Raw genomic sequence first — 125,106 nt, forward strand, 5'->3', positions numbered from 1 at the left:
TAACCCTTTGAGCGCCAAGGTCTATTTTTGCCCCTTTATAAAATAAATCGCACTCAATTTTTCTCAGAATTTTGCCAAAATTTTGAGAAAAAAACTGTAGCCAATGAAATGTGATGTCCATTTGGTCCAAAATTATAAAAATGTACAGAAAAATTCATAAAAATTGGTAAAATGTTGCACTAGAATTTTGGCGGGAAAAAAATTACAGTGCTCAAAGGGTTAATACAGTTAGGGACCAGCGTTTACATCGATCAGTACTTCATATCAATCGAAATTGTCAATTTTAGGATAAAGCGTAGAATTGCATCTATTGATATCCGCGATTAATTTAGAGTCTACGTTGTCCAGTATCTTCCAATACCATTTCCGTTTGGGTTTATGCTCGTAGCGATCGCAATCAAACTTGGCATAAGTCAACATGCCTTACATCTAAACTCGAAGCCTCATGCAGCTTGCTCTTCATCATTTGCATGTAGTGCATACCAACCACCTGGGCAATTATCATGCTCCTTCTATGGGCAAACGCAACACTTCCTTATTGGTCGTCTAAAATTACAAGTGTTGTCAGGTTTTGAAACAACAAACACTTTAAACAAAATCTGAAGGGTGTTTGAGTGTCACAAGCAAACACGCTGTCAAATCCGTCACCACGTGTAGGAGGTCGAAAAAGAATAAGAACTACCTACGTGTAAAGAGACTTGTTTGGAAAGCATACTATTTAATTGGTATCCACGCCTCCTTGAGATACGGAAATGAACTGTCAACATTCGTGAACTGCAAAGTCCGAACGCAGTAAATGCTACTAAAATCGGTCCACCTGTGTTCGACATCCGAAATACAGTTTTCTAGGAGAACATGGACATTGTACTAGGTACAGAAAGAACAAGAATTCGATATTTCTGACAAACAACTCGTTCAGACGTTTGAACACGTCACTCCGAGCTGGCTACATTCCTGGCAAAATAAGCCAAAAATATAAACAAACATGCCAGCACTTACTCCACAATGGATGACAGATTTCCTGTCCACTTCCATTGTGAAAGTGAATTTAGAACCATATGTTGCACGACAGAAGTAGATCCCGGCTTTACGGCGTGACTTTTGCGACAGGGCACCAAGAGTCAAGAGATGTCGCTTCTATGCTTACGAACTTACACAATGCGTACTCACAAACAAAGCGGAATTTTGACTACAACAATAGTGCACTCGAAGACAACAGAACCGTATTGCGAACGACGCCCTTATATCACATTCTTTGTATTTCTAAACAACATTTGAAATACGGATGTAGCTCATCGACTTCAAATTTTATTATGAAAATCTTTCCATGGAATAAATAAAGTGATCTCAACTGTCCCTCAGATAACTTGCCTCAATAGTTGTCGAAATCATGAGTTCACAGAACGTCCTTTGTACTTTTTGGCGGGGTCAATTAGGCTGTCTGTTCGTCTGCCCATGTTTGTCGTCCATCTGGCTCTATCAGACATTGCCCGTCAAAGACCTGGAAAATCAGTGAGACCATTTTCATTAACTATTAATAACGAGGGCTTCAATTATTTAACAAAGATCATTAATGCTTAATGCTACGATAAGTTTGAGTGCAAGGAGTTTATTGCATGAAGATTTAATTGATAACGCCTTCAAATATGTAAGATGGGCCGACAGTCTTCTGTGTACACAGTAAATTAGACAATTTTACCGTCCAAAGTGGACTTGAAGGCTCGTGACCGGACGGCTGCAGTTCACAACAAGCGTGACAGCGTGAAAGGGAAGCACGCAGTTATACGTACTTGCATTTCATCAGTTCGTTACGTGGGGAATCCCACCAAAAACATACCACAGTTTATAGATTAAGTGGCAGGTATTGCGATGTTTTATTCAAAATTAATGTTGAGATGAAGCAATGCGGATTCTAGTACAATCAGTAGCAGTAAGTTGGGATGGCTTTTTCAAATATTTTTTTGGAACAAGAACTTCACATTTACATTAAAAAATAGTGAAAAGTCATCAAAAGTTACATATGAACATATTGAATACGATTGGAACTAACTTTGGATAATTGGGTCTTCATATTTTTCAAATTTCTCAAAAATGTTAGGTGCCATATAGCTGAATGTTGCAGTATTACAAATTACTCATAAATACAAGTGTATAACGTAAAAATAAAAGCAGATAAGGTTACATTTGCAGATTAAACAGACATTACTTCACTATCCAATTATCCCAAATTAGTTCCAATGGTCCATCATTTCATAGAATGCGCACAAGATGTGTAGATTGGATGCGCAAGCGCAACAATGTCCCAAAATACAATTTGTACATAACTGATACAGTAACATGAGAAATCAGAGGGGAACATTAATATTTCAAACATTATTTCACTTTCTGTAACACGGCAAAATTTATAAATCGTATCGTTGACTTATAACGCAAACAATGTTGTTCCAACTAGTTTCATGCCGATGTGGTTTTTCCTGATCTGCACCCAACAACATGTTTTTGACCTGATCATAGAGTTTATGTTATGCTTATGAATATGTTTTTGTAAGTCGTGTCTGTTTTCCTTTTTTATTTTTATTTATTTATTTCTGTCAAAAGTCATGGACAAATTTCCATCACTTCCAAATTTAAACCACTTCCCACTTCAGAATCAAAATACAACAAGGTCAACATTTTGGACAATGTACTCCTTCTTTCAATCTCTAACTGTCAGTTTTTTCATCAAACATCTGAACACCAGAAAATAGTTTCAAATCACATTTGAATGTGTCCCAGCCAAAACGCATATATGGCCGGCTAAATATTTCATTGAACAGACATAACAATACTCTGTACTTTAAAATAGTCAAACAATCCCAATGGCTGAACTGTTTTCGACCTTTTTTTTGACTTGCCTCTTGTGAGTAGGTAAACTCGTCATAAAATTGGGCATGGCTCATCCCCATACCTGCCAAAACCTCAGCGTTATCTTTCAACAACAAGTCAGTGGCTGGCCAAGTTCTACTTGAGAAGTCAATATGGCAGATATTAATCCCGCTGTATTTACCAATTTGAATTTTGTATCAGTGTAGTATGCGTTCAGCGACAGTCTGTTAGCGAGATTATGGCTCGCCTATAAATCAACTGTTTGTACTTCTCTAAATTTGGTTACACTGCAACGGTACGTATCGTACAGGTCTATAATAAACTTTCAATTATTCAAAAGGCATGCTTATCAGTTCGCTCACTAGCCGCAATTCATACATATTGACTCGCCATACGGCCAACAACGTACGTTGTACGTTGTAAATATGCCGAGTTCTGTCAATCAAATGCATGTAACACATCTCATCCATTTTCCTCGCATAAAAATAAGAATCCCCAACCCCCGACGCTATTTGTTTTGTCTCTGCAGCAGACGATACTTTCATCTTTTTGCAGGTGTTTGTGAATGTACGCATGCTCAGATGACGCTTTGAAAACGTATCAAGGTAATTGTCGTTTGAACTGTTACTGGTAGGGTAAATTCCTCCTCCGAAAAGTGTCTGGTTTACAGTGTTTTCACACTTACAAAAGCTGCGTGTGCGCGTGTCTCCGTGCGAGCGTATATACGATACTCTTTTCCCGGACGGCGCAAGGTAATAAAATACTTGTCTACCTCATCCCACGAGAACTCAGGTCATATTGGCTCTGCTAAATCACAACATATTGTAGAATTATTAACATTACAATTTCGTGAAATTTTTCTGAGTGCCTACCTGTTTTGGTGGACAAAGCAACTTCCCTTGGTAAATTTTTACTTTTGAAGAAATAATGTTTCCGTCTATTAACCTTTATGTCTAGTAATATTGTCATTATTGAGACATTGCCGGCAGATTTTGTCTGGTCTGATAACAAAAATGTTGAAAGGTTCGTTAGCATTATGCAAATTAGCAATGAAAGTTTGAACCGAGCATCTGTATACTTTGCTACTGAGATAATCCTTCTACAGCAGAACACGATTGGAACTAATTTGGGATAATTGGATTTTCATATTTTTCAAATTTCTCAATGTTAGGTGCCCTATAGCTGAATGTTGCTGTATTACAAATTACTCGTAAAAACAAGTATGTAACTTAAAAAGAAAAGCAGATGAGCTTACATTTCCAGATCAAATAGAATTTACTTCTTCATCCAATTATCCAAAATTAGTTTCAATCGTGTTCTCCGCAACCTGAGTGAATTTCCTATTTTGCATCGTCTGAGCGCTATGCAAATCAATCGACCGTGAAATATATGTACCGTTTGTTATTGTTCCCTACTTGTTTTCATATTTCCAATGCTGTTTAATATCAAATAAGCAGAAACAGAATCATCACCTCCTTGCCCTGGCCTTGAACTCTCTTTGTGGGTGAATATATGTTGGTGAAAAGTCTAATTAATATCTTTTTGTCACAGAGAAATGTACACTTTGTATTCTTTAAAATAGCAGCGATAAAACCATTATTTTTCATAAAACCTGAAATATTTTGGTGATTTAGACTGACGCAGCCTTATCGAGAAACTATTATTTTGTAATCTTGTTTAGTTCCGGCGAATAAATGAATTGTTTGCCTGTACATATCTCAAAGAAAAATTACAAAAAAGATATCAGACAGAAATTTCAAATGAATAATCTAATTTGATGGCTATGAATGAAGATTACCTATCTTTCTATCAATGCGTGTGTCTCTGTGTGTCTATCTGTTTGTCTGGCAGTGTTTGTCTATGTGTTTGTCTATATATATAATATATATATAGGTATGTATATATGTAATTCCATTGTTTCATATCGTTTGTTATCAGGAAGAAAATGAATGTTATAGAAATATTAAACTGATAAGAATAAACGTTTGTCATTGCAAAACAGACCATTGCACGTCATCTTTACTGACAGAGATATATTATGGCATAAAGAATAAATGGATATAAATATGCATAGGAAGATACACAGATACATAGCAAGGTTTGTAAGAGATAACACGATTGGAACTAATTTGGGATAATTGGATTTTCATATTTTTCAAATTTCTCAAAACTGTTAGATGCCGTATAGCTGAATATTGCAATATTGCAAATTACTCATAAAACAAGTGTGTAATGTAAAAAGAAAAGCAGATGAGATAACATTTGTAGATTAAATCGACATTACATCGCCATCCTATTATCCCAAATTAGTTTCAAATGTGTTGCAGATAGCCGGCATCGTGATTTGAATGTTTTTACCTATTGCATAGACCAGATTAAACTTAGTGGCAATGTTTCTCGTGTGATATGATCGACAAGGCTTCTCGCTCTAAACTGCAATTTTCAAGAAAGGGATAAAAACCTGATCAATGCATGATTTGAACTCACTCCCTCCAAATTTAAATAATACCCCCCCCCCGAAAAAACACTAATAGTACACAGTTTCGTAGTGGCTGCATTATCCAAAGAAAAATATCAGATGAAGTAGAAGTAGACACTATAATTTTTATGTGCTAAAATGGCGGTAGATGGTGCTCTAGTAATAAGAGTAGGACAGAACCTCATGAGCTCGCACAGCATTTTGAGGGATACTGAAGTTATTTTAACGAGTGATGCGGCATATCCTGCGGCAGTACTTTTCACGAGCGAAGCGAGTGAAAAGTACAGCAGGACATGCCGCATCACGAGTTAAAATAACTTCAGTATCCCTCAAAATGCTGTGCGAGCTCATGGGGTTCTGTTATTATTACATATGTTCCTCTTATTTAGCAAAAATTCATCGCGAAGTGCACTAATAGTCGCGCCAGCGGCTTACTGACTACTCATGCGCGTATTCATATGCGAGTAACCGGAAGTGTACCCTTTTTTCGTGGGCGCCGCCATGTTTTTTTGAGTGCTCGTAAATAAACAAATTCGAAACGTGCTCTCTATTATTTTATAACATGCCATTAATAAAATATATCTTTTCTATTAGCGAGTAATTATTATTATCCACCCTGTCGCTTATACAAAATTTCTTATCACGCCTAAAACTTAAAAGAAGAGAGAAAACTGTCGTGCATATGAACGAGAACATTCACAAAGAATGCTAGGATTAAATCTTAGAAAGGCGCCCTCTGTGTCAAAAACTATATGCAAAATTTACCCGTTTTTAGAAGTAACGCTGGTTTTCTGCTTACAGTATCCGAAGTTTGGCGGTACAGTTACTATTGCAAAGTTAATGATGGCACATAACGTCCCTTGTTAAACACAATAGATAGTAATCATGGTAAAAATTGCAAATTTATGTCAAACTTTTTTACACATAACAGAAAATCTATAGGCCTACCTACAGGGTCTGACATCGTGTGCGTGAACTGTCATCAGAGGGTAAACCGGTCATAGCTCATACTTGTACAAACGTATATAGAAAGTAACTATTAATTCTATTTTATCCCTTATGATTACTAATCATGAATTGATACAAATAACATTTTTAATCTCAACGCCAGGCGCGACACCAAGGGCTGAGCCCTATATAACATAAGAAAATCCCAGTGATTCGCCGCCATTACGTTTCTGTATGAGGTCTCTGATTGGTTTGGCTAACACACGTCTATTCATATGTAAATTTATGAGGTCATCATCTTCGCTCGAGCTCATTCACTCGCCCACTGAAAACAAAACGCTAAAGTAGTACACGTAGATCACAAATCGTAACTTTTATTTCACACAAAAAATCGGAGAAAACTTGTCATTAAATTACCTTTGTTAAAGTTAAACAAACAGAGAACACAACATATTATATTTTGCTTTCAATAGAAGCGGCAAAATTTTGAAATTCGGGGATCGTTTCAGTCCGAATCGTCAGAATAAATCACACACGGTCTACGGCGTTTACTTGTATTAGGCGAGCGGCGAATCCACAAAAAGGGCCTTATTTTAGGAGTTTAATGTACCCACCTTACATACGGCCACATCATACATCATTTGAAAGCTTATTATCTCTACTTTAAGAAAATTGACGATGTGGAGCTGCCAAGTAGGGCCATAACCTTCTCATTTGCATAATTAACAAGGGTACCCAATTTGCATAAATGTGATATAATATTTGAAATTTATTGTTAACTTCTCTAACGATACGTTTAAACTATCGAGTGATATATCAAATGAAAGGTCTTTCCATGTAGAATACAAAATGGATATTCAAAGAGATATTGAAATTGATTATACTGAAATATTATCATGTTTATATGGAAAACAATATTTTCCCCTTTTGAAAAACAATATTTTAAAAATTTTAACACATACAGCCTCAACATACAGCCACATCATACATCATTTGAAAGCTTATTATCTCTACTTCAAGACAATTGACAATTTGGAGCTACCAAATCGGGCCATAACCTCCTAATTTGCATAATAAACACGCATACACAATTTGCATAAATGCGATATAGTATTATAAATTTATAGTTAACTTTTCTAAACATACGTTTAAACTATCGAGTGATATATCAAATGAAAGGTAGTTATATGTAAAATACAAAATGAATATTCAAAGAGATATTGAAAGTGATTTCACTGAAATATTTTCATATTTATATGGAAAAAATATTTTCCCCTTTAGAATAACAATATTTTAAAAATTTTAACACATACAGTCCTATCATACAGCCACATCATACGTCATTTGAAAGCGTATTATATCTACTTGAAGAAAATTGACAATGTGGAGCTATCAAGGAAGGCCGTACCCCTTTATGTCCATAAATTACACTGGTAAGCAATTTGTAGAAATGAGATATGAAATCAGAAAATTCATTGTTAACTATTCTGAACACACTTTTACACTATCGAGTGATATATGGTCTGTGGTAATGGTATTTGCATGTAAAACACAAAATTGATATCAAAAGTGATATTTAAATTAATTTTCGGAAATATTTTCATATTTCTGTCAAAATAAATATTTCCTCTTTTTAATAATGGTATTTAAAAAATTAACTAAAGTATCAATGCAACAAAAAGATCCACACGAACGACACTATTGTAGTTGTTGAAATGTAGCTCTGTAGCTGAAACAATGTGTCAGAGTAAGCTGCAGTCAAAGTAATGGCATGATTCATGATCCAAATCATTCATGTCACTTCCAGTAAATCTAGTCATTGTAGGAATTCATCATCCCCTTCTTCACCAGCATTGTCATGAGGAAAAGGGTTGCCACAGTTATCGCAGTCTGTGCAGGGAAGATTAATTCGACAGCAGACACAATTGGTGACATGTAATAAGAGAAAGCAGTCCCACAAATCGTTCATATCTTAGTTGTTTGAATTTTGTGTATGGTATTGTGAATATTGTAAGTGTATATTGTTATGTTTGGCCGTTTTATGTATAGTGTTGATTTGCCATGGCGAGACGTAGCCCTAATCTACGTGTCCTGCCCTATGGGGTAGCAAGACTAATGTGACACTGCGATCCTTTGATGCTACCTTTCGAGAATAGAGTTGTCTTCATCAGTCCTTCATTTTCTTTTGGTGAAACATGTGCACTGATTGAATGATTGTAGATGTTACCAATCGAGTTGTTCCACTGAAGTTCAGTTTGTTCAAGTACGGAAGCTAGAATGTCTACTGTTCGTTCAGGCTGTATTTGTGTATGCTCATTTGAATCGGAGATCGGACTGTTGTAGGTTTTGTGAAGTTTTGCATCATCGTAACGCTTATATTTCCGTTTCTTATGTATGTGATTAGGCTACGCTCACAAATAACGGTGAGAGGCAGAGGAATTCGGGTTGGATTCGAAAATTTTGGGAGATTGTCGAGGGGTACTTGGAGATTTTGATCTGCATATAGGGGACCTGAAAATGTTTTGGTTCCCTTTACTATTTACGATTCCAAGGTTTTGAAATTAATTTAATGAAAATTTAATAACATTTAAATGTCATCCGATTGTCCAAAGTTAGTAATAATTAAAAAAGATTTAGAATCGTTTGGTCGCATTTCATTACTTTTATCTCGAAAATATCTTGTATTCTCTATTGCCTTGTTGTTGCATGATTGTTCTAATGTATCGTAATGTTTCGCGTTTAACAAGGCCCTTGAATGTTGCCGTTTGGTTTCGTGAACCGCAATGTATCTGTTGGTTTTGTGTGTGTTTTGCAGTCGAGAATGTTCTCTTTGTTCCACCGATGACATTTATAGATAATGAGGTCTAACGATATTATTTCCTGAGAAGAGCTTTCGAAAATTTGAAAGTATGATGCATTTGTTCATGTTTGATATGAATTCATTAAGCTCGTGTTGAGTTCCAATGAGAATCATACATCGTTTCTGAATCTCAGTCAGAGCGATATTTGTTCAGTGTGTTGCTGAATTATTCTCATTTTGTCTTGTGAAATGGAATGTCGGGAATATCTGGTAAAACTGGAGATCTCGTACCGCACCAAAATACATGACGGAAAAATTCACTGTTGACTTGAAAGTGTTGTTTTTCAAGATTATTTTCAGCATAGCTATCATGTATTTTGTTGTTGGTTGTTTGATTATGCAATCATTTGATGATCTTTCCTGATTTAATGCTCTGTCGACTGATTCCATTGCTTCATTGTGCGTTGTATTAGTGTACATGGAAACAATGTCTAGTGTTACCAATGTCACATTGGCCGGAACTTTTATTGTCTCAATTTTCCGTGTAAAATCTGTCGTATCTTTGATGTATGTTGTTTATTTCTTCACGATTTATTTGAGAAAATAGTCAATGAATTTTGATCTGTGAAAGGTTGGACTGCATCATCCACTTATAATTGGGCGGCCCACGAGCTTTCCTCGTGGCCTTCATTTTGTTCACTTGTAGTTTTAGCATGAGGTACCAACTTGTAAGTGGTGCTAGTATTTTACTCTTAACTAGAATAATCGCCATGGCTAAATAACACTTTATATAGAACAGCCAAACATAATATACACTGACAATATAAACAATATCATACACAAATTGCAAACAACGAAGATATGAACGGTGCGTTGAGTTGCTTTTCCTTCATTATATAACAATAAATACGAAATGAAATATGGTGCCTTCCGTCTACATATTCCACATAACTGAACTGAAAACACAGATGTAACACAGATGTAGTAACCAATGATGTCTCCATCAAACAAGACTTCTAGTGAAATTGAAACAAAAATGACATCAATAATACAAAAGGGCTATTCAACACACAGCTATTTATAACAAGATTGGAACTAATTTGGGATAATTGGATGGTGAATTAATGTCGGTTTAATTTGCAAATTTAAGCTCATCTGCTTTTCTTTTTACTTGTTTTTAAGAATAACTTGTTATATTTCAACACTCAACTATAAAGCACAAAGAACGCTTTAGAAAATTGGCAAAATATGAAGACCCAATTATCCCGAATTAGTTCCAATTGGTTTTATGTATTCTTGTTGTTCAGCTATATGGAAGTTAGACAGGAAAATGTTCCAGTTTGAGTATCCTTAATAAACAAAAAATCAATTGCCAAACAAATTCAGATATTTATCCCCATAACTTTAGCATTATTCGTTATTAGTACACAATATTTTGAATATTAAAAACTAGTCAAGATGTTTACGATTTAATTGAAAATATTCAATACGAATATTTTGAATACACGTTTGGAGTTCATGATTCTATTCTACATGCAATTACCTATCATTTGATATATAACTTGATAGTTGAAAAGTAAGTTTAGAGTACTTTACAATTGATTTTTGTAATTTTATATTGTATTCATGCAAATTAGGTACCTGTGTGCATTATGCAAATTAAATCATTACAGCCCTATTTGTCAGCTGCATATCGTCATTTTTCATGAGGCAGAGATAATAGGCTTTCAAATAACGTTTGATGTGGTTGTGTGATGCGGTTCTATGTGTTAAAATTATTAAAATATTGTTATTTAAAGGGGTAAATATATTGTTCTACATTAGTACGAAAATTTTTTAGTAAAATCATTTTAATATCTCTATGGATATCCATTTTGTATTCTCCGTGCAAATACCTTTCATTTGATATATCACTCGATAGTTTAAAGTATGTTTATAGTAGTTAATAAATTTATAATTTTATATCGCATTTATGCAAATAGGGTACCCATGTAAATTATGCAAATTAAGGGCCACGTCCGTACTTGACAGCTCCAAATTGTCAATTTTCTTGAAGTAGAGATAGTAAGCTTTCAAATAACGTATGATGATGCTGTAAGATTTGGCTTTTTGTATTAATTTTTTTTAAATATCGTTATTGAAAAGGGGAAAATATTTTTTCAATAAAAATATGACAATATTTCAGTTAAATGAATTTAAATATTTTTTTGAATGTCTTTTTAGTATTCTACATGCAAATACCTTTCATTTGATATATCACTCGATAGTTAAAAAGTATTTTTCGAGTAGTGAATAATAAATATCTAATGTTAATCGCATTTATGCTTATTGGGTACCCGTGGGACTTATGCAAATTAGGGGCTACGGCCGTACTTGACAGCTAAATGTTGTCTATTTTCTTCGAGTAGAGATAGTAAGCTTTCAAATGATGTATAATGTGGCTGTATGATGTGCCTGAATGTGTTCAAATTTTTAAAATATTGTTATTCAAAAGGGTAAAATATTTTTTTCAGTATTAATATGAAAATATTTCAGTAAAACAATTTTAAATATCTTTTTGGATATCAATTTTGTATTCTACATGCAAATACCTTTCATTTGATATATCACTCGATAGTTTTAATGTATGTTTAGAGTAGTTAACAATGAATTTCCTAATTTTATATCGCATTTATGCAAATTGAGTACCGATGTGAATTATGCAAATTAGGGGGTTATGGCCCTATTTGGCAGCTCCACATCGTCAATTTTCTTAAAGTAGAGATAATAAGCTTTCAAATGATGTATGATGTGGCTGTATGTAAGGTGGGTACATTAAGTGTGAAAAATAGGTGAGCCTGCCGCTAGCCTATATTACTCGGAGAGATACAGGAGCCGGTCGACTTAGGACTTCCATCCATCCCAGCAACGTTAAAGTGGAAATTAAAAGTTCCACCATATATCTGGGTATTGACAAACATACCATGCAGTTGAGAAACTAAACGTGATTCAGCGTATTCAAGTTGTTGCTTGTCATTACGGAAGGGGTTGATTGCTCTGGAACGACGGCGGTTGTTGACGGTAACATCCCAGAAGTATGAGAATCGCGATCGACGGCTGCAGTACTGCTGCTACTCGGTCGCGGGTCGTAGCTTTCCTGTACACCGGTTAGAATATTACTCATCTGATGTTGTTGGCATTGGTTAGGTACAGCATACCTATTGAGACTTGACACGTTTTTATGTCCACTAAGTTGTGCCGCGGTGTTTGGAGGAATGCTGGCATCGAGGAGTCACTGAACACAGGCTTTCCGAGCGCTGTGATTAGGGAGCCTTCAGTAATTACAGGGGGGCGGGGGAATGGGGGGGGGTCACTTTTTAGAAAACAGTTCAAAGGGGAGGGTCACTTTTTATAAACCTATCTTGGGGGGAGGGTCACTTTTGACAGAAGCTGATATTATGGCCAAAACTTTGATTGTCCGTGTGATATTTCCTGAATAGGAAATCACCAACAAAATACCACACACCACACACTTATAGACCGCCATGCATAGTGAATTGACATTTGGTGAGATTCCAAAATCAAATTTTTTACACAACCATAGACTTGTAACCACTGTAGTCTAATCGAAAACAATAATCTTAATAATCAAGCATACATAAATGCACAGATTTATCTAATTTTGTACTGAAAAAAAATTATTCATAGTTTCATCATAGACCCCAATGCATAGTGAATCGACATTTTGGTGAAATTCCAAAATCAAATTTCTTGCACAACCATGGACTTGTAACCACTCTAGTCTTATCAAGAACAATAATGTGAATAATCAAGCATACATAAATGCACAGATTTATCTAATTTTGTACTGAAAAAAAATTATTCACAGTTTCATCATAGACCCCAATGCATAGAGTATGGATTGAACATTTTGGTGAAATTCTGAAATCAAATTTCTTGCACAACCATGGACTTGTAACCATTCTAGTCTTATCAAGAACAATAATGTGAATAATCAAGCATACATAAATGCACAGATTTATCTAATTTTGTACTGAAAAAAAATTATTCACAGTTTCATCATAGACCCCAATGCATAGTGTATGGATTTGACATTTTGGTGAAATTCTGAAATTATATTTCTTGCACAACCATAGACTTGTAACCACTGTAGTCTAATCAAGAACAATAATCTAAATAATCAAGCATGCATAAATGCACAGATTTATCTAATTTTGTACTGAAAAAAAATTATTCATAGTTTCATCATAGACCCCAATGCATAGTGTATTGAATGCCATTTGGTGAAATTCCAAAATCAAATTTCTTACACAACCATAGACTTGTAACCACTCTAGTCAAGAAAATTAATATCAATAATCAAGAGTACACAAATGCAAAGATTTACCTATTTTTGTATTGGAAAAAAAACTATTCATAATTTCATCATAAACACCATGGATAGTGAACCAACTTTTTAGATGAAATTCAGAAATCAATTTTTTGTACACAAATGTACATTCAAATACATTATCAAACATATATAAAATACAGATATAGCATGTTTGTGGGGGTAAATTGTCAATAATTTGCCTGATAGACTCCATGTATTATGATTTGATATTTTTGGATGAAGCACTAAATCAGCCACATCTTGCCTTCTTATAGTTGCACAAAATATGGTGACCCTCCCTAAACTGTATGAAATACCATATCTCTTCAAAAATTCTTGCGTGATAAATTGCGACTGTCCCTCCAAAAACACCAGCCCTCCCCTCTGTAATTTGTCCCTAACATAACAATTGAACCAATTGTTATGTAAATTAGCTGATACTGTTTTAGTTATTCCCGGGGAGAATACCGCAGTGGTTTGGGGGGAGGGTCAAGTTTTAGAATGTCGGACAAGGGGGAGGGTCACATTTTAGACAGGAGGATTGGGGGAGGGTCACATTTTACGGTACAGGTGTTCGCGAAATTCCCCCGGCCCACCCCCTGTAATTACTGAAGGCTCCCTTACTGAGCTTTCCGGTGAGTCCGGCCGCTTTCGAAATCGTCTTCATGAGCGTGTTCAGCTTGATGGTACATGGAACGTATTCAATGCCTAGATAGAATGGCGAAGTGGCAGATATCATTTTATCGGGTCTTCGCGAAGCGTAGGTCTAGCTAGCGTAGGTCTTGTACGCGATAACAGGATATGTATCTGGAGAAGCGGGGTAGCGTACGCTTTTGGGGCAAAACTTCGCGTATTGCCTGGTTCCCCTCGGCGAGTCTTGGTGAGCCTTTCGTTGTAGATAATATATTCCCCGTTTTCATCATGCCCCAGGGAAACGTCACCCCATTCCATCTGATGGTGTTCATTACTGGCGCGAAGACCGAATAGTTTTGTGTTATTCAGCCAGATGGTGTTAACCCTCATTGAATTCCTATGTAAAGGACCTTGGATGAAAAAGTTGGTTACATAAAGCACTTTTGGGTCATGGGAGAAAAAGTATTTTGACCTTATATTCTTTTACCAAGAATGCATATTTTGCTGTGGAAAACAATTTTCGACCGTAAAATTTAATTTGGTTTTCCTGATCATGTATTCTGTGTTATGCAAGACAGGGGCGTGTTAAGTAACGACGATGCGGAGCGGACTCCGAGCTGACCGGCTTTCAGCAAAGTGTTCTCGTGTTCAGATGTTATCGCCTCGGACTTGTTTGGCAAGTTCCCCTTTCCTGCTGCCTTGAGCTGTTTGCGTTTCGCTGCCAAAGCACGACGACTTGATGCGAACGCTTCGTTACGGATAATGCTAGCACCGTAGTCATTATCACGCAAGCACCTTTCGATTGATTTTTGGTAGCTGGATATAGAGTCCGGCTCGTAGTCGTCGCTGTTCTTTTTCCTGATGCCGAGAAAAAAATTCGCGAGGAGGGGATCAAGATCGGACGGTGGTATTTCCGTTAACGTACGTCTCTCTGTCGTCATTGCTGTTTTCCATTCTTCAAACACGGCGACCTCTCGCTTCGTTTTCAAAACGGTATTCTTGTTTTTTGTGGTCGCCCACAAAAGCAGCTACTTCGTCCGCGGAGAAACTTACGAACCTCGGTTTCTCGCTAGCCGAAGTTGAAGTTGACGGGCGTTCGACTTCTGGCTCCATTGCTGTTTTCGACTTCGAAGGCCTGCATTGTCGTTTTGTTCACACTTTCCTCATCGTCTGGGTAATAAAATTCACTTTCTAAGTGTTCGACGTACATACAATTCAAACAGTCGTAATATTTATCCTCCAGCTGTTCCATGAAGGACAAAGTTTGCAGACGACAATATTTACAAATAGAAAGTAGTTCCCCAAAGATGTTGTTTACTAAATTTGCATACCGATGATATTATTTGCATATCGCCTGATAGAAAATACCAGTTTGTCACGCGCGGTATTAATTTGGCAAATTATGATTTTGATCACTTTGTGACCAAATATTGCAATGAATTTAGTGTCAGACGTATCCCTTTACCGTTATATGTGTACAGTGTGGAAATAAAATGTTAGAAATTAGGTTTTTCCAAAGAAAGACACAGGGATTACTTTAATTTTTGCCAATTTGCATATCAGCTTGTAAAAATACGTGTTTTATTTTTCACTTGCAACTTGGAATACGGCAATACATATGTAATAATTCGTGTTATTCCACAGCAGATTAATTCTTTCCCTGCCTTTTTACGAGGATGGCTAGTTCGCATATCGGATGACGCCCTCTACGATGACATTAACTTCGCTCTTTTGCATGAAGAGATCGTTGTATTAAATGCCTGTCCAGTCAACCACTGTATCGATTCTAATTAGCTGAACTACTATGGTGTGATCAAAAGGGCGGGCTAAGGCTTGATTTTATCCAGTCCGCTACCTATCTTGCTGTCGACAGGGGAAGTCTATTCTTGCATCTAATTAGTTTTCAAACACAATAAATTTTATTCCCATTGCGGACTGCATTTCAAATGTTATACAGAGCAGACTTTATTAAAACTCGGTAAGTCAAGCGTGACATCGTGCCATGCTCTGGTGTATATTCGTATGATATTTTGTAGTAGTACTCAGTTCATCGCCCAAAGTATGATTAGAGACGGGAAAAGATGAATCTTTCGTTTTTGCCGGTTATTACCTTTCTTCCGAACCAGGACACGTTCCCTTGGGTTGTCTGCTCTGGTTTTTAAATGACCCGAGCTCCCAGCATGCAAAGCGAGGTATTGTTTATGGTTTCTAAACATATGTACTCGCACAACTCGCCCTCAACGTGCAATACAATCCAAGAGTAACCGTCAGTATTTGCGTTAACCGACAAAATATTTACAATGGAACACACATAACAACTTAACGGTTTTTTGTAGGTTAAGAGGCATTGAATAAAATATTGCAGCCCGAACGGAGGAATTTGTTTGCACTGAGACCAGTGATGTCAGACAAGTCGTCAACTTCCATTGTAAAATAAAAGATGGGCTCATGATCATTAATAACTTACACTTGTGCATTTAACATCTCGTTTCACGGCGTCTCCCTGGCATCGTGTTTTGAAAATTGTCTGCATAGTTTGCCTACTTCACCTCTAAATGTATATGCGCAGAAAGATTAACATACAGCATTAAAAAGGAATTATGCGGAGCGTGGTGTGGATGTTGAATCGAAGTCAAAAGTCGACATATGGATATCTGTGTACAAATATCCACCAAAATTCAAAACTTATTTGAATTGGGAAAGTTTAAGGAATTTAAAATCAAATGCAGCGAAAGGAATTGGGCCAAAAAGGATAGTCTTTGTGCAGCTTTTGTTTTGAAGGGTTGTCCCTAACAATCGTTGTCTAGCTTGAAAGGGACCATTCTACACCAACGGTATACTGTTGCCGGTACTGACAGTATAAAAGTTAATATATGTACACGTCAAAGAAGACGTTTCTTAGCGACAGCACGATAATTTAAGTCGGGGTCGTCTGGGTGTGAAACTTGAAATGAAACCTAATTACTAATTAATGTTTCATTAATTTATGTTTTCGTATACCTTAAGTTGGCAACCAACTTTTGTAGCTGCTTTCTGTTCATTTGGAACAGATAATCCGTCTGGATAGAAGATTAATTTGGCAGAGAAAGCTAATATCGAGGCCATTTTGTGAAAGGGCAACCTAAAATAATTGTAAGCGTACCGTTTCTCTTGTACATGATAATTTGCATCCTGTGTCAAACGGGAAACTAATATCTTAGACCGGTATGCGTGGCTGGATGCATCGGGAAGCAAAAACACTGACCGGGAGAAAGCCGAACACTGCATTCTTTCAGCAGAACAATGGTATGATATGACCTCCCTGCATGTGGAACAACGTCATGTCCAGCTTGAATTCACATGTTACACAAGACAAGTCAAGACAGCTGACTCATTCAAGTGATACCTGTATGTACTGATCCAAAAACCATTCCCACACCAAAGAGATACAAAATGACTAATAGCAAAATGTTAAGAGACTGAAACTTTAGTTTTAATTACCACCACGATTCCAACCCCCTAGTACACGTGTTTGTCATCAATATATCGTAAATTAGGTTGAAAGCAATTTTGAGGTCGTCCGTTTACGCGATTAAAATATCAAGTGAAGCAAAACCAATCGTTAAACGTGAGAAATCGATGACACGACAATAGCTTATTCTTTCAAAAAAACTGATGTTAACGTTTACTGATATCAATTTGTATTGTTCGAAATTGTTACCTTTTCCAAAAACAACATGGCTACTTCTTAATTGCTAAGCAACAAAAACTGTTTGGGCGATTTGCGCTGAGAAACACAGAACAACACCTACCTATCTACCTACCTATCTATCTATCTACCTATCTATCCAAATTAATGAGAAAAGTCAATTACATCTGAACGTCTCTATAAAGCCAATATTTTGGGCTTTTATGCACACATATTCACACGTGTGTGTGTGTGTATATATATATATATATATATATATATATATATATATATATATATATATATATATATATATATATATATATATATATATATATATATATATATCGACGAGTGAAAAGTGACCCATGCGGGACTCGAACCCACACCCCCGAATACATTTCGGTTGCTCTAGCAACTGAGCCAATGGATCAGTCGGCTCAATGTTGGCGGTCCTGACTCTTGTAGGGGAACGCTCTTCATTCTGTTGTGCGTGGATGGTGCATGGTGATTAAGACGGCTAAACTCATCACCTAACCTTTCAGCCTATGGATTAACTATTGGATTCAACAGGGTATCGCGCAAAAGTTACCAACTTAGAAATCGGTTTTTGATAATGAGGATCAATCATATGAATGATGCAAAGCCAAAGAAGGTTATGTTTGAATTGACTCACCATACGAAATTATATGAAATACATTGACGGATAAAGAGTGACCCATGTAGGACTCGAACCCACACCCCCGAATACATTTCAGTTGCTCAACCAACTGATATATATATATATATATATATATATATATATATATATATATATATATATATATATATATATATATATATATATATATATATATATATATATATATACTTAAATATATAAATATATATATAAAATATATATATGTGTGCCCAATATATATATATATATATATATATATATATATATATATATATATATATATATATATATATATATATATATATATATATATATATATATATATATATATATAGATGTGTGCCCAAGTTCAGAGGTTGCCATAAAGCCCTTATGGTGATAAGCGGGAGGGCACATTGTATACATTTTGTATATATATATATATATATATATATATATATATATATATATATATATATATATATATATATATATATATATATATATATATATATATATATATATAAATGAAAGTACACAGATGTCTCTTGGAAAATTACAGTGCTCGATGCTAAAGGAGAGCGTTGTAAATAATAATACAAAATTACTTCAAGTACAAAGTAATAATATCTGTTACATGAAAGTGTAGAGCTAAAAACCCGTTCACTTCTGTCTGAAGATTGTAGGATGCAAGAAACTTAAGTAGCAAATATTATTACTTTGTACTTGAAGTAAAATAATTTGTTTATAAATGTATGTATGTATGTATGTATGTATGTATGTATGTATGTATGTATGTATGTATGTATGTATGTATGTATGTATACCTGAGTCGCCACATGAACGCTACATATATTTTTAACAGAGCTCTTTTAACCCATTCTGTTCATTGCACTTGTTCAATTAACTGAGATATGAGCTGTCAGTAGTAATGAGGCCACGTCCATTGGGTGCCTTTAGCAGCCAATCAAATACCCATTGCCTGGAGTGGACGATCCAACATAATAGAGTGTTAAGTAGCGTTCCCAATACATCTGTCCCAATAGTGTGAAGAGGCCACATCTGCATTGGTGAGTCAGTTTTTGTTACACGTCAAATGTGTAGGATCTCTCTCTCTCTCTCTCTCTCTCTCTCTCTCTCTCTCTCTCTCTCTCTCTCTCTCTCATTTGTATAAATTTGTGTATATAGTATTTGACATGATGCTAACGTTTTTCCAATGAACTGCGTCCTGTGTAAAGAAGGAAGAAGGTAGATGTATCGACAGAGGACCAACTAAACGAGAGAGAGAGAGAGAGAGAGAGAGAGAGAGAGAGAGAGAGAGAGAGAGAGAGAGAGAGAGAGAGAGAGAGAGAGAGATGGGGACAGACAGACAAATAGACACGATGATTGAGAAAGAGTAGTTCAGAAGTCAAGTAAAGGAGAGTAAAAGAGAACAGTCTTGAGGTTTTGATAACTCGAAAAGCATTATGTGCAGCAGATCTTTGCCACTTACTGCATTCTGCAAATTAATTTCAAGCCTGGAAGAACTTTCATTATGTTTGCCCAAGCTGCGTGATCGATCATGTTTTATTCGATTGATGGCAACAATAGATGGAATAGTAGAGAAAAGCCGAGCATACAATAACGGAGAGTAATTTGCGATATTTCATTTGATCCGGGAGATAATTACAAATGTTTTATGGTCCTCAGATCCACGTAGTTACTATTTCCCAGCATCTATAGCGCCTGATCGTAGTTTTGGTGATACCCGATTCTAATTACGAGATTGCCGTGGGAGAAGTTAGCCACTTTTCTGCTGAATGAGCAAAAAAAACCCCATAAGCATCACTAAAAGCATTGGAAATTTCATTATTGTTCCATAGAAAAACACAATGAAGACCTTTGGTATTATAGCAGTTGTTGTTGGACTAAGCTCTATCGTTGGAGGAAGTAAGTAACCAACAATTTCCGTCTGTTAACATGGCACCATCAGCGGGCAATCAAGTAAACATGGCCTTAAATGCAATACTGTGAATTGTTTCACCGGTTATCTTCCATTATGGCCATACAGGGAATTATCCAGTGTGGATGATGAACTTGACTATTTTGATCCTCTGATCTAACTCATAGAATGTAATTCGCCTCGTTAAGCCAAGAATAGTTTGCGGAAGAACGGTATCACAGAGTTGAAAAATGGGAAAATCTTGTTCGGTAGTTTCTGCTTGTATTCGTGGAATACAAATTAGTAGTGTGTTTCAGTCGCTTGGCTCACGTTTGTGGACGTTTGCCTGCGATCTTTGTCTTCATCGCCTGCGATATATTGTATTGATATGAGGAAAAGGTAGACTAATAAGTTCACATGTACAATTATTCACTCATTTCTGGCAGTGATAACTATCGAAGAGGGTAGCTTCCGCATCATCGGTCCGGAGTCCTTCACTATCAGTCGCACTGCCGATACAACCATCACTTTCACCGTCACTCTGATGAACAGCCAGGAGGATGAAGCGGCAATCTCCGTCAAACTGTACCTGTCCGACAACGAAGACCTATCCGCCACAGGAGCGACGGTATCGCCGGCTATAGATGTCAATTCTGCCCCGACCGAGGTGCCCGGCATAGAGAGAAAAGGTGATGGCAGTGCCATCTTGACACCTGAAATGACGGCTGATATTCGGATCGAGTCGGCTGAAGAATGTGATGCATATAACAGACTTTGCCTGAAGGTTGAACTAGATAGTGACAGTGTTGTCGACTGCATCAACATGACCGACAATATCAACTGTGGTGGTGAGATTTATCGCTTAGAATGCTATTTACACGTTCCCGTCTATAAATATTATATCGAAAAAAGTTTTGTTTGAAGGAGAAAACATCAAAAACGAATCAGAGTATTAGCAAAGGCAGCAAGTAGACTTACACTTTACAAGGTACAAAGTGTTTTTTGTCCAACTTATTTTTAGATGCGTTAATTATAATCAGCGTTCTTGTTCACATCATTATGAAGATAATTTATTATTATTATTATTATTATTATTATTATTGTTATTGTTATTATTGTCATTGTTGTTGTTGTTGTTGTTGTTGTTGTTTTTGATGATGCTGCTGTTGTAAAGTCACCATCTTTCAAATTATATCGTCTCTTTGGTGTCTTGTGAGCAACAATTCATGTTGTTCTGCTCACTGACACATGCTAAATTGTCAGTCATCAGATCATTACTTCCTCCCTGCTTGTAAGGCTGCATTCACAAAAAATGGTTAGGGGGCTGGAGGAATTCAGGGGGTTTCGAAAATTTTTGGGGTAGTAGAGGGGGGGACTGAAAAATTATGCTTTGTCTGCAGGGGGGGACTTGAAAATTTTTCGGTTCCTTTTGTGTTTTACATTTTCCAAGTTTTTGTACGTCATTCAATGACAAATGAATACCATTTTATGTCATCCAATTGTTGTAATGTTAGTAATAATTTTTAAAAAGTCTAGAACCATTTTGTCACATTTCATGACTTTTATCTCGAAAAAATCTAACTTGTGTGATTTGTCATAAAAAACAAACTTGAGCCTATTAAGGCAGAAGCTGCAACTGTTGATGATTTTTGCCATATTTCTATGCAATATATCACCTACATTTTTTTGTTGTCTCCACAGCATGCTGAAACAAACAATATTCAGTTTGTCGACAAAGTCTGTATATATAAATATGTATTAGGTGATAATTATTAGAGTCCAGACTGACAGTCAGTTGTCAGTGATACAAATGCATGGTACACATACACAGGCTGTGATAGCAAGCTGAATACTGGACAGTTCAACATGCTGTAGGGAGTAGAACAAGAACGCAGTTGTATAAACTGAACAAAAATATTGTCAAAATTATCAAAGTTAATACAGCTACTCCCTACGGGCAGTGTCACTCTTACATACTGCCCTGCTACTGCAGTATCACTGTCACTGCATACCTGAGCAGTGAAAGAGATAGCTCTGACTCTGATGTACATGGTAGTTGAAGAAGAGTTTGGGTCAAATGACGCTCATGACAGTGAAAAATACTTATACCCAAGATTAGGCCAGAGAGCAACACATGGAAGACCAGGGATTTTTGAATTCTGGCATATGAGAATAATCAAATATTAAAGAAAAAAGATAGGGTCACCATGCTTGTTTTCTAAATTTTCAAATTCTCGTCATAAAATAAAACTTTGAACAGTAAAAGACTAAATGAAAGAATATGTGACTCAATGGAATTATTTATTTTTTAATAAAATTTGCCATTATTACACCCAACATTTCTGAGATTGAAACATTTATTTGATGGAATATTGTAACTTTCCAGTATCGGCAATTTTGAATAGCATCTAATTCATATATGTCTTGTACTTTTGAAACAAATTTTTGGTGGGTCACTGTGCTGAGCTTTTTACAATATGGCAATTAGCCAGAATTCACAATTTGCCTACTCTCTCATGATCGTCATTTCGTGTGCTCTTCGGCAGGAGCAATTGACCTGGCCAGAGTTGGATTAACTCAAGTTGGCTTAGACTGATAAATCCAAAAAGTTCACTGATGCGTTTAAAAATGAATCAATTTAAGAACTTGCCTTAGGAATATGACTTTACAAAGTGCTAATAACAGGTAGTCTTGAACACCTGTGAGCGGAACGGCGCAATAAGAGTTTTTTTTTCTGCGCGCACAATTTGAAAGTCTGCGCCCGAGGCGCGTTCTACCTTATTAGTTTACAAGTTTGCAAATTATAACCATTTTCTGCAGTAAACAGAAATAGAAACAGAAATATGAAACAGGACAGATGATAAACGAGGCTGTTCTTGACCTTAACGCGCGAGGATGACAAGAAACTGGTTTTTTACAGTAAAACAGTAAACGCACCGCGTTTAGCACGCGCCTCATATTTGAAATACTTAAACGTTTGATAAACATTTCGTCAACTTCAAGATGACCAGAAAAAGTATTGTGGGAAAGATTTATATTCGGAATATCTTTCCCTGATGTTCATGTTACCTTTATTACCAATACGCTAGGGAGTAAAAAAATAGGGTACATCGGAAAAAGCTCCCACGAAACATTATACCATTTAGTAACATTTAGCATTGTGCTTTAATGAATTCTATTCCATAACGTCTCTGGTGCTGGTGATAGTTTTCGCTATTCTCAGCGGCAAAAGTTGCCAGCAGAAATAGCTACCGTCAAAGTCCCTGTCGAAGGAACGTTTACTTTTCACTTTTTAGCGAAAACAGCACATGACAATAACAATCCAAATAAATGCTATCAATAATTTCATCTCTGTTATCAGCTCGACTTTGCAACTGATGTTCCCCCGCCTTTCTCTTCTCTGTCATTCCGGTCAAACAGGGAACGGTGAAGGTCAAGGGAATGGAGGAGAAAATCCAACGGTGAGAGACCCAGATGAGGAGGGAGATTCCGGTGCCACGCAGGGAGGTCTAGACCCAGCTATAAGAGATCCAGATCTAGGGCAAACCAATGGAATTGCTCTGTCTTTGGGCACCGAACCGTTATTGGCTATCGCAAATACATCGGGTGCCTTGTTAAATGGTGAGTAAACCGTTGTCCGCTGCAGATGTGATCACATGCCCCACGTGCTTATTTGCATATCATCCAACGCAAAATTCTGCGTGATAGTTCAAACCTGTCATCTAATAATTCGAGCGTATTCGCGTTTTAAAAATAACACGGCTTTTATCATATCAAGAATTACACGAGATCGATCACATTGTCGACTTATGTGTGGTCTTCAGTCATGCAATAAGTCCCTGAAAAGACTATATTTTGTATCTCGAAAACCCTCTTCCATCAAATATGATGAAAAATTAGTTAACTTATTAAAAATGGATAAGTAGATATATTACTGCCAATATCGTTCAATGAATATAAAAGAATTCTTTATCACTGTAGTACCAGATCAACATGGCATACGCTACAATCAAAGGGCCAAAATGTTCAATTGTAATGTAGCATTTATTCATCACTTTGCTCCAGTAAAAAGTATATTTGGTTTTATTCTTCTTCACAATGTATGATGAAATACAAAGTAATGACAAAGCAACGCCCAATTCGCTGTTCATAGTACAAACCCACTCTTTAAATGATTCAAGCGTATTCGCTTTTATAAAAATAATACAGTTTTTATCGTATCGAAGATAATATAAGATCGGGCTTTCCCCATCGAGGAAACTTTCTCTGCACTGTTCGCTCATGAACACAATTCAACTTACCCCTGGTATAACATGTCCTGTCTGTAATAACATCACACATTAGACAAATACAGGCCTTATGGACAAGTTGGGTATTAGCCATTTTAACATGGGTGAGGAAATACGACAAGAAATATTTTACAATCGATTAAAAAGTAAAAAATTGCATCATGGAATATTTCAACAGCTACTGCTAACAACGCTTGATCACCTATTTCAACAAAATATGATAGTAAAAGGCGAATAATCGATCGATGTGTTCTTTTAAATAACAATCAACTACAGACTTTCTAATTTGAAACTTTATTGTTCCCAGTAATCACCATTCACCGAGTATCATGATTAGTGTCCCGGTTGCTTAGCAACAAACACTATTTATATGAATATGATAAGAGTGGCTTCATCAAAAGCTGCAGCCAATCTACATGTTACGCACTGTCGACGCTGGCTTTCCAAGTGTCAATCATACCTTCACTACACCATCTCGAATACATATTCAGTGAAAACTTTGTATTGCCTTAACAAATGATTAGGTCCAATAAAATACATCTGCATTTCCGGTAACCCAACTACCCCATTGAAAACTCTCCGACCTAACTTTTTTGCGTTTTGAAAAATCACGGGACGCATGATCTTGCCAAATTTTGCTGTTGGTGATGGGTCACACCTAGATAAAAACGAATAATTTATGATTCCCGACCGAACAACTTAATCACCTAGGAATTATAAACGGCGACAGACAATATGTGTATACCTTGTTAGTACGCGAACTTCGTAATCGTTAGCGATTCAGAGGGGCACACATAAGTAAGGGCTGATTAATATGTATACCCAGAGGACGTTAGCGACAAAAGTTACCGATGTTTAGGGTACAAAGGTCAGTTGAAGCGCCCAGCAAGTAAACGAGGGAGGCTTTGTGAATACGAGTAAGGTTGATTAGAATATAGAGTCAGGAGCGCATAGCGTTGGGACTTGGCATCTGGGAATAACAGCTTTTTGGCGTGTAGAGATCGACTGCTTTTCTCATTGATTTGTGGCTGGTCAGCCTCTAGAGTCATCGATGTCAGGTGTGTAAGCGCGGTGTTTCTGAGGAAATGGAGTTAGGCTGGGAAAACGAGAAATATGGTCAATAGGAGTAAGATGCATGGTTCATACGACATTTCTGAGGGCACATTGTGGACTCAAACCTAATATCTAACCAGTCAAATTTCGTTGCTATAGCGCTCTATTGTAAGATAATGCACACGATAGGCAAGCTGTATGGCGTTATCTTGAACAAAAGCTTCCATTTTCAACTCTATCTGCTTACCTTCCAGCCATTCATTTTATTTAGATCGAAGTAACACTCTCTCTGGTCAACCTTTCTAAGCCACTAAATCCGTCAGAGTTCCTCATTACCTGTTGATCTGATGGTAACTTATCGAATCTCTTTCAGAAGAATCTCATGCAATGGTTACTGCGTCAAATTCTGCAGCTGTGTTTGGATTGGTCGCGACTGTGTTCGCCATGTGGTGCAGCATTTGAACAACTCACAATGTATATCCATTCATGGTGAGTACGGACAATGGCATCCATCGCCCATGGTTAGAAAGATGCAGCTGATAGCAAAGAAAATGTTTACAGTGGACTTCTCATTTTGAAAATGAATAATGTCAAATCTAGTGAATGTAAGTGATGCTTCCAAATGACACAGGCTCAGAATATCAAGACAACTCAGTCAAATGAGCACAAGCTTTTTTCAGACCCAGATTTTCAAAATGCAGTGCGCCATCAAATACATGTCATGATAGTTTGTTGGTATATTGCTGTGAACTTTAAATCAATTTTCTTTTTTTTTTCACAGATTATCACATGGTTAAGATTCGATTAAACGGCTTACTGTCATACTTATGTAAATATGTGGAGCTCCTTAGGATGCTCCGATATATCGACTGGACAGTCACGGTTAAATTGACAACGAGTTTATTCCTTAGCATAGTTGTTTTGGCTGTCCTTGCAACCACTACGTATTATGACGGCACTATGGATGACAAAGAATGAGACACATTCGGCATATTTAGAACATTTTGCAAAACGCTGGGCTACCTTTCTCTTGGGGAGTAATGAGTAATTGTACCATCATCGGGGAATTCGTACAAAAGACCCGCTTGGATGATCTTGAATAGTGATGCAGCTCATCGTGGACCCAGTGTTGTTCAGTCTTGACTCACATTCGATAAAACGTGTCTTGTTTAAAGAATGACTCCGTTCCCGAAACATACTTTTGGTTCAAATGTTTAAAACTCTAAGATAGTGTCACAGTTTTGGAAGTTTACCGATGACTTCTCCCGCCTAACACCATTTCACACGACAGGGGAGCTGCTTGATGTAAAAATGAAACAGTGAAGCAAATATATGTAGATTAATTAATTAATTAATTAATTAAATCGACACAATAACGTTCACATCAGCCGTTCTTGCGTAATAAATCTGCACACTCATTCATGATTATGATAAATATACATAAGTGACATTTAGGAGGATATATCCTTCTATAAAATATCTCTCAGATGGAAGACCGGTTTGAACCGGCTCTGACTGGTTTGCAATCTGTTTAAAGTGGTCAGTTGTCCATGGAGGGATTCAAAGTGATTTTTTATATAACACTATTGGAACTAATTTGGGATAATTGGATTTTCATATTTTTCGAATTTCTCAAAAGTGTTAGGTGCCGTATAGCTGAATGTTGTTATAATAATAATAATAATATTGCAAATTACTCATAAATTCAAGTGTGTAATGTAAAAAGAAAAGCAGATGAGATTATATTTGTAGATTAAATCGGCATTACTTCACAATCCAATTATCCCAAATTAGGTCCAATCGTGTTATACACGTATCAGATGATTTTTTCCCAATATTTTCTTTAACTTACATATGCAAATTAGCATGGATTTTTGAGAAGCTGGAAGAAGTATTTAATTCTGTATCATCTGTATCATCTAATGTTATTTTAATTTTGCTCAGCTTGAGCTTCTCAAAAGTTTCTCTTCTCAGCTTGATGCCAAATTGTCGTCCCGCTCTGTATGTTTCCTTTTTAACCCTCCATAAAAATAGTGTTTACAGTATGTACCTTGTCCGGGACCTGTAAATGTGCCTTTTCGTTACAATGCTTTGAACAGAAGTGCTTCTCTCACTTTAACCAATTTTAACTGCTGGTGAGATATGAACTTGGCAGGATGAAATCCAAAAGCCCCCTTCTTAGATATCATTTACTCCAGCAATTTTAAGAGACCTGATGGCGGGTACAGCTCGGCTTAATTTATTGCTAATTGCATAGAGCACCACATACTTCACAAAAACACCAAGTAATCGTTTATTAAATGTTAGTGGCGGCAGTATGCTGTAGCAATCCAAACTGTGAAAAAAGAAAGGTATCTTCGTTCTTAATATAACCCGAAAATAGGTAACTTAGTTAAAAATGGAAATCTGATATACATTCAACAAATAAAAGTCTCTATCGCCAGACGGAACTATAGACAAAGGATAGGAGAGCCATCGCACGATAAGGCAGAGAAAAGATATTATGACCAACAATAGACTTGCTCGAGAAATTGTTTCATAGTACTCAAAACGCGCGGTGGACGGGCGAGTAGGTAGAGAATGTATGACATGCTACGACAGTGTCTTATACTCGCTGTCTCTTGACACTGTGATTTTCAGTGTACAGGAACAAAATGGCCGCGGCTCTCACGAGATTTCCTCCCTCGTACTGAAATTTAATAAAAGGTGGTTTACACCAAAAAAGGTGGTTACATAAATACGTCCCAGTGTGGGGTGGAAGAACTCAACGCTTGTAAACTATAAAATTGTCATCGAGGAGTGTCAATAATGGTTTCATACAGGAAAGTAGTACAAAGAAGTACATTTTTGCTGTCAACGAAAGAAAGCTCACCATATGAGATTTACCTATGATCCAACAACATTTTGGAAATTTCGAACATCTGCAGTGTTCGTGGAAGAAGGCACTGTTGAATTTTATATAGTGTTAGAAATGCTACATCGATGACAGATCACTGGAAAAACATATCTTTGTCTATTGATTGTCATGGTGAAAGAAAGTTGAAAAAAATATCTCGATCCTTCGAGCACTTTAACATCTGCGCGTTTTAATTGCATATTATTTAAAGTGAAAGAAATCAGACATTGACATACTCTGTCGTTTCATTCGAGCTTTATTACGACAGAAAATCCCTGATCTTTATGACAAAAAGCCTCTTAGCTTTTACAAAATAATATTGGCACAAACATCATCGTACAGAATGTTTCTTGATACCACATACAGTGACTGCTATTTACTCTGTATTGTGTTCAGTATGATAAGAACTTGTCGATATAAGTCTGGATATGGAAGTCATACATAATAAAATCATTCACGTTGCTGAACAGATGTGTCGATTCGTCTAATCTTATGAATATAATAAGTCACACAGTCTTGTCCTTGTTCCAATTAACCAAAAGGCAATATATAGATCAATTTTCCCCAGTTAGAAACATTATGTCACTTTATCTAATAATGCAGATCGGCGTGTGAACTGAATGTGTATATTGAACACCATGTCAAAGTGTCTTTGACTCCACTTAAACTAAACTGCCAACATATGGTGCAATAGCGAAAATGGGAAAGAAAGTTCGAAAGATTATGCCTTATTCTTAATTTGGGCAAAATCCAATTATCATATCATAAAATGGGATACTGATAACTTTTATTTAATGCTTTGTTAATGAGTGTATCAAAAATTAAGGCATTTAAGTTGTCATTTAATGTCACTGATAACAATCGAGGTACCGTTGATATCATTGAACGTGTCACCGAAGAAAGAGACCACATGTTTATAGAAGAATATGTACTCTTTGTCAAATAATGGGCACCTGCAAGATAAGTGTCGTCATGGTTTAGTTCTTTATTTGAGGTAACAGATTTCAAAGGAAGAAATCAAACATGGAGACATCACTTCTTCTTCTTCTTCGTCGGTGTAGGTAATGATCCCATATACTTGGAGATAATCGTCAACATTACCTCGTCTGCTCCACCTCCGATTGACATTAACCTGTTCAAAATAAAATACAATGGATTAACTATCATCTGTGATCTTATTTCAAAATCTTTGTTTGGCGTTTTGTGTTTTCATTATTCGAAATAATGTAAAATTACTGAAGGCTCATCAACACAGCCTGTCTCTGTGCAGCCAGAACCGTTTTTGTAAGAAACAGACTTTATTTCCAGACCAAAATTCGTCTCAGGCTGTTTTTAATAACATTGCAAATCACATGAATTCAGGCTAAGGTAGTCTGATTTAATTTGGATGGCTAAATTTCTCCCGGGTACGAAAGAAAACAGAAAAATTGTAGACATGTATCAAGGTACAACAATGATATAGCTTTAAATTCATACCAATAAATTATATTGATCAATCAAATTTCATTGAAGATAAATGAATTTTGAACAAACTGGGCAGCAAAAGCATTTTGGTTATCAATATCAGTGATTTGTAATCTATAAATTTTCGAAAGCACTTTAATTTTGTGAATGACTTCGACTTTTTAAGAAAGAACACGTAAGCAGTAATAAGTACAGAAGGTCAACCGTATGCCTTGTCTATGTTTGAATAATGTACAGTTTGAGCTCAAGTGATCTGGATTTTCTTTTGCTCAGTGCTTTTTAAAATAATAAAGGGTATCACTGGATCTCACCATGAGCAATGCTGAAAAGAACAATTGGATACTGTTTATTTCAATGATGGGGGAAAAGAAGGAACACCCCACATACCTGAAATCCCTGTAGTATCTGCTGATGAGCACATCATCTGTAAAACCCATTCCACCCCAGTATTGCAGACAAGCATCGGCTGTTTCTCTGACTAACCTTCCACTTTTCAGCTTAGCCATGGAGGCAAGTCTAGTGATGTCCTTACCCTGAAGGTACATGGCTGCAATGGTGGAGATGAAAAACAAAAGTAAAAATGAATATTTAATAGCTTTTTTGTTTGCCACAAAATAAATATATGAACCCTTTTGCCTTATGTAGTGATCAAATATCGAATTAGATTTCATAGAGGGATCAAATGTGAAACTGGATATTTGGACTCTGAAAAAATTCATGTTGTGGCTTGAATTCCAAGTCAACAATACAGCTCCTTTTTGCGTGTGTCCTCATTTCACAAATTTACATTAAGGTTATTCATATCGATAGAATAATTGGGCAATTATTTTCACTGTCCATGACAACCTTCCTTTCTTGGGGTCCATGGCAGTAAAAGTCAACATTTGGTACAAATGTTAATGATAATAATCAGGGTTTTGTGACACATACATCTAGTTTGGTAAGAGTCACATAATAATTTATTTGTACTCACCTGTGGCACGGTATATCAAAGACCTTAAGAGTTCCAGTTCTGTCTCAAGTTCAGCCAGTCTGAAATGTACGGATTGATTGTCAAGGATGGACTTTCCAAATGCTTTCCGCTGTTTGGTGTAGTTAATTGTCTCTGATATCATATCCTGTATTGGAAGTAACACTGTGAAGAAGAAAAAACAAAACATATACTTTTAGTTTTCATGTAGTTTCAGTGTGATCACTTTTCAATTTCTACAATAAGAATCCGAAATCCGAAATCCGAAACTTTTATTACACAAAAATTTCGCATCTTTCTTTTTCAGTTGAATCTTTTACATGTACTGTTTCCGATAATACTTGACGTCACAAAATAAATACAGCCAGCTGGGACGTAACATTGTATTCTATTTTCCAACCATACAAATAATAGTGTTGAGCTAAGAATCCTTTCACTTCAGTCTGAAGATTGCAGGATGGTGAAGTAATTTTTGTTATTATTCATACCGCTCCGAGCACTGTAATTTCCCACGAGGACACACACGGACACACAGACACAGTCACAGACAGACAGACACATACGTACATATATATATATATATATATATATATATATATATATATATATATATATATATATATATCTCGAAGTAAAGAGATGTCCTCGTGGGAAATTACAGTGCTCAATGTTAAAGCAGAGCTTTATAAATAAATAAACAGATTACCTCAAGTACAAAGTAATGAAATCTATTCCTTAAGTTTCATGCATCTTGCAATCCTCAGATAGAAGTGAAAGGATTACTAGCTCGACACTCTAACATATATGATTGGGACGAACCTTTCTATTTGTAGGTGGTGTTAAAATTCGATAAATAATATTTGTTTTGGTGGCGACATTTTGAAACCAACTCAGAGCGTCTGTTTAACAGTGTAGATTTGTCAGCATTGATAATGTGCAGCTTTTCTGATATACAAAAATTACATCGCTTGTTCATGTTAGAGTAGCTCAATTCTTTATCAATGATTGACCATGAAATGTCGAATATTCGATAAATCAAATGCAGATATTGTCCTCAGCAAATATAGTTTGCTTTTTAACCCTTTTTATATGCTGAATTATGCTTATTTCAACAGAAGTTGGGGGTTAAGTAATCGGAGACACATCCTAGGATATAACATCATTGCTTAGGACCTCATGATGCTGCTCTAAAAACCCAAGGAGGCAGTTATCATGTAAAGATTAGGGCCTTGAGATCATGATAAAATGAGCGTTTTTGTTGTGGTTAATGTCAATGTATCCAAACTTAGATGAATTGCTCACCTACGCATGCCATCAAAATTCTTTCCACCTGGAATTGCAACATCTGGTATGTAAATCCCATGCCCTCTTGTCCAATCAGATAGCTCTGTGGTATTCTGACGTCTTCAAAGTAAATTTCAGCAGTGTCTGAGGAGTTCATTCCTAGCTTCTTAATTTCCCTGGACTTGGTGACACCTGATGAACCGTACACCCAGTAATGTTGTAGAATATGTCACACAATATTTGGCACTAATTTTATCCGATATCTTGAACTTAAAATATTTGATTCACTCCATAAGTCATATCGGAGTACTCAATGTTCAGATAGTCCATACAACCCTCCCTGTATTCTAGATGAATTGTTGATGGTGGCTTTGAATTACTGTCTGGACTTCAAGCATTGTAAATATTATAAACGCAGTATTTAATGGTAAATACAGCCTGTAATTCTATAATAGGAATGGTGAATGGAAGACTTAAGTAGTGTTTGTCAATAAAACAATACAGCGCACTCAAATAACAAGTATACCACTCGATTTTGACCGTTTCACTCATACGCAAGATTGATATCGAGAACCTGTTAATTCTACCAAGTTCTCATCGTATACCCTTGCCTTTGGTGTAAATTATTACTTGAATAATGAACAAAAGGTGTCTTGATTTAAGTTTTTAACCCTTTCATCCCTACTATACTTCGTGTAGGTTCAGCCATCTCAGTGAAAACAATGTAAATATATCAAAATTTGATTGTGAAAGGCCTAAACGGTATTCGATTCAACAGAGCAATGATAAGACTTTCAAAGAAATGCAAGCCCAACTCGCCAAGAGTTTGAACTTTTAGTTATCAAGATTCGAAAATTGAGCAATGTTTCAACTACAGTTTCTCCTTCACAGAATACAGGTTGTATGTGGAACTGAATTTGTTGTGAAGTGATTCATTTTCCAGAACAAGCAATCACTAATCAACAACAACAATAACAATGTATGGCATGGCTGTAATGTTTCCCGCATTTTTAACTCAAATATCCGGGTTTTGATAGTACTCCAGGACAGAAACAGGTCTGCAGTGAAATTGACTGATGACGCACTGAAGTTCAAAGATGTTAATGAAAAATTGTTACATGTTCTATTGGTAGTGATGTTTTACCTTTGGTATCAAGGGGAACACAGATCATTGATTTATTCAGATGCGGGGGCCCATCACCAGTGTTAGCCAGCAAGCACATCCAATCTGCTTGAATCCCATTGGTTATCCACATCTTACCACCATTGATGATGTAATCACCGCCTTTCTTGACTGCTGTGGTTTTGATGCCTGGATAGTGAAATTTCTAGCGGATAATCTAAACTTTAGGCAAGCCTGAATAGTAATACGACACTGCTGAGCATTTCAAAAATTCAGTTTTAACATAACATGTAATAGTGTCTTCTGGAAGGAGGGGGATCTAGCATTGTCTACGTGTGCTTTGTTTATTCAGTGAATCAGCACGATCAAACTCTCACATAATATGAAATCCATTAACTTATTCCAATATACCATACAGTTAATTTACACTCGAGGATAAAAGATTGAGTGATTAATTGGTAAAGGAACGCATGCATATAAGTTAGTTCTCTGTGAGTCAAAAACTGTACGGTATATCTCCCTGCCTTTCTCATCGATAAAAAGCTTGGCATACCGGGTGATTATCTGGATATTTTGTACTTTCTTCCGACCAAACACATTAGGAATTTATGATTTTAATCTAAAGTACACAAAGTGGTAAAATTAGGGCATGAGTTAAAACAAACAATATTTTTGTGATGATTTGTTCGCAATGCGAACAACCTTGCTATTTTTGTGAAAGTTTCATTGTTTGAGAATCAAGTTCAGAAATATGCTGTCTTTGTTCTATGAGATTCAACAATTTGAAATATCTTAATGTCGAATTGGGCGGGTATGGGTACAAGAAATACATGTCATTCTCAAAATTAACAGTTGTATTTATGGTATATAATTAGGTTTTGTTCATGCTTGATGGACGATCGACCTGACGAGAGAGATTTTGAGAACGTTTCTGATGACCTTGAAGTGTGTAATACCGAGTCTTTGTCGCTCAAAACAAACATTCAGTACATAGTTTTTGTTTTATGACAAGTCGGCCCTTTATATTGGCCCTGTAAGTTTATATCTTGTAAGAATGTTAGTTCGCTTTGTACAGTAGCAGTGTTACCTACTAGCCACATCTGAACCACTTCCAGTTTCACTGACTCCAAGACAAGCAACCATCTCTCCTTTGATGGTAGGTTCTAAAAACAGCTTCTTTAATTCATGGGAACCAAAACTAGAAAATACAAATAATTTATTGAGATTGAGATATGACATCACTGATATTCCCTGAAAACAGACGGTTGTTGACTTCGATTAAGGCTGTTTCTTGTCAAAACGGCCAATTCCACTGTCTTTTTGCTGTACTTGAGAGAGCTGTGTTATACTTCGTTCATCCTTTGTTATGCTAAGGGACGAAGTTCATGGTCAAAACTCTTTTAATTATTTGAAGGCCATGGACGGTCATCACCGCAAAGTTTGATATAAATTAGACCTGTCAGACTTGTCTAAGCCTATTTGACATTAGAAGAAAGAAGAAAAGAAGTGATGTAGTCTCAGGGGAAGCAAAAAGAGTTGTAACAGTTGAAGAATTCTTATTTAAAAATACAATAATAACGTAAAAAGTGATCATGTATTTTGAATGAGTTCTCTCAGGTAACACTTGTCCTGGCGAAGTTCATTATCAGCTCAAGTTGCTTGAAACCACTGAGACATAACATGTCCCGTAAATGGTATGCCAACATGAAGTACATAAAATGAGTACCTGGTGAGGCCTGGTGTTGCTACGTCTGCCTGCATACCGATCGATAAAGGCAAACCACCACATCGGATTCCGCCGAGCTCCTCCGTGAAAGCCATAGTGTAGGAGAAATCTAAACCCATCCCACCATACTCTGTTCGTAAATTTAAAAAAAAAATGTTTATTAGATGCTAGATATATGTGTTCATTATTGAAGTACAGACAAGTATGCAAGGTATATACCTAGTAACCTTATACATACTCTTACAAAAGAATAAAAAAACGTAAGCTTACAGTCCATACGCATTGCTTTTAGGATGGCACATGAAAGTAAAACACGTTGCATTACACTTCAAATATCGTATTGAGATCTTAACTACAGTTTGGTACTATCTAATTATGATGAAAGGTGAATGAGCAATTAAAGTAGCCAGGTTGATTTTGATAGCTGTACGTTACAAATGAATACAAAAATTTAGGAGAATGCTTCTTGTGGATATATCAATACCTCCCAACTCATTTTGTTCTTCGCAGGTGATAGGTCTATGGCTTGTTTTGATTCATTCGAGCAAAGAGAAAATAACATTTTCAAAATCTACCCTTTATCACAATGAAAAGTAATGTTCATCGGGCTAAAACAGAAAATGACAACCATTCTACTTTTTAAATATCAGCAGCTTCGAGGTGATATACCCGTAAATTCCAACGCTTCCTTTGGTTGCTCATTGATCCATTAAATTTTTTATCATGAGAGATAACAAGAATTTTAATGTCTTTGAGCAGCAAAGCAAGAGAAGAAAACCGTGAAATTTCATTGTTGACATCTAAATTAACTGTAGACTTTTTACAATATTTTCGGTTCGACTGTTTAAAGGTATTATTTCAAAAATCAGACCTCTGAGCATGGGAAGTGCACGGGCAGAATGATAAAATATTCTTTTGATAGCTGTATTCATGAATCAAACGATAAAATTACAAAGGCTAGTACTTGAACGTTGCCTACCTTTTGGTCTGTTGATGCCAAGGAATCCGGCGTCACCCATTTTCTTGAAGAGATCATGTGCCGGAAATCTCTTAGCAGCCTCCCACTTGTCGACAAAGGGGCTAATTTCCCTTTCAATAAACTAGGAAGAAGACAATTGACTTAGGTTTAACCCACAGACAGAAGAAAAAGGGGTATTTATCTCAGCAAAGTTTCCGTCGTGGTTATTTAGGATTGATTATAAGCTTAAGTGTTAATATGATGTTGAGACAGTGTGCAAAACTGTCCTCTATAAAGGACATACATCTTAGCTAAATGATAAAGGAGGGCAAGGCTAACATATTGGTCCAAAGTTAGAAAATTTTCATGACAGTCTTGTACTTAAAGTAGTATGCGCCTCGAAAGTAAAGGACATTTGCTCAAACTTTTCTCAAAATCAAGAGTAATAATATTTTCGATATTTTGATGCACCAGCAGAAGCGCCAAAACAGTCAATGGCAGAAGTCAGTAATTTCACTCATTTGTCTGTGTATATGTCAACTTACATGTTTACAAAGTTAATCGTCTAAATATATACGAGTATGTGCAACAATTCAAGTTGTGAAAGGGGCAATATCGGATTAAACTATTAAAGACTTCTTCCTTGTTCACCGTTTTGTCTAAAAGTCCCTCGACATGACCTATTTAATGTACCGTTGTACCGTTGTTCACGAAATCATTCTTTTCAGTTTGAATTCGGTAAAATAACGGATATCTTTGCATGGCTAAATTTGGTTTGGTTAACTTTCAAAATGGTCAGAAAAATATTATGGCAGTTTACGCCCGGTTACGATTTTTGAATTGCAAATGATCTATTAGTGCCGTACTGGACTGCCCTTTGAAAAGAGGCGATCGATAATTGGGTCACTATGACCCAGACATAGTATGGCCTCTTTCAACAGGGTACTGCCATTTTACCTCTCACGGGCATAGCCAAAATTGAAACGATTTGTTTCAGGTCAGACGTTTTTCGGTTGAACGTGTACTTAAAAGGTAACAGTATTCTACACTCGCAGAAAATAAGAAATGTCTGCCGTATGACACATGTACATGTATCTCTGTATCTCTGAACATAGCCCTACGTGAATGTAGTATCCGTTGCTGCTATACCTCCGTGTATATGTCGTGTCGCGCGCGAGTGTCGGGCCATTGTCACTGTTGACTACGCCGTCTCCCTGCTCGGAGGCGGCCTGCCCCCAACGGCCGAGCACTTGCAACATAGGGCTTCTCTGAACAGAGAATTGCTATCGGTTGCTAAGCCTGCTGTGGGTGTCAGAAGTACCCCGGTGAACTATAGCTGTATAGGCTATATCAAGCACTCCCTTTTGTGAAATTTTAGGTTGACCGTAGGGTATTGTTCGATAATGCAAATTATGAGAGTGACTATTAATGACGTGCATCGACCGGCCAGCTGACATGACAATGGGGTCATCTGCGCTACAACTCGACATCGTACAAACATCTGCGGCTATGGCTATGGTAGCGCTGGCAATTGTAAACTGCACCTTTGGCCAGCTTTGTTCTCCTCTGTAGACTTGCATACACTACACACCGCCATTTACTGGGTGCCGTATGCAGGCTAATATATGCATTGCGGACACTGGTACACATAACGGGTGCCTGGAACAGTGTCGTGCGTTCAAAGTGCAAGTGCGTTATTACCTTGTTTACGGCACGACGAAGCTCTACATGGCTCTCGTTGAATATCCCTTCCTCAGTGATATCTCCGGGTAATTCTCCTTCAAGGGAACTTGATGTGTAGCTTGACAGGCACCCCCTCGGGAGGCGCCCGACAATACTCGATACCTTCGATGGCAAGATGGTGCGTCGCGCCGCTCGTGTCAAAATACCGAGGGCCATCTTGTAGGCTAAATGGGTCAGCGAATGAGAAACCTGTGTGTAATAAAGGTCATATCAGGTCATAAAAGCAACACCTGTTCACAACAAAAGGCAAGTTGTCATTCTATATTATGGTTGGAAAATATATGTTGACAGCATGACCTGTATCGGGCAAACTTTATAAGAACCGGAAATAAAGCAGTGTCGTCTACACAGCCGAATATGCAGCCTGAAAATATATTATCATTTTTTTCAATAAATGTATTTGATACAACGAGCCATGCATCTGATGTATGTATACAATAAATGTTATTGATATTAATGTTAAAGCTTGTAAATGCTAAAGCTTGTAATACAAAAATTGCCTGCGTCATGATCCGAGGTGAAAATCAGACTAGTCAGGATTTGACAGTATCAAGTTGCACATGTAGACATTTCAGATGCAAATTAAAAAGTGTTTAGAATCTGGTGACACATTCTCTATGTGAAGAAAAAATTGGAAGAGTGATTTTCCTGTACAAAAAGCAACTTTATAGTTTTGACTCAACGGTTTTTTTCACAGTACCGTTGATACATGTATCGTCAGTGTTCGGATTGATCTGTGAATCTGCATACACGTGACATTTGTAAAGGAACATTTGGAAATCTATAATGGAAGTTTGGCTGTAATTTGCCATGCAGCAATATCAATGCACATGACGAAAATCGACGACTGAATTGTATTTCCAGGTGAATGATGAAAAAGTAAGATGTATGCACTGTTCTTTTTCGTCTTATTTCTTGTCTACACACTGCCATCCAGAGAACATTAAATCGATCATGAGAGAAACTGCCACTTAAGGGGTCTCTGTCACACCACACCAGGTCTATGCTGGAGATAAGAAAATTACCATCACAGTGCAGTGTTGGGATTTTTCGGGGGAGCTGATCAGAGAAAGATCGTATCCAGGTATAAAAATGGTGAAATATTGGTATAATGAAATAATAATAATGAAGTGTTGCGTTTCTGACCGGACGAAATTTACCGTCCTCGTTTGTCATGGCAACATGTAATGCCAAGCGCAGCATTAACATCTGTGACCTTTCTGTGTAAGCGAACAACAGCGAACACTCATGTGACCTAAAATGACCTTTTGGACGATGAGAGGTTTTAATACTGTGTGATATCCGTCGCAGTTTGTCACTTCACTCCCATATTTACCCACAGTATTACCAAAAACATCGGGACAAGTGAAACTTACTGTTATATCGCTGGGGAGCCTTGACTTCGCACGCCCGCTTCGGCAGAATGTCGATCACATTATGCAAAATTTACCGCTTGAATCATGATGTAATGTATTTATTTATGCAAATCAATTTCATAACAACCTCTCTTATGCAAAGCTATACTTGCATATATATTGCGCAAAAATTAAAGTTTAACCTGTGGATGTCCCTCTTTGTAGTACATCCATTCATAAACTAGATTTTACTTGATGCTACTCATTCTTTCTCCTTATATATAATCTTCTTTCATCATCAACGCTCTCTCTCTCTCTCTCTCTCTCTCTCTCTCTCATTTTCATTCAACTATACTCGCAGATGCACAGAAGTCCTCAGAAAAATTTTGTTCAATTCTGTACTGCCAATCTCCACCACATGTGGGCGACTCTTGCAAAATTTCGCTTCTGCCATCGAAATGAAAATTAATTGTGGCTCGCTTTGAATTTTAAATATTCGTAAATTCCTAATTTTGGATTCACTCCGATCCAGGTAGCCCCTCATTTGGACCCTAATTTTGAGGTCACAGAGAATTTAGTTACAGCAAACTGTGAACAAAATATTTTTCAAGCGCATGACAGCGCTGTGATTGGAAGATAGCAAACGCCGGCAATGGTATGCTAGGAATATAAGCACTGGGATATGCCTGTTGTAAAAACTGGCCTAGACTAGCGTACAAGAACGAAGCGAATGCCGTTTGACAGATTAACCCTTTGAGTGCTGTAATTGTTCCCTCCAAAATTTTAGTGCAAAATTTTTACCGATTTTTATGAATTTTTCTGTAATTTTTGATGATTTCGGACCTAATAAATATGACATTTCATTGGTTACAGTTTGTTATCAAAATTTTGACAAAAATTCGAAAAAAATGGACTGGAGTATATTTTCTAAAGGAGACAAAAATTGTCTTTGGCGCTCAAAGGGTTAAACATATCTAAGAACAAAATAAACTTTAAAAAATAGGGAGATAATTGGACAGACAGCTTCAACTTTCAAAAGTGCTTCTTCTCATCATTTGCCATTTATCCAGCCAACAACTTTTTGGACATTTCAAATGCTTGCAACGTCAGTGGTGTGATAGATTGCAGAAAAGTAAACTTACCGTTGGGCGATGGTTTAATTAGAAAAAGCTGAACACAAAACGTTTATGATTTTAAGTATAAAGAGATCAGACATTCTTGACATTTTATATTTCCAACGAGCTTTTCTTATCATAAAATGTTCAAAAAATACCGGCATTATAAACCGAAAACTTTACAACATAAGAATATTGCCTCAAACATCATCATACAGAATTCTTCTTGACACAAGTGCATGTATAGTGACTGGTATTCTCTCTGTATCATGTTCAGTATGAGAACTGGTCGGTCAATATACGTCTGGATATGGAAGTCAGACATAAAAAATCCTTGCTGAGTAGATGTATCAAGTCTTCTGATATTCATCACCAATGTCAAAGCGTTTGCAACCTAACGTAACCTAACCTTAAACATAAGGTTGGATAGTGCAAAGGGCAAGGATAGTTCGAAAGAATATTTTTAATTCTTAATTTTGGCAGAATCCCATTAATATACCATAAGCTTGGATACTAGTAACTTTTATGTAACGTTTTGTAAGTCCGAGCCGGGTTCAAAGGATTAATATATACATTTTCAAAGTTGTCATTTAATGTCACTTATAACAATCGAGGTACCGTTGATATCATTGAACCGATAAATGCGTTGCCATGTTTACAGAATAATGCGTACTCTTTTTCTAAATTATGGGCACCTGCAATATAAGTTGCATCACATGATGGTTTAGTTAAAGTTTGAGGTCACAGATTTCAAAGGAAGAAATCAAACATGGAGACATCACTTCTTCTTCTTCTTCATCGGTGTAGGTAATGATCCCATATACTTCGAGATAATCGTCAACATTACCTCGTCTGCTCCCCCTCCGATTGACATTAACCTTTTGTGGAGGGACCGTGGTTTATGCTTAATAGTCGACAGCTCAGTCACGACAGATTGCAAGGACATTTCTGATGACGTAGACGTACGTTATATTTATTCTTTATCGCTCTAAACTAATGTTCGGTATATAGTTCTTATTTTATACCAGGGTACATAATGATTCTGGAGGGTTGAGGAGTGTACTTAGTCGAGTCATAAGCAATGTTACCTACTAGCCACATCTGAACCAGTTCCAGTTTCACTGACTCCGAGACAAGCAACCATCTCACCTTTGATGCTAGGTTCTAGAAACAGCTTCTTCAATTCATGTGAACCAAACCTAGAAATGACGTATGATTTTTGGAGATATATCAGCACTGATATTTACTAACAAGAAATAACTGTTGCGTTCGATAAAGGCTGTTTCTTGTCAAAAGGGTCAATTCCAATGTTTTTTTCGCTGTACTTGAGAAAGAAGTGTTGTTCTTCGTTCAGTCTTGGTTATGCTAAGTGGCTGATATGTCCCGAAGATTATACTCAAAGATTGTTAAACTTTTTTAATTATTTGAAGGCAATCGCAAATTTTGATAAAAATTACGCCTGTCAGAGTTGTCTAATACTGTTTGATGTTTGTCTCAGTTAACCCTAGATTTGCTCTATGTCTGGGATTATAAACATCAAAACGAATAAATTGAAAGATTTAACTTAGTTCAGCAGACTGTCAGGCTAAGTTGTTGGCTGGTGCTTGGATCGCGGGGTGAACGCCTTGGCCGGCCAGTAGCTGCTCTAGCGGGACAAGCTATGCGACTGGGAGCCGGTCTGAATTAACCCTTGTCCTGCGAAGTTCTGTCACCATCAGCTCAATTTACTTAAAACCAGTGAGGTATGACATACACCATACATTGCATTTAACAAAGACTTGAACATTGATTTTCGAAGGCCAAGAAAACATAACGTAAAATGATTTAAACTGACATGATGTGCCATTGACTCACTGATCACAGGCTAAATAGATGAAAATACGTATAGGTTTTAGATTCATACGACTTTTTACGGACTTGGAAGGTCAGGAAGAGCCAGACATGAAAGGAATGATTTTGTTTGAAGCTGTTCTGCCGCTCTGTTTAATGTTTGTGCACAACAAATTCCGAATTCTTTGTTTGTGGATGGTACAATGTGCTTAATGGTTATTCCGTTGCATTTAAAATGAGAATTCACACTTGTATCTGTCTAGGCCTTGTGTTGCTATGTCTGCCTGCATACCGATTGCTGAAGGCAATCCGCCACAGCTGCATGGTTCCGCCGAGTTCTTCTGTGAATGCGACAGCGTAGGAGAAATCTAAACCCATCCCACCATACTCTGCTCGTAAATTCAAAAATGTTTATTGGGTGCTACACATTTGTGTTATTGAAGAGCAGAAAAGTAAGGTATAAACTCAGCAATACATACACGGACAAAAGAATGAAAAAGGTCCATACGCATTGTGTTTAGGCTTGCTCGTGAAAATAGAAGCGGTCGCATTGTGCGTTAAGTATCCGAACTTCTGATTTGGTACTAATTCTGTTGAAAGATAAATAACCAATTTAACTAATTAAGCTAATGTTAATAGCTGTACGTTACCAAAGAATACAACAGATTGAGGCAGAATCCTCCTTGTAGATATGTTAAGCTCCCAAAATATATTGGTTATTTGCTGGCGAGTGATCTATAGCTCATTCCAACATAAACATAGATATTTCAAAATCTACCTTTTATCGGAATGAAAAGTCATTTTCATCGAGCTAAACAGTAAATGTCAGCTGTTCTACATTTTCATTATCAGTAGCTTCGTGGTTATGTTCCCATAAATTGTAAAACTTTCTGTGGTTTCTTATAAATCTATTTATGATCAAAAGGGAAAGCAATAGTTTTTGGTATCTTTGAGGAGCAAAGTGCGAGAAAAAAACCGTGAAATTTCTTTCTTGACATCTAAATTAACTGAAGATTTTTTACAAAATTTTCGGAGTCTGACAAACTGTTTTCATGCCTCTGTAGATAAAAGTTTCCTTTAGCTATCATGTGTATTCAAACAATAGAATTACAAGGCTAAAGTACTTGTACGTTGCACACCTTTTGGTCTATTGATGCCAAGGAATCATTTTCTTGAAAAGCTGATGGGCTGGAAATCTCTTAGCAGCCTCCCACTTGTCCACAAAGGGGCTAATTTCCCTTTCAATAAACAAGAAATCTTGAAGACAATTGACTTAGTTTTAAACCAAACACACACATCTCCGGGTAATTCTCCCTCCAGGGAACTTGACGTGTAGCCAGACAGGCACCTCCTCGGGAGGCACCCGACAATACTCGATACCTTTGATGGCAAAATGTTGCGTCGCGCCGCCCGTGTCAAAATACGGAGGGCCATCTTGTATATGGGAAACCTCTGGTCAATAAAGGTCATATCAGGGCAAGTCCAACACTTGTTCACAGCGTGACCTGTATCAGGCAAACTTTATAAGAACCCAAAATAGAACAGTGTCGTCTACACTGCCGAATATGCTGCCTGTAAATATAGTATCATTTTTTTTTCAATAATGTATTTGATATATCACAACGAGCCATGCATCTGATGTATGTATACAATAAATGTTATTGATAATAAAGCTTGTTATACGAAAATTGCCTGCGTCATGATCAGTGGTAAAAATCAGACTATCTAGTCAGGATTTTACAGTATCAAGTTGCACAAATATTTAGACGCAAGTTTTAAAAATTGTGTTTAGCAACTAGTGACACATGCTGTTTTTCAGAATAAAATAAGGTGGCTGTTTTTCTACAAAAGCAACTTAATAAGAGAGCCGTGATTTACGGCCAGGGGGTCGGAAGAATATGAGGGGGTCACTCAAAAATTGTGAACTTCAAAGGGGGTTGCTCGAAATGTGGAGAGGAAGAAGGATGTGGGGTTACTCAATTTTTCATGCAAAATAAATTGAAACACCTCTCAAATTGCACCATTAAACACATCAATTTCTCAAAATTTTCAATACCAAAGAGGGAAACCTCTCTTCCTTGGGGTGTTCTAGCAGGTTTACTTGGTAAAAACAAATTAAAAGCGCTCTCCCCCTTGGGGTGCTCTCACAGGTTTACTTATTTAGTAAAAAAACCAACTTAATTAAAGCACCTCTCAGATTACACTAGACTGCACCGTTGCACACATCAATTTCTAAAAAGTCTCATGCAATGGGGACAGCCCCCTCTTACACTTCCCCCTCAGCCTCTTACGTGTTCTCCCCCAGTACGTTCGAATTCTACCAAGTAAGATATCCTTGTGAAAACATTGTCATGATACCCATCAAACAATATGGTTGGATACTGATTATATCGTGAGCTTTATATCTGTATATTTTGTTGTGACTTTTAATTTTATTTTGATGGTTTCCCCTTTTTCAGAAGTCATGAGATAACCGATAATAAACCAGCAGGGTACATCAGGATTTGAAAAGTCTTTATTGCTGTATTTTCTGAATTTTACAACTAGTATGTATTGGTATTTAACTTTTCTAAGTGTGAAGGGGAGTCAGTCAAAGTATCTGAGTTATATAAGGGTACTCAACTGACTCAAATTAATCATGATTGACAGGGGGGGGGGGTCCTCAAAATTTCGGAGTTTCCGATGAAATTCCTCCGACACGCCCAGGCAGTAAATAATGACGGCCTCCTAATTGTGTAAAAGTGCCTGAGCTCAGGGACATAACACCAAAGCCATGTTAGTGCTGGAACTCGCAATCCTGTGATCATGCGTCCACAGCTCTAGCCACTGGCCCATGATCACAGGCGGGTATGTTTTGGAACTTAACTAATGATAACAATCTCTATGGAGCGTCCAAAGAAACGAGCAGTGGCACATGACATGCCGTCCAGAAAGTTTGTTTTGCTTTTTGGTCACAACAAATAACATATATTGATAAACTGCAATGTATCATTCTTTCTCTTTCTTAAAATACCAAACTATCTACTGTGACCACACATTCTTGTACATTGTATCACAGCTTTTTCAATAGCGGTGAATTTTGTTTCGTCATTCCCCAAAATTTTTACTGATATTATATCAGATTATCCAGTTATAAGATTCCAGATGTTTCCTACAAATTTCCCGGCATTGCCAAAACTATAAAACAGTAGCAACAATGTACCTAATCCTGGCCCATCATCTAATGGGCTCAAGCAAACTTTGCACAAGATAAGGTACGAGCCTTCACCTCGTACATTATGTTTTTGCAAAGTTTCCTGTCGTCTAATATAGTCTGGGAGAGCGGTATATTATTGCATAAATTGTGAGCAATATTCAAATGAGTGAATAACGAATTACGAATTTCGACCTTGTGTTATCGGACTATGGATGGTGTGATTGTTTGACACTGCTGCTAAAATATCATTCTTATTCCAGTGCATGCCGTTAGGTCAATCTGGTTATTTAAAATCAGATGTAGAGTACGGCGACGCTATACTTAGGCGCGGTATTCTCTAGCTGTCGCCTCTCACTACGTAGTGAGAGGCGTCAGAGTACCGTCGCCGTACTCTACATCTGATTTAAATCAGATTGGCCGTTAGGTATTTACTTACTGTGTACATAATGATCAAATATTTTTTTTTCACTACAAACAACTGTTATATTTGTAAATTTATTAAGAAGACAAGCAATATTGTTGTAATGAGCAATAATGCCAAAGGACAGCGAGTCCCTCCACCCAGGAGCGACTGTGGCCAAAGTAAACCTGCGAAAACTTAGACAGTACGCCCTCAGCGACAAGACATGAACTGGGGTAAGGTCAAGGGTGATTCTACCAACGAACATTACTGTGCGCGTGCGCACAACATAATTCTGGCCTTTTCAACTGCAAACTGGTCACTGTTTGCCATCAACGCGAAAGGCGTCGAACAACCTTATCATGGCCGAACTGATAACTGTGGCGAAGCCCCAAGACACTGCAGAATCAGAAATGTCAAAGACAAACATGATTGACCAGCTTTTTTATCGGGTATGTACAAGCTCTGCGTTGTATTGCAGTGGCGTCACCATGTGTGTAGGGCACATTCCATGTAGCCGACAATGCACAGTCCCTCGTGGGCTATTCAGCTCTTCGACTATTTGCCCCGTAGACGAGCGAGAAACAACCCTCGCTTATGTACACTCGTCTATGGGGCAAATAGTCCAAGAGCTGAATAGCCCACGAGGGACTGTGATGAGATGCTCAGCTGCAGTACAGTCTGTGTACATGTACGTAGAGTAGCTCGAGGTTTTGCCTTGGGTATTTGGGTCGCCGTCCGACCCAAATACCCAGGCAAAACCTCGAGCTACTGTACTGCAGCTATGAGATGCTAATGATATGTGTAGTGTACAAGTTTAAGGTCTCCTCGACTAACTTTCAGCTGGTTGCTCACTTTCTGCTATTTCCATACTATTTTATACAAAGTCACAGACTTTCCTACCTGCAACTTAAAACTGATAGTGACTTTGTGGCTCATTCTTTACTATTTTTCATAGTACATGTATTTGGTAGCCAGTATCAGACAGTTCGTGGTCGTGTCGGCTACATTGTGTAGTGCAGTGTGTCTATTTTGACCCGAGAAAAATAGGGTACTTCGTCTTGACCAAGACCTGTACCTGAATTTTTTCAGCCAAAATTCAAACGAGCCGACAAAACGTAGATGAAGCATACAACGTAAGATGATTGAGATAGCTGACATTAGTCCCTTTTCTGGCGAATCCATAACCTGGAACTACAGTCGCATGTTCCTTACATATTACTTGCATGGCCCCGGGTACACGGAAACAAATTCGCTATGATGCACACGTATCACCTACCGCCAAGTCAGGACACTTATTTCCTTCAGGAAAATGCGGTAGTCACTCAAAAAACCAACTTCTACTCCACGTCTAAATTCATACCTGCTATCCCCTTTGCGTAAAATCTCCATGCTATGTATTTTGGAGTGTGATTTTCCGAGGGAACCTATGCTCTGTCTCAAAAACGAAACAAATGCCACGCTTCAAGCAATCCCCTCACGGGGAGCAGGTCATCTCGACCCCTGTCTCTTTCGACCCAAGTAATTAACACCAGGGTCGAAGTGACTAGAAGCCCGCTCACTCAATTTAATTTCTTCAACTGATCGCACTCAGAATTCACTGAAGATAGCCAATTAGAGCATCTCAACTTTATATTAGGGATGTACCAGTATTCAGTGTTTTGCACTGACATGGCATGGAATGATTAGCTGAACTTTATGTTCACCTAATGTTGTACACTATGGAACTATATTTCACATAGCTAAGTAGTCTGGCAGAGACCCTGCTATTCGCGTTCTCCCCTGTTGGAACACGCGCGCCCTTCAGAGATGCGACGCAAATCCCAGGGTCTGGACGTTCTTGCAAGCGACCGGTCGGATTTCTGCCAGATCCGGGTACTTTATAGAACTCCACACATCCATTAATCAAAACAAAAACGACAAGTAGCATAGCCAAATAAAATGAAAAATAAAAACATACCACGTATATAGGTCTACTGGCTACTGGTTTAAATTCTCTCCGCCCAGTTACATAGGTTTTCTTTTGAGGTCACTACCCTTATGAATATTCATACCCTTGCAAAAACGGACAGTTGCTGTGTCTGGCAGCGCGTGCTCACAGCTGCACAGCGTAGTCTTCGAATGCACGCCCATCATGCATCAGGGGCGCGCAAAAAACAAGGCACAGCGACTGACTGTGGAGAGTGTAATAGCTAAGCTGTGAGCACTGAATACGCAAGCAGTTCTTTGGCATACATTGATCACGGTCTGGTCTGGGGTTATCGCCACAGGACTGCTCTGAGCCAGCCAACTGCAGCGCGGTAAACCTTCAACTGGATGACGTCCTGGGCCTATCTTCACGCAAATAATGTGACCTTTGCAAACAAGATGACCCAGGCCTGTCCACAATACAATACACAGTATATGTACACATCATGGCAGAAGGTGACCCACTGAAGCCTATCCACAAATACATGCATGCTATGGAAATGACCCAGGCCTATCCAGAATTCAAATACAGGTACTATTTGTATTGATCATAGGCCTAGGTCCTCTTCCATAGTTATATATGTATTCTAGATAGGCCTGAATCATCTTCCATACCGTGTGCATGTACAATGTATGTGTATTGATGATAGGCCTGGGTCATCTTCCATAGTGTATACATGTATTCTAGATAGGCCTGGGTCATCTGCCATACTGTGTACATGTATTTGTATAGAGGATAGGCCTGGGTCATCTTCATTACCGTGTACATGCATTTGTATAATTGTATTGTAGGTAGGGTCATACCATACTGCATACCTTTATTTGTATTCTGGATAGGCCTGGGTCATCTTCCATAGTTTGTACATGTCATCTTATTTGCATAGGTCATAACATTTGCATGAAGATAGGCCCAGGACATCATCCAGTTGAAGGTTTACTGCACTGCAAGCCCAACCGTAGGCTTTTCCTAGTTTACCAATCGGTGTCGCTGATTTAGCTCATTTTCAAACCACCATGATAGAACGAAATACTGCAAAATTTTTGTCTGTACGTGAAGAGAAGCAAGACTCTACGGTATAAGTAGAAAGTTAGCTGGAAGCTAAGCCAGTCCATTATAGATTTGTCATGTTGACAATACCAAGCTAAAGATTGAATTTTTCAGTGACTTTGCCAATTGTAATAAGATTTCTTGAAAAAATAGCACAAGAAACTCTCCCAACAAATTAATGAATACTGATAGTTTTCTTTTTTGCTGCATGGACAATGCTTTGCTCAGTTACACACACATCATAAATTGATGACCATAAGCAGCACTTCAAGAAGTATAAATGTCTTTAAAAGGAAAATTTATGCAGTATCAGCAGTTTCAGTTTCCTACTTGCACAATTAATTTGCAGTTGTAGAGACACTGCATATTTTGTGTGAACCCACTGTAAAGAATATAAGGCAAAAAAAATAATAGGTTTGTTTCTCTCCGCTAGGCGACTGATGCCGTATGTTGTGGGTTCGAACCCGATTGAAAACTAGCCGTATTGACGTGTGGCAAAAATGATGCAGCCACGCACTTTTTTTCTTCAATTTTTTTATTTTATTTTTGGTGGAATTTGATACATTTTTCCCTTTTTTCCATAGGGGCAAATGAAAAACAGGAAAAAAAAAGAGTTGATGCGCACACTTTGAAATGATGCGCGTGATGACCAGATTCAAATCATTTTTTTTTTGGCCCAAGTCTATGTCATCTGTACGATATTCTGATCAACAAAGAGTTTCAGAGCAGGACACAGTGTGAAGACTTCAGCTAGAGAGGCACCACCAAATTTGAATTTTGAAAAAACAGAATCAGGCAGATTTCTAGCATCGTCATGCTAAAGGTGGTGCAAGCACTGATAGTTAATGGCCACCTGATGCACCAGAGATTTCAGATAATTTGCCCAGGGCGTTAAAAATGGGTAAATTTTCAGGGGTACACCTGGAGCTTAAAGCCCCACTAGCTGTAACTATTCTCTTGGTTTTCTCTGAATTCTACCCTGTGAAGGGGTATGAGCGTTTACTGCATTAGGAAACCATTTCTTTGTGAATCATTTGTCAAGTCAAATTTGAACAATCGTTTTGATGTCCTGCCATTTTCAAAAAGTCTTAGTATTACAAAGGAAACAGAACAATGTCACAGTTGAAAACAATCAACCCTAAGTATTACATTGGACTACTCTGTGCTGTTTATGTGAAGATTTCAGTGCAGATACGCACATGTCCATGGTTTTTGCTTTATTGCATGAGACTGCAATTTAATGAGCAGGCACACATTTAATCGCAGTGTAATCTTGTTCATAAATACAGTATCAGCGGGTAGTTAACAATAAGTGTACATCCTCACAAATTTATTTTAGTTTGAAAGTAAAATCATAAAAATAATGCTAACGTTACAGCCAGTGGGGATTTAATAAATTCCCAGAGCATTAACACGGTAGGGTGTTAAACCAACACCCACTCAGTACTCACAAAAGCTTATTTTTGAGTTGAAGCTTACAGAAACCATGACAAGTAAAGATTAAGATGTTGCAAAATACCTTTTATTGAAAGTTGTATTTCATCTTTTCCTCAGTAAATTCTGACAAATCCACCTGTGCCTCAGAAAGGACTCAATGTTTCACTTTCTCTAGATAATCTGTGAATGCTGTAGACAACACACAGATGTACATGTTCTCACACACACATGCATGCATAACAGTACAACTAATCCCATGATACAAAAAGATGTCTTGTCATAAACTGCTACAATGTCTCAATGTCTACTATTGGCCTGTTCAGATTGACGACTTTGCGTCGGCCTAGGTCCGGACCTGGGCCGGGGCTGACGTAAAAAACCAATGTGGACACGCTGAGTCGGCCTTGGGCCGACACAGTTTGGTCCCGGTGAGAAGGGGGGTTCAGGGCCGACGCAGGGCCGACGCAAAATTTGGTCCGACGCAAATCGCCAGTGTGGACACGTTGCGTCGGCCCTGGTCCCAGTTGACCAGGCCTCCGCCATGGATCGAAGTTGAACTAGTCACCCTATTCGCACAAAACAAACGACGTTTGAAACTAAAGTTTACACCTATCGAAAGTTTTCAATCCAGTCTTTACATTTTAATATCATCCCATGTACGCAGAACTTCCCACCAACCTTTGTTCCGCAAACGAGACCATGTCATTTGATTCCACAGTGCACGTAATAGACTAGAGAGGCATGTCAAAAATGCCCGCGCACTGGTTATTTCTCAACCGCGGTCTTATATATACCATATGCTCATCCAATAAATAGTGAAGATCTCTCCGATGATTAAAAGGGTGAGTGTTAGTCATATTTGCCCTTCTTGTGCGTAAAAACGCAGGAAAATCATGAACAGTAGAAACAGCGTGCCATTATTCAAATACGCCATTTTGAACTTTGACAGGTCAGAGGTCACAAAGGAAGGTAAAGTTACGTCGGCCCTAATTCTGGTACCGGTAAGTGTGGACACGGACCAAATTTAATCCCAAAAGGACAATTATTTTGCATCAGCCCAAATTTCAGTTGGGTTGCCAATGTGAACAAGATGATTGTGTCTCTGGATCATTCCATTTACAGTTATTTTCAGTACAACAGGGGTGTCTGATGTAAATGGCTGTAGTCAGGAAGCCAGAAGCCTCAATATATTTATTTTGTTTGCCACACAACAGTCACTTTATGACAGCTTATTGGTAAATGAGGCAAATTGAGATGTCACTGGTAAAGATCAAGCAAAACTGAAAATAAGAAATAAGTGCCCACCCCAAAATAATTGCTGATGTGCCTATATTTGGTGGGCCTATTATCAGAAATCTCTTATATAAACTAATCAATCATTGACTACAGGTACATGTAGAGATCAATAATTTGTCTTACAGTTTTCTTGAAAGTTTTATCCACGTTGATGATGTCCTTCTTTGTACTCGTATTGTATCTTACTTTATTTCTCTTCATCACCGCCCGAGGACCATGTCACCACCAAGGGACCAGAACATGTGAATTAACAAAATCAATGGGGTTGGTGCTTTCCGGGCAACCACCTGTGAAATGTGTTTGCTAATTTGCATATGGGTATACATTCCACATACACTGCATATCTGCAACAATTTACAGTACCATCAGACGTAAGGCAACTCCCCATCCTTAGCATAGTACTCGTTGCGTAATCAAGGTTGATTAAGCCATTGAGCACCAAAGTCTATTTTTGTCGCCTTTACAGAATATATCTCAGTTTTTTCAGATTTTTGCCAAAATTTTGATAAAGAACTGTAGCCAAGGAAATGAAAATCTCCATTTGGTCCAAAATTATCAAAAAAAATACAGAAAACTTTATAAAAATTTGGTAAAATGTTGCACTAAAATTTTAGTGAGAAAATTATTGAACTCAAAGGGTTAAGTCAATAATATTTAAGGGTCAGTTGACCAAATGGCAATCTGTGTTTTTGATGAGGGTATCCACCAGTACGAAATTTAAAGGTTACAAGCATTCATGACCTGTGATGCAATGGATTTTTTGAAAATCAGTATCATAGTTAGAATATTCAGTGTAAATAAAAAGCATACTCTTTGTATGAAAGTAAAAGGCAAATGTTTTATTCAGTTTTGTCTATCTGATTTCTGAAATTTTATATCATGAATACATTCCTTGTTGTTCCCTTAAAACCATTCATTGAGTACCAAAAGTATTTGTTGCAAATTTTGGCTAGGGGGGTCAGCATTTCATAATTTGTACGTACTAATTTTTTCAAACCAACTTTATAAATTCACTGACAGATACAAAATGCCAAGGAAGGCACAGTTGTGGTTATTTCAATCTTAAACTTATGTTTGACTGGTAGTTGAATGTGTAAATGACTGTCCTCATTTTTAGTCTAAGTTAAATGTGTATTGTTTTTCCAGGGTGAAGAATTAATTGAAAAGCTTGGATGTCAGGTGTTTATCCTTGTCTCAGAAGATGGAATCTATTCCAATTACATGGGAAGTGAAGTCTTCTTGAAAGACTTCCGTTCATCCGGACTGAAAATAAAGGAACAGGATGTTGTCAGAAGAAAGGAAAACAGCAGGATACAATCTGGTCCTTTGATTGCAGATTCCAAGGAAGGTGATGAAAGTCAAGAAATGGAATCTCATGGAACAGAAATTGCTGCGAGGAGAGACAACCGTAGGCGTATGAAAGTCAAACCTGGAGAATCTTGTAAGAATGACAAAGATAAGATACAGAAAGTAATTACAGAGTGGTATGCTGGTAAACCAAATTTATGTCAGAGTTGTGGACTTTCATTCAAGAATCCAAAGCGATTGGAAGATCATCAAATGAAGGCAACTTGCTCCGGACGCAAATGTCGCTTTTGTGGGAAGATGTTTCCATTCAAGGACTGGAAAGATCATATGGTTGACAATCACTTGGAAAAGATGAAGATCTATGAGTGCCGACACTGCAAGAAGCAATTACTGCTCTCTTGTAATTATACAAGTCATATGAGGATGCATAGAAGAGAAGGTAACCTCGCAGGGAAAAAGTTACAGAAACAGAAATTAGAGTTGCATAGAAGAGAAGGTAACCTCGCAGGGAAAAAGTTACAGAAACAGAAATTAGAGTCGGTAGATGATCTTGAGAATCACAGAGTGAGAATACAGAAGATCTTCAAAGAATTTTATGACAGGAAACCGAATTTATGTGAAAGGTGTGGATTCTCGTTCAAATATCCTAATGGATTAGAAGTTCATCAGCAGAATGCATCATGCTCCGAGAAGAAGTGCAAGTTTTGTGGGATGAGTTTTCTGCACAAAGACTGGCAACAACATCTGCTTGATAGTCATCTGGCAGAGGTGAGAATCTATGAATGTAAGATCTGTCAAAAGCAGTTCTTGCGATATATTGACTTGAAAATGCATGTTGAGATGCACACGGCAGAGACGACCCCATATGATTGTGATATCTGTGGATGTACCTTAAAAAACAAGAAGAGTCTGGCAACTCATAAACTTTTACATCAGGGCAAGGAATTTAAGTGCGACTACTGTGATTATAAGACTGTCAGGAAAAGTGAACTGACAAAACACGTACACCGACACACAGAACGTGGGAAATTTGACTGTAAGGAGTGTGGTAAGCATCTAGCCAATGCTCACAGTCTGCGCCAACACTTTCAGCGATTCCACACCAACTTCAAATATCAGTGCAGTGATTGTGAGAAAGAGTTTTCTATAATTTATGAATTGCAGCATCATGTGGAACGACACCATAAGGGCGACAACAATCTTCACATCTGTGAAAAATGTAAGAAGGGATTTCATACAAAAAAACTCTTGAATACCCATGTGAGAGTGGTTCACAGTGAGGACCGCATAAAGTGTCATTTTTGCGGGAAAGAGTATAGACATCACTCTAGACTGAAACAACATCTGATAGTTCATAGCAAGACCAAGGTTACAAGTGTCACAAGTTGACTCTGCCTTTTGATGGTTCATGATTTGATCACAAGGAACTACCGTATGTTTGTCAAAATTAAAGGGACAAAGTCGGCCATTTTTCATGAATTTTGTTTGATACAAGATACTACATATTTTGGTTGACATGTTGAAAGATACTGATTGAATAGGTGACCATGCATATATTCGACCCCGGTTTAAGGCACGATACATGAAAACATCGCGAAAATGAATTAATGGTCATTACCATTAATTCATTTTTGCTATGGTTTCATTTAATTTGTCTAAAACTGGGGTCAAATATATGCATGGTCGCTCATTTTTCGGTACCGTATCTTTCAACTTGTCAAACAATACAATGTATACATGTAAGTACATTGTAGTATCTCGCATCAAACAAAATTTATGAAAAACAGCCGACTTTGTCCCTTTAACTCTGACTATGATTTCCAGTGGTGTAAAATAGCAACATTTAAAATAGCAACATTTAATATCTTAGGCAATGCTTTAAACCTGGAATTCAATTGACCACACTAAAAACAAATTCATGTGGACAAGTGTGCATAATAGTACGTGAATTTCAATGTGCTTTGTACACATGGGTTGGTTTGTACTGTCATCCCGTGATCTTTTGGATGCACTGAATCTGATGATGATCACATGTCCTTTTTATAACAGAGTAGAATCATTGAGGGAATATTGGCCATGACTGTAGAGACGTACAGTTTTCTGTGTAAACTTTCTCCAAGAAAACTTTAAAGCATTTTGCTTCATAATCACAAATGAAAATTGGGTCAAAATGCGAAGTGTTTGATCAGAGAAACAACATCACATGCGTGTAAGTGCATCATGTGAGAAATCCAGAAATGCCCCATCCCGTGGTCAATCCTGGTGAAAAAATCTAAATTTTAGATCTTCGTAAAAATCAAGGCTACAAAAACTTTATTTTTTCAACAGTTTTTAGACTTAGTCCATACAAGCAGCAGTCTTCTATATTTGAACAACTGAAAAATTGTCCCATAGACACAATCCTCAAAGGGGCCATTAATACTAACTTTTAATTATTTTTTCAGTATTTTTATTTTGTACATCCATTGCAACTTCTAATTCTACTCCCCAAACAATGTTGAAACACCCATTATTTAGCATGTTATCTTAGCGTCTATATGTTTAAAATGCATTGTTATTGTTTACATTTGAATTCTAGTATGGACCAGAATTCACTTGTCAACAATAACAATGCAATTTACACATGTACAGGCTGAGTTGACAAGCTGAATACTGTGTATCTCAACATGCTTTGGGGAGTAAAACAAGGAATTATGGTTGATATTCAAAACAAAAATGGTGAAAAAATATCAAAAGCTAGCATTACTGGCCCTTTAATCAGTGCATTTGCATGCTATGGAAGATACTGTAAAACCTGTCTTTTTACCTTGCATCCTATTTTACCGAATTTTGCCAAGTCTTTAAATTTGATAATTTAATTTTGCTGCAACTTTAGACTTTTCCTTGTATTTACTATGGATAGAATGTCTTTTTAGCTAAATTGCTGACTGTAAAGAAAGTCTGAAAACACTAAAAAGCATGCAGCTAATTCCACATGTTTTATAGTAATTAGCATAATTTCTTAGTTTTAGTAGTAGAATGCCACAGCAGGCATATCCTGCTGTGATAAGTATGTTTTGCCTTGCATAATGTGTATCTTATATATCCCAAGTGCAATCTCAGTAAACATATGATAATGATTTCTACCTGCACATTTGGCAGTCTATTGCAAAACTCTAACTGCTCAGGCCAAAAATTCAGCTGGCCCAGGCTCTATTTTTTGGCCCTACAGTGTTCTGCAGATATAGAGTGGCAGTAAAAGACAACTTGGAAAACTTGGAATTTTGTGAGTGTTTGCATGTGTATGTAATGAAAACAACAAATTTACATGTAGCATGTGGATACTTGTGTCAAACAATAGAGTGGGGTTCAAAGGTTAAAGTATGTAAAATGATGTCATGCACGATGATTTAAATCATGTATTCCATCAGTCATGGTGATTTAAATCATGTATTCCATCAGTCATGGTTACTCAGGTAGAGTAACTGTGCAGCAGTATTGTTGAATGTACGTGATAAAACAACTTTTTTTCAATTTTTGACAGTAAAATGTTATAGTAGCTTTAGTGATTTGATATTATGCATTCATATCTTGTGTGAATAGCAATAAAAAACAAGTAAAGGTGAATGACGTTGTCCTGGATTGAATATTCGTGGTAATGTTTGATCCTTGTTTCCGTTGTAACAGTTCTTGTCTATGATTTGTGGATGACTATGTACAATTGTTAACAACTTGAGATCCAAGAGTCATGGCAAACTCGAAATTGCTTTGAAGGTAGGACCATACATTGTTGGAAACAATGAAAACAATTGTCACAATGCAGCAATAGTTCTTTTACCGGTTCCATGATGCAGTGCACGCCAGGGTATACTAAGCGTATAAAATAGAACGTTTTAGCCGTAGGGTACACGCAGAGAACGTTACTCATAGAAGTCTATGGCAGATTACACCCTGACCTATATTATCGTCGCTGATGGTTAGATTATACACGGGGCATTATTTGGTATTGCAAATTTGTATCATTCTTCTATAACAATCTGTTGTACAAAACAAAGCAGCATGTTTTCGCTGTTTTGAGCTTATATACGGTGTTTGATAAAGTTGTTGCAATGGATTGTGGGATAACCGGGAAAAGGCCTATACTGGTGACATGGTTGCGGCGTTGTTATTGAAATTGAGGCACTTGATAAATGCATAGCATAGGCTGGCCTGTGTATGGCTGCAACATCACATTGATTTATGTGAATTCTCATGGAATTATCACTTTATGTGGCAAGTCAAATCACCTGTGATCAAGTCCAGGTTTGATGTGCCAAATTGTGAAAACTCATGAATTATGCAAATAACAAATTAGCTGATGTGAAAAATGCAAAATGTTTTCACTGTTACATCATTACATCATCAACAGCAAATTTCACCAACTTTTGTAATGATGTCCTCCTATTCTTTTGTCCCTTATTGGCAACATCATAAAGGTGGAACATGCCTCTGGGACAGATATTTGGACTCTAATATTTCTACAATTTTTTTCTCATCGACTACTAGAGGGGTCTCATTTTAAAGTGCTTGGGGAAAAACAACTTTCAGCGTCATAGTTTCTCGAAAATCCAAAATTTCATTTTTCACCCAAAGAGTCGAAAGAGGAATGGTGGCCATTTTGAATTTCAAATCTCACAAAATGTTGGGTAATTTGTTTCGCTAGTTCTAAACTTTGCACGGTAACCCCCGATTTTTAGCTCATATTTGGTATGTTTATAAATACCAAAAAGAGCTTATATGGTGAGTCGGTGGCGTCTGTACCGGTATGTATGTATGTGGGTATGTATGTGTGGATGTATGTCCGTCACACGCAAAAGCTCCCATACTGCCTAAGCTGCCATCTCAGTATTTGGTGTACAGGTAGATGCAGGGGTTCAGATGTGACGTTGTTCAAATGAACACGTCTGTGTCAAAAATTTGCAAATGAGGTAAGAAAAAGGGAAATTCTGCAAATGTGCAGGACTGAGTGGTGGCATGCCAGTGACTGAAACACTCAAGTGACCTTGAGTCATTTCCTGTCACTGTTTATGAACTGTTACACATTAACAGACCTGCTCAAACTAAGGGACGGATCATTAGATCTTGGGAGGGGGTGGTCACAATGAAATTGTGAACCTTTTTTATACAATTGTAAACTTTCTAAAAAAATTTGTTTCCAAATGAGAAAAGCTGTGCTTATGTAAATTTTCAGATTTATAATTTTTTTTCAGTTCGACGCTATCTGAGGATACATTGTACATCCATATCACTAGCGCAAATAAGATTGTGTGCTGTAACTACAACATACATATGGCCTAGTGATTTATATTGCTGATAGATTTCGCGAAATGTTGCAGATCATATTTTGACAAGCGGAGAAGCTGTTTGCAAAAAATGTGGTGAAATTTCAATATTTGTGTTTTTAGGACAATTTTTGCCCTTTTTTGATCAAAACATCTATTTCTCTGTAGCAGCATGTCCAACTTTCGTCATTCTTGTTTTTCTGGTTTAAATTTTCCTTGTTGTTTTTCTGGTTGTACTATGCAGAAATCATTGTCATAACATCAACGTAGAATTTTCCTGCACTGAAGAGATAGAAACAAGATTTATTGTTAATCTTTGGTACCCATACTTGTATGTATTGTACCAATTCTGATCAAATGTGAGCGACACTGTATAATTACGGTATTTTTATTGTTGATTTGTTTAGAGAATGGTTGAAGTTTCATTCAGGAATGTTCGATCAAAAGTTTAAGTCTTTCACTCAATGGGTGCATAAGGGTCTATGGTTGACACAGATAAATCTCGATGGCAGCACAGCACTATGGCTATCTATGGCTGCATTCATAAACACCTTTGGAGATGGGGTGGAAGAATTGACAGGATGGGAGAGACTTGAAAATATGAAGGGTATGTTTGAGGGACTTGAAATGATCTAGGGACTTAAGGGGGGCTGGAAACAAAACTGATATTAAATATGTGTTGGGTTGTCAATCTTAATCTATAATATTGGGCTAATTTTTGGTGGTTTTGCTTTGTGAATCCACAGTACAGTTTCTTGTTATGCTCCATGAATTATGATTGAAAGTTCAGCACAGCCATATGTGTACAGTCAGTATTGTTACAATTGTTTAACTTGAATTCCAAGTCCGGACTAGAATTCATTTGTCATCAGTAACAATGATTATGGTCTTTACACATGCATACACAGAGTATTTGCCAAACAGAATTTTGTTATTCCAGCATGCTTTGGGAGTAGAACAAGAAATTGTAGTTGATACAAGGTACACCTTATTTCCCTTTTAACACGATTGGAACTAATTTAGGATAATTGGATTTTCAAATTTTCAAAATTTCTCAAAAGTGTTAGGTGTTCTAAAGCTGATTGCTGATCACTCATAAAAACAAATGTGTAACTTATAAAGAAAAGCAGATCTGCTTACATTAATTTGCAGATTAAACAGATATTACTTCACCGTCCAATTATCCCAAATTAGTTCCAATTTTGTTTTTATACAAATACGTACTTGGGTCCAGTTTTCCTAACAGGTGAAGTAGGTCATCTTGTTTTCAAACCATTCTTATATGATCACAAAAAGGACAATACTAGTAATGTTTTCATACATTTATAGTTTGGCTTGTAATTGTACAGAAAGCACTTATTGTTAATTAAGAAACTTTTAGTCTAAAAGTCAACATTTAACAATACATATATACATTTTACATATATACTTACATGTTACAGATATAGCAGTTTTGTGAGAGAGAAAAAATAGTTTACCTGTAGACTACAATGAGAAGTGAAATGATAATTTTTATTGAAATTCGAATATCATATTTGTTGTCCACATCTGAATTTTCAAACACCCTCTTTGAAGCAAGTACATTTGTATCAATTGTCAAACACTTATGAAAGCACAGATTAAGTGTAGTATCTTAAAAAATATTTATAACTGTGTCAATTTATAGTATGTCTATTATCAACGTCTATATATTCACAAATATTGCAAGTTTTATATTGGGAAAAATTGTCCACAGTTGTGTCATAAACTCCCATGTACAGTAAGTCAACATTTTCGGTGAAATTCCTGCAAAATTCATGACCCTTCGAAAACGCTTGGGAAAAAATTGCGATCTATCTATAATTTCTGTCCCATCTCTTTGAGGAGCATTTCAAAATTGCAGCATGTCGGGGGGGGGGGGGGGCGTTGAACGCATTGTGAGTTTGTAACGGGGCCTGGTGGGGCCTGGTGGAGCATTTGAAAAAATCTGAGAACTTTTTTGAATTCCACCCGGAAGTGTTTGTGAATGCAGCCTATAGTTTCAGTCCATATTGACTGGTTGTTCTTTGATGGAAAACTCACAAACAAAGAAATTATAAAATCATAATAGACCTCTACAAACATGATTTTGCCGAGCGGTTTCGACTTTGATGTCTTCGCTAGGTGACTGGGTGCCCATACGTTGCGAGTTCGAATCCGATCGAAAATCTTCTGTATGATGACAAAAGAAAAGCACGTCTTCAGAAGAGCTATGGAGCTATGTTGAGTTGTAAAACGCTGAAATGAAATAAACTTTGCTCTCCATAATGTACTTGGCTTCGCTTCGTTTATTATGTTGTGGAAAGTTTCCTTTCGTCAAATGTTTTGAAACGGGACGGGTACACACAATTGCGTAAGGTTACAAGCCAGGTGCAGCCAACGGGGCTATTCATCGAAAAAGCTTTTCTAGGAGCAATTTTTGAGGACAGGGGAAATTTTAATTTTGCGTGGGCAGGGGACATGTTTTTAAGTGGTTGGGGAGCAAATTTTAGGGGTTTTTTGTAGGGCAGGGCAGATATCGGTTGATTGTCCTGCGGACAGGGCTTGGCGAAAAACGAGGAGAGGGAAAGCTACTTTTAAAACGGGGACAGGGGAAGTTGAGCCATGGTGTTTCCGGGGATCGGGACACAGGGCAAGTACTTATAACTTTTCATGTCTGCAGGGGAAATGGAATGACAAAATTTTGAGGGGAATTTTTTCCAGGGCAGGGGAAATCGGCAAGTTTTTTCGCCACAGGGCAGGGGAGCTTCAAAAATACACAGTGGGGAGGGGAAACAGGCAAAAATAATTGGTTTGGGTAAAAATGAAGTTTGAGTGCGGGAGGATAGGTCGATTTTTTTTTAGTGGGAGGGCAAATTATGAACAGCTAATTAATTACCTTCTTGACTTAAAATTAGTCAGTTCACATTGCTTGTCATACACAATATATTTTATCATAGTAAGGACCCCTTTAAAAGTGCATTGTTCGTTGGCTGCTCCTGACAAGCATTCATGACCTTTGACTTACTGTGATGCAATTGATCTCTTGGAAATGCGTGTCAAAATTTGAGTGTTCAGAGAAAATATAAAGCATACTCTATACGAAATAGTAAAACAGGAATTTTTCATTTGCTTTCTTCTATCTGGTATAGCCAAGTTTTCCATCATGAATATATTCACCATTTTACTTTCCCTTAAAGGGACATAAACTGTAACTTGTGGCAAGTTTTTCAATATTCCTCTTCTGTATATCAACTACCGTGTTTGACCCCAGTGCGTTTGTCATGCTGAAATTTTGAGTAACTATTCTTTTTGTCAACACAGCTGGTATGTGTGTAGTGATCATTGTTTATTCATAATTTGTTTATAAATGAATTCTAGTCCGGACGTGAATCAACAATAACAATGGAGTTTACACTCATATAGGTTGTCTTGATATGCTAAATACTTAGCATTAAATTACAGTTCAGGGATTCAATGTAGAAAGTGTAGGGAAACCACAAAACAAGAGTTCTGAAAAAAAATAGCCAAAAGATACGGGTTATTGAGCTTTAAAATCATACATTGAGTACCAGAAAAAAAATTGGTAAAAGGAGCGGGTCACGTGTGTGTGTGTGTGTTTGGGGGTGTAGCATTACATAATTTGTGCTGCCTAATTTTTTTCAAACCAAATTCGTAAATTTACTAACAGTTAGGAAAGCAAATGTAAATCCAAAAGAGTTTAGAGCCTTGCAACAAAACGACGATGAGATAACTACTTCATTTCCTGGTGCTTCATTACAATGTAAGACAAATATCATTACACCTAAATTAGTTACTGAGCATTTTATCCCACCTAAAGCCCTGATTTTGCTTTAACAACATTCTTGGTACCAATGTGCATGCCTTGGAACCATTCCATTTACTGCCTCTTAAACTTACAATTGCCACAAAAGTTAGAGACTTCCGAGGGAAACTTTTACACAACATTTTACCATCAATACAAAACTACACAAAATTTTCTCTACAACACCGTTGCCTCCGGCCTGCACATTTTTAGATGTGGAAAAGGAGACTTTATCACACCTGTTTTTGTATTTGTGTGAAAACTATCCAGTTTTGTCAAGGTATCTACCAAAGGTGGGGGCAAACACCTGAAATGTAGATGTCCTTTCCCGGCAGAAACTATCCTTTTGAGAGACCCCATGTTGAATGTATTATCAAACTTTCTACTTTTAGCTGCGAAACGGTATATATATGTGTGTTGATGTGGCCGAAAGACCTTTCATTTATTTAAAGTTTTCAGAGCATTTGCAAGCAACATGCAAAGAATTGATGTACATTGCTTAACGAAAGGGTTTTGTCAGAAAATACGGAAAAATTGGGTGAAATTCTTCAACTTCTTGACCAATAAAGATGCAATTCATATTTGAATGTTTACTAGAAATGTACTTATCTTTTCTAGAGATGTTAAAACTTCATTGTTCGAAATGACTGCATATAAAAGAACATTAAAAAACAAAACGAACAAAAACAAAAACAAAAATACAATTAGCTAGGTGAGGGAGAGCACTGCAGTTCAGTCCGACGACAAATTAACCATAGTGTCACTATAGAAGAGTTCGTAATTGTAGAATTATCTAATCTGTGATCTCCATTACCTCAACGGTTTTCCTACCTATTTAGACCCTAAAGAGACTGTCAATAGTTTTGATACGACTTGAAGGCTAACCGCCCTACTATGTCACTGTAGTAACTATGCAACTTATAAGTGACCTTGGTTTATCGATTGGTCAGCGTCATGTTACATTCTAGTAGATGCTATTTAACCCTTAGAGCGCCAAAGTCTATTTTTGTCCCCTTTATAAAATAAACCCCTGTCAATTTTTCTCAGATTTTTGCCAAAATTTTGAGAAAAAAGAGTAGCCAATGAAATGTAATGTCCATCTGGTCCAAAATTATCAAAAATTACGGAAAAATTCTTAAAAGTTGGTAAAATTTTGCACTAAAATTTTGGCGGGAGAAAATTACAGCGCTCATAGGGTCAAGGAGGTGAGAATGCACGGCTCTGCGCTCGTCTGATTTCCTTCGTGAACTCAAAAAGTTGATTCGCTGTGATCAGATCTCTTGGTAAACCATGGGCCGTTTCGTGAACGCACTGGTTCTCATCTTACCAGTAATTGCCCAGTGTTCGTATTTGTCTCAAAGAGAAGAACTGTTGGCTGAGGACGCGTCGTTCGCCACTGGAAGCCAGATACAACTCGAGGGTAAAGAATGGGCGGTGAACGATGTCTTGATGAGTTTCAAGGGTAAGGAAATCGAGAAGGGAGTCAACACCAGCGTCTATCCGCCCAACATGCATTTCTTTCAGGCAAAGCCACTAATCGAACAAAGTGAGGTATTCAAAATCATTAAACTGATGCCAAAAGGTGAGTTATGTTACAACACTGATCTATCCAATAATTGTCGCTTGAATTCTTGACATTTTGAGGTCAACAATTGTACGCTACACGATCCAAAGACATGGTTTGACGTCATGACATAATTTCTTGTCTTTTAAATGAAGCTTACCACCAACCCAGTATTACTTCATGACCCCAACCGTTAGAAAAAGGTGTTACTTTTTCCGACAAATTTTAAGGTAATCCTAGATTATTTCAAGAATAACAATAACCTAAAAATTTAAAAAATTCAAGCGAACTTACATTCAGCGTCTTTCAGGATGTCATCTAATATGCAAAAATAACAGTTTGGCTATAATCTCACCCAATACAGGTTGCATTCACATTCAATTATTTTTCGAATTTATGACATTGTTACTTATGTTCTCGAAGTTCGCCTTGTATTAAACAGCGGGCATTTACTGACCGCCGACTGTGTACATTAAGCTTATGTCGCTTGTGTTAAAGGCGCGTTTTACAGTGTGACAGAGTGACACATAAGAATCCTCGTGAAAAACGGTATATCGGATACAATTTCTATTCAATGAACCCTATCAAGAAAGAAATTACCACCCAATCTAGAAATATTTTATGTAAGGCAGATAACCGCCCCCAATGCGTGTCATGGCATGTGCGGTCAACAAATATTTGACGCGCTGACAGTCGACAGTTGAACATGCACGTATTTTTTGAGGAGTCGATCAATAGATCTTGTTGACCGCACATGCCACAGGCGTAGTTTACATTTTTAGCGGTTATGTGATTTCAATTGAAATATTTGTAGGTCACTTTCACTGAATAAAAACCGTATCTCCAATGTACTGTTTCGCTTGAGATTTCGTTTGTGTCATATTGTCCTATTTTAAAGCACGCCAGTCAAGATTTATTACTTTGGCTGTCGCAATCAATAAAGTCAAGAGTTGTTTCGTCGACCATATAGCATTGGCAGTTAACAATGAAAACGGTTGCCGGATAAAGAGTGTTATCAGGCGAATTTTGAGTAGAAGTGTATTGTGTCTTTTGTGAGAGGGCGGCGCTGGGCAAATATTTTTTGTTATCGAAGTGCGGGAAAGTTTATTCCTTTGTGTTAAGTGAAAATTTGAATGTAACCCATATTTTCGAGGATTTGTGAGAAAGGTTTAGCTAGACAGTATCGCACGAAGGAAGAAAGTTGTGGGGATAATTTTAGACAACAAAGGAGGCATCTTTCGCGATGGGTGAATATGAATGATACGGGAAATATTATTGGTTGAAAAATTTTCGAATAAAGGCGAGAAGGCAGACGATGATACAAAGTTGCTTATTTCACAGCAGGAAAATCCTTTGTTTGGAAAATTCAAACGTAGGACTTAGTACGTCAAACGTTGATACTTCGTTGGAAGTTAAAAGGAGGGGGTCGTAGGAATTGAGCATGCGCGACTTTCTGAATTACAAACAATGAATTGCATACATGATTCAGATGCATCACGTCAACGTAGCTGCAACATTTAAATTTTTTGATGAACGAACAGAACGGAAAACATGGTTTCTTTCATCAATCGCCAACGTACATCAGATACATTTTTTGTGTCGGTCATATGGGTCCCCGTACGTATGGGTCCCTTGCTAGAACATATCATTGCAAATTATACAAATGTATCTTCATGTCCTCATATTGCAATGTTTATAGTTGTCATGGTTTTATTATATTGCTTTTTTGCTTTGTTTTTCCTAACCCCTAGGAGCTAGTTTACATCTTCACGCCGACTCAATCACTGATATAGACTGGCTGGTCAAGAACGTAACATACCGCCCTCACTGCTATATGTGTTACACCAAAAATGGCGGGATGCTGTCGTTCCGTTTCAGCGAAGAAGCACCACCAGACGACGAGCAATGTTCTTGGAATTTAGTTGCTTCTGAACGAGCAGCCGCTGCAAATGCCAGTTTGTTTGATGAAGAGTAAGGTCTATGTAATTTTATTTTACAGGTCTGTACTGAAATCATTTCAAACGTTTGTAGAAGGTTGAAAGGTGTTCTCTAATTGTCCGGGGGAAATTTTGAGAGAGATTGTGTCTCATTGCATTGAAATTGAACGTCTAGAACCTCGAGCTCTCCGTAGATTTGCAATAATAGTCAAAACTAATGCACGTATCGGTGTTTTCCACCAAGAAAGAACAGACATCAGGGCTGTACCCTATCGTCCTGGTACCTTAAGTTTAAAAGACTTGAAAGCTCTATAATTATTATTTTCTTTGATGTTATTAAGAAGGTAAACTTAGAGTACCAACGAATCAACAAAAAGAAGACATTTACGTTCTTCAATTTCATTACCCAATAATAACAAAAACAAAACAACAACAACAACAGATACAACGAGATTGCCGTCCTCCCTTTGCCTCAAGAAAAATGGTGTAGACGTCGCTAGAAGTAGGTTTTTGTGGGGAGCATGCCGTACACCGTAACCAAGGAGATGTCTTTCACTCGCCAAAATTAAAACACTACAACTACCATTATCTGTCATTGTCAAATATTCCCCTAACCCGACGGGGAACTGTGCGTATCGTATAGATCAAATGCCCCTATACCGGGATACAATTTACGATCAACTTCTCCTGGATTTGAACGATTTGAATTACGCGCTTAACACGCGTATATATGTGCCAGCCATATTTGTGTTGCAACTCGAAAATTATTTTTTAGTTTTTAAATCTCTCAGTGGTGCGACAGCACTTTTACAAAAGTTGTACATGTATTTGATTTCAAATCGTCTTACCAAAAATGCAAACAAAGATAATGGGGCTTTAATATCATTACTTTTGCGAATGTACACATTTGACGCAAATCAGGTGAAATATTGCTCATCATAATAAATCCATCAGCATTACCGTCAAAGTCGAACTTCATTCAAGTTAATGCACATGTATGAAACGTGTTGAGCGTACATCGCTGATGGTTAGAAAACGCCCTCTGTGGCCATACTTCGATAAGCACTTTTACATAAGTTGCATTTGATTTCAAACCATCTTATCAAAATAATGCAAAAAATATAAACTTTAAGTGAATTTGGCTTTAACATCAGTACTTTTGCAAATGTTAATGAATCCCATTAGCATCGCTGTCAAAAACATTTTACTTCATTCAAGTGAATGCACCATATATACGAAGCTTAGTCTGTGAGCGACTTACAAAATCACATTGAGGAGGTTTGCGCCTCGAAAATGAAAGACCTAAACTTTTGCTCAAACTTTACAAAAGCAAACTTTCAACCATTCTCTTTCTAAATCATGAATAAAAATTGAGGATCACACTGCCAATTTTATAGCAACAAATTGTCGAATATTTAGCACTATATTTACTGTGTAAACTGTATGGTGGAAAATACGATTCCCGATTTTACAAAACTAAGCCGTTGAACTCCATAAGATTCAAAATAATCCCCAACAAGTGGTAGCCAAAATAATACTGTAAAAATTAGAGAGTTCGAACATCTTTCCAAGAGGCGCAGTCTACTTTAAAGGAAAAGCAATAGCTATTTCTAACTCGTATCTACAAAGTATATTGAAAAAAAAAACGAAGTCATAGTCTATTCTGCATGATGAATCGTGTAAAATAAGCCATATCATTGTTGACACACTAACTCTGCTAGTCAGGACTAAATTCAGATGTCATCAGATATTGGACAATTTCTACTCACAGGCCGTGTCGAAAAGCTCTAAATTAAAACAACAGTTTGTTAGAAGAGCAAAGAATTCTATTCTTAAAATGCAAAGAATATTGTGAAAACAATCTGTTTATGGAGCTGTAAAGTCGTTAAAAATCGAGAAGTTTTGAATTCCCCACTCAACACAACACCTTGTCAAATCTATGTCGTCTTTCTCAACTAGGTTGTACAGACAAATGACCTTAGTAGTGGATGACCCACAAACAGCGTACACAGATCAGAACAACATTTGGACACATTTTCTGGATTACTTTGCGATCAATAGTGGACTAATGAATTTTGCCGATGTCGTAGAAGATCGCTACTACGAAGGTTTGCGACAGTTCCACGAAGACGGGGTTCAATTTGTCGAAGTCCGGTCCCATTTGACACCTGTAAGTCAAAGAGTGCTTGTGTGTTCGTTTGGTTGTGATTCAGATGCAACTGGAATGGACGGTGAGAAAGAAATTTCTCCAAAAGATATCAATCACACCATCGACATATGCTGAGAAGCACCATTTTCAAGCAATTTAGTGTTGATCAAACAGAGGAAACTGATCCTTGTCATATGGCATTGTTAATTTGCATAATTGGTGAAGCGATTGCTTCTACATTTCCTGATATTGTCAGTTTCTAAACGCCTTATTGTATTCCGGTAATTTTGCTACGTGAAACCCAAATAATGTGCTAACCTGACTAATTTCTCGCCTGTTCTTAGATGAGAGAGAGAGAGAGAGAGAGAGAGAGAGAGAGAGAGAGAGAGAGAGAGAGAGAGAGAATTGGGCAGGGGAGGGAAATAGACCACACATACAAACAAGAATGGTGTTCTTGCGCATACTGTCTCGGCACTACATCAATCTAGTACTCACAAAGTATTGTGCCGCTCCTGAGAGTATATACCGGTAATTTGTCTGATTAAACATTCCCCAATGTCTACACTGGTTCATCCCATACGTGTGTCACTTAAGAATAAAGAGTTCTGCATTTTTATTACACTGACAAAGCTATACGAGCTGAATGGTACAACACATGATGAAGAATACTTAATCAAAACATTGGAAGCCGCCAACCGAGCTTTTCTGGCAGACCACGCCGACTCTATGGGCTTCAAAGTCATCACTGGTCAAGTGAGGTAGGCATCCAGGATTGAAATGTGTATTCAGTGAATTACATAATACATACTGATTTACCATCAGTTATCTCATGACGGTTCAAAAAAGGTGAACCAATCAAAATGAAATTCAAAGTCACAAAAAATACAGATATAAAAGCTCACGGTATAACCAGTATCTAACCATATAGCATATTGTTTAATTTGGATGGGTATTATGACAGGGTTTTCACTAGGATATCTGACTGGGCAGAATTTGAAAGTGCAGGGGGAGAACACGCGAGAGGCTGAGGGGTAAAGTGTTACAGGGGCTTTCGCTTATCTTGCATGGAAATTTTTAAGATATTGATGTGTGCAATGGTGCAGTCTGGTGCAATCTGAGAGGTGTTTTTAATTTTTTTTACTAAGTGAAACTGTTAGAACACCCCAAGGGGGAGAGCACGAGAGGGGGTTATTGAATCCTGTCTTGTGTTTTAAATTTTCACAATTTACAGAAGTCAAATAGTCTCCTTTAGATAGTGCCTTTGCCATTGAGATATTGCAACAGAAATCCTGAAATATTGCTTGGGTCAGAAAAGGGAAGGAAAACATTGAGTGCACCGAGGTGTAAAGTAGACCTATGTTGTGTAAAGTGCTGGAAAAAAAACATAAGAATTTTTTACTTCTGTCTATTATGACAATTTTCTTTCCTCAGGCCATTACAGAATCATTTTTTTTCTTCTATTTCACCTGGTGACATTTTTTCCCTCAAAATCCTCCATACCCCCCCCCCAGAAATCAAATGGTTCTCCCCTTACTAGTAGTAAAGGGTAGTAAAGGGTAGTAGGTCGCAGTGCGCTGGAGCGCCCGCAGACTGAATCTTTCAGTCTAATAAATAAATAGATATATAGATACATGAATACATACACACATACATGCATACATACACACATACATTCATACATAGATACATAGATATATACATACATGACCATCATACATACATACATACATACATACATATACATACATACATACATACATACATACATACATTCATACATACATACATACATACATACATACATACATACATACATACATACATACATACATACAATGCATATATTATTATGCATGTACATACCTACATATTGGCATAAAGAAGGCATCCCTCTTGACAAATACAGTCATTTCGAATTTGATTGATAGTTTTTTGGCACATCACTGAGTCGCCGAAAGGTACCTAAATAGCATGTATCTTAGCCTAACTCGATGATATCTGATATCAAATTCTAGAGCTTTTACCAAACCGGATATGGAAAACAGGGTACGGCTCTCCATTGACCTCAGAAGGAAGTACCCAGATTTCGTCAGTGGCTTTGACATAGATGGACATGAAAACAAACCGAATCCGCTACTTTACTTCTGGGAAGAGCTTCAGATACCGTCGCATGAGGGCGTCGATTTACCATACTACCTACATGCCAGCGAAACAAGTGAGTGGACGTATTGTGTATATACGAAAATATTTTTTCCAAAGAGAGTATTCAACTTAATATAGGATTTTAGACATATCTTCTTGAGAGCTAAAGTGAGGGGGTCGTCGGAACTGCGCATGTGCGACTTCTCTTGTTTGCAAACGATGTATTTTTATGCACGATATCTACCTGCATATCGTCGACATAGCTGTAACTTTAAAAGTTCATTATATGCATTATGACAAACTTTCATCAATAATCGACTTACCTTGGAAACAGTGTTTATGTTGTTCGTATAGCTCCCATATGACTTCTGTGTGCCGTTTTTGTGAGTATTATGTGGTATGCGTATTTTTACGTTTTTTTTCGCTTGCCAAGGTCTTTTGTCGGAGCAGCTTGATGCTCGTTAGTTAGTGGGAGACTGTAGTCGAATAGTGCGGATGGAGGATTCGATGGAAACCGGGGAGGGATGGTTTTAACCAAATAGTTTTTTTTCGGGGGATCTAATTTTACAATCAATGGTTTTTGGTCAAACATTGTTGCATACAATTACGGTAAAAATCATCAGAATTGACCGAAAATTTATGTACTCCACATTTTATGGGCTTCAAAATGAGCCACCACAAGTGGTATATCAGAAAGCTATTGTAACAAATTTGAGAGTCCGAATATCTGTCAGCGAGGCGTATTCTAACTTAAAGGGAACAAATTCAAACATGAAGTGAACTAAATGTGTCATTTACCAAAGATGGATCGATGATGTTCTTCTTTATTTCGCAAAATTCTCGTCACCCAGACAACCGATAAATGGCCAATTGATAAACGAAAATAACATCTTTCTACCTCTTGTAAGAATTTTTTCTAATTTTCGTAAAAAATACATTTAAAAATCTAATCAACGGATTAACAAACTAAAAAAACAACGTAAAGTCAATGTTAAAAAAAGAAAATTACACAAGTTTTCAGTAAAATTTTTTGAAAGCCCCGATGGTACCCCTCGTCTGTATCTGTCGTCTTAAACGGTATTACTTTGTGAGGAAGCGCAAATAGACATGTCGTAAGTAATCTTCGCATTTTGTGAAGAGAGAAATATGATAACCCAAATGAAGACAGAGAAACATTAACAGGAAGGTGCGTTTTCTAATTGACACAATGAATATAAAATATGAGAAAACATCAGAATCTCTATCTAACTACTTTTTACGTCCATTATGCCCTACAGACTGGCAGGGCACATTTGCGGATGAAAATCTTTTCGACGCACTACTTCTGAACGCCGTACGAATTGGACATGCCTATGCAGCTGTAAAGCACCCAGTTGTGTTAAAGCAAATTAGAGATCGCGATATTCCCATTGAGATAAGCCCGATATCTGGTCAGGTTTGTATTTATGTAAACAGGTATTTCTTTACATACATACATAGATACATAGATACATACATAGATACATACATACTATACATACATACATACATACATACATACATACATACATACATACATACATACATACATACATACATACATACATACATACATACATACATACATACATACATACATACATACATACATACATACATACATACATACATACATACATACACATACATAGATACATACATACATACATACATACATACATACATACATACATTACATACACACATACATACATACATACATACATACATACATACATACATACATACATACATACATACATACATACATACATACATACATACATACATACATACATACATACATACATACATACATACATACATACATACATACATACATACATACATACATACATACATACATACATACATACATACATACATACATACATACATACATACATACATACTCACATACATACATACATACATACATACATACATACATACATACATACATACATACATGCATGCATGCATACATACATACATACATACATACATACATACATACATACATACATACATACATACATACATACATACGAAATAACAAGGAAACATGCAGCTGTGTAAGATTTCTTGTCGCTTGACTATATCTAGCGACTCATTTCTTAGTCCAAGCCAATCATCTGAAAAACAATGCTGTATATTTAACTTATCTAAAGGTGCTGATGCATTTTGCTGACATCCGTAACCATCCTGGAGCTTACCTACTATCACGTGGCTATCCCGTGGTTGTGACTTCAGACAACAGAGCATGCTGGGGAGCGAGTCCCGCATCACATGACTACTACGAGATGTTCATGGGTATCGCCAGTGCTAAAGCCGATCTACGCTTATTGAAACAGCTGACAAGGGATTCGATCAAGTAAGTTGCTGTGTTGACGTAATGTGCTCGTCGGTGTACACGATTACTGGCAGACATAGACCCTTCGTTGATAGGTGGAATGGTAGAGATACAAAAAAAAGATAAACGGAAAGAATTTTGCTTCTTCGAAAACAGAACAGAATACTTCATATTCCATGTTTACTTATTTGTCTATTTTTACTCGATTTTGTGCCTTCATATCTATTTATATGTATCCATTTACATGTATTATCCTTTTCCCTATTTTTGTGTCAATCCATCTAATCATTTATCTAAATCTACTTCTTCTCTTTTTCCATTTATATATTCACCTTTCTATTTATCAATTGGCCTATGAATCGATTGTCCGTCTTTCTACATATCTATCTACCCACTAATCTCTCTCTCTCTCTCTCTCTCTCTCTCTCTCTCTCTCTCTCTCTCTCTCTCTCTCTCTCTCAATCCGTCTATTTATCTATCCATCCATCCATCCATCCATCCATCCATCCATCCATCCATCCATCCATCAATCCATCTATCTATCTATCTATCGATCGATCTATCGATCTATCTATCTATCTATCGATCTATCTATCTATCTATCTATCTATCTATTTATCTATCTATCTATCTATCTATCTATCTATCTATCTATCTATCTATCTATCTATCTATCAATCTATCTATCGATTGATCAATGATCGATCGATCTACTTTCTCTATACAGATACAGCAGTCTGAGTGATGTCCAAAAAGTAAAATGTACCAATATTTGGACTTCAAAATGGAACGATTTTCTGGATCAAGTCTTGGAGATGTACAATGTAACCAACTGGGAAGATTACATACCAGCTGAATCGACACAAACGACGCGTACACCCGTTGTTCGAGATGCTGCTTCGTCAATTTCACTGAGTTTCACATTTGTGGTTCTCATGTCCGTTTTCCTGTGTTTGCGACACGTACGACTAGTCAGTGCTTAAAGCCCAACTAGCTGTATCTTTTAGCATTATTTTTATGATTTTACTTTTATGCTAAAATAAGTTTGTGTTAATGTACTAATTTAGGTGTGTGTAAGCTTATACACTCGATATCATTAACTACCCGTTATGAATGTATTTGCAATTTTGAACAAGATAAATATTACACTGCGATAAGATATTTGCTAAAACATTAAATCGGAGCCCCATGCGGAAAAGCAAAATCCATGGATACTGTGCATATCTGCACTGAAATCTTCACATAAACTGCACAGAGTATTCCAATGTAATGCATAGGGGTGAATGTTTTCAACTGTGACATTGTATGGTGTGTTTCCATTATATTATTACCAATGTTTGAAAATGGCGGGAAATCAAAATGACCGTTACAATTTGAATTTACTTGTCAAATGTTTCATAAAGGAAAGGTTTTCGAATGTAATAAAAGCCAATTTCCTTTTATAGGGTAGAATTCAGAGAAAACCAGGGGAGAATAGGAAGATATTTTGAGGTCAACAAATTTAAAGAGTTACCGCTAGTAGGACGCGCCTCGACAGAGAAAGACTTGAACTTTTCTCTCATGAAATTTTCAGCAATACTCTTACCAAATGAAGAACAAAAATCAGGGTTCACAGTCAAACGTTCATTCAAAATGACCGCCATTACATCTACGCGGAAAAAATGAAATATTGGAATTTTTGAAAAATTAAGAGTGTAATTTTATTTTTGCTCCAAGAGCTTTAAAACAAGCCCCCGAGATCAGAAAAGAATTGTAAAAATTTTCAAGTCCGAATATCTGTTCCCAAGATGCACTCTACTCTCAATCTATCAATTTTTCTCAATCATTACACTGCTAGTGGTTCAGCTATATTGGTGACACCGACTCCGTTTTATATAGGTTATCGAAAGAATTCGACCGGGTCGACCAAGTAACAGGAAAACGATAAATGCACTACAAAAAAGCAGTTTCGTGAAATTGTTTTTGTTCCCAGATTGACACTGATGTTTGATAAATTTTCGTCATCGAGATATATGTCAAGGCTGTGAAAGACATCGTCATTTCACGGCATTTGTCAAACTTCAGCTTCGAGATTTACTTGTACTTTCAGTGGTTCATAATATCCAAAATAAGCATTTATACTTGAGTGAATTTTTCTTTCTTTTTTTGTTATCAAATTATCCAATGAATATGCTTCTCTGTTTAATAAAAACTTCACTTGTTTGCTAAATATTAAAATTACAGGCTATGGTGTGATGTAAACGCAGCGAATGCATTAAACTTTATCGCTTTCCAGTAAGTGATTTTCACTCTGGGTATTTTTCTAATAAAATGGATCGCGACCTCCGATGACCTAATGATCGTTTATGCAACGCTGAGCTCCTCACAATATGAAAATATGTCACCACTGTGGAGTAAGGTCGTCGATCATAAAAACTGACACACTAGAAACGCAATCTATTATTTTTGGCGCCCCCCCCCCACCAAACACCACCACAACCACCGAAACGAAATTGTTTAAAAACTGTGTTGTTGATATTCTTCTTCATCATAGTTATTAATTGAAATATATTCTGAACGTAAAATTAGAGATGGCAGGCATTAACCTCTAGTAACAGTGAAACATGACACCAAAAAATGTTCGATAAACATAACTTATAAAAATCATGAAACGGTTGAAATGGATAAGAACAGACAACTCATGTATAAAATGATTCTAAAAAGTAAGTTTTTCACCAAACCTTAAAATTATCAAATGACTGAAGTGCATAAAGGTGTGACGGTAAAGAATTCCACAAACGAGACTCACAAATTGAAAAAGCTCTGTTCCTATAGTAAGCTGTGCGACCAATGAGGTGTAACTCGATTTTCCCATTAGACTATGTACGCTAGACCTGACTAGTACCACGTGTAATTAATAGTTCATTAAGATAAGATGGTACACGACTACAGAGAACTGTGAAAGTTATACAAAGAATTTAAAATCGGACACGTTATTGAAATAGGGAGCCAATGCAGGTCACGAAAAATGGGAGTTATGTGATCAATTGTTTGCAAGGTGTGTATTTGAAATAAAGGGAGGCCGAAAAGTAAACTGTTGCAATGTAATGAATGCATGTATTTTGAGTTTCTCAGTTGAAGGCTGATCTATTACAGATTTTACATGTCCTCCAAAGAGCATGAGAGGCTGATTTACAGACATTGACAAGTTGAACATAGGCTGACATACTGTCCCTGGAATCCATAGCGACACCAAGATTGCGAACTGTGTCAGATGGGTGAGCAATGACATCACCTATATTCGAATACCACAACGAGGAAACGGGCCCAGAATTTAGAAGCAAAAATGAAAAAAATGTGTTTACCATCATTGAAAGCGTTGTTGTCCCACTTCCATCCCTTGATTTTATTAAGTTAAACGCAAAGCTCAATTGAAGTTGTCGGAACTCGATCTGTCTTACAAGTCATATACGATTGCGTGTCATCAGCATACATCATGTAATCTAACTTATGCTTGAAAATGATATCCTTAGAGAGTTAAGATTGAATAAAATAGGTCCGAGAATAGAACTTTGAGGTACATCACAATCGCGAGATTGTACCTCAAACACGACTGACCAAACACACACAGACTTCGTTCGCCCCCGCCAATACGATTTAAACCAATCCAACACCGTCCCCATGATATCAAATCTATAATTGTTACACAACCTGTAAGAAATATCATGACCAATCGTGTCGAAGGCAGCAGATAGATTGAGTAAAATCCATCCTTGCGTCTATCAAGGGCACATAGGATGTTGTTATGGACTCTTACAAGAGCAGTGTCTGTACCCCTAGCTTGTTCAATCATCCTTATTGACATTTTGCAAACAAATTATCATGGCAAAATATGCATTCAATTGACAGAAAACTATGCGTTCAATAAGCTTTGAAAGGAAAAGTACATCGCACCCGCTGCATGCGCTGTGTATCACCCGCGATGCAAAATCGACGCAGCCAAGGGTCGCGAAAGACATCAGAAAGATATTCGCTGTTTTAATTTGCAGTTAGGTTAAGATGATATGCTTCGCGAGCCGAGTTTGTTTCGTGTGGAAATGGATATGCCGCTTTTAAAAGTGCAGCAAAACCAATACATAACAAGTCTCAAGGCAAACAAGTATCTGGCATACTTTCAAATAGAAATTCGAATTGTAAACATACTTTAAACACCAGTAGTTGACCAGTCCGACGATAAATTATTGAAGGGCAGTTAGAAGAATTCACTATAGAATTATCCACTATAGGGTTTTCCAACCTACTTAGACCCTAAAGAAATGGTCAAAAGTCATGACTTAAAGGCTAATCGCCCGACCATGTCGCTGTCAGTGGCAACCAGGCAACTTATCAGTGACGTTGGTTTCTCGATTGGGCTGCGTGAGAATGCACGACACTGAGCTCGTCTGATTTCCTTTGTGAACTCAAAAAGTTGGTTCGCTGTGATCAGATCTCTTGTCAAACCATGGGCCGTTTCGTGAACGCACTGGTTCTCATCTTACCAGTAATTGCCCAGTGTTCGCATTTGTCTCAAAGAGAAGAACTGTTGGCTGAGGACGCGTCGTTCGCCACTGGAAGCCAGATACAACTGGAGGGCAAAGAATGGGCGGTGAACGATGTCTTGATGAGTTTCAAGGGTAAGGAAATCGAGAAGGGTGTCAACACCAGCGTCTATCCGCCCAACATGCATTTCTTTCAGGCAAAGCCACTAATCGAACAAAGTGAGGTATTCAAAATCATTAAACTGATGCCAAAAGGTGAGTTATGTTACAGTTGTGGTCTACGAAATAACTATCGGTTGAATCCATGACATTTTGAGGTCAACAATTGTAGGCTACGCAACCCAAAGACGTCTTATGACATTTCATTTCTTTTAATCTAAACATACCATTAATCTAGCTCATTGTATCACTTCATTGCCCCATCTGTTAGGAATAGTTGTTATTTTTTCCGACAAATTTTAAGGTCATTTCAAGGTTATTTCGAGAACGACAATAACTTAATTACTTTTGTCGTTTAAAGATTTTCAAGCGAACTTACATTCAGCGTCTTTCAGAATGTCAACTGATATATTATTAGGATGTCAATCTATAAAGTATAACAAGTAAAACAAATCGTGCACAATATGCAAAGTGACGTAATGAAATGGTCGTAGTTTGACTATGATCTCACCCAATATTGACGTTGCATTCACATTCAATTATTTTTCGATTTTTGACATCGCCCTGTATTAAACAGCGGGCATTTACTGACGAACGACTGTGTACATTATGTTGCTGTCGCTTGTGTGAAAGGCGCGTTTTACAGTGTGGCAGCCTGGCACATGAGGATCCTCGTGCAAAACGGTATTATACCGGATACAATTTGTATTCAATGAAAGTTATCAAGAAAGAAATTACCATCAAATCTAGAGATATTTTAAGTAAGTCAGATAACCGCCCCCCAAATGTAATGTGCCTGTCATGGCATGTGCGTTCAACAAATACTTCACGCGCTGATAGTCGACAGATGAACATGCACTTTAATTTTTTGAGGAGTCGATCAATAGATCTTGTTGACCGCACATGCGACAGGCGCAGTTTACATTTTTTGCGGTTATCTGATTTCAACTGAAATATCTGAGGTCACTTTCACTGGATAAAAACTGTATCTCCGATATCCGAATATACTGTTTGTGCCAAATATTCCTATTTTAAAACACGCCAGTCAAGATTAACTACTTTGGCTGTCGCAGTCAATAAAGTCAAAAGTGGTTTCGTCGACTATATAGCATGGCAGTCACCAAAGAAAAACGGTCGCCGGATAAAGAGTGTTATCAGGCGAATTTTTGAGTGGAAGTGTATTGTGTCTTTCGTGAGAGGGCGGCGCTGGGCAAATATTTTTATTATCGACGGGCGGGAAAGTTTATTCTTTTGTTAAGTGACAATTTGAAGTTTCGAGAACAGGTTAACCGTATTTTCGAGGATTTGTGAGAAAGGTTTAGCTAGACAGTATCGCACGAAGGAAGAAAGTTGTGGGGATAATTTTAGACAACAAAGGAGGCATCTTTCGCGATGGGTGAATATGAATGATACGGGAAATATTAATGGTTAAAAAAATTTCGAATAAAGGCGAGAGGGCAGTCGCTTACACAAAGTTGCTTATTTGACAGCCGGAAAATCTTTGTTTGGAAATTACAAACGTAGGACTAAGTCAAATGTTTCTTCACCTCGTCATATTGCAATGTTTATAGTTGTCATGGTTTTATTATATTGCTTTATTTGTTTGTTATTCCTTACCCCTAGGAGCTAGTTTACATCTTCACGCCGACTCAATCACTGATATAGACTGGCTGGTCAAGAACGTGACATACCGCCCTCACTGCTATATGTGTTACACCAAAAATGGCGGGATGCTGTTGTTCCGTTTCAGCGAAGAAGCACCACCAGACGACGAGCAATGTTCTTGGAATTTAGTGGCTTCTGAACGAGCAGCCGCTGCAAATGCCAGTTTGTTTGATGAAGAGTAAGGTCTAAGTAATTTTATTATACAGGATATGCAATGAAATCATTTCAAACGTTTATAGAAGGTTAAAAGGTGTTCGCTTAATGTCTGGGGAAAATTTTGAGAGAGACTGTCTCGTTGCGTTGCAATTGAATGTCTAGAACCTCGAGCTCTCCGAAGTTTTGCGATAATACTCAAAACTAATGCACTCTTTGGTGTTTTCCACCAAGAAAGCTGTGCTGTGCTCTATCGTCTTGGCACCTTAAAACCGTGAAAGCCATTAAACAATCAGATTACCTTCCTCCCTGCTCTTCAACAAAAATGGTGTAGACGTCAGTAGACGTAGAAGATTCGGAGGGAGCGTGCCATACACTGTAACCAAGGAGAGGTCTTACACTAGCCAAAATTAAAACACTACTACTACCATTATGTGGTATTGTCACTCCCCAACCCCACGGGGAGCTGTGCGTATTAAGGTATCGATCAAATGCTCATATACCGGGATACGATTTACGATCAATTTCTTCTCTTGTCACCCACTCCCCGGTTTAAAACATTGATAGGTGGTGCATAAAATAAGTTGAATGGGTATCAAACCAAAACTACGTATACGGGGAGATTCTATACAACGACTTTGAAGAAACGGCGAAACCTGGATTGTGAAAATTCTGAATTATTTTTTCGATGCATGAGACATTCTTCAAAGTTTAACAAAAATGAAACACATAATTATTCTGTGTAAAGCACATGTTTGTTATGGCTAAGTTACACACCGAATCCATGTTCACAGATACAGAGTTATCTTGTGTATGAAACATCAAAAGTTTTGTTTCCTGATAAACTCGATAAGCACTTTTTAAAAGTGGTAATCGTTTGCATGCAGTGGAGGACAACCGTGTGATTATATGTCCGTTTTGAATTTCCTGTTATTAAACCGTATATTTATTGTCTTCGAAAATGTCACAGTTTCAATCCTTGGAAATGGATTTGGTCGATCTCAGTTGAGCACTTAACACGCATATATATGTGGCAGCCATATTTGTGTTGCAACTTAATTTGCTTAGTTGTTAAAATCTCAGTTGTGCGTAAATCGTCAGAGAAAACGCTCCATGGTCACACTTCGCTAAGCACTTTTACAATAGCTGCATTTGTTTCAAACCATAAATACAATAATATAAGTAAGTTGGGCCTTAACAGTACTTTTGCAAAAGTGACACATTTTACACAAATCAGATGAAATATTGCTCGAAATAATGAATCTCAAATGCATCGCCGTAACTAACATAGTTCATTTAAGTCAATGCACCATATATACGAAGCTTAGTCTTATAACGGCTTACAGATTACATTAAGGTAGTATGCGCCTTGAAAGCTAAAGACGTAAACTTTTGCTCAAACTTTCCTTAAGCAATCTTTCAACCATTCCCTTTCAAAATCATGAATAAAAATTGGGGATCACCGTGCAAATTTTAGAATACCAAATTGCCGAACATTTACTGCTATATTTACTGTCACAGTGTAAGCTGTATGGGGGAAATAAAAAACTAAGCCGGTAAACTCCATAAGACTCAAAATGATCCCCAACAAGTAGGCCAAAAGAATATTGTATTCTTAACACTAATCTAAGCTTATGTCGTCTTTCTCAATTAGGTTGTACAGACAAATGACCTTAGTAGTTGATGACCCGCACACAGCGTACACCGATCAGAACAACATTTGGACGCACTTTCTCGACTACTTTGCGATCAATAGTGGACTGGTGAATTTTGCCGATGTCGTAGCAGATCGTTACTACGAAGGTTTGCGACAGTTTCACGAAGACGGGGTTCAATTTGTGGAAGTCCGGTCCGATTTGGCACCTGTAAGTTAAACAGAGCATGTGTGTTCTTTTGACTTTGATTTACAGCCCAGCAACTTGTTGTAGTCTGAGGTGACGGCATTGCAAGGGGAATGGACAGTGAGGAACAGAGAAAATAATTTCTCAAAATATATCAACCATACCATCGGTACATGCTTAAAGATACCATTTTCAAACAATGTTGATCAAACAGACAAAACTGATAAGAGAGAGAGAGAGAGAGAGAGAGAGAGAAGAGAGAGAGAGAGAGAGAGAGAGAGAGAGAGAGAGAGAGAGAGAGAGAGAATTGGGGAGGGAAGGGTTAACCGAACACACATACAATTTGAAAGTAGAATGGTGTTCTTGCGCACACTGTCTCGGCCTGAAAGGCATATACATCGATGTAGTATTTAAAAAGTATTGTTTCGCTCGCGACGGTATATATACCATCTGTAATTGATTAGAGTAAACCTTCTCCGCTGTCTAGACTCCCGTACAAGTACTAATTAAGTGACGATTTTCATTACACTGACAAAGCTATACGAGCTGAATGGTACAACACATGATGAAGAATACGTAATTAAAACATTGGAAGCTGCCAACCGAGCTTTTCTGGCAGACTATGCCGACTCCATGGGCTTCAAAGTCATCACCAGTCAAGTTAGGTAGGCATCCATGATTGAAATGTGTATTCAGTGAATTACATACTGATTTACGTATACGCGCACACACATTTACATACATACATACATACATACATACATACATACATACGTACATACGTACATACATACATACATACATACATACATGCATGCGTGCATACATACATACATACATACATACATACATACATACATACATACATACATACATACATACATACATACATACATACATACAATCCATGTATGTATGATGTGTATGCCTACATATACGCATATAAAATGTATCTTTTTGACACTTTATTTTCGGTTAGAATTTACTGGCAGTTTTTTAGCAAATCATCAGCCACATGAAGGTACCTAAATAGTGTGTATCGTAGCCTAATTCAAACCTAATATCAACATGTAGGGCTTTTACCAAACCGGAAATGGAAAGCAGGGTAAGGCTCTCCATTGACCTCAGAAGAAAGTACCCAGATTTCGTCAGCGGCTTCGACATAGATGGACATGAAAACAAACCGAATCCGCTTGTTCATTTCTTGGAAGAGCTTCAGATACCGTCGCAGGAGGGCGTCGATTTACCATACTACCTACATGCCAGCGAAACAAGTAGGTTGACGTACGAGCAATATTAATACCATCAAAGCTAGCTATTGTGAATGTACGAAAATATTGTTGCCAAAGGGCGTATTAAACTTATTCGACGATCTTCCAACATGACTTTTAGAGAGCTAAAGGGAGAGGTTCGTCGTACTGCACCTGTAACATTTATATTTTAGGGAGCTTTCATTATTTATGGCCTGGGGGGGGGTCTGAGCATTTCATCGGAAACTCCGAAATTTCAAGTAACCCCCCTCTTGTCAACCATGATGAATTTGAGTAACCCTCCTCTCTAACTAAGAAATTTTGACTGCCCCCCTTAGAAGAGTTGAATACAAATACATGAATTTGTAACATTTACAAAAATGCAGCAATAGTAAAGACCTTTTAAATCCTGATGTAACTTGCTAGATTATTATCGGTTATCTCATGAGGATTAAAACAGGTGAAACCAACAAAAGGAATTCAAAGTGACAACAAGATACAGATATAAAAAGCTCATGCTATAACTACTATCCAACTATATAATAATGTTTGATTTGGATGGGTATCATGACAGGGTTTTCACTAGGATATGTGATTGGGCAGAATTTGAAAGTACATGGCGAGAACAGGGGAGAGGCTGAGGGGGATAGTGTAAGAGGGGGTGTCTCCTATCATGCGTTGAAATTTTTGAGAAATTGATGTGTTCAATGGTGCAGTCTGGTGCAATCTTAAAGGTGTTTTTCATTTGCCTTTTTACTGAGTAAAACTGTTGCAATACCCAAAGGGGAGAGCACGAAAGGGGGTGCCCCCTCTCGCATCGCAGTTTTCGAGAAATTGATGTGTGTAATGTTGAAATCTGAGAGGTGTTTCAATTTATTTTGCACTCGGTAAAAACACTGATAGTTTTATTACAATTTTTTGCATGATCAGTGTTTGAGTCACAATATTCAACAGCCAAACAATGACAATACATTTTGTAACAAAACAGTTCTCAGTTTTGCCAGAGATTGAAGACCAAAGAATATGCAGGAATGCAAAATCTGAGACCTTCTTGTGTCATTTCTCAAGGTGCCAGGTTCCAATGAAAAGCCTAAAGCCAATTAAAATATGTTTCTGTAATAACAAATGATGAATTCACAAGTTCACTTTTGTTCTAGATCCTGTGAAAAATTTGAGTGAATGATGTGTGTAATGGTGCAGTCTGGTGCTATCTGAAAGGTGTTTTCAATTTGTTTTTACTAGTAATACTGTTAGAACACCCCAAGGGGCTGAACACGAGAGGCGGGCGTCCCCCCCTCTCGCATCAAACATTTTGAGAAATTGATGTGTGCAACGGTACAATTTGAGAGGTGTTTCAATTTATTTTGCACAAAAGATTGAGTACCCCCTTCTTCCTCTTCACATTTTGAGCAGCCTCCCCTTGTAGTTTTCATTTTTTTGAGTGACCCCCATGCCGTAAATAATGACAGCTTCCTTACGATGTGAATTATGACAAACTTTCATCAATAATTGACTTACCTTGTTTATATTGTTCGTTTGGCTCCCATACTAATTTTGTGTGCCGTTTTTTTACCTATTAGGCAGCATTCGTTTTTTAAGGGGAGGGACATCCAACCTTCGTTTGCCAAGGTCTTTGTCCCAGCAGCTTGATGCTCCTTTGTTAGTGAGGGACTGTAGTCGAACTAACAACCCATGCGAGCGGACACTGGGGGAGGGCGGTCGGTGGAAATAGGAGGGGGAATGACTTTTATAAGGCAGTTTTTTCGGGAAATCAACTTTTACATTTAATGGTTGGGGTGTCAAAGTTTATAAAAGTTTTGTATGGAATTATGGTAAAAACAACAGAATTGACTGAATTATTTATGTACTCTAAATTTTATCGGTTTCAAAATGAGCCCCCCCCCCCCCACAAGTGAGTGGTGTATCAGAAAGCTATTATAAAAAACTGATAGTCCGAATATCTGTCCGCGAGGCAAATTCTACAAAGGGAACAAATTCAAACCTGAAGAGAATTAAATGTGTCGTTTAACAAAGATTGGTGATCAAAGATTGGTGGTATTCTTTTTTATCTCGCCAAAACTTTCCGCACCAAGACATCTGAAAAATGGTCGCTGAGGGCGCAGAACACAAGCGAAAATAATATCTTTCTGCCTCCTGTAAGAATTATTTTTATTCCCGTGAAAAATTACATTGAAAATTTCATCATCGGAAAAAAAACGTAAAAAAGGGGAAAAATACTATTATTTTGAACAAAATTTCTTCAAAGCCCCGATTGCACCTGTCGTCTGTATCTGTCGCCTTGAACGTTGTTTCTTGAATGTACTTTATGATGAAGCACAAACAGATATGTCCTGAGTCATCTTGGCATTTCAAAATTTCGTATTTTTCAAGAGAGGAATAAAATAACCAAAATGAAGACAGAGGAAAGTCAACAGGAAGGCGTGTTTTCTAACTGACACAATGAACATAAAATATGAGAAAACATCTGTGTCGTACTAGTTTTAACATCCATTTTACTCTACAGACTGGCAGGGCACATTTGCGGATGAAAATCTTTTCGACGCATTACTCCTGAACGCCGTACGAATTGGACATGCCTATGCAGCTATAAAGCACCCAGTTTTGTTAAAGCAAATTAGAGATCGCGATATTCCCATTGAGATAAGCCCGATATCTGGTCAGGTTTGTATTGATGTAAACAAGTATTCCTGCACGTACGTACGTATACATACATACATACATACATACATACATACATGCATGCATGCATGCATGCATGCATGCATGCATACATACATACATACATACATACATACATACATACATACATACATACATACATACATACATACATACATACATACATACATACATGCATGCATGCATACATACATACATACATACATACATATATACATACATACATACATAAAACATAACGAGGATATATGAAACTTTATCAAATTATTATATTTCTGCTTGATTCGATGACTCGTTTCTGAGTTCATGTAAATAATTGGCAGAACCTTTCCGTTTAATACTATGGTCTATTTTTAACTAATTTCAAAGGTACTCATGCATTTTCCTGACCTCCGTAACCATCCTGGAGCTTACCTACTGTCACATGGCTATCCCGTAGTTGTGACATCAGACAACAGAGCATGCTGGGGAGCGAGTCCCGCATCACATGACTACTACGAGATGTTCATGGGTATCGCCAGTGCTAAAGCCGATCTACGCTTATTGAAACAGCTGACAAGGGATTCGATCAAGTAAGTTGCTGTGTTGACGTAACGTGCTCATCGGTGTACACGATTAGTGGCAGACACAGACGCTTGGTTGATAGGTGGAATGGTAGAGACATAATAAAGATAAACGGACAGAATTTTGCTACTTCGAAAACAAAACAAAATAGAATAATTCCTATTTCATGTTTATTTATTTATTTATTTATTTATTACTCGATTTCGTGCCTCCATATCTATTTATATGTATCCATTTACATGCATTTTCTATCTATCTGTCTATCTATCTATCTATCTGTCTATCTATCTATCTATCTATCTATCTATCTATCTATCTATCTATCTATCTATCTATCTATCTTTCTATCTTTCTATCTATCGATTGATCGATAATTGATCGATTTTCTTCATCTGTACAGATACAGTAGTCTGAGTGATGTCCAAAAAGTAAAATGTAACGATATTTGGACTTCAAAATGGAACGATTTTCTGGATCAAGTCTTGGAGATGTACAATGTAACCAACTGGGAAGATTACATACCACCTGAATCAACACAAACAACACGTACGCCAGTTGTTCGAGATACTGCTTCGTCAATTTCACTGAGTTTCACATTTGTGGTTCTCATGTCCGTTTTCCTGTGTTTGCGACACGACTAGTCAATACTTAAAGCCCCACTAGCTGTATCTTTTAGCATTATTTTTATGATTTTACTTTCAAGCTAAAAGAAGTCTGTGAGAATGTACTAATTTAGGTGTGTGTAAGCTTATACACTTATTATTAGCTACCCGTTGTGACTTTATTTGCAATTTTGAACAAGTTAAAGATTACACTGCGATTAAATGTTTGCCAAAACATTACATCGCAGCCTCATGCCGAAAAGCTAAAACCCTTGATACTATGCATATCTGCACTGAAATCTTCACATAAACTACACAGAGTAATCAAAGTTGTAATGCATCATAGGGTGAATGTTTTCAACTGTGACATTGTATGTTGTGTTTCCTTTATATTATTTACAATGTTTGAAAATGGCAAGAAATCAAAATGACCGTTAAAATTTGAATTTACTTGTCAAATGTTTCACAAAGCAAAGGTTTTCGAATGTAATAAAAGCCAATTTCCTTTCATAGGGTAGAATTCAGAGAAACCAGGGGAGAATAGGAAGATATTTTGAGGTCAACAAATTTCAAGAGTTACAGCTAGCATGACGCGCCTCGACAGTGAAAGACTTGAACTTTTCTCTCATGAAACTTTCAGCAATACTCTTACCAAATGAGAATATAAATCAGGGTTCACAGTCAAAAGTTCATTCGAAATGGCCGCCATTAACTCTACGCGGAAAAAATGAATATTGGATTTTGAAAAATTAAGAGTGTAATTTTATTTTTGTTCCAAGAGCTTTAAAACAAGTCACCAAGATCAGAAAAGAATTGTCAAATTTTCAAGTCCGAATATCTGTTCCCAAGATGCACTCTACTCTCAATCTATTTTTTCTCAATTATTACACTGCTAGGGTTCAGCTGTATGTGTGACACCGACTCCATTTTATATAGGTTGTCGTTATCGAAAGAATTCGACAAGGTAGACCAATTAACAGGAAAATGATAAATGCATTATGAAAAGAGCAGCTTTGTAAGATTGTTTTGCTCCCAGATTGACACTGATGTTTGATAAATTTCCGTCATCGAATATGTGTCAAGGCTATGAAAGACATCGTAATGTCACGGCATTTGTCAAACTTCAGCTTCGAGATTAACTTGTACTTTCAGTGGTTCATAATATCCAAAGAAAAGCATTTATACTTGAATGTATTTCTGCTCTCTTTATACGTTATCAAATTATCCGATGAATGTGCTTCTCTGTTTAATAAAAAACTTCACATCAAACTTGTGTTTGCTAAATAATAAAATTACTGGTATGAAGTGATGCAGACGCTGCGAAAATTGTCTGTCTAAGCTGATATATCGCATCGACTGTTTTACTCAATGAATAATGAAGCTGAAATGTCATGTTTAACTTCTTATCTGAAGATCTTGTGATCTCAAATCAGTAATCTATAGTTGTGTAAAGCAATGGTCTGTACTGCACTTCAAAGCATTTATTGATACCCTGTTTGTCTTTGTTTAGTTTTTGTAAAGGTAGACAGAGTTTGTGAAATGCCTTCCAGAATGCATTAAAATTTATCGCTTTCCAGTTAGTGATTTTCACTCTGAATATTTCCTTGTAAAACCGATCGCGACCTTCCATGACCTAATGATCGTTTATCCAAAAATGAAGATAATTCTTAGATATGCAATGCTGAGCTTCTCACAATATGAAAATATGTCACCACTGTGGAGTAGGTCGTCGATCATAAAAACTGACGCACTAGAAACACAAGTCATTATTTTTTTTGGCGCCCCCCCCCCCCACAAACACCACCAAACCACCAAAACGAAATTGGCTAAAAACTGTGTTGTTGATACTTCTTCATCATAGTTATTAATTGAAATATATTCTGAACGTAAAATCAGAGATGGCAAGCATTAACCTCTAGTAAAAGTGAAACATGGCAACCAAAATATGTTCGATAAACATGTAACTTATAGAAATCATGAAACAGTTAAAATAAATGAGCATAGACAACTCATGTATAAAGTGACTTTAAAAAGCAAGTTTTTCACCCGACCTTAAAATTATCAAGTGAATGAAGTGCATAAAGGTGTGATGGTAAAGAATTCCACAAACGGGACTGACAAATTGATAAAGTTCTATTCCTATTGTAAGCTGTGCGACCAATGGGATGTAACTTGATTTCCCCAGTTGTATGTACGCAAGACGTGGCTGGTGCAACTTGTAATCAAGAATTCACACACATAAGATGGCACATGACTACAGAGAACTTTGAAAATAATACAAAGAATTTTAAATCGAATACGCTATTATAGGGAGGTCACAAAGAATAGGAATTATTTGATCAATTACTTGCAATTTGCCGCTTTCAAACGAAGGGAGGCCGAAAAGTGAACTGTTGCAATATATAAATACACATGTGAGTTCCCTAGTTGAAGGCTGATCAAGTATACTAGGGATTTTGCCAATCATCCAAAGAGCATAAGAGGCCGATTTACAAACATTGACGACACATATACAGACATATTGCCACTAGAATCCATCGTGACACTAAGATAACGATCAGTGTCAGATTGGTGAACAATGACATCACCTATTCTAATATCACAACGAGGAACCGGGCCTACTCCTGTAAATTTAGAAGGAAAATGAATGACTTCGGTTTTATAATCATTTAGAGCGAGCATATTGTCAAACATCCATCCCTTGATTTCAACGCAAAACTCAATTGAAGTTTTCGGAACTCGATCTGTCTTACAAGTGATATACGATTGCGTGTCGTCGGCATACATCATGTAATCTGACTTGCTTGTAAATGATATCTTTAAAGAGTTAAGATTGAATAAAATAGGTAAGAGAACAGGACCTTAAATTAAGGTACACCACAATCGCGAGATTGTGCCTCAAACACGACTGGCACAATACACACAGACTGCGTTCGCCCTCGCAAACACGATTTAAACCAATCCATCACCGTGCCGTGATACCAAGTCTGTAAATGTTACGCAACCTGTGTAATGAAATATCATGATCAATTGTGTCGAAGACAGCAGATATATCGAGTAAAATCAATCCTTGCGTTTATCAAGGGCACTTTGGATGTTGTTATGGACTCTACAAAGAGTAGTTTCTTATACTATAGCCCGTTCGATCATCCTAATTGACATTTTGCAAACAAATTAAGATGGCAAAATATGCATTCAATTGACAGAAAACTATGCGTTCAATAAAATTTGTAAGGAAAAGTACATCGCACCCGCTGCATGCGCTGCGTATCACTCTCAGCAAAATCGACGCGGCCAAGGGTAGCGAAAGATATTAGAAAGATATTCGATGTTTTAATTAATAGTTTGGCTGAGATTATATGCTTCGCGAACCGACTTTGTTTCATGTCAAAAGCGGATATGACGCTTTTAAAATTACAGCAAAACCAATACATAACAAGTGTTGAGGCAAACAAGTATCTAGCATACTTTCAAATAGAATTTCGAATAGTGAACATACTTTAACCACCAGTAGTTGACCAGTCCGACGATAACTTAATGAAGTGCAGTTAAAAGAGTTCACTAGAGAATTATCTAATTTGTGATCTCCACTATAAGGTTTTCCTACCTACTTAGGCCCTAAAGAAACGGTCAAAAGTCATGACTTAAAGCATAGACAATACTGTCTACTGTCTATGCTTAAAGGCTAATCGCCCAACCATGTCGCTGTGGCAACCAGGCTACTTATCAGTGATGTTGGTTTCTCGATTGGGCTGCGTGAGAATGCACGACACTGCGCATGCGCTCGTCTGATTTCCCTCGCGAATTCAAAAAAGTTGGTTCGCTGTGATCAGATCGCTTTGGTGAACCATGGTCCGTTTCGTGAACGCACTGGTTATTATCTTACCAGTAATTGCCCAGTGTTCGTATTTGTCTCAAAGAGAAGAACTGTTGGCTGAGGACGCGTCGTTCGCCACTGGAAGCCAGATACAACTGGAGGGTAAAGAATGGGCGGTGAACGATGTCTTGATGAGTTTCAAGGGTAAGGAAATCGAGAAGGGAGTCAACACCAGCGTCTATCCGCCCAACATGCATTTCTTTCAGGCAAAGCCACTAATCGAACAAAGTGAGGTATTCAAAATCATTAAACTGATGCCAAAAGGTGAGTTATGTTACAGATTTGATCTACGCAATAACTATCCATTGAATCCGTGACATTTTGAGGTCAACAATCGTACACGATTCAAAGACATTGTCTAACGTCATGACATTTCATATCTTTTAAACGAAGATTACGACCAGTCTAGCTCTTTCTATCACTTCATGGTCACAGCTTTTACAATTAGCTGTCATTTTTCGCCATTTTAGGTCATTTAAGGGTCATTTCAAGAATACTGACCTATTTACGTTTGTTGTTTAAAGATTTTCAAGCGAACTTCCATGCAACGTTTGTCTGGATGTCAATCTGGTGCACAATATGCAAAATGACATAATTAAATGGTCGAAGTTTGGCTATAATCTCACCCAATATATGTTGCATTCACATTAAATTATTTTTCGAATTTGTGACATTGTTACTCATGTGCTCGAAGTCGCCCCTTATTAAACAGCGGGCATTTACTGACGGCCGGCTGTGGCGTGTAGTATAGGCGCTGTTCACAGCATGACAGCGTGGCACATAAGAAACCTCGTGCAAAACATTATATCGGAAGCTAATTTCATTCAATGAACATTATCAAGAAGGAAAATAACCACCCAATCTAGATATATTTTATATCAATCAGATAAACGCCCTAATATATAATGTGCCCGTCATGGCATGCGCAGTCAACAAACATATATGGGTCACTGATAGCGGTCAACTGACCACGCGCTCGTAGTATATTTCAGGAATCGATCAATAGACCTTGTTGCTTGCACATACCAGGGAGGGGGGACTTAAATTTTGGCGCGATTATCTGATTTAAACTGAAATATTCACTGACTAAAAACTAATTCCGATATACTGTTTCGCTTGAGATTTCGTTTGTATCATATTGTAATACTTTAAGGTAGGCCTCTGGCACAAGCAAGATTTATTGACTTTGGCTGTCGCAATTAAGCATTTCAACATTGGCAGTGAACAAAGAACACAGACGCTGGATAAAAAGTATTAGCAGTCAAAGTTTTAGCAGAAGTGTATTTTATCTCTCGTTAGAGGGCGGTGAAATGGCTGTTGAGGAATTTTTTTTAATTTTCAGCGGAAGGAACAGTTTATTCTTGAAATTTCGAGAATAGGTTACCTGATTTTTCGAGGGTTTGTCAAAGGACAATATCAAACAATATAAGAAAGTTATGGAGATCTTTTTTAGACAACAAAGGGGGCATCTTTTGCAATGGGAGAATATGAACGGAACGGGACATACTAATTCGGGTTGCAATTTTTTTCGATTATTGGCTAGAGTTGATACAAATTTGCTAATTGACAGGCCAAAAATCCTGTGAAATTTCAATCGTAGGACAAAGTACACCAAACCTTGATGCTTGGCTCCGAAGTTAAAGGAGGATGTCGTCGGAACTGAGCATGTGCAACTTTCATGTTTACAAACAATGAATACCATGCATAGTTGAGATGCATCACGTCAACATAGCTGCAACACTTAAGTTTTACGATGAACATTATGGAAAACATGATGGTTTAACTTCCACCAATCGCCAGTGTGTCTATCATACATTGTTTATATCCGTCACATGGGTCCCCCTACGAACTTTGAGCGCAGCTTTCGCCAGAACGTATCATTGCAAATTGTGCAAATGTGTCTTCACGTCGTCATATTGCAATGTTTATAGTTGCCATGCTTCTATTTGTTCCTTTTTTGTCGCTTTTTTCCTTTTTTCTTTTATTCTTTTCACTCTAGGAGCTAGCTTACATCTTCACGCCGACTCAGTCACTGATATAGACTGGCTGGTAAAGAACGTAACATACCGCCCTCACTGCTATATTTGTAACACCAAAAATGGCGGGATACTGTTGTTCCGTTTCAGCGAAGAAGCACCACCAGACGACGAACAATGTTCTTGGAATTTAGTTGCTTCTGAACGAGCAGCCGCTGCAAATGCAAGTTGTTTGATGAAGAGTAAGGTCTATGTAATTTTATGTTTGAAGAAATAATGCACATCCAGCAACGGTATGCTACGAGATTTGGCCAGTTCATGACATTATGCCCGAGCCATAGCGAGTGCATATATGAAGTGAACTGGTCAAAATCGAGTGGTATACCACCACTGGATGTGGTTTATTGCTATTATATCGTAACAGTATATTGTAATTCTGGTGTTGAACATCAAAAAACGCTATCATGTGCCAACAGCGCTTTATTGCGAATGTACCACAGTTATTTTCACGTGTCAACCAATCTATTTATCTATTTATTTATTTATCTATTTATTTATTTATTACTCATCGAACAGGCGAACCCAATTTCAGGATGAGGAACCAATTACCCACTGCCTAATGGAGCATTGGGGAGTAAAGTGCCTTGCTCAGGGGCACAACACGATGCTTGAGTCTCGAACTCACTATCCTCTGACAGCGAGTCTGTTACTCTAGACCTACCGGGTCTCGAACTCACCATCCTCTGACAGTGAGTCCGGTACCCTAAACACCGCCCCACGGAGCCTCACTAACCGATCAGATCACTGTATTTGTACCGTCAATACTGGTATAATGCCGGGGGAGACAATACTGGTATAATGCCGCAGGAGATAATTTGGCGTCGGGCAAATTGTAACCTGCTCTCGGGCACAATAACCCATGTATTCAACCAATGATATATATTATTATTCCATAAGCTTCAAACTCTACGCCCACAAGTGGTAGGCCAAAAGAATATTGAGAGTCCGAATATCTGTCCACGAGGCACAGTCAACTTAAAGGGAAAAAGAAATAGCAATTTTCTTACTCTTATCAAGAAATTATATTGATAAAACAAATTCATAGTGTTATCTGCATAAGGAATCGTGTACAATAAACCATGATTTCATTCTAACTCTTCTAGTCCGGACTAAAATCCATTTGTCATCAGATATTGGACAATCTCTACGCACAGACTGAGTCGAAAAGCTTTAAACAACAGTTTGAGAGAAGAGCAAGGAAATGCATTTTAAAAAAGCAAAGAATACTGTGAAAACAATCTGTTTATGGTGCTGTAAAGTCGTTAAAAATCAAGAACTTTCGAATTCTTCACTCAACACAACACCTTGTCAAATCTATGTCGACTATCTCAATTAGGTTGTACGCGAAAATGACCATAGTAGTGGATGACCCGCACACAACGTACACCGATCAGAACAACATTTGGACCCATTTTCTTGACTACTTTGCGATCAATAGTGGACTAATGAATTTTGCCGATGTCGAAGCTGATCGCTACTACGAAGGTCTGCGACAGTTCCACGAAGACGGGGTTCAATTTATCGAAGTCCGGTCCAATTTGGCACCGGTAAGTCAAACAGTGCATATGTGTTCTTTCGGTTGTGATATAGAGCCTAGCAACTTGTTGTAGTCTGAGGTGACGGCATTGCAATGGGAATGGACAGTGAGGAACAGAGTAAGAAATTTCTCCAAAAGATATCAATCATACCATCGGCGTATGCTTAAAAATACCATTTTCAAATAATTCAACGTTGATCAAACAGAGAAAACTGATCAGAGAGAGAGAGAGAGAGAGAGAGAGAGAGAGAGAGAGAGAGAGAGAGAGAGAGAGAGAGAGAGAGAGAGTGGGTCAGGCAGACAGACAGACGGACAGAGATGGGGAACAGAACACTCATACGAACTTGAAAAGTGTTCTTGTGCATACTGTCTAGGCCACAAAGGAAATAAAAAACATCAATTTCAAAGTATTGTTCCGATCGTTAGAGTATAAACTCATGATTAGTCAGACTAAACCTTCCCCATTGTCTATACTCCCGTACAAGTGCTAATTAAGTGACGATTTCTGCATTTTCATTACACTGACAAAGCTATACGAGCTGAATGGTACAACACAAGATGAAGAATACGTAATTAAAACATTGAAAGCTGCCAACCGAGCTTTTCTGGCAGACTATGCCGACTCCATGGGCTTCAAAGTCATCATCGGTCAACCGAGGTAGGCATCCAGAATCGAAATATGTATGCAGTATATTACATACAGAAACACATAATACTAATTTAGCTATACACGCACTTTACATACATACATGCATGCATGCATGCATGCAGACAGACAGACAGACAGACAGACAGACAGGCATGCATGCATGCATGCATGCATGCATGCATGCATACATGCATACATACATACATACATACATACATACATACATACATACATACATACATACATACACTTATTGATAGCTTGTTGGCAAATCATCAACCACATGAAGCTACCTAAATAGTGTGTATTGTAACCTAACTCAATGACATCTCATATTAAAATCTAGAGCTCTTACCAAACCGGCAATGGAAAGCAGAGTACGGCTGTCCATGGACCTCAAAAGAAAGTACTCAAATTTCGTCAGCGGCTTCGACGTAGCTGGACATGAAAACAAACCGTATCCCCTGGTTCACTTCTGGGAAGAGCTTCAAATACCGTCGCAGGAGGGCTTCGACTTACCATACTACCTACATGCCAGCGAAACAAGTAGGTGGACGTACGAGCATTATTAATAAAATCACAGCCAGTTATTGTGAATTAACGAAAATGTTGTTGCCAAAAGAAAGTATTCAACTTATAGGAGGATGTTGCAACATAACATTTAGAGAGCCATAGGGAGAGGGTCGGCACCACGACAACCGAAAAATGGTCGTATGGGGCGCCAATTGATAAACGAAAAAAACATCTTTCTACCTCTTGTAATTTTTTTTTGAATTCTTGTAACATATGAAAATCTTATCAACTGATACAGAAATTACGAAATCAACGAAAAATTCAATGTAAAAAAGAAAATTTCACAACTGTTTTGACTAAAACTTTTCAAAGCCCCGTTGGTACCCCTCGTCTGTACCTGTCGTCTGAAACGGTATTACTTTGTGAGGAAGCGCTAATAGACATGTTCTAAGTAATCTTCGCTTTTCAAAATTTCGTATTTGACAAGAGAGAAATAAAAAATTACCCAAATGAAGACAGAGAAACATTAACAGAAAGGCGTGTTTTCTAACTGACACAATGAACATAAAATATGAGAAAAAACATCAGAGTCTTACACGGTATGAACTTCCCTTATATCCTACAGACTGGCAGGGCACATTTGCGGATGAAAATCTTTTCGACGCACTACTTCTGAACGCCGTACGAATTGGACATGCCTATGCAGCTGTAAAGCATCCAGTTGTGTTAAAGCAAATTAGAGATCGCGATATTCCCATTGAGATAAGCCCGATATCTGGTCAGGTTTGTATTGATGTAAACAAGTATTTCTTTACATACATACATACATACATACATACATACATACATACATACATACATACATACATACATACATACATACATACATACATACATACATACATAAATACATACATACGAATTAATAAAAAGGAAACATGCAGCTGTGTAAGATTTCTAGTCGCTTGATTATATCCAGCGACTCATTTCTTAATTCATGTCAATCATCGACAAAACAATGCCGTTTATTAATGGAATTATATTTCATACACGGTATATTTAAATTATCAAAAGGTGCTAATGCATTTTCCTGACCTCCGCAACCATCCTGGGTCGTACCTACTATCACATGGTTATCCCGTGGTAGTGACGTCAGACAACAGGGCATGCTGGGGAGCGAGTCCCGCATCACATGACTACTACGAGATGTTCATGGGTATCGCCAGTGCTAAAGCCGATCTACGCTTATTGAAACAGCTGACAAGGGATTCGATCAAGTAAGTTGCTGTGTTGACGTAATATGTTCGTCACTGTACACGATTAGTGACGTTTAGGGACGCTTGATTGATAGATGGAATGGTAGAGACACAGATAAAAAACAATAAACAAAAGAATGTTGCTCCTTCGAAAACAGAATAGAATGCTTCCTATTTCATGTTTTTATTTAATTATTTACTCGATTTCGTGTCTTCATAATTTACCTATTTATCCATTTTACATATTTTCCGTGTGCCTATTTCTGTGTCCATGCATCTAACTATTTATCTCAATTAAAGTTAAATTAATTGCATCTATTTTTCTGTTTATCTATTCACCTGTCTATTTCTCGAATGACCTATGGAATCGATTGTCCATCTTTCTACATATCTATCTACCTACTATCTATCTATCTATCTATCTATCTATCTATCTATCTATCTATCTATCTTCTATCTATTTATCTATCTATCTATCTATCTATCTATCTATCTATCTATCTATCTATCTATCTATCTATCTATCTATCTATCTATCGATTGATCAATGATCGATCGATCTACTTTCTCTATTCAGATACAGTAGTCTGAGTGATGTCCAAAAAGTAAAATGTACCGATATTTGGACTTCAAAATGGAACGATTTTCTGGATCAAGTCTTGGAGATGTACAATGTAACGAACTGGGAAGATTACATACCACCTGAATCGACACAAACAACACGTACGCCCGTTTTTGGAGATGGTGCTTCGTCAATTTTACAGAGCTTCATATTTGTGGTTCTCATGTCCGTTTTTCTGTGTTTGCGACACTAGTTAGCGCCTAGGGTAACACGCACCGCTTAAGTGAGACATAAAACTTTCTGCCATACTCTAACCAAGTCAAGAATAGACATCAGGAACCGACAAACTCAAAATGGCGGCCATCCCTGCGTTAACTCTGCGGCCCGGGCGAAATATAAATCTTTGGAGTTTTGTAAAGACAAGACAGTAAATTATTTTTGATCAAAGATCTTTAAAATGAGTGAAAAAATTTGTCGATCAGAAAAGAACTGTAAAATTTTGAAAGTCTAAATATCTGTTTCCGAAGCGCATTCTGCCCCTAATTTTCTCAATCATTACACTGGTAGTGGTTCAGTTATTTGCGTGACACCGACTCCATTTTATTTAGGTTGTTGGTTTATCGAAAGAATTGGACAGGGTAGACCAAATAACAGGAAAACGATACATGCACTACGAAAAAAGCAGTTTTGTGAGATTGTTTTTGTTCCCAGATTGACACAGATTTTTGATAAATTTTCGTGATCGAGATCTTTGTGAAGGCTATGAAATACATTTTAATGTCGCAGAATTCAAGCTTCGAAATTTACTTGTACTTTCAGTGGTTCATAATATCCAAAAGAAAAGCATTTTACTGCTTGAGTGTATCTTTCTCTTTTATATATACGATATCAAATTGTCCGGTGAATATGCTTGGCTGTTTAATAAAAAATTCCCCATCAAACTTGTGTTTGCTAAATATCAAAATTACAGGGACTAAAGCGACGCAGCGAAAATTGTCAATCCACGCTGATGTGTCACATCGACTGTTTTACTCAATGAATTATGAAGCTGAAAGGTCCCGTTTGCCTTCTTATCTAATGATATCAAATCAGTAATCTATATAGTCGTGTCAGAAATGCTTCTACTGGACTTTTTAAGCATATATCGATACCCTGTTTGTCTTTTCTGTAGTTTTTGTAAAGTTAGACGAATTTTGTGAACTGTCTTCAGAATGCAATTAACTTTACCACTTTCCAGCTAGTCATGATGATTTAGACTCTGGGTATTTTCTTAATTTTTTTATCGCCACCTCCGATGACCTAATTATAGTTTATCCCAAAATAAAAAGATAACTCTTAGATATGTAACGTGGAGTTACAGTATGATAGAGGGTGACTTCTAAAGATATTAGAAAAAAAATACACGTCTAGTTGATTTTTATTAATACATTTGGAATCAAATATGTCACCAATATGTCGAATAAGGGGTTGTCGACCTTAAAAACTGACGCACGGCGAGAAGTCCAATGTTTACACTTTTTGTGTGTCACAATACATCAGTTCACTTCTTCTCAATGTCAATGGCTTGATTGAGTTCATGAATGATACCACCTTATGACCACCCACTTCATAATATTTTCTGATTGTAAGAAATTTCTGAAGATTGCATGATTAGAATAAACTAACTTGTAAACTTGAAAACTTATAAAACCAATTTTGTGACTCTTGTAATAAACAGTGTGGAGGCCAAGGAAACCCTTTTTCAGATTTGTTCGAAACATGATACACGTACGAATTTTTATGATGTGTATATCATATTTTTGTCAAAAAGCTTGTATCTGAACAACTATTATCGCAATTGATGTTTTCTTTTGCAAGATAGTGTCTAGGAGTAGCCTAATTCAGATGTTGTTCAAAATTCGTTCAAATTTCACCGTTTGTATTTTCAACGGTATTTGTGCGATTTCATGAAAACGTCCCTCTCAGAAACTGCTGATTGTTTCGATTCCCTGAGATGACCTAGGTTCGGTCAGGTTTTTACCGCAAACATTTTTGGGCTTTGGTAGAAAACTGTATTCTTCGTTATGTACCTACAGAGATTAGTCTTATTTTTTTCTGATGAAATTTGTCCCGCCATTTCTATCTAATGCATTTGCTAGAAAAAAACCCTACTGAAATGAAGTAATGAAATGTTTTCAAATATTCTAAAACATCCCGAGAATGTTACACTAATTTCACGAAAAAAGAAAAAAAATAGAATGATGGAACAAATTTGACGAATCCCGATTATATCGAAACCTAGAAGAGATAGGAGAGATAGTATCAAAATACAGTTACAGCGGTGCAATTGCTGGATAGATTAATTAGATAGGGGTCTAATCCCAGAAAAAGGCAAAAATCTGCATTCCGAACACCGCTTTTGTAGCACCTCTTGAAATACAGACTTTACCTTCTCAATGGTTTAGGGTACCTAGTAGGTATTCTAATCCTTTCGAGGGCGACGATTTCCGAAAATGTACCCATTCTTCTTGTTTTTATACGGCGTGGTGGTAGAGAACAAAAAACCTCCCTTTTCTTTGATTTTGGAACACGCAAGGATACCAATTTTCAATCCTTTCCCTTGGAGTGTCGCCATGCACCGCCGGGTACCAGTGTAATGGCCAGCGGATTTTCTGAGTTTATTTGTGTAAACGAGAGCAACGTACTTCCCCAGACTCAAATGTAAGCTACGTCAGGAAAACATCAAGCTACGTCACTACACTCTCCAACAGCGAGTCTTGGAACGGATACTGAGAACAAAAGCATGCTACCTATACATCGTTCGAACCGTAGAATCAACAATAGTTCCATAACAGTAACAGTAAAAAGGCATGTTTTCGCATATGACAGTGAGTTCGAATGCGAAGAAGAGATATTACCCCATATACTGACCGTATTCAACACTGCAATGATGTATCCCAGCTGGTGCGGAACGATATGACTCATCACTCACTTCGGGGAATCCCCTACCAGCATATCTTTCCCACGTTATTTCCGTCGAGCTATCTATACGCGCTCACATTGTTACAGAACATATATAAACCAACAAAATTCAGAGACTTACCTCACAGAACATAATAGTGATGTAGATTGTATGAAGACTGGTGTATTATGAGCGTATTAATACAGGAAAGCTTGAGCTCGAAGGAGCTGTGATCTGGAAGTTCAAATCATAAGCAAGATAAGGAGCCTTTCTTTCAGTTGATCTGTTAAATGGCTACTCTTTCTCACCGTCAGTTTCTCTCAGAATTTCATGAAGATTTCTTGCGTTGTACTGTCTGTCTGGAACGCTTCAAGTCATCTAAGATTCTGCCATGTCTACATACATTCTGTGAACAGTGTTTGGTCGCACTGGTGAAGAATACACAAACGTTTAACTGCCCTGAGTGCCAAAAGCAATGTCAACTTCCCGCAGGAGGAGTGCCAGCACTCAAATGCAATAGATTTATGACGAAATTGTTGGAGGTAATGCCTCAACGACTGGATGTAGCTGAGATCGTGTGTGGAGGCTGCAAGGAAAACTCCAGCACCCACAAATGTCTTGATTGCAAACTTGGTCTTTGTGTCGTATGTGCCAAGGCTCACAGAAACCTTCCACCAACAAGGACTCACAGACTTATGACCATTGAAGAGTATGAAATGACTCAGAAATCCAGTCCAGAAAAAGTACAAGAAGTGGAATATTGCAGTATTCACATCAATAACAAAATCGATCTTTTCTGTGAAACATGTCAGTTGCCTGTCTGTACAAACTGTACAATAGACACGCATAGAAAACCAGTACATGTCCATAGAGACTTGAAAGATGCAGCAGATGAGTATCTTACAGAATTGAAAGTCATAGTTGACAAACTGAAAGTGAAAGAACAGGAAGCTGAAAAGAAGAAATTCCTGGCCAAACAGAGACACAGCGTTCTTAGAGAGCTGTGCAGCAGAGAGGAAAGGAAGGTGAGATTGAAAGCAGAAGAAATCACGAAAATAAAGAGAGAAGAGCAGAGACTGATAGATGAACTGAAAAACAATTACAAACTGGTTATAAGAGCAGCTGCTGATATTAACGACCTGGAATTAAAATACGGTAACATTAAAGGGGCATGCGATTATATAGAGAGCCTGCTGTGTTACAGAACTGCTGCTCAACTTCTATCAACGAGGCATGATGCCCTCAGTGGCATCATTGAGCTAGTCGCCATGGAAATTCAACCAAGAGGTCAAGGCAATGGATTATTATTCAAGCCAAACACAGAGCTCTGTGAGCGAGATACTTTCGGATTACCAAAATCATACTGTAAATTTGACATCTCAAAGTGTGCGACGGAAAGCCGTGTAAAACAAATTTTGAATGGTAACTCAACACATCTGCCACTCACAGCCAGAGATTCAAAATCAACTCAGAGCACTCCAAAGCAGACAGTGAAAGCTACGGTAAGAACTAGGACGCGTCACCAGACGACATAATAGTATCAGATTGTGAAGGTGACGGAAATATGAGAACAAATTTTGTCACAAAAATCCACAAGCGTGAAAGTAACTTCTTTAAATAGCACTGTATTTGTGTCAATGTTTGGTTTTAGTTGGCTAGGTCAGGATTTACCCAGAAGACCTCAAAAGATTTAGGTCATTTGAGTCAAAGGTCATGGATAATTCGTTTTGACCTGGTGTGTGGCAGCAGCAAGACGCCCTAGCCATTCAATATGTGTTAAATGCACACTGTCAGTATTTGGATTGGTTGCATTGTGAGTTAGGGATTGGGCAAAATTGTAAATTACTGTGATTGAAAAGCGATATTACGAGACGATTGCAATGTTACTGTAGTTTTGGGGTAGCTTGTTTATCTATTGAAACCTCTATGTGAAATACCAGATAACATTGCAGACAGTTTTTATGTGATTATGTAAACAAAGTCATTAATTTTATACCTTGAAATACGATACTTGAAATATGGCAATTTGTACATATTATGCATGATCTTGAGTGTGTCTGCTCTTTATCGCTCATTTATCAACGGTTAAGTATGTAATGAGAGAAAGATAATGTTCTAATGCAGTATACAAACATTTCTCGGTTTTGCCCCTTCATGAACAAATTGTGCCACATAAATGTTCCTGCACTAGCAGCATATGCCATAAGTAATGTAATTTTTACAGTGTTGCTATAGTGAATCGTTGCTGTAAATAATTGCCCTCGCGCTTTTGATAACAGAAATGAAGATAAAAGAAAGTATAGGTTAAAAGTGTAAGCATGGTGCAATGAAAGAATTGCCTTTAAGGCTTTATGCTGGTTGACACTGACTCTCATTATACTCATTACTGTAATTTTAGATGTTTTGCTGTAATGAATTTAGCAAGGTTTGATATGTGTCGCAGATGCATTTTGCATTTTTGATAATTAGCAGTAAGTACTGTTTTATAACATTAATCTTATGGTTAAGTCTATTATTTTTTTCACAAATGTTGAATTCTGGCTCCAAACAGAATTTTGTAACATGACATCTTAAATTCAATAATAGCACTAGATTTTGGAGTAAAAACTGACACCTTTTTTCCGTCGTTATCCTACACAACACTGATGTAGCTATACAAAATTGAAAGGAAATGTTTGTTTTCAAACTTTACCTGTACTAACTAATCTTTCTTTTTTTCTGATTTTTAAGGATGCTTTGCAACATCTCAGCAAACAAGGTTTTACAACCAAAACGGAACTAACGACTGGAATGTTGACGTTAATCCGGCTTGAATCCACTTCTGAAGATACTAATGGGTTCAACTTTGCAGCTGCATCCCAAGATGCAAAGCACAGTCCGAAAGACTCTGGAAACAGTACTTTGTACGACAGCGATACAGCAGGGGCGGAAATCGAGAAAGTGTCTCCGTCTGACAACAAATCACAATCGCCAACAGCAAATGTAGATCACAGGAAATCTCAAGGGTCGGCAAGCTGCAACAATTTTCTCAGTGTGTCGAGGACAGGTAATTGTGCATCTACCGAAACAAATTCCAGTGTATTTATTCAGTGTACCACACCGGCAGCGACACCATCAACAACTAAAACGGCAGAAACACTGAGTGGAGGACCCATTCCTGCAACGATGTTTGGAATGCCTGGTACATCTGTCTTTGGTTCCACAAGCACATTTGGAAATCTTAATAGCAGGACCTCTTTGGATTCTATGTCAACAGCGCCACCAGTATCCGCATCGTGTACAGCATTTGGAAGTGTTACACCAGCATTTGGAAGTGACCTCGCTGTAACTATTACTCCTAAGTCCTTCAAGGCATCAGGGTCAGTGAGTGGGAGAAAAATTATGAAACCTGCAAGAAGATTGAAAACCCGATAGTTGTTATCTCAGTAAAGACTATTTTAACAGTGAAATAAGCGAACTCCTTGAAGCATTAATGAACGTTTAAGTCTTTAGTTCGGTAAAAACCTTAATTTGTTAGTTGGAACTCTGTCACTGTTTTATACTAGACTTAGAAACATATGAAGAAAGAGACTTGCTGTATTATATTTTTGCATTCTACATTTCGTTATTTTTAAACCTAAGTCGCCATGTCAAATTTACACTATCTTATTCGATTAATATAAGCCAGCCCCAGAACATCTTTTCGCATCATGTAACATAAATAAAATTCAAACGAATCTAAAACGTGGATTTTCACGTCCACAATAAAATAGAATGTTGTATGACAAGGTCAGTAAATGATTTACCAGGTCAAAGAAACAGATATAAAAGGGGAATAACAATAGGGTCATGGTGAACCACTGCTTCTTTGTGGTACCAGGTGTTGAGCATGGGTAAGCGAGCCCTGCTAGCATCCTACCCTCGTCAAGATTGACCAAGATTGAACCAAAGTGACACATTATTATTCAGAATAGGTAAGCATACCCTGCTGGCATGCTACACTCTTCCAGCTTGACAAATTGACAAAGACTGAACCAAAGTGACACATTGAGTGTAATCCAGCAAAGTCATGGAATTATTCTTGTAAGTTAAAGCCTAGAATGCCGTCACTCATCATTTGAGAACTATTTTATGCCTGGATGTCATGGAATCCTTACCTCACCAGTTTTTGTGGTAATAAGATGTGTCTTACTCTAAAATCTCCATATCAATCACACGCATCTTCCGTAGCAAGTTGTGAAATGTATATATATCATTAGCTAGAGCTGATAGAATATAACTAGACAATAGGCAAAGTTTATGATTTCAAAATGACAATAGTCAATTTTTGATACAGCTTATTATACATTGCAATATAGTATCTCATTTAAAAATATATATTAAGGTATTATGCTTAGCCCATACTGTTTGTTGTTTATTATCGAAGTTATCTGGATAAATGTTGTGGAGTTAATCGGATATATTTAGACTTTAACAACGATACCATTCAGATTATTAGTACAGTACTGTTACTGTTTGGTGTATGTTTAAATTTCTTTCATTGCGTAATGAATCACTCTTTTATTGCCGACCATTGACACCTTTGGAAAACATGGACTATCTTTCTACTGACTCACAGATAAAGGCTTGACACCTTTGGAAAACAGGGACTATTTTTCTACTGACTCAGAGATAAAGGCTTGACACCTTTGGAAAACAGGGACTATCTTTCTATTGACTAACAGATAAAGGCTTGACACCTTTGGTAAAACAGGGACTATCTTTATACTGACTCACAGATAAAGGCTTGACACATTTGGAAAACAGGGACTATCTTTCTACTGACTCACAGATAAAGGCTTGACACCTTTGGAAAACAGGGACTATCTTTCTACTGACTCATAGATAAAGGCTTGACACCTTTGAAAAACAGGGACTATCTTTCTACTGACTCATAGATAAAGGCTTGACACCTTTGGAAAACAGGGACTATCTACTGACTCACAGATAAAGGCTTGACACCTTTGGAAAACAGGGACTATCTTTCCACTGACTAACAGATAAAGGCTTGACACCTTTGGTAAACAGGGACTATCTTTCCACTGACTAACAGATAAAGGCTTGACACCTTTGGTAAACAGGGACTATCTTTCTACTGACTTACAGACAAAGGCTTGACACCTTTGGTAAACAGGGACTATCTTTCTACTGACTCACAGACAAAGGCTTGACACCTTTGGAAAACAGGGACTATCTTTCTACTGACTCACAGACAAAGGCTTGACACCTTTGGAAAACAGGGACTATCTTTCACTGACTAACAGACAAAGGCTTGACACCTTTGGTAAACAGGGACTATCTTTCTACTGACTCACAGACAAAGGCTTGACACCTTTGGAAAACAGGGACTATCATTCTACTGACTCACAGATAAAGGCTTGACACCTTTGGAAAACAGGGACTATCTTTCTTCTGACTCTCAGATAAAGGCTTGACACCTTTGGAAAACAGGGACTATCTTTCTACTGACTCACAGATAAAGGCTTGACACCTTTGGAAAACTGGGACTATCTTTCTACGGACTCACAGATAAAGGCTTGACACCTTTGGAAAACAGGGACTATCTTTCTACTGTCTCACAGATAAAGGCTTGACACCTTGGAAAGCAGGGACTATCTTTCTACCGACTCACAGATAAAGGCTTGACACCTTTGGAAAACAGGGACTATCATTCTACCGACTCACAGATAAAGGCTTGACACCTTTGGAAAACAGGGACTAGCTTTCTACTGACTCACAGATAAAGGCTTGACACCTTTGGAAAACAGGGACTATCTTTCTACGGACTCACAGATAAAGGCTTGACACCTTTGGAAAACTGGGACTATCTTTCTACGGACTCACAGATAAAGGCTTGACACCTGATGCCTGGGAGTCATAGAATCCTTACCTCACCGGTTTTTGTGGTAATAAGATTGCGTCTTACTCTAACATCTTCATATCAGTCACACGCATCTTCCGTACCAAGTTGTGAAATGTATATATCATTAGCTAGAGCTGATAGAATATAACTAGACAATAGGCAAAGTTATGATTTCAAAATGACCATAGTCAATTTTTCATACAGCTTATTATACACATTATAGTATCTCATTTAAAAATATATATTAAGGTATTATGCTTAGCCCATGCTGTTTGTTGCTTAATATCGAGGTTATCTGGATAAATGTTGTGGAGTTTATCGGAAATATTTTGACATTAACAACGATACCATTCAGATTATTAGTACAGTACTGTTAGTGTTCGGTGTGGCTTTAAGTCTGTTTCATTGCGTAATGAATCACTCTTTTACTGCCGACCATAACACCTTTGAAAAACAGGGACTATCTTTCTACTGACTCACAGATAAAGGCTTGACACCTTTGGAAAACAGGGACTATCTTTCTACTGACTCACAGATAAAGGCTTGACACCTTTGGAAAACAGGGACTATCTTTCTATTGACTAACAGATAAAGGCTTGACACCTTTGGTAAACAGGGACTATCTTTATACTGACTCACAGATAAAGGCTGACACATTTGGAAAACAGGGACTACTTTCTACTGACTCACAGATAAAGGCTTGACACATTTGGAAAACAGGGACTATCTTTCTACTGACTCTCAGATAAAGGCTTGACACCTTGGAAAACAGGGACTATCTTTCTACTGACTCTCAGATAAAGGCTTGACACCTTTGGAAAACAGGGACTATCTTTCCACTGACTCATAGATAAAGGCTTGACACCTTTGAAAAACAGGGACTATCTTTCTACTGACTCATAGATAAAGGCTTGACACCTTTGGAAAAAGGGACTATCTACTGACTCACAGATAAAGGCTTGACACCTTTGGAAAACAGGGACTATCTTTCCACTGACTAACAGATAAAGGCTTGACACCTTTGGTAAACAGGGACTATCTTTCTACTGACTCACAGACAAAGGCTTGACACCTTTGGAAAACAGGGACTATCTTTCTACTGACTCACAGACAAAGGCTTGACACCTTTGGAAAACAGGGACTATCTTTCTACTGACTCACAGACAAAGGCTTGACACCTTTGGAAAACAGGGACTATCTTTCCACTGACTAACATACAAAGGCTTGACACCTTTGGTAAACAGGGACTATCTTTCTACTGACTCACAGACAAAGGCTTGACACCTTTGGAAAACAGGGACTATCATTCTACTGACTCACAGATAAAGGCTTGACACCTTTGGAAAACAGGGACTATCTTTCTACTGACTCTCAGATAAAGGCTTGACACCTTTGGAAAACAGGGACTATCTTTCTACTGACTCACAGATAAAGGCTTGACACCTTTGGAAAACTGGGACTATCTTTCTACGGACTCACAGATAAAGGCTTGACACCTTTGGAAAACAGGGACTATCTTTCTACTGTCTCACAGATAAAGGCTTGACACCTTTGGAAAGCAGGGACTATCTTTCTACCGACTCACAGATAAAGGCTTGACACCTTTGGAAAACAGGGACTATCTTTCTACCGACTCACAGACAAAGGCTTGACACCTTTGGAAAACAGGGACTATCATTCTACCGACTCACAGATAAAGGCTTGACACCTTTGGAAAACAGGGACTAGCTTTCTACTGACTCACAGATAAAGGCTTGACACCTTTGGAAAACAGGGACTATCTTTCTTCTGACTCTCAGATAAAGGCTTGACACCTTTGGAAAACAGGGACTATCTTTCCACTGACTCATAGATAAAGGCTTGACACCTTTGGAAAGCAGGGACTATCTTTCTACTGACTCACAGATAAAGGCTTGACACCTTTGGAAATCAGGGACTATCTTTCTACTGACTCACAGATAAAGGCTTGACACCTTTGGAAAACAGGGACTATCTTTCCACTGACTCACAGATAAAGGCTTGACACCTTTGGAAAACAGGGACTATCTTTCTACTGACTCACAGATAAAGGCTTGACACCTTTGGAAAACAGGGACTAGCTTTCTACTGACTCACAGATAAAGGCTTGACACCTTTGGAAAACAGGGACTATCTAAAGTTCCACTGACTCAGATAAAGGCGACCATTGACACCTTTGGAAAACATGGACTATCTTTCTACTGACTCACAGATAAAGGCTTGACACCTTTGGAAAACAGGGACTATTTTTCTACTGACTCAGAGATAAAGGCTGATGGCTTCACATTTTTGCTACTGAGTGATCAACTTTTCATTCAGCCGAATTGTTAGAAGTACTCAAAGTCGCAGGACCTGAGACTCTTGATAATTTTCTTCGTGGACTGGAAACGGGCCCGATATTTTGGAAGGGCTACGGAACCATTAGAAATGTTGATAAAATTAAAATTCAAGTGCAAATATCGTCTTCTGTATGCTCCTTTGTTTATAGACTTCATGTTTTTTCCCAATTAAGCGCCATAATACATTCACAACAATGCTTCAGGTAATAATTTATTTCCCTTGAATATCCTTTAGAAATGGTAACTGAGATTTACAATTATTGAAACACATTCTGTTTGTGTCAATTTTACAAAGGAACTATTTCTCAGAGTGTCTCCAGGGAAATTCGCTAGCCACATCACAGGAACGCTACACGTGCTCAAGTTTTCAAGTCTAACAAAATCATAGGTATATATCATTTAAAAATCGTACGATTACGTTAAAGGCCTTCAATTTCCAATGACATCGGATTTTGGGGTCTGAAATTGGAATAAAATTGTGCGAACTAAAATTAAAACAAATAATCAAAATGAGATGAGAATGATTGACATGTACCGTGCCATAGAGGGCGCTCTAAACCTCATAACGTTTGTATCAGCGCATTTAGGTCGATGACGTTATTTTCCGTTTGTTTTTTCTTTTAAAATTTGCGTCACCACGATAGTAACTGAATTTTCCCATTGACTGATAATTTTTTCTCTTTCGAATTCTGCTGATTATTTTAGGCCTCGAATCCAAAGATTTTTTAAATGTTGGGCAAATGCCGCCGGTTAAGTAATTTAAACACACAGTGTATCTCTGCAATATTTCATCAGCTGTAAATGAGAAAGGGTGACTAGTATCCCATTCAACGAAAAAAGAGGCCATCTGGAAATTCAAGGAGTGACAATCAAAGTGCTTATGAATTTGCATGAATTTACATTTTCTTCACTTGACAAGCTCATTATGACGTCATGGACGTTTAACAGTTGGCAATATACACTGACTGATTGCATACCGACTCGCCCCCGAACTGTCGTCTGCTGTCCCGGCCTCGGAAATGTTAACGTTTATACATAAGAGTGTGCGCACACGCACGTGGAATCTGACAGTTTGCGTATAACCAAAAAAAGGGAGGCCGGCAAATCCTATTACCCTTAAAACGCCGACAAAAGGAAAACTCATGTATGTGATACTACATAAGAGTGTGCGCACACGCACTTGGAATCTGACAGTTTGCGTATAACCAAAAAAGGGAGGCCGGCAAATCCTATTACCCTTAAAACGCCGACAAAAGGAAAACTCATGTATGTGATATTTGAAATGAGACTCACTGACGATATAACGTAAAATATAGAATTAAATAATTAAAATGTGATAACATGACCCTTGACCTGCCAGCTTGATGACGTTCAGTATGGCTCGAAACAGTACATAAGTGATGAACATTGATTAATCTTTTTGATTCTGTTGAATTTCTTTTGCTGAAAACTTAAAGAAACTTTACAAAAAATACTATTCTTTGGGATTTTCATTCCAAAGGCTTTATTACAGCGTGAAAAAAACAACAAAAACTGTTCAACAGATATTTCTGTCTTTCTGCTCATGACGAAACCAAAGAACGGATAGTATTTTGCCACTTTCAAACCTTCAAAGTTGCTCCCGCACGACGACAACTTGTCAGGAATAGTGTCACTACATTTCAAACATTGCCTTTGTTACAATAACACGATTGGAACTAATTTGGGATAATTGGATCTTCATATTTTTCAAATTTCTCAAAAGTGTTAGTTGCCATATAGCTGACTATAATTACAAATTACTCTTGAAAAAAGTGTGTAACTGAAAGAGAAAAGCAGATTAGCTTACATTTGTGGGTAAAAAAAACAAACTTACTTCACTAAAATTATTCCAAATTAGTTCCAATCGTTTTCAATGTCATTTCAAATTTTACACTTCGTTTGTGCAATGGAATACGACTCACATCATTGGTAAATACGTACACACGGCCAAGAAATGATTTGCGCACGTTTGTGTGTGTGTGTATATATATATATATATATATATATATATATATATATATATATATATATATATAATTATATATATATATATATATATATATATATATATATATATATATATAGTTGCGGAACTTCAGGGTCAGTAACCTGTTACACTGCTCTTGCTCCGCTGACTCAGAAAATGCAACTTTTTCCTGAATCTCAGGTTCGGAAACCCTGTATTTGAGAGCACAATAAGACCTGTCGGCTCCATATCAAGGCGGAACTTTGATCACGTGGGGGAAACTTGTAATATCCCGACACCCCCCGACTTTTACGGACTTCTAGACCTGCTGTCGTGCAGTGAACATCGTGTTCAAAGCTGTGCTGAGCTGAACTTTTGCCTAACCGTTGTTTCCCTTTTATTTCGGTTTAAATCTGTTCCACGATTTGTGCGAACATCTCGTGTTCGCCTCGGTAAGGTATTATTGTCTTGGTTGTTAAACTAGTCGTGCTATTTCAGGTTTTCATAATTGTTCAGTGAGCGGGTTGCTCGAGCACGCCGGTCTGCCTTGTGACTTGTGCTACCAGCCAAATCTCAGTGCGCGTTCCGTCGTGCACACGGTCCATATATCGAACCACGGTTTGTGACGGTCCGGTTCATCGCCATCTAGGTTCACCATTGCCACGTTTACGCTACCATTAACTAGAGGAAACTTTTAGTCCTCTAAAGGTTGGCATTTCGGGCCTGATTTCAGATAATCCGTTACAGTGCTAGCAGCGCTGGGGCGAGACTTTTGGCTGGTACTCAAACACACAGATCGAGTACGGCGTGTTCTATTGTTCGATATTTCTATTGTTGTCATTGAAAAGGAAAGTTGATACAAGTTACGTTAATTTCGCAGGTGTTGTTGGAGGACATTTGCTGTACGTAGGTATCTAGCGAGTGTCTGATTTCGGTATTTTGCCGTACATTTTTTCAGTCATGGAAAGCTTCGTCGACAGCGAAGTTGTCGTGCAGCAAGGCACGGTCCAGAAACGAGTTTGGGAGTCAGGCAAAACTCCGGTTCGATTTGGAGATGCCCGTAGTGAACGTGTTGAGGACTATAGTGATATACCGCCACTGTGGTATATCACTATACTAGTCGATGTGTGGTATACCACACATCGACTCCCGCTATACAGAGTCGGCTTTCGTCGCGTGGTAACAATACATGTACTAGTGTTGGCATGTCAGGTTGCCGTCCCTCTATAGGTACAGACAATAAGACTGCAACATCCTTCGTTGGTTCTACTGTATCTACACCCTTGCTGAAAGGGCCGGGTGTGGCCCGGGTCCAGGTTTAAGCTTTCGGGGAAGTAGTTTATTTGCAAATAGAGGGTCGGATACACTACCATCTGTGACTTTTAAAACAGAGAAAACACCTCCTCCCATGGACGAACTCGCTTTAAAGGCGCCAGTGTATGACATGAAAAACAACTCAGCAAAAGCTGATAGCTATGATGGAACAACGGATTTTGTCAATTACAAATTACACTTCGAAATATGTGCGCGGGTAGGCCTAAATGGTTGGAATTCTGAGCAGAAATTTAACATTCTGAGGTCGGGCTTTAGAGTTTGCAGCACATTGTATTAAAGAAGTGAATGATTACAGTGAGTTATGTGATTTGTTACTGAAACTGTTTTCAACATGTGGTTTAGAGGACGAGTTCCGCCTCCAAGCTAAGACAATTGTCAGAAGGAAGGATCAGTCTCTGAAAGATTTGGCACATGAAATACGGCAAATTATAATTAAAGCATATCCCAGTGCATCAGGCGATTGTCTTGAACGGTTGTGCATTGATCACTTGTTTCAGGCTGTCGGCGATGATTCTCTGCAAAGAAAAATAAATGAAGCGGGGAGGTTGAAAGGTGCGACATTGGACTCCGTTGTGCACGAAGCCCAGTGTGAAGAGAGTTATCAGAATTTCGAAAGGCAAAAACACGTCCGTCTGCGGTCAGGTCAGGTGATGTGTTACATTGCGATGAAGGCAAGGTCAATGATACAGGCTTACAGGGACTGCTATTGCATGTGTTGGATAGATTAGAGCGCGTAGAGACTGCAATTCAATCGAGCAGTAGAAATAATGCAAAATTTCGAGATCCAAATAAGAAAACTGTATGTTGGTGTTGCGGTAAGGAAGGGCATCGTAAGCAGAATTGCCCTCAACGCCAGCAGGAGCAAACTGAAGTGAAAAATAAGCCGTTAAACGACCAAGGATTGCGGGAACCGGCCGTCCCTCAATCCGATTAGAACAGTCAGCAAGAGACCAAGCTGATAATGTAACGACACAAACTAACAAGAAAACTAATTGTAAAACACATAGGAGGAAAAATAAGCGAGGTAAAAATCACACAAAAGCGCAAGAACAAAACACTGACAATAATGCGGAAATCAAAACTACAGAAAATCATGAGGTCACAGGTCAAGGTCATCAGATTACGATTGAGGAAAATTTGTTGAGTCCACGTCCGGGATTGATTCAAATGCTTTTGATTGATGTAACTATACAGAATGTCACCCAAAAATGCTTAATCGACACGGGATGTACAAATACAATAGTTGCTAAGGAATTTTTCTGGAATATTGCAATGAACTTGAATTCTACTGTGAAACCTGTCAGGTACCTGTCTGTGTAAACTGTACTATTGTCAAACACCGCATACCAGAACATGTACACAGAGACTTGAAAGATGCAGCAGATGAGTATCTTACAGAATTGAAAGCCATGGTTGACAAACTGAAAGTGAAAGAACAGGAAGCTGAAAAGAACAAAACCCTGGCTAAGCAGATACACTTTGATCTTACAGAGCGGTACAGCAGAGAAGAAAGGATGGTGAGAATGAAAGCAGAAGAAATCATCAAGAAAACAAAGAGAGAGGAGCAGAGACTGATAGATGAACTCAATCATATCTATACAGAGAAGATTACAAAAGCAGCTACAGACATCGATGACTTGGAACTAAAGCATGCCAATATCAAGACTGCATGCACCTACTTGGAAACACTGATGCACCACGGGAATTCTGCCCACCTGTTCTCAACCAGAGCTAATGCATTACCTCGCATTCAGCAACTTCTTGGCGTGTTTATTAAACCGTGTGTACAAAATGTAGATCTGTTTGAAGCAAATGAAAAGCTCAATGAAATCGGAATGCTTGGATCATTAAGGTCGGATGGAGGCACCTCAACCTGTACAGATGAAAACATTCCAAATCAACAGGTGAAAGGTAACTCTGCAGACCTACTGATCACAACAAGAGATTCATCAGGAAAACAAGTCATCCCAAAACAACAAGTAAAAGCCAAGGTAAGAAAACCATGTGGAGCTTTAGAAGAGCTTTCCGTCTCCGATAATGAAGATGGAACTTACACAGTTACACTATGTCGTCAAGTCGATGATGTACATGAGGTAACCGTCACAATAGGAAACCACCCACCACAAGAAAGTCCTGTCATCAGAGGTTTGGTGAAGACCATTGGAAGCAAGGGAAACGCTGAGGGACAGTTCCAACATCCATTTGGAGTGGCGATAAACAAAGACAAAGACATTGTCACTGCCGACACTGCCAACAACAGATTACAAGTAACCGATAAAGACGGCAAGTTTAAGAAAAGTTTGGTGTTCACACAATTTAATCATCCCTTCAGACCGTGTGACATAGTGATTTCAAGTGACAATACATACTATAGCTTAGATGACAGCAATAATCAAGTAGTTGTCAGTGATGAGAATGGACATGTAATCAGATGCTTTGGACAAAATGAGTTACAAGATCCCCAGGGGATAGCTCTTAACCCTGTGGATGGCAATGTGTACGTGACAGACTATGGTGGGAATTGTGTCAGAGTTACACAAAACATGGCAAATACCTCGAGTCATTTGGGTCAAGGGTAAAGGTCAAGGGGAGTTCAATTTGCCCTGGGGCATTGCAGTGGAAAGTACAGGAATGGTTTATGTAGCAGACTGTAACAACCATCGTATCCAAGTATTCAACGCCGACAAGAAGTACTTGAATTCGTTTGACTGTAAGAGCGGGGGCCGAGGTAAGAAAAAGCCCCGAGGAATATCCATCGACAATAATACACACCTCTATGTTACGGCTCAGCCGAGGTGTCTGCTGAAGTTTGAGAGTAACGGTGATTTTGTTTGCCGCATTGATTGTGACAAGGATGGACTGAAAACCCCCACTGGTATAGCACTGACAGATGATGTGCCTTGCAGAGTGGTCGTGGCCGACAGTTACAATCATCGTGTCAAGGTGTTCGCGCAGTGACATTTTTAAAATACAATTGAACAAATCACATTCAATCTAGATTTTTCATGATTTTAGTATGAATTGTTCCGTCATGTTTATTTGGAGCAGTCAGCTTGTTTCATGTATTTCGTATGACAAATTCGACTGGAGGAGCTCTGCTCCGTAATATGGCTATATATACTCGTGGTTAATAGTTTTTATACATTTTTGTAGAGTATTTTTATAATACTTTCAGTTCTCTTAGATTCTGAAGTTTACTACAACTTAGTAATCATTGTTTTGACACGGTTACTATAGCTAATAACGTACTTGACACTATCATAAGTCTGACAGCTTCACTGCTTTTTATGTACTTTCCACTGTTTTCGTGTTGTACTCCAAAATTATCGAAATTCCCAGTGTACAACTTGTCGATTCATTCTGTGTGTCTGTAATGTCAAACGGTATTGTTATGTTGACGACAGAATGTAAAATTATGTGTATATTCCTGACTAGAATGTTTTTGTCAAAATAATAATTTATATTTTATCCAATTGCAACGTGTTGTGTTGGCAAGGCAAATACTTGGTATTTAAACAAACATTAGGGGTACCATTCAGAAAATGTAACTGTATTGATAAAAAAACAATACCTATATAATTAATGTTTTTGAGCAATAATGTACCCCCTCTTGGCCCATAATGGACGAAAGCGAACTTGTAACAACATGATGTAGAGGCGAAGCCGAGTACATCACGGAGTGCAAAGTTTGCTTGAGTGCATTTATATGCAGAGGCGGGTACATTATTGCTATTATTTTATAGTTTTGTCAATGTCGGTGAATTTAACTTCTACATGTTGATAACATTTAGAGCTGGATAATAGGATACATTATCACTACTAATCTGAGGGTATTACGTCACAAAATTCACTGGTATTGACAAACTTATAATATAATATGTTCAATATTCTGGCTATTGTCGCTTGAAAGTCATTATCAACATATTTTCCTTTGAAACCGTGCTTGTAACGCTAATGAGCTGATGAAGAAGATTTCTAACTTTTGACAATTAATTTTTATTCAAGAAAGAATACATATTACAGTGTGTAAATAACGTTATTGTTTACAAAGTATCGACATTTCGATGACATGGAATTGTCAACAATTAACACCAGATATTACATACAAACACGGTGTTGATAAGCTTGACACCATTTCGATACGACTTTTTGATTCAGAACAGGAAATCCTAGTATGTGAACAGAACAACACGGGAAATACTTAAAAACAGGCACAGGAGCGTTAACATATCGAGCTTTTCCATAAATCAATTTCATTCAATTTGCTGAATGTACGCAACTTAATATATCATGGCCAATGTCATGTGATGTGTGGGACAGCACTTCCTTGGAATCATTAAGTAAAAGTCATCTTGATGTGTAAAGAAAGAATAGTTTAGAAATGACATTTCGATGCTATGCAATAAATTTCATGAAGGCAAAATGCTTTCTTAGGATACTGTACGTTTTAGTTGACGATTGTGTACACCAATGTCAGGGATTGTCTACTAAAGTCAGTTTAAACATTAATGTGTCTTACATTTGTTTCAATTTCAATTGCCTGTTTTACATATCGTAATCGTATACCTTCCATTTTGTGATACATTAGGGGTTTTACTTGTCACAATCAATTTACAATATATGCGGAAAACTGCGAGTGTTTTTGATATTTTTGTTTTTATCGGGGTTTCGTTTCAAAAAAAGAGAATTGTTTAAATCCTTTCATAGTGTAATTTAAATACCTTCATCATGTACATTATTACAGGAAGGATAATACTGAGAAAGAAATTTAAAATCCACATTTCAGTCACTTAAATTGTCATGTGCTATGTTCTCTGAATATTCTATCAATAGTCAAGTATTTTTTGTTTGCGTGAACAAAAGTAGATATATAATCTAACTTAGAAAAAACCCCGTTGAATTCACTAATGTTTTAAAAATTAATTGTAGCAGAAAAGATAATATGGCCAGACAAAGCCTTGGAATTAAAGGATTTTAACGTTTATGATTTGTTGTTTGTTTGTTTGTTTGTTTGTAAAGGGAATAGTTGCGACGAATCATTCACCTCAACAATTTTGTTTGACTTCTTGGTTAAAAAACTGTCAAACCTAACCATGCATAAAGTAGCTCAAAATGCATTCGAATAAGATGTATCAGACCTTGTTATCTGTCTACCCCATCAAAGGAATACGGAGGAATACTTTTTCTCTTTGAAAGTTAGAAGAGATCGATTTATGTATCGATTGCATTTGATGTAACGATGAAATATCGAATAATATGATGAAACAGAACCGGTAGAGGGTAACTCCTAATATCGCGGTGAAACTTTGAGTTATGAGAACCTTACCACAATTCAGCAAACACCACCGCACTGATTTTCACCCCATATATGCAGTACGCCAAATACGCAGTTCGTTCAGTCTATCAATCAATTAATGTAAATGCAAAGATATTTACTGTATAATCTTTTATTTGCTGTCCAGTTTTTACGGAGAAGAACACGAAGTAGTTTTTCACGGCTATTTCGCACCACACAAACAGAAAAGGACGCGTGACTAAAACATCGGATCTCACCACTTGACGGTAATCTGCGTAGGAGTTCAGGGATCTCTGCACCTCTGGACACAAACTCATATTGTATTAGAGTACAGGTGTCAAAGCATATGGGCATATAGAGTGTGCGGGCAAAAATAAGGATATTGCGACAGAAATTACGGACAGTAGACACAATGTCATGTATACCGGTCAGAACCAGTGTCACTGTTTGCTCTGTTATTTTTATTATTCAAAATTATAGCATGACATTGCTGAGATAAAATATTCGATTTGCACTTCATGGTTCAATGGAATTCCAATGATCATCGCGCGTCTTTAAATGGTTGCGCGCGTTACCTAGCAAACGGTCCTGACACGCACTGTTGAAAGCATTTAATTCCATCATATACGTTCGCGGTTTGGTGTTTGTGTCACTTATAACAAGAAGAACCACGCGTCACTGAAGTTCTTCTTTAACTTTCAACCTGAAGAAATCTCAGAGAAATGAAATGTTTAGCCGTTTGTTTACAGAAGTGTTCCACAGGTAATGTCCAACTCCGACCTTTTTTAACAATGACTTTCAAATGTGTTTTATCGTCGCAACTTTTGACTTATTCTGACAATACTTTCGACAATTCCATTTCTAGACGTTCTCTGATAGATCAGTAGGTAGACAACGGTGCCGTTTTGCATTTTCCCGCTTTATATCGTTTATGTCGTTCTTTCTCATGAACTTTGAATTTATGTCATGTTATTTCACGCTAAGTTTACGTTATTTGGCGGCCGTAGACATGCCGGGTGATTGGCTTTAAATATGACATGCTCATTCCAACTTTTCCACAGTCACACAGAAACTGGGCAGTTTGGATTATTCATACCTATCTTAATCCTACTGTTCGTAATGTTTATGTCGTAAACACATCTATCGCACACTTTAAACACCTTTCCCGGGTTCTTGAACCCGGTTGGTCAAAATTGGCTGTTCTGGCCCTTTTGATCACCCCTCTTATTGGATAGTTGACTTGGAAAACAATTAACATTAAAAGTTTCATTAGCAATTAAGCCAAACACCGGAGACATCATGAGACACGAACAATCGCAACAACACCAATTCAAAGAAAAGTCAAATTTGACTCCACGAACAGCAAAATACTATCTGAAGCTGCTACACTCGCACTTCTAGAGATACCCTTTCAAACAAGGAAACAAAACATGTCGCGTGCCCAAAGAATCGCGATAAACCAGCTTGCAAACAGTAGACCAATTACCATAAAAACCCTTCGACAAGGGTCGGGTTTTGTCTTTGTCAACACAAAAGATTACGTACACGAATGCGAAAGGCAATTACGCAACACTACGACACAGAACAAACAGTAAACACAGTACACGAACTATTAAACAAAATGTACGAGAACAAACACATCGATCATGATACTTGTAAGTATCTTGATCCAGAAAACATAAATCCGTACCCTGCAGTGGTACTTATTGCCGAAAAATCACAAACCTCGGCAAAATTCTAAAAGACACACTATTCAACGAAAACAAAATTTACTGAAGTAAAGAAACATAGAACAAACAAACTGAACCACCAAACGGACTCACAACGAGACCCAAACATCAATATACTTGCCTCGCTACTCGAAGAGCAAGACCACTAAAATGCATTAAAATAATTTTTCACAAACACAAACTAAGGAAAGAATCTACACTGCGACTGATGAGAAACCACACTCGGGTTTCGAAACGCAAGCGTCAAAGGGCCACTCTATCAACTCTGTAACACAATAGGTCCGGCTGCGTCTCGCCATAAGCTTTCCCCACACAAACAAAACATTACCGTACACACTGATCCAAACTTCCCTACAAATACCCGAGGCGAAACAAACATTTTTGTGAACACAAACAATCGGATAAGAATGTAGGAACACATTTTTGAAACGAATCAAACACAAACTCGACACAAAAACATTTTTGATAGTTAGGTGGGAGCCTCTTTCACACTTTTTACATTCATTGCTCTTGTGTGGGGGGTTGTCAACCTGATGTAATCGCAAATCCTCAGATTTCCATCTGATATAAGTATGTACGTACACAAGAAAAGTAAACTCATGAATTTTAATAGACGGGGTGGCTGAGACCAATTTCAATCAAGATTGGTCGCAGCCACCCCGTCTAAGTCTGTGTGGGGAAAAGTTGTCATGTTTTACTTATACGTATTTTCATTGCATTCTGAAGTTCCCAAATCAAAGTATAGATATGCGAAAAAATGCTAAGTGAATAAAAAATATGCTGCTATGCGCCAAAATAGTATAAGCGTGTTCACCTTCGGTTTAATTTCTTAAATAAGTAACCAAGTGAAGATATCGCAAAGCATAACTGCGGTTCTTAAAATAGAGGTGACAATTAATGGCAAAGAGATGTTAAAGTTTATTTATTTATTTTATTTTTCTCGGAAGGTTTCAGAGAAGCTTTGCGTCGTTATTTTCCTCGCTTGGAGAAGTTGTTATGGAGCAAGGCTGATGAGTACAGATTGATTAAAGCGGTGCTTGGGTTCTGTTTTGGTTCAGCGGTTGGTGTCAGTCAGTGTTCACGAAGTAGTTCCTTTCTCAGGTCCTATCTCTCGGCGAGAAATCTTCTTTTTCTGAGATTTTAGTTGATTTTTTCAGGATACGATGCTCATCCTTGAGTTTCTTCAAATGGTAGAAGCTTAACAACAAAACTAGTTTGGAGTAAGTTTTTTTCAAATCTGTTTTCAAGCACGCCGATAAGCTGTGATGTATGGCATTCACCCCCTAAATTGCACTAAAATAATGTAGCGTACGGTTCCTCGCCTACATTAATTGAAACTTGACGACTCTTGATTTGTTTTCGTATTTTCTTATTTTCAGTGAATGCCGTTTTAGTTATCTATTCTTTTCACAGTTACAGTGCGACATTTTCAAAATCTTTGTGATTTGAAGTGATTGTCAGGCGACTCATACATTATTTTCGATTAAGTCTTTAAAATACAAAACACGTAGTTCTCTCATCCCGACTTTCAGTTCTTTATTTTACTGTGTTGATCTGGCTACCTTTCACTGATGGAGAAAAGTTGCTGATAGGGGGCGCTCTGAAGGCGCAACTGGCTATAGGCTTTGCAACACCCACTCAGATTCCGATGTACCATAATCCTGGTTATCCCGTATCTGTTCAGCAATTATGGCAGAAATATCCTCAGCACCATGACTATCGCTATATTACTGAGTGGTAAGTTGTTTTGAATCAAGGTATAAAAATTTCACGGTGTTCGTACTTGCAGTGTGAATTCGAACAACACACTTAACGATTTAACTAATTCTTTTAGTGAAAAAAAAACACCTATGTTTAGAGAATAACAATGTGTGAAGATCCTCTTAGTGCTATACTGGAGTTGCTTTCCCTTTACTAGCCAGTTTATTATTCCAAAGCATTAATAATAAAAATCCCATTATAATCCCTCTGGCTGAATAGTTAATATTTACATCGTGTCATCAGCAAGTTGTGTAAGATGATATCGACTATAACAAAACTGCTATCATCACGATCACCGTCATCAACATTATCGTTGTTGTCGACATCACCATCATAATCCGAAGCAGCAGCAGCAACATCATCGTCGCCGTATCTGGATTGTTCTTCGTCATTCATTTGTGATGACTATGATGAACAGTTTCGCTATCACCATCATCATCATCATCATCATCATCGTTACATGTTATTATCATTTTTTTCGTTGATCTCCTTTGGTTGCCATAATGAGATGTACTGTATCATCGAAGTATTCCCTTTGTTTATGTAAGGTCCTGTCACAAACATATTCACCAACGCCAGGGAGCTTTAACGGTCCATCAGCTGTACTGCATCACTGACCTACAACAACAGTAAATTACTCTACGAACTAATGCATCAACCCTTTTCAGATGTCCTCAAAGATATACAGGTAACAAACTCACCCTTGAACTTTGACCCCTGAGGTGATCTTTCAAAGCCATTGAGAAAACTTTATTTGATTTTGTCAAAGAAATAATGTGGAAAACTGTGATAAGATATAATCCTAAGGCTATTCATGCAGTATACGGTAGAAGGCAGTTGACAATGTACAATTTTACAATTTGGACTCTTGACGAGTTGTTAGTGTATGTTGCCGAAATCAGAATCTGTTGTTTGGTCTAAATTTACAAAATAATCGTGAAAATCGTTCAAAGATGAAGCTTTTGAATTTTGTATAGAAATGGCATCAGATCTGTTTTGGTTTGTTATCCCAGTCTCAGAGTAAAGACATGACATATCAGGAAAAGAAAAAAGAATTTGTCAAAATAGAAGAGGAAGTTGAGTCTGAGAGACCAAGAGAAAATAATTACATAGACAAACTGGATTAAAGATGCAAAGGTTAATCACTTTATAATGTACGACACAATGTTTTACGCATGTAATGACGTGGAGTGACTTAAGGTTGTATGCGCCTCGAAGGTGAAAGACTTAAGCTTTTGCTAAAACCTTCCTCATGGAATCTTTCAACCACTCTCTTTAAAAATCAAGAATAAAAATCGGGGTCACGTTGCAAATCTTGGAAACGTACCATACCATAGGGTACCATAGGGACTACCATAGGGTAGGCCTAGCCCGACCTACATACAGTTTAAAGGGTGAACGAGTTAAAGGTGCACAATATCCGGGTCAAAGGTCAATCATGATAATCTCTCACTGTCTCACAGACTCTTTTCAATATGCTTGACAATAATGGGTGAAAGAACAATTGTGGTTGAAAATCATACTTCACATTACTTTATTTACTTCATTTCTCAGCAACACACTCAAGCAGTTCAGTAACGTGATGCAAAAATTGTAAGTATACAAAAGCTAACTCAGATACACCACTTTCAATTCTCAATATTTCAATCCAGGCTGATCACAGCATACAGAAAATCACTCTGATACAGTTTTCCAAAGCTGTGTTGTACGTTGTTTGACTTTGCTTGGACTTGGCAAGAAACGCTGTCTGATCTGTAAGGAAAGAGAGGATGCCAACACACATCACTGTGAATCTGAGAACTGTAACATGGCCTACTGCAGAGAGGTTTGGGAAGACATACAGGGTGGTTAATAAAGTTATGAAACGCTGAAAAGTGTGTTGGGAAGAAATACAGGAAGGCGGATAAAAGTTTTGAAACAATAGAAGGATGCATGACTGAAGAAGTCTGCTGGACTCAAACTAGACAACTTTACAAATTAACATAATTCTAAGGGGTTCGGTTAACTATTGTTTCATGAAGCAGTAGGAGGCTCCCTAAGAAAGTCTAATTGTTTTTATATGTAAGATTTTGCCCAGTCTTCTTTAAGTATGCAGGTAATGATTATTTGAAATGTAATATGTGGTCTGTGAATGTCACTTTCTATAAACTGAAAAGTAACAGGAATATGCTATGTAGAGTCAACTGTATCACTATAATGAAACTCTACAGCAAAATGATTGTTTCATATTGTTCTGATGTCTGACTTTGGTTACATGATTTAATTTGATTAGAAGCTATTGCAGCTGTTAAGCAAAAAAAGTCAACAAGTTTAATGATTGGTTCAAAACGGTCACCTGATCATCATTGCAGACATTCAAAACGAAATCGCAATTGGTTAAAATTGATCACATGGCTAATGTATGAGACATTTAAAACCAAATCAGTGCATCATGATCTCCTCTTGGCAACTCAATTTGCACCACTGCCCATGTATTTTATGAAGAAATCCAAAATACATATCTTATTTTTATTTTTACTGCAATTTGTCTGTGAACATCAATTTCTGAATCCTCTTTTCAGGAGGTCTGTTATGACAGTTCTCCACCAGATTCCGATGAAAGTACATTATCAAGTGACATGGAGATGGAATGAAATCCGACCATTTTATTGGCAGTCAATAACTAATTAAACAAAATGTTCTTCACTAACCAATCACTGAACAGCTTGTATTTGACAATTTGAAGTCATTGAAAGCTGAAATAAATAATGAGGTATTTTTCAAGGTTTTTTGCCACAATAGTCTTTTTTGAGAAAGCAAATTAAAGCACAAGAAAATCAATAATTAGGCTAAAGTAATTAAATTCCTTGTTTTCCGTCCCCATCCGCTTAGGTTTTTAAGGTTTTCATGAAAAACACACACAGTGTATTTGAATAGGAAATTTTAGGACATAACCGCTTAGCTTTTCTGAACTAAAATTTTGTTATTTTATTTGCTTCAATCAAATTACATTGTGTTAATTTTCTTGTGCGTTTTTTACACCGCCTAGATGTGTACCTTTTCCCATTTAGAGAAGATGCAAAACAAAGAATTTAATTACTTGGCCTTAATTATGATCTGTTCCTGCTGAGCTGTGCATACTTCAAATCTCTCCAATTTGAAGAATAATGCATCCACCACCTTAGTTAAACCTGTTTTAAGCAAAGAAAGTCTACATATCACGGGTCCCAGGGCATTCCTGGTTTGGGTAAGGGTGAGGGAAAGGTACATGGGTAAAAGTGTGAGCTCATGTAGAGGCTTTTTGGAGATTATTTTCAAAAGTTTGGACTGCTAACCATAATCACAACTCTAATCACGAATATCACTTCAACACATGGTAGAGGAAAAGTGGACAAAATATTCATGTTTGTGGAGATAGTTTAGTTTATATTGTTGTCTATGGTAATTAAGCCTTTATCACTGTATACAGACGGTCCATTTGGTCAATATTTCAGGGTTGTGGTTTTATATCCAAAGGCACCAACATTTATGAAAAATGTTATGTAAACTTTGAATTACAGAATTCTAAAGATTACTCTTTCAATTTCTATAGTATATTCTATATATAGAAAATGGTGCCAGGACTTTGTAAACTTGCGTTGATCTTCTATTGATACACATATAATAGTACAGAACTTTACATAATTCCATACAGTCTATTTTGTAAGGCATGTAACTATACATGCACACAAAATATAGGTACAACTATGACAGCACTTATCAGTGCCATCTTCTGTATTAGATTATATTTGATCATGTTGTATTTTCATTATTGATCCTGAATTTGGCACTTAGAAAAATATATCCCCTTAGCATCTTGACAACATTATTCAAGTAACTATAGCAACCATCCACCCATAGTTCCCAGGAGAATCCAGTCACAGCAGGGATGAGTAATGTTATTTGAATAAGTAGTTGTTTAACCTGTAATTTGTTATATTTTCAACAGAATAAGAATTTGACGTCTACTGATGTGATATTAAACAATATTTTAACACATTACTCACATGCTTATAAAATATGCATTTGAAACATATTACAGTAACTGTAAACTTGTGTTTATTTGTTGTGTCATCCCTAAATAAGTATCAAAACTCATTATCTTGTCTGACTGCCATTCAACATTTTGAATGGTCCTTTAGATTTACTGTACCTTGGTTAATGGGCCAAAGCTTGGTTTTGTCGAACCCTTCATTTTATCATTAATCACTATTATAAATTTCCGGTGACTCATCCATAAACTGTTGCAGTATGTACCGTATATCGATCTATGTCCACCATCAACACATCAGAATCATGTTAAATCATCTGTTTTCTACCTCTATGGACTGATCAACAAATGTCTTCACTTTACCTGAAACATTCTCAACATGTACTAAAATATCACTCAACAAAAATAATTATCTTCTGTATAGCTACTTTACAAATGTATTCAAAATGCCTTCTTTTAATTCATTTTGGCAGCATGCCATGGATACTTGAGGTATTCAGCCAGCTGAGTTGGTGACTTAACTGACTAAATATAGATGATGAAAATAATTAACCAAGTTTTGCTGTAAACATTTATGATACTTGCCATATCATGGCTAGGCTATAATAAAAATGATATCATTATTTTAGTCCTATGTGATGTTGAATTAGCTGCAAAGGGAAAGGAGAATTTTCAATTGTCAAGTGATGTTAAAGGCGAGAAGGAAAGTTCTGAACCACAATGAGGACATAGTCTATATTTAATCTGTTGTATGTGAATGTATTCAAGTGAATGTAGTGCTGTACGAGTGATGAATGTATTTGGGAATGGCGGTTTACAGGTTGACCTGTTCAGCCCAGTGTCCTGTAAACAGATCACTATTAAATATATTGGGTTTTGACCGAAGCCATGGTTATGGGATTAAGACTTCCTTATTTTACATTTTTACTTCTCACAATGTGGTGTTGTGTTTTCAGAGACTATACTTAACCTGTTGTGTGTGAATGTATTCAAGTGATTGTAGTGCTGTATACAGGTGATTAATGTATTTGGGCATGGCGGTTTACAGGTTGACCTGTTCAACACAATTGCATGTAAACAGATCACTATTAAATATATTGAGTTTTGACCAAAACCATGGGTGTGATAGGATTAAGACTTCCTTATTTTACATGTTTTCTTCTCACAATGTGGTGTTGAGTTTTCAGAGACTTATATACTTAACCTGTTGTGTGTGCATGTATTCAAGTGAATGTTACAGTGCTGTATACAGGTGATTAATGTATTTTGGCATGGAGGTTTACAGGTTGACCTGTTCAACACAATTGCATGTAAACAGATCACTAATGAACACAGTGGGTTTTGGTCAAAACATGGTTGTGAAAGGATTAAGACTTCCTCATTTGTACACTTTAGTTCTCGCTATAAAATTATTGCATGTGGTGCTTAGTTTTCAGAGTACATGATATTATCACAATGTGCATAAACACTGAAGAGCACATATGGCTGCAAAGACAACTTTCACATGAAAATGAATCTGAAGAGAATGGTTGGATCATAAATGAAAATTCTGGGTTTTTTTGTTCAGGTAATATAGGATAAATTGATCTCCCACAAAGTAATCTGATGTTCTGAAGAGAATGTTCAACTGCACTTTCAGTTGTTGTTCTGATCTCTGAAAAATCAGCCGTAAATTTGTCACAGATTTGTGTGATCCTCGAACGTTCAACTAAATTTTACATGGATCACACGTAATCTGAAAGGTGTTGCACAGTTCAGAAGTTTACAAAGTCGAATCAAATGACAGATTTGTAAACTTGTGAGTATTATTGTTATCCATTATTTCAGGTCGGTGACC

At 37.5% G+C, this 125,106-nt stretch overlaps 8 protein-coding genes across 11 annotated transcripts; 7 read left to right on the forward strand and 1 right to left on the reverse strand.

The window, feature by feature from the left end:
- The first annotated feature begins 19,411 nt into the window (after nucleotides 1–19,411).
- LOC139124082 (uncharacterized) lies at nucleotides 19,412–27,070 on the forward strand. 2 transcript variants are annotated; one of them, XM_070690214.1, is made up of 6 exons: nucleotides 19,412–19,495; nucleotides 20,288–20,354; nucleotides 20,793–21,194; nucleotides 23,767–23,967; nucleotides 26,065–26,177; nucleotides 26,470–27,070. In XM_070690214.1, exons 2-5 carry the CDS (start codon nucleotides 20,297–20,299, stop codon nucleotides 26,148–26,150), a joined length of 747 nt encoding a protein of 248 aa, XP_070546315.1. In that variant the 5' UTR covers nucleotides 19,412–19,495; nucleotides 20,288–20,296; the 3' UTR covers nucleotides 26,151–26,177; nucleotides 26,470–27,070. The 2 variants fall into 2 exon arrangements, with proteins under 2 accessions (XP_070546315.1, XP_070546314.1); XM_070690213.1 differs by having other exon boundaries at nucleotides 19,417–19,495; nucleotides 26,062–26,177.
- Nucleotides 27,071–28,822: 1,752 nt separating this feature from the next.
- On the reverse strand, nucleotides 28,823–38,211 carry LOC139124080 (probable acyl-CoA dehydrogenase 6). The gene is made up of 9 exons (XM_070690212.1): nucleotides 37,811–38,211; nucleotides 36,131–36,251; nucleotides 35,152–35,281; nucleotides 34,517–34,623; nucleotides 33,447–33,614; nucleotides 32,321–32,494; nucleotides 31,022–31,183; nucleotides 30,436–30,595; nucleotides 28,823–29,716 (listed from the first exon to the last, which is right to left on the reverse strand). The coding sequence occupies exons 1-9, from the start codon at nucleotides 38,006–38,008 to the stop codon at nucleotides 29,617–29,619; spliced, it is 1,320 nt and encodes a 439-aa protein (XP_070546313.1). The 5' UTR covers nucleotides 38,009–38,211; the 3' UTR covers nucleotides 28,823–29,616.
- Nucleotides 38,212–46,026: 7,815 nt separating this feature from the next.
- Nucleotides 46,027–56,411, forward strand: LOC139124083 (zinc finger protein 878-like). Of its 2 annotated transcripts, XM_070690216.1 has the most exons (3): nucleotides 46,027–46,200; nucleotides 48,601–48,672; nucleotides 52,644–56,411. In XM_070690216.1, exon 3 carries the CDS (start codon nucleotides 52,719–52,721, stop codon nucleotides 54,192–54,194), a length of 1,476 nt encoding a protein of 491 aa, XP_070546317.1. In that variant the 5' UTR covers nucleotides 46,027–46,200; nucleotides 48,601–48,672; nucleotides 52,644–52,718; the 3' UTR covers nucleotides 54,195–56,411. The 2 variants fall into 2 exon arrangements, with proteins under 2 accessions (XP_070546317.1, XP_070546316.1); XM_070690215.1 differs by lacking the exon at nucleotides 48,601–48,672.
- A 6,708-nt stretch (nucleotides 56,412–63,119) lies between these two features.
- LOC139123895 (adenosine deaminase 2-like) lies at nucleotides 63,120–74,331 on the forward strand. The gene is made up of 8 exons (XM_070690045.1): nucleotides 63,120–63,510; nucleotides 65,244–65,463; nucleotides 67,389–67,599; nucleotides 68,209–68,336; nucleotides 69,594–69,793; nucleotides 70,998–71,155; nucleotides 71,910–72,112; nucleotides 72,819–74,331. Exons 1-8 carry the CDS (start codon nucleotides 63,219–63,221, stop codon nucleotides 73,072–73,074), a joined length of 1,668 nt encoding a protein of 555 aa, XP_070546146.1. The 5' UTR covers nucleotides 63,120–63,218; the 3' UTR covers nucleotides 73,075–74,331.
- Nucleotides 74,332–76,436: 2,105 nt separating this feature from the next.
- On the forward strand, nucleotides 76,437–86,828 carry LOC139124084 (adenosine deaminase 2-like). The gene is made up of 8 exons (XM_070690218.1): nucleotides 76,437–76,863; nucleotides 78,391–78,610; nucleotides 80,240–80,450; nucleotides 80,964–81,091; nucleotides 81,501–81,700; nucleotides 84,201–84,358; nucleotides 84,746–84,948; nucleotides 85,341–86,828. Exons 1-8 carry the CDS (start codon nucleotides 76,572–76,574, stop codon nucleotides 85,579–85,581), a joined length of 1,653 nt encoding a protein of 550 aa, XP_070546319.1. The 5' UTR covers nucleotides 76,437–76,571; the 3' UTR covers nucleotides 85,582–86,828.
- Nucleotides 86,829–89,364: 2,536 nt separating this feature from the next.
- Nucleotides 89,365–97,017, forward strand: LOC139124085 (adenosine deaminase 2-like). The gene is made up of 7 exons (XM_070690219.1): nucleotides 89,365–89,683; nucleotides 91,419–93,002; nucleotides 93,523–93,650; nucleotides 93,988–94,187; nucleotides 94,780–94,937; nucleotides 95,229–95,431; nucleotides 95,988–97,017. Exons 2-7 carry the CDS (start codon nucleotides 92,772–92,774, stop codon nucleotides 96,223–96,225), a joined length of 1,158 nt encoding a protein of 385 aa, XP_070546320.1. The 5' UTR covers nucleotides 89,365–89,683; nucleotides 91,419–92,771; the 3' UTR covers nucleotides 96,226–97,017.
- Nucleotides 97,018–98,980: 1,963 nt separating this feature from the next.
- Nucleotides 98,981–103,516, forward strand: LOC139124086 (E3 ubiquitin-protein ligase TRIM56-like). Of its 2 annotated transcripts, XM_070690221.1 has the most exons (3): nucleotides 98,981–100,415; nucleotides 101,644–102,094; nucleotides 102,179–103,362. In XM_070690221.1, the coding sequence occupies exons 1-3, from the start codon at nucleotides 99,204–99,206 to the stop codon at nucleotides 102,325–102,327; spliced, it is 1,812 nt and encodes a 603-aa protein (XP_070546322.1). In that variant the 5' UTR covers nucleotides 98,981–99,203; the 3' UTR covers nucleotides 102,328–103,362. The 2 variants fall into 2 exon arrangements, with proteins under 2 accessions (XP_070546322.1, XP_070546321.1); XM_070690220.1 differs by having other exon boundaries at nucleotides 99,174–100,415; nucleotides 101,644–103,516.
- A 6,582-nt stretch (nucleotides 103,517–110,098) lies between these two features.
- On the forward strand, nucleotides 110,099–113,052 carry LOC139124354 (E3 ubiquitin-protein ligase TRIM71-like). Its single transcript, XM_070690495.1, has 3 exons — nucleotides 110,099–110,179; nucleotides 110,971–111,115; nucleotides 111,824–113,052. Exons 1-3 carry the CDS (start codon nucleotides 110,099–110,101, stop codon nucleotides 113,050–113,052), a joined length of 1,455 nt encoding a protein of 484 aa, XP_070546596.1.
- Nucleotides 113,053–125,106: the final 12,054 nt, after the last annotated feature.

Source organism: Ptychodera flava (assembly GCF_041260155.1).
Source record: "Ptychodera flava strain L36383 chromosome 23 unlocalized genomic scaffold, AS_Pfla_20210202 Scaffold_23__1_contigs__length_28996876_pilon, whole genome shotgun sequence".
NCBI classification, from domain to species: Eukaryota; Metazoa; Hemichordata; class Enteropneusta; family Ptychoderidae; genus Ptychodera; species Ptychodera flava.

What these genes read in the sequence shown, in the direction of transcription:
- LOC139124082 (XM_070690213.1), top strand. Translation starts at nt 20,297, where the DNA reads ATGAAGACCTTTGGTATTATAGCAGTTGTTGTTGGACTAAGCTCTATC. An exon ending in AAGCTCTATCGTTGGAGGAA is followed by an intron (nt 20,355 to 20,792) that starts GTAAGTAACCAA and finishes CATTTCTGGCAG; the next exon opens with TGATAACTATCGAAGAGGGT. An exon ending in ATCGGGTGCCTTGTTAAATG is followed by an intron (nt 23,968 to 26,061) that starts GTGAGTAAACCG and finishes AATCTCTTTCAG; the next exon opens with AAGAATCTCATGCAATGGTT.
- LOC139124080 (XM_070690212.1), bottom strand. Translation starts at nt 38,008, where the DNA reads ATGGCCCTCGGTATTTTGACACGAGCGGCGCGACGCACCATCTTGCCA. An exon ending in TTTGATATACCGTGCCACAG is followed by an intron (nt 30,596 to 31,021) that starts GTGAGTACAAAT and finishes CCACCATTGCAG; the next exon opens with CCATGTACCTTCAGGGTAAG. An exon ending in AGATACTACAGGGATTTCAG is followed by an intron (nt 29,717 to 30,435) that starts GTATGTGGGGTG and finishes TATTTTGAACAG; the next exon opens with GTTAATGTCAATCGGAGGTG.
- LOC139124083 (XM_070690215.1), top strand. Translation starts at nt 46,111, where the DNA reads ATGGCCGAACTGATAACTGTGGCGAAGCCCCAAGACACTGCAGAATCA. An exon ending in TTGACCAGCTTTTTTATCGG is followed by an intron (nt 46,201 to 52,643) that starts GTATGTACAAGC and finishes TTGTTTTTCCAG; the next exon opens with GGTGAAGAATTAATTGAAAA.
- LOC139123895 (XM_070690045.1), top strand. Translation starts at nt 63,219, where the DNA reads ATGGGCCGTTTCGTGAACGCACTGGTTCTCATCTTACCAGTAATTGCC. An exon ending in GCCAGTTTGTTTGATGAAGA is followed by an intron (nt 65,464 to 67,388) that starts GTAAGGTCTATG and finishes TTTCTCAACTAG; the next exon opens with GTTGTACAGACAAATGACCT. An exon ending in TAAGCCCGATATCTGGTCAG is followed by an intron (nt 71,156 to 71,909) that starts GTTTGTATTTAT and finishes ACTTATCTAAAG; the next exon opens with GTGCTGATGCATTTTGCTGA.
- LOC139124084 (XM_070690218.1), top strand. Translation starts at nt 76,572, where the DNA reads ATGGGCCGTTTCGTGAACGCACTGGTTCTCATCTTACCAGTAATTGCC. An exon ending in GCCAGTTTGTTTGATGAAGA is followed by an intron (nt 78,611 to 80,239) that starts GTAAGGTCTAAG and finishes TTTCTCAATTAG; the next exon opens with GTTGTACAGACAAATGACCT. An exon ending in TAAGCCCGATATCTGGTCAG is followed by an intron (nt 84,359 to 84,745) that starts GTTTGTATTGAT and finishes CTAATTTCAAAG; the next exon opens with GTACTCATGCATTTTCCTGA.
- LOC139124085 (XM_070690219.1), top strand. Translation starts at nt 92,772, where the DNA reads ATGTCGACTATCTCAATTAGGTTGTACGCGAAAATGACCATAGTAGTG. An exon ending in CCTACATGCCAGCGAAACAA is followed by an intron (nt 94,188 to 94,779) that starts GTAGGTGGACGT and finishes TATATCCTACAG; the next exon opens with ACTGGCAGGGCACATTTGCG. An exon ending in TAAGCCCGATATCTGGTCAG is followed by an intron (nt 94,938 to 95,228) that starts GTTTGTATTGAT and finishes AATTATCAAAAG; the next exon opens with GTGCTAATGCATTTTCCTGA.
- LOC139124086 (XM_070690220.1), top strand. Translation starts at nt 99,204, where the DNA reads ATGGCTACTCTTTCTCACCGTCAGTTTCTCTCAGAATTTCATGAAGAT. An exon ending in AGCAGACAGTGAAAGCTACG is followed by an intron (nt 100,416 to 101,643) that starts GTAAGAACTAGG and finishes CTGATTTTTAAG; the next exon opens with GATGCTTTGCAACATCTCAG.
- LOC139124354 (XM_070690495.1), top strand. Translation starts at nt 110,099, where the DNA reads ATGGAAAGCTTCGTCGACAGCGAAGTTGTCGTGCAGCAAGGCACGGTC. An exon ending in GGGAGTCAGGCAAAACTCCG is followed by an intron (nt 110,180 to 110,970) that starts GTTCGATTTGGA and finishes CACTTGTTTCAG; the next exon opens with GCTGTCGGCGATGATTCTCT. An exon ending in ACACGTCCGTCTGCGGTCAG is followed by an intron (nt 111,116 to 111,823) that starts GTCAGGTGATGT and finishes ACCGCATACCAG; the next exon opens with AACATGTACACAGAGACTTG.